Source organism: Seriola aureovittata, chromosome 20 (assembly GCF_021018895.1).
Source record: "Seriola aureovittata isolate HTS-2021-v1 ecotype China chromosome 20, ASM2101889v1, whole genome shotgun sequence".
NCBI lineage: Eukaryota > Metazoa > Chordata > Actinopteri > Carangiformes > Carangidae > Seriola > Seriola aureovittata.
Genome location: NC_079383.1, coordinates 3,679,608 through 3,823,786, shown reverse-complemented (window position 1 = coordinate 3,823,786; position 144,179 = coordinate 3,679,608). Strand labels below are relative to the sequence as shown.

Genomic DNA, 144,179 nt, shown 5'->3' with positions numbered 1-144,179 from the left:
GCTCTGGTTCAGGTTTGAAAAGACTAAATGAGACGATGTCACTTGAGAATAACTGATAGAAACAGTTGAAAAAATATTTCCATCTCCACTGAGCAAATCCATTTGGAAAGAAAACATATAACTGCGATGGCCGGGAATCGAACCCGGGTCAACTGCTTGGAAGGCAGCTATGCTCACCACTATACCACCATCGCTGTATAGCTGAGGAATGTGACTGCCAACTCAGCAGTATACGTCCCTGGGAGAGGGGGAGGAGACTTAAAAGGAGGAGCAGAGAAGGAGAGGGGAGGTACACAAGGGAGGGAAGAAAAGAGATACAGTTTTCAACCTAAACTTGTATAAATGCTGCTTGGAAGGCAGCTATGCTCACCACTATACCACCATCGCTTGAAAGACACAGAATTTTCATGGAATCTTTCTCGTGAGTCAGCACTTTACATCATTGGAGGAATTTGACTGGGAGAGGAGGAAGTTTGACATTGAAATTGTGAAGTGCAGGAGAGTCTGTCTGTATATGGTATTGTGCTCCACAAGTCTCAGTGGTGTGTGTTAGTAGAGAACAGTGTACAGAGACACACATTTCTGACAGAAAATCCAAGAGTTGGACACTAAAATCAAACTGCGATGGCCGGGAATCGAACCCGGGTCAACTGCTTGGAAGGCAGCTATGCTCACCACTATACCACCATCGCTTGGAAAAAAAGGAATTTTCATGGAATTTTTCTGGTGAGTCAGGAGTATACGTCAATGGAGGAATTTGGCTGGGAGAGGAGGAGGAGAGTCAAAAATAATGAAGGAGGAGCCGAAGAGAAGAGAAAGTTTAACCCACACTGATGTAGCTCAACAATAGTGTTGAATGTAACAACATGAATGTAACTTTCTCCTTCTCCTTGTCGTACCAGTGGTCTTTCTTGGCCCTGCTTTGGGAAATGGTCTTACAGTAGAGGGACTGAACACTTTAGTTAAGGGCTCAGCAGGAGCAGAGGAGGAAGCTGCAGAGGATGTCTGTGGCAGATTGGAGGCTGCTGTAGCTGCAGAGGACACCTGAGACAGAGTGGATGCTTCTGTACCTGCAGAGGACACCTGAGACAGAGTGGATGCTTCTGTACCTGCAGAGGACACCTGAGACAGAGTGGAGGCTTCTGTACCTGCAGAGGACACCTGGGGCAGGGTGGAAGCTGCTGTTTTTGCGAGGGAGTCTTGCTTGGAAACTACAGAAGCCATTGAAGCTGGGTCCGGACGGTCAGTCACTTGGGAAGGTGCAAAGTCATGGTCCTGAAAAATGTCTGGGTTAAATGGCCAAATGCCTGTGCATCTGAATCCAGCCTGTATGTTGCTAGGAGATGCAGCAGTGGGCAGAGCTGTTCTCATAAGTGATGGCACATCATAAATGGTCATCATCTTGGCAGGATTCATCCTCATCCAGGCATCCCCAGCTGAGTTTCCAGCCTTCTTCAGTGGACCATAGACACTTCGATCTAGTGGTTGAAGTTTGTGAGGCAAATGAATTGACCTTTCGGTTGTTTGCCTGTTGGTTGTTATATTTCTTGTTTTTTTCTGTCGTAAAATTAACTAAGTTACCAGATTGTTTCCCAACATGTTAATGCACACCTTGGTTAATATACATCCCTATAAAATAGTTATGGGAGATTCTATTGAATACATATTGTCAATTAAAAAGGAAAAAAGAAAAAGGATAGAAGGGTTCTAGGCTCATGCAGTTCATTTACTGAACACTTTATAATACTTTGTAACTATAAGATTATTCCTCTGTAATGTTCTCAATTATCCTCTCAATAAAGCATTCCAAAAAAAATGAAATAAAATCAACCAATAGAAGGTAAAAGTCAGCCACAACAACTTGGTTTTACTGCTTTCCATAAAATTGTGGAGAAATTTGCTCAGTGATTAAGAAACACTGTTAATACTAAGTGAAAATCAAAGCTTGTGTATAGAACATTGACTGTTACACATAAATGACATTTTCATGATAAGAGACAGGAAGTACCAACTCTAAGTTCACTCTGAACATCCTGATTTAAAGACAGCTATAGTGAATATTTATGTTTTTATAGTATTCATATGTTTTGCGGGTAATACAATGCTTTAAAGTCATTTTTGCTTGTAAAAACATTGTGTCTTATGCAGATATGGGATCAAATTCCTAAACAGTTTCCAAAGAACTAATCATAGAAGAAATCATACTTGCACTGACAAAAGGATTCATGTGCTGAAACGTCAAAATGGATTTCTAGCGGATCAGATAAAAGGGGAAGGTTTGTAGCAGCGGCTGGGAGTCAAACCCTGAGCGGCTGCATGGAAGGCAGCTGTGCTCACCGCTGTACAACAATGTATGAAGAACTGAAGAAGCAGTTTCCCTTATGAATTAAGCAAGAGAGGAACGAAACCACAGGGGGGAGGGGCAGAGGAAACGAAAGCTCTGTAACTTCTGTTTACTCTCTGATGACTAACAGTAAGAATATGCCTGACTGTAGAAACTATTTCTTCATACTCCAACGTCTGCTTGAGTAGAAGCAGTTGGAATCTGGCATAATACAAAACAGAGTAAACACCAATTAAATACATTGATCATATAAGACATGTCCTCAAAACTACCAGTTGTACAGCAAGACCAGAATGAAATGTTTATGCCTGAAATACACTGCAAACTGCTAGTCAAAGCATTCACCGCTGTATTTCAGTATGAGCCATGATGGTATAAAGAGAGACATGCATTGCAGGCAGGATTCAAACTTGTGCAGGGAGATCAGAGTCCAAGACTGTTTTTCAACCACACATTCAACTAGTGACCATGTGTTTTCTTACAGTCAGTTTTTTATTTTGAGGTGTGGGTATAGCACAGTAAGAGGATCCACCAGCATCGTTTCATACTGCTGTATGGGAGATTTGGTGTCACCTATGATGCATTGAAAGACATCACCCCGGTGTGTCCTTTGACAGCACAAGCAAGGAGAGGGTCAGGTGGGAAAGAGCAGCTTTTTTCCCCTGCATCATTTAAACTGCCTCTCAATGTGGATTCAGACAAATCCATAAATACATTTTTATACAGATTCTAAGATTCCAATTTTTTGTTTCCAATAATTAGAAAACGTATTTAATTAAGATTAGACAATGACGAAGTGTTAAGTCAAACAGTTCTTCACTTTCTTCACAGTTGTGACTACAATCTGCTGTGGAGTGTTTTGCTGTCTGATAAACCTCTAATCAGCAGATGAATCTGTTAGTCACTGTCTCACTGGGGTGGACCAGTGGACAAGTCCCCCACCCCCAATGTAAGAAAAAGTGAGATTTGGAGGATCCCCCAAAAATACATAGTGTGTGTACTTGTTCACAATATATTCAGGTGACACTCAGGACGCATGTAAAGTTCTGACTACTGTTTAGTTGTCAACATAATGTGTGCTGGAGATGCCGGGGATTGAACCCGGGGCCTCATACATGCAAAGCATGCGCTCTACCACTGAGCTACATCCCCTGTTGATCCACCACATGGGGGTGCTAACCACTCTGTCTCCAACAGAACAATATAGAGTAAAGACGTTGCAGCAGGGTCAACGTGTCTTCTCCCAGCACACCCATTGCATGTAAGGGGAGGTAAAAGCAGACTGATACAATGCAGGCTTGAAGTTGACGTTGTATTACTCCTAAAGTGTCAGTGAAGATTTCTCCTTAGAATCCCACCTGACATACCTCTCAAAAATGTTCCTCGTTGTCGGCAGGATTCGAACCTGCGCGGGGAGACCCCAATGGATTTCTAGTCCATCGCCTTAACCACTCGGCCACGACAACTGTGAAAGGCAGTATTGGTTTGTCAAACACACATATTTACCACTTGGTGTGACATCTGTGTGATAGGGCAAGTCACCATACTCTGTGTCTAACTCGCCCAGAAATGCCTTGAACTGGCGGTGATTGGCTCTGATGATGTTAACTGCACGCGCTATGATGCTCATTACATGTTCCATTTTTAAGGCTTGGCCACACAACGACTCCTGGTGTATTATGCAGTGATAAGCTGTCAGCTCATCTGTGACGTTTTCGTCCCGCATCCTGTCACGCATCCTCGCCACCAATCCACTCCTGTGTCCACACGTCGCGGGTGCTCCGTCTGTTGTCAATCCCACGAGTGTTTCCCGAGGCAGCTCCATCTCATTTACACATCTGGATACCTCTTCATACACATCTTGTCCTGTAGTTGTGCCATGCATAGGACATAATGCCAAAAACTCTTCTGTTATGCTCAGGCTGGAGTCCACTCCACGAATGAAAATTGACAGCTGGGTAATGTCAGTTGTGTCGGTGCTCTCATCCACAGCAAGGGAAAATTAGAAATACTTCTCACTTCAATATTGGCAATGAAATAGCGAAAGTAGTTGAGTATATTTTGCTCAGTAATGCAAAGACAATGGTGGTTTTTATTTGGTGATTGTGATCTGTCACACCTGCAACATGGTTGATTGTGTTTTATCACTTGTCAAGTCTCTGTTGAGTCAGTCATACGCATGAACTTTTGAGTAACACTAAATAATAACCATGTGCAATAGCGCATTATAGGTGGACACCAAGTGCTAAATGAATGACATTTCACACCCCGACAAAAAGTGCATGACAGAGTGGTTGTCGTGGCCGAGTGGTTAAGGCGATGGACTAGAAATCCATTGGGGTCTCCCCGCGCATGTTCGAATCCTGCCGACAACGTTCGAACCTTTTCTGAAGTAGATAAAAAACACAAGGTGTTCTATAGGTGCTGTGTTCATTATTGAAATCCTCACTGAGACTGAGCCTTTGGGATGGGCAAAGAATTGAGTGTCAGGCAGGTCGTGTGTTGTTTCAGTAACACAGTCTCGGTTCTCATCTGCATCTTATCAAGCTGCATTCAATGTCTCAAACTTCCCTCTTTTACTGCGGAGGGCAATTATGTACATGGGTGTGTCATTGCCTTTCTGGGAGAAGTCATGTTGTCAAAGTTGAGCCTGTTTCAACTTCTTTCCCACATGACCCTGCATCCATCAATCAATCAATCAATCAATCAATCAATCTCCAGCAGACTTTGTGTTGACAGCTAAACTGCAATGACAACATGGTGCATTATATATAACCTTACAGCAATGGGTGAAAGTATGCACCGCACACCTCAACAACAGCTCCTAGTCAAGCTTGTTGTCGTGGCCGAGTGGTTAAGGCGATGGACTAGAAATCCATTGGGGTCTCCCCGCGCAGGTTCGAATCCTGCCGACAACGTTCGAACCTTTTCTGAAGTAAAGTTGAAAACACAAGGTGTTCTATAGGTGCTGTGTTCGAATCCTGCCGACAACGTCACAACATTTTGAAAGGTAGGAAAGTTCAAATTTGACCAAGTTTCGATCTGGATTTGTGTCTGGTGTACGTGAGGGAAGACTCACTATTGTTTTGAAGGTGGAAAATAATTACTGAGCATCTGTGGTACTGTTGTTCTTATTACAGAAAGTAGTGTTGGCAGTTCAGTGCAGTCAGGACCCACAGTCAGTTACATATTTACAGTAACTGATGTGAATCGGTGTTTGGGCTGCGCAAAGAATTGACTGACCGGCAGATTGTGTGTTATTTCAGTAAGACAGTGTATCGGTTCTTATCTCAAATCTGCATGTTATCAGGATACCTTCAATGTTTCAAATTTCCCTCTTTCACTGTGGAGGGAAATTATGTGCATGGCCTTTCTGGGAGAAGTCATGTTGTCAAAGTTGAGCCTGTTTCAACTTCTTACTTCCTACTGTTTAGTTGTCAACATAATGTGTGCTGGAGATGCTTGCTCCTTGTCAAGGTTGTTGTCGTGGCCGAGTGGTTAAGGCGATGGACTAGAAATCCATTGGGGTCTCCCCGCGCAGGTTCGAATCCTGCCGACAACGTCACGACATTTTGAAAGGTAGGAAAGTTAAAATTTTACCAAGTTTCGATCCGGATGTGGTGTACGTGGGGGAAGACAGATTATTGTTTTAAAGGTGGAAAATAATCACAGAGCATCTGTGGTAGTGTTGTTCTTATTACAGAAAGTAGTGTTGGCAGTTCAGTGCAGTCAGGACCCACAGTCAGTTACATATTTACAGTTGTGAGTCAAGTCATGACCTGTGCTCACAAGGTCATCAATAGCAGGAAGAACTGTCAAAGTTGAACCTGCTTCATCGTCTTTGCTGGATTGTTTTGTCAGAGCAGGGGGCGTGTCATCTCTGATATGTACAGTGCAGTGAAGGCGTTTAAAACCAAGCTGAGTCTGTGGGAGACGCAGATGCGGAAAGAAAGCTTGAGCCACTTTCCCAGCTGCCAGACCATGAAAGAGAAGCTCTCTACCGCTGTGTTCCCGAGTGCACGGTTTGCTGATGAACTCAACATACGTGCCGCAAAATATTGCTTTATTCATTTAATGTACAGGACATGTGATTTTTCTTTGAAGGAAGTTTTTTTTTTTGTCTGTGAGCCTTGGTGAAGGTCTTCGTTCAATAGGCTATGTGCAATCATTTCGATATGTTTTAATAAACATTGAACCAGTCCGGCCCTCGGCTTGTAGCAAATTAGTTTTTTTGGCCCTCTGTGTAGTTAATTTTGACATCACTGCAGTAACTGAACGTTTGTTGAAAATTTGTAGATAATCCCTCAAGGTGTTACTGAGATAACCAGTTCAGTTTTGCACTTTCGGAGAATGGGACGAACCAAAAACCCAAAATGCAACAGTTGTCAGGAAGGCCTGTAATCCAATGCGACGGCCGGGAATCGAACCCGGGTCAACTGCTTGGAAGGCAGCTATGCTCACCACTATACCACCATCGCCTTTCAATAACATAAAATTCTACAACAGAATGAATTTGTAAGAAAGAAGCTGTAGTTAAAATGTATGACTGGCTTTCCTTTACAACCTGCCTTGTATTCATTTACAGAAAAGGAAATAAAAGCCGTGGTATAATATCTCCTCCCGCGACACTAATGTGCCTAATGTCAAACTGCCTCATTCTTTCAGTTTTTGCATGACTACATGACTTGTCCTTGAGAATAACAGATTTTTTTAAAAAAAAAACTGTAAATGAAGGATTATGAGGCTATATATTTTCTGCTATTTTCTGTATTTCTGGAGTGTTAAAATAGAAAAAAACATCAACATATATACCGAACTGAACTGAAAACCGTGATACGAGCCGAAACGTTCATTTTGTGAACAGTTCTACCCCTAATATATACACACATGTACAAGCAAGCACGGTTTGTCTTCTTTTATTTATTATTAATGCTATTATGTCATGATACGCCACTACACTGTACAATGAATGCTGCCTCTACCTCCCTCTCTCATAAATTGAGGCGGGGCATGTACATACATAGTTGTGGTGTTTTATCAGTGAGACGATGAATGCAATGTCTCTTCTTTAAGGATGGGAATCGGGAAACCGGTTCCAACTGGTTCGATCCGTCGACATCATTCGCCTTTATGCTTAACGAGTCACTTATCGATGCCTTCCACTTAGTTCCGCCGTGCAAAACCGTGATGTCACGCTTTCGCTCTACACGATCAGCGCAAACGACAACGAAGGAGTCAAGGAAGTGTGGCTTGATTGCACACAAAATGACACAAACATTATTTTTCAGGTTTTTCCTTTAATTTGTCTCCTGTCTGTCGCTTTGACATCCAAAGTGTGTGTCCTTGTTTCTTTAAAAAATGTTCAGGTGACCTCCATGACCCATGTGGTGTTTTCACAGCTGTTTAGTTGCCAACATAAAGTCTGATGGAGATTCCAGGGGACTGAACCCAGAGCCTGATCACTGAGCTGCATCCCCGTGTAAACACTATGAAGACATCAGACACACAAGTATGACGAGAGGAGACGCAGCAATGACACAGCACAACTGAGAGAATAAGGCAGAAAAGGGATCTAGTTTAATTAAGTTAATTAACCAACAGCCAAAAGTATCTGTGTGTCTGTCTCACTACCTGTTTGTCTATTGGCTTTTTGAGGTCACATGTACAGCTATAACTAAGGATTACTTACTTACTTTCCTTTTATCAGTGACATGAAACGAGGTGTAAACACTGCCTGCGCTGCGTGAGTGTGGTGGCTGACGTTCCTGAACTGCTGCAAAGAAGCACATGTTCACACCAGCCGCATCTTTGCTGTTGAATTTCTTGACATTATAAATTCATTTCTGATTTATTATAGACAGTAAACATCAGTAAGATGCCACTGTCTCCACATGCAACTGCTAAAATGGTTATACATATATATGTGTGTGTGTGTGTGTGTGTGTGTGTATTCACATCTGTGTCATAATCAGATTCAGCCAAGACAGACAACTACAGTGGAAGGTGGTTGTAATGTTGCTGTTATGATTTCAATAAGACATCAACAGGTGTCTTTTCTGTCTATTTCTACTAGGCACTACTTTCTAATAGGCAAGACACCAAGTCTCTAGATCATGCGACGCAGCTGCAATCCGTGAGACGCGTGCCTCATGCGAATCACGCAGACAGTGCGTCCGCAACCGCTACGCACACGCAACGCATCCAGTGTGTTCCTGGTCTAAAGGGGTTATCTTGGCAGGATTCGAACCTGCGCGGATGACCCCAAAGGATTTCCAGTCCATTGCCTTAACCACTCTGCCAACAACTCCTACATAAAGGATTTTGCACAAGCTGTCTGTTAATACCAATGTACGTTGGCATATTTGCAGAGGATTTGAACTGCTGATAGAGACACTGAACAAACATATGGTTTGACTGACTATGCAGGAAGAGTGGCTGCGACACTTCTGTTCATATAAAGCCCCGTTCTTGCTGCTAATGATGACCTTGTGAGCACAGGTTATGACTTTCTCACAGATGTAAATATGTAACTAACTGTGGGTCCTGATTGCATCGTACTGCCAACACTGCTTTCTGTAATAAGAACATTAGAAAGTGGAAAATGATTTCAAACTGTAAAAACAATAGTGAGTCTTCCCCCACGTACAGCAGACATGATCCTGTCACCTGATATCTGCTTCTTTCTTTAATGAAAAGGTTGCGGCCATCAGTAGCTAATTCTCAAAATGACCCGCCACTGTGTTAAAAACCAAAAAAAAAAAATCCCCTAAACGATATTTTTTGACTTTTCCTAGATTGGCACCAACAGTAGAAAAAGTGAAATGTTGCTTTTATTCACATTTCCATGTAAGCTGTACAAAAAAAGGTACAAAGGTGGTCTTCGGGTCAAAATGACCCGTGAGGCAAAAAGAGTTGAAATCAAGGTTACAGAGTTATTTACACACCGCACAATGTTACAATGTTTTAGTTGTGTCTCAGACCAGCAGAAGTAAACAAGACAGATCAGGTGGTCTTCTCGCGGACTGCTGTGCCTTTGATCAGTCTCAGATCAATTAGTAGTAAACGTGAACAAGACCGTAGCAGACGTAAACAACACAAAGGCGTTCTCGCAGACTTTTTCTGTGGATTTCCAGAGATTATAAAGGTGCTGCGGATGACAGGACCCCGAATTCTGTCTGTGCTGAAGCCATGATTGTGCGTTATAACGTTGAAGAGGCTCTAGAGCAAGACAAAACTCCTTTTTGCACATTTTTTTCCTTTTCTTAAGCTATAGAAATACAAGTGAAGAGGGAAAACTCAGGTATTCACACATTTTGTGGTGAATGACAAGTTGTTCCTTCAAGCAAGATGAAATTTGGTGTTTAAATTCAATTAAGCTGCTTATATTGGGGGTTTAGTGAAGACGGGTCATTTTGACCCAGAGGACACGGTGTATACAGAGAATGAGGACAACAGGAGGGTTACACCACAAAGAGACAGAGTTAAAAATGCACATTTATTAATTATCATTTCCAATTTGTGTTTGTGAATTTTATTTATCATTTAATGATTTTTGAGTATTATATCTCAATGAGTTCTTTTTTTATTTACGGTTAAATTACCTGCTTGCACTGTGCCGTCTCCGTACCTCCTGGGCCTCCGTAGCTCCCTTCTACCCCTCGCGGTGCCGTCTTGCATTACGGAGGGTAAGTTGTGCGAGAGAATGCTGCTGTGATATTATGTTTTCTTTGGAAATTGAGCTCTTTATGTTATAATCCTTGGTGCATATTATTCTCAGTTGAATATCATTATGTTACCAAGCGGTTTTGTGTTGTTTTGACCGTTAATGTAAGTCTTACAAGCGTTTTTAGTTTCACTTTTTTTGGTGCGAATCCGCCTTGTGTCATGCAGCCGCAGTGCAGTTTGCATTCCCTAGTATAAACACATGTATAGGGAGCAGAGGTGCAGAAAGGAGAGACCAGGAAGCAGTTAATGTGTTTTAATGTCTTCTGCAGGAGCAAATAAATGCCGGAAAGGTATGACTGACTCAACAGAGAAGTGATAAAAGACAATCCACCATGTTGCAGGTATGACAGGTCATCATCACCAAATAAAAAACATAATTGTCTTTGCTTTACTGAGCAAAACATACTAAACAATTTTCTCAATATTATTGCCACAAAAAAGCGAGAGGAATTTCTAATTTTCTATTGACCTTATGCAAACACAGCTTTCATATCGACACCCTCTTAAAATAATGGCCTAAGTCATTTTTTCAGGTTTTTCAGGAAACACAAAAAACTCAACAAAAGAGTCACACTTTTGACATAGGCCATTATACAACCGGGGGTAGAATTGCATGTTCCCCTCAACTGAGGATTCAGGCGATTTTACCAGAGGTGGCCAGCATCATGAGGGGGTGATTTAGGCAAAAAAAACATTTTTGTCAAAAAATGACTTAGGCCATTATTTTAGGAAGGTGACGATATGTATTTGTACTTGTTTCTTCACTTTTTGTTTAGTTGACCACCAGAACCCATGTGAACTTGTCACAGGTGTTTAGTTGTCAACATAATGTTAGATGGAGATGCTGGGGATTGAACCCAGGGCCTCATACATGCAAAGCATGCGCTCTACCACTGAGCTACATCCCCTGTGTGTCTTTTATGAAGACATCAAACACACACTACATGTATGACTACAGATGAAACATCCTTGTTAATAATGGGATGAAGACAGCGGTGATACAGAGGACAGATAAGAGAAGGGACATCTGCTAACAGTATCAGTGACTATAGTCACTGTTCTCCAATAAAATAAACTTAACAGAGTAGATCTGTGTATGAAGACTTGCAGTTCATCTGGACTATTGACATCTGTCTATCTATATCTATCTATCTATCTATCTATCTATCTATCTATCTATCTATCTATATGTCTGTCTGGCTATTGCGTTATTGAGGTCACATGTAGAGCTGCAACTAAGGATTACTTACATTGCCAATTAAGCTGTTGATTATTATATTAATGGTCAATAGTGAATTATGTTCATGCTGCCTTTTAAAAACTGAAGGTGATGCCTCCAAATTGTTGCTTGTTATATTCCCAACAAAACCCAAAGGTATTCAATTGCAATATACATCTGATGTCTTTATCAGGTATCAAACAAAGAGAAGCAAAACATTCTTAAAACTCAGAAGCTAGTATGAGTAAATGTTTAGCAATTTTCTCATCAGAGTGGCGTGACGTGAAGTGAGGTGTAAAGGAGTTATCAGAATCAGACAGAACATGAAAACAACCCGTTGTCGGCAGGATTCGAACCTGCGCGGGGAGACCCCAATGGATTTCTAGTCCATCGCCTTAACCACTCGGCCACGACAACTCTGGAATATGCATTTGGCAACAGCTTTCTGGTAATGCTAATCTATATCTGCACGCCTTCATTATATTTGCAGAGGACTTGAACTGCTGATAAAGACACTTAACAAACATACGACAGCTGCTTTAGCAGACCCACAAGTCACAACTGAGAAGTTATGATGCACATGTAAACACATTTTATACACTGAGGGTGAGAAAATCAGGAAGCCACTAACTGTAACTGTCTCTGGACACTGTGCCGACCACAATTTTACAAGTAGTATTTTTTAATGGGACACTTGTCTGACTAATGTGCAGTGTCAGAGATTAGCTTTTAGTATTGTAGCTTTCAAAGTTATCAGCTTTCTCAGCTGGGTTGTGAAGAGCAAACGTTTGCCACCTATTCTTCACTGAGTTCAACATTTACTTTAACGTCTCACAAACAACAGTACAGATAGTGCATTATTTCTCGCAGCCCTCAGTTTGCACAGGCAGGTATTACTCTTCAGTATGACTGGCTCAACAGAGACCTTCTAATGAAATAAGCAAATATGTTGCAGAGACAAATAACAAAGACAAATCTAGAGTTCATCTACAGGTGGAGGGACTTCTGATTTTCGGTACTTCTCTTTGCAGTGTGAGGTGCTTTTTACTTTCAGTTTCAGTTTCATTGTTGTCAACATAAATGTCACCATGTGGAGATGCCGGGGATTGAACCCGGGGCCTCATACATGCAAAGCATGCGCTCTACCACTGAGCTACATCCCCTGTATGAGGGTAACATGTACTAAGTGAATCACTGTAGTGTCTCCACACATACAACTGAAAGAACAGCAACATTTTATTCTTTTATTTTCAATAAATCTGAGCTCATGATATGTTTGAATGTTGTTCCCTCTGACATTATAGAAAGTTTATTAAAAAAATGACCACAAGATGGCAGTGGTTCACTTCCACAAGACCCATGAGGAAACTCTGACGAGCAAGCTGATGGTCAAAGTTGGATTTTTGTATAGAAACAAATCTCTTTTGCTCATTGCAACAACCTTGTAGAATCTATAGGTGCGTCTGCTGTTGATTATGGTGATGTAGTGTGTATGCAAATCTCTCCCCCCAACTTTAAAGCTTCTTGACTCTGTGTGTCACCATGCACTGTGCTTTATCACAGGTGATAAACTCTTCACCCACCATTTGTGTCTTATATGAACAGGTGGGGAAAGTGCACTGTATATTTATTTATCTATGGGTTACCTATGCTCTATGGTCTCATATTAATTTAGTACTTACAATGTCAGGTCCCAGGATATTTAACATTAGCTGTATCCACTTATTGCTGCTTTTTCTACAATGAAACTGATGAAACTTGTGTATGTGAATTTTCTGTGTCCGTCTGTATTTAAGCTTTCTAAAAGTCCGAGCAGACATTTTGACATGTCACTGTAGAAAAGGCACAGATGTACATAGCAATGTACATGATGGGTGAATTCCATTTAGCTGCTCCAGGCTCACGATCCTGTTATTGTGCGTACTGTACTCGCTGTCACACTGTCATGGATTACTGGGACATGTGAAGGGAACAGAGCCATTGTTAATGACATTAGTAACACCTGATAAAGACTTGTTGATATATTGTGGGAAAGCACAGGTCGTACTAACAAAATCAACGATGGCTTTATTGCATTGACGTGTCCCAGTACGCAAGAGAGCAAGAATGCACAGTACCAGGGCCCTGGAAGGAATGCACGTATTATATTATTAATTACTGCGTGTTTTCTGCTACGACCTGTCCAGGTATTTGCTGTGAAATGAAACCTTTATTCCATTATAAATGAACAAAAACCCTACTTTATCTGAAAGATGAATAAGACGAGCTAGAGTTGAATTATACCCAGCTGACCTTGGTATATGCGACTGAATCCACAAGCAAATGTGTTAACTGTTTAGCCTGCCTAAATAATCACCATAATTAGGCAAGAATTACACTCTCTAATTTTAATTTATGAGGCATTTTGAAAGACTGAGGTGGAAATTATCTTAACCTCTCATCTTGGAATGCAATCAGGCTTCATTCTGCAAAGGTTTGTGTTAATAAACAGTGATGTCCCATCCTGAAATACTGTCCCATGGACATAGAATGAGGGGTTCCACCCATCTGACTCTGCTGGTGTTGGCAATATGATTCCAGATGTAAACACACATGTTGTCTGGAGGTTGAAACTCAGAGAAAGTTGCTGATCTTGTGGTGAGAACAATCTCACACTGCCAAACACCTGAACAGTGAGTTTTGCACATGAGGCATCAGCAGGATCACTCCATTGTCTACTAGTTCCCCAGTGTTAGACAATCTGTCTCTCTGCACGATGTTAGAGCTCCAGTGTGTGTCAGCTGATCGCAGTGATCCAGCTGCTGTTAAACCACTGTGGTCTTTCCACTCAGGAATTTGACAGAATGTTTCCAGCGTCTCAATGAGAGGGGTCAAGGGCCCGAGGAAGTGGCTATCCAACCCCTGTAACTGACATCATCGTCCCCTTCTCCACCCTTTCCCTCACATGTGGCCACAAATCAGAAGACTTGTTTTTGTTTGGTCTCCATCATGGCTAAGCAACGCAACACAGAGTCTGTTGCCGTGGTGAGAAGGGCTCAGAGAGAGCCGAAAGCAGTCTTTTTTTTTTTTTTTATTAGCTGGACTGACTGAGCAGAGAAGAAAATGCAGAGTGAGGGCAACATCTGGCACAGATCAAATGAGGAAAATGAATGACAGAGTTGTTGTGATTTTCTGGAATGAAAACTCACAAAAAAAAAAAAAAACCCCACTTGAAATGACATTGCAAAATTATTTGCTCTGAGAGTTTTGGGAGAGCGGATTGAAAAACATTACCTCACTTTGGGAAAGTACGCCCAGATGAGCAACACGAACGCCGGGCCAGCTGAAAAACTTTATATAACATATTGTGTACCAACACTAGCTGCCACACTCGTAAGAGAACAGTGTGTGGTGGCTTCCAAGTCCAGCATAGCCAGCTGCTATTTCGTAAGAACCCTCCCTTTTGTGTCTCCACCTCACTCAATATGTAAATTACCACGGTACACACTGTACGACAACGGAGAGCAAACCTCTGTCTTTAATTATTCAGCTTGGCTAACAGTTGGCCGCAAACGGTGCAAGGCCTCCCAGCCATTCAGCACTGGCTTAGCCATGGATTATGGATGAATTGGGGAGACCTTAGCGGCAGCAGAGTCTGTTTAGAAAGACCGATCGCTCAGGTTATGAAGAAAATACAGTGGTTTTCCAACTCTATAAGTCATAGCTGTGTAAATTAATGTATGCTGCTTTTCCTATTCCCAAAGGACGTACTGCACATCCTCCCATAACCACACAAGAATTTGAGTTAGTAAAAGGAAACTCTCGTTATTGTGTTTGTGTCATGTGGTGCTGCTACAGTCCAGTTCACATCGTTTAGGTTTATCACATTGAATGGTTTTCTGATGAAAAGTTGGATATTTAATTCAAAAAATTACTGGGAAATGACAAGACATATAACTGAATGTCATTTTGTATTCAGTGTACAAAATACCGATATGACCAGAACCAATCAGATACCAAGTGTACAGCCAACCACCCGTCGGACCTGCGCCACTGAATAAAAGTTACTCATTCCTGTCGACTACCAAAGAAAGGAGGAGGAGAAACGTAATTACATTCTCTGCTTCTATTTTTTCTACAAATGTCAAGAATGGCTGCCAAATTACACAGAATTTCAGAGCAGCACCCTTGGAGAGAGTATCGGATCTCTAGCTTGAGATATTGCGAAACCTCTTTGATTCAATGAGAATTCACATGGGGGGGAGGGTGTTTCCATCTAAACAGTATGAGCCACCTGGCCAACAAAGTGCAGAACAACCTTTTGAATTGATGTATTATTGTGAATAATGATTTAAGATGACCCCTGCTAGATAGTACAACTCACTGCCCACTCATACCTACAATCTGCTGCATGGACATTGAATTCATTCAAAGGAATTCTTCTTGCCTGTGCGCACACTGCATGTACAGCATGTACAGTAGGCTACTGTTGACGTATCGTGTTGATGTGGGTTGTGTGCATCGGAGACAGACAGAGCTGCACTGACCACAAGCAAATTCCTCCAGTTGTGGCTGTGTGGTCATTTAACTTAGACTTGACTTCTTTCCACATAACTGGCCAATAACCGGGTTGACAGTCTGAGCCGTCCTCAGGTTGATCATATGACCTGTTCCTGTCTGCTGCACTTTAGAAACAACTCACATAAAGCACCGAAGCTGGAAACACCTCTGCTGTGATCTTGTTTAACTGACTTCAGTTAAATAAAGATTAGTAGATGCAAACCTGAAAATTGTTACTTTGACTGTGTAACACGAGACATTTAGGGTTTGTAATAACAACAAGAGCCAAGTATACTTTTTCTTTTCTGTATACTTTCATCTTTCTAACCAGCTGCTGCAAGATTCAAGTGTTTTCTGTGTCTGGCTATAAAAGGTTGGCTAAGTCGCAATTAAGTTACCATGACAACCATGGGCTCCTCCAGTATCTTCTTAGCCAGAGAAACAGACCAGCCACAATAAGTGTGTAATCCTTCCCAAACCCCAAAAACCTATCTTTTACTTAAAATCATTTCCTGTGTTTTTGGTGGTCCCACACAAGGAAGGTTCAAAATGCCTCAATAAAAAGAAATCAAAGAAAGGAAATAAAGTGAAATACATTACATCTTGTTAAATTTTGTTGTTATGTACGCATTTAGTCTACATAAATTCATGTCACAATGAAAAATAATTAATTCAGTTATTTAAGGAGCCATTTGTAAGTTTTGCTAATGTTACATAGCCAGCGTTAGCATTAACAGCTGTTTACTCACCAGTCTAGAGGAAGTTCAGCATCAAACTGAAGAGCTGAAGAGCAACGCCAATGTTAACTCTGGTCTGTATCACTTTTTTCTTCTACTGAAGTTAGCATGCTAAACACCAACCCCCGGCCGGTCTCATCACTTTCCGATAGCGAGTCACTGTAGCCTCCAATCTGCCCGGAAGACAAATCGCTGCTCAGAGGGCGTATTATAACCTCTTGTCTCATGAACACAACAAGGGCCGAAGCTCTTGTTAAGCAACAATCACCACCACCCGCTCCCGGCAAGGAACCACATTTGGCGGCAGAGGAAACTCACAAATAGCCCCTGTAAAGACAAAAACCTAAATAACTGCCCCTTTAGCATAAGTTTTTAATTTAATTATGACATTGCAAGTGTATAAAAAGTTTATTTTAGTCAGTTTATTTCTTTCTTTGATTTGTCTTCATTTAGGCCTTTTGAATCTTCCATATTTTACAGTGTAACATTATCTTTGACTTAGATGTGAAGTGGTAGCAGCAGTTAGACGGCACCATAAGTCTATGAAGCCTTTTGGTATGTATGTATGTATGGCTTGTAATTCTTTTATTATATTATAGTCTGAACTGTTGCTATGTGTCTGCTAAGGGAGGAAGTGTAATGCATAGAGTATGTTTGACATTTATATGAGTGCAAAGGGCATTTCCACAAGTGGCATGAGTGGCGACAGAGAGGAGAATGAGGAGAGGATGGATGGATAGGTCGAGGAGGAGGAGGAGGGGAGGAATGAGGTAGTGCTCCTGATCTCCATGATCCCCCTGACAACAAGGGCGGACAGTGCGAGATGAGTGCTGTGTGTGGACCACCCTGGATCTGGCAACCCAACAGACAGAGAGCCAGCGACTGAGCGTCAGGGAGTCAGAGCCGTCGCTGTGTTACTGAAAAGATCTGATGGTGACGGAGCAGCTGTGGAGCCAGAGTGGTTGGATCTTTGTGGACCACCATCTGTTTGACCCAATACTCATCCACAAACTGTCATACACTGTCATTCCCACGCATACAGGCAGAGGAGACACAAACAGACCAACTGAGACACAAACAGACGCACAAAATAGATTCAGCCAAACATTCACACACTGAGATAATAACACATTTGCGCACATACAGACCCAGCCTGGTTCCAGACCTCTCACTTGATATCCACATTTGTCACTGATTCAATTACGTTTGCTGTTGTGCTTTTTGACATCTGTTTCCTCAGTTGGAAAAGCAGCTGAGCCAATCAGAGTTCTCCATCTGTTTTAGGATGTTATGTAATGTTACGTTGATGCAGCTTTACAAGTAGCTGTAAATCAACTGACAGACATAGCATTTCTAAAATCTGCATATTCCTTTGATTGACTAGGAATAACAACCAGATTACTGTTACAGCCTCTTCTGTAAACTGACTGGGCAGATATATTTGCCGAGTGGAGCTTATCAAAGATATATGGGTGTCAACATACACTGTATGGTGGCCGATAACTGCGCTGCTATTACTCAACCAAAAACACAAACACGCTGAATTTGCTTGTGTTTTGTTTATTTGCATGTGTTTTCTTGCTGGCTCTCAGGGCCACCTTATATGTGATATGATATGATATGATATGATTTTTTTTACTCACATGGTAATGAAGTTGAAGAGAGCTGGGAGACTGAACTAGTTACTAGCTATAAAACCAAAACAATGAGCTGAAAGACGCCCTAACAAGCAGAGTCTAGTAATAATTCTCTGTGGGTTCATCACTTTGAGCAAAACATTTCACATGACAGAGAGACATTTTAATATTTTTGCTATAAAGATATTGATCGGTGCAGCTTTAAATTAACATCTAGCCATGCCAGCACCGTGATGATTGAAACTTATGTTGATGGAGGAGGCTACATCATTCACGACTGATTTGGTTAGAGCTAACATGAACACAGTGTCACACACACTCTCGCTCACCATTACATCCCCAACTGCACCTTAACCTTTACCCTTTGAAAGGTGACAACTTTTAATTTGTGTTATCTCAGGTTTGGTTCTCACAATTATAGAAACACAAGAAAACACACATACACACTCTGTTTTGATCATCAGCTCAAACAGCCATCTCTCATATGTGTTTCCTCCCCTCTTTTCCTGTTCTCATCTTGTTATCCCCTCCATTCTTTCATGTTTCCTCTCGTCCTCGGTCTCTTGCGTGCAAAGCCTTCCATCAACACAAGTCTGACTTGTAAGCAACAAGCAGAATGTTTTCTGTTCTCTGTCTAATCTGCACAGCCCGCTGAGCTGTTGCATTATTTATATGTTTGTCATTATTCTTCCTTTGAGCTGCAGAGACACATGGTTTCCCAAATATTGTTCATTTTTCCATGTGACTCTGCTTTAGCGGGGGGTGTAGTTAGATAGATAGTGATACACCATGACACGTCTGCAGGGTCACCAAGGCTGAAAAGGTTGTGTTATGAGCAGACATGGCACAGTTAATTATTGCCATACATCCATTTACATTAGATCAGACTGAAAGTAAATCCAGCTGCATCACATTAGTGTCAATGCTGTTTAAAGACAAAATATTGGTCAATTTTCGTGTCATTTTCATAAAGCCAAAATCTGTTGTTTTCATCCACCCTGGTTTATTTGTGAATATGCCTAATAGAGTTTTAAATGTATTTACTACTGAGTGGTATGAGTATGTTCTGCCACGATCACTGCACAAAAGTCTATAAATATCCATGAACCATGACCTCAGTGAAAATTATTGAGTTATATCATGCTCACTGGCCTGAGTCCAAACTGTCTCATATAATTTGTTGTTATTGTACAATCAGTTGCAGATGTGAAAACCTTGACTGGCCTCATCTCAGGTCCCACTAATCTTAGAAAAACACAACCTAGAAAAAAAAAAAGAACATATATTTTTCTTTAATTCAATAGCACCAAATTTTTTCACCTGTTTTTCATTTCTACTTCCACTAAAGGATGGTAGTCTGAGGAGACCACCACAGAATCTGCACGGAGCACAATGGTGGCTTAGAATAAAACCAAATAAACTTGTAAAAGTAACATGAGTGCATTGATACCAAATAATTTTTTAACATGAAGCAGCCTACTGGAAAACATCCAAATTAAAAAAGTTCTTAGGTTTACCATTGAATTTGAACCTATTTTCATAAGTATTTGCAAATGTACTTTTCCTGTCCAGTATTGTTTTATAGTGGAGTGTCATATGACTTCTGATTTACCATGGAAACAAGTCAAACAATCCCACCTTGCTGGGGCGTGAATGTTAAAGTGAGCTTCTACAGTGCAGAACCAACCGGAGCCAGAGAGCTGTTACCCCAGGCTGCTGAAGGCATGCATTTGTGTTAGCAAGGATTTAATATGTGGGAGAAATTTATGGGGTCAGTCTGGAATTAAATGTTACCAGTCAGGACCACATCCATTCTGCAATAGGTCATCGCACAAACACACACACACGCACACACACACAGTGTAAAGTCCTGAGAGTAAAACGCCAACAGAAATGACATTATTCAGTTCTAACTAAACATACGGAAGGGCATCATTTGCCACTATGAGAGACGGAACGATCTGGCGAAGAGAGGTGAGCTGAACCGGTCCAGTAAAGGTGGTGGCATTGATGACAAGATGCTGATCAAGTGTGGAGGTGAAAACGTGGAGGGAACAGGAGCTCAGGCCGCACAGACCAACACACACAGAAAACAAACTGGGGACAAACCAACACATGAGGGAAGGGAGCACTGCAGAATACACAGGACCTAAACCAAAGATTTTTTGTTTCACATATCACCTTCAGCACATGTTATAATGCTTTAAAACACATTGACTGTGGAGCCTCGAAAGATCTCATTTTCTCGGTGTAAATCAAAGTGAGGCAAAGTTCACCTGAGTGAGTGTGTTTTTTCAGGGTAACACTACACTGCTTAGATCCAACAGCTCCTTTAGGGATGTACAAACCTCTGGTGAGAGAATGGTATATGATTGTGCAACTGAACTGAAAATGGAGCCTCCTCCTTCTTCTTCTGAAACATAAAGAACCTCAGCTGGCCTTCATCATGGTGAGTAGAACAAAGTTCAAATCCAAGCGGAGCACTGTGCAATCAAAGCTTTCCTGATGTCCAAAATTATACTCATTAGAGTACCTTGTTGGCCCTGAATAACGCCTCATTTAGCTATCTTGGGCATCCACTGTAATTAAAACACAAGATATAGATTGCAGTGGGAGATGATTCTCTCGCACTTCAATGGTGCATTGTTGACAAGTCTGCAATTTTCAGCAGGCAAGTTTTTCTCACAGGTCATTTCCTGCTCTGAGGCTGATGGAGTCCATCATTAGGCATGTGGATGATGAAGGTTCTTCCACAACCTGTCTCTCGTGTCTGTTCCTCTCAAATGCCCATTATGAGCACTTACACTGGCACACACTGCATCTTTCTCATCAACAGAAACAAAAGACGCTGCAACTCACAATCAATACTGATACAAAAAGCAATTAAAAGTAATGGCAGGGAGGGGTCTAATATATCAGCAGTGCAGAAACAAACAGAGTTCAGTTCAGTCTGTCCAGAGATATATAAAACAAAGGAATAAAAGGGGTCTTGTTAGTGTAGCCTGTGCTGCCAGAGTACACTGCTAGTTTGACCTCATTACCGGGGCTTATACTAGTCACAGAGTTGACGAGGGGCGGAGCGGCACAGTTAAATGCCCTCTACAGACACAGCCCCATGCCAAGAATGCACACTCATTTGGCATGCAGCTATGAGACGGACCCACACGAACCCAGCTCGCCTATTACCCCCAAACATCAGCGAGTTCAACAAAGACATGAAATATCACTGAATGTTGTGCAAGACGGGAACAAAGGCAGTGAACAGCACGCAGGGGGAGGATTTCAGCCGTTACAACGTTCCTGTAATAATCTTTATCTGACATGTTGTTTGCCAGTGTCACTGTGGACAGAGTCATTCTGTAGATGCATCATCCAGGCAGAGTTTGCACATGGTTGCTGTTACCTCAGCAACAGGTCATAATAGTTCTTGGGTAACAGGGTAAATTTCAAACATTATGTTATGTAAAAGTTTTACTTCCAGCATTATTATGTAACGTCAAAGGAGCTGAATAGAAAAACTGTCTGCTGAGGGGGAGAGATGTCGGGAGTTTTGTAAAGATGGTTGTGAACTTTTTATATGTCAACAAACAAACAAACAAACTATGTGGGCAAAATTTGTATTGTAAGACATTTAGTCCACATTGTCCTTTATGTAAGTGCATTCAGTGATGGTGTTGGCTCAGGTGTCATCACGTGACCTAAGTGTGAAATGTCAGTCACATGATAACAGGAGACTGATACCTGCAGCTCCGTATTCCTACATGTCATCCATGTTGGATTATTTCCTTTACATCTCCTGTTGCTGCAGGGTTAGAATGATAGTCCATGCTCAAATCAAATATGTTTTTCCTTGATTGAAAACCAGAAGTCATGGAGTAGTTACAGTTTTAAAATGATAAGTCTGAGGGTGGAGCGCAGTTCAGTGACCTGACAATCACAGGTCACGTGTCCTTTTGTCCCTTCGGTCCATAATTACAGGACAGATTTCCATGAACATTTAAAGTGGAAACTTTAGCTTTTTTGCGAAATGTCTCAATAACTATTCGATGGATTACCATGATTACCATTTGGTACAGATATTCATGGTGCCCAGATGATGAACCTTGATTACTTTAGTGACCTTTCATCTAGTGCCACCAGCAAGTCAAAGATTTGTCTTATCCAATAAAGTATCTCAACAACTATTAGCTGGATTATTCATGGTCCCGCAGCTGCGTGGTCTTGTTTTTATATTTAAGACACAATATCCACTTGCAATAAAATCAAAGTGTAATGGGCAGATTGCCATGAAATCTCTTTTTGCACATTGAAATTGTAAAGTTAACAAACCCTTTTTGACTTTTATGAGCCACTGCTATTTCCTCTAGAGACGCCCTCAGGAAAAACATTAGATCTTTATATCCACTGCTGGCAATGTTCAAACACCGGGATAACTATTGTTCGGTGCATCTGTTGATGCCATCCACCATGAATCTAATTTTAAGATGTAATGAATATGGAAGCCTGCAGGGGACACTAGCAGAGTCTTAGGTGTTTAATTATTAGTTTGTTTAAAGAATAAAAGACCAGGATCTTACCACTGACAGTTATGAACAGACAGACCCTCACAAGTCAAGGTTAAAGTGACTGATGCGTCAAATGGAAATCTTCAGTAGAGTCATTACTATCCCAGACTGACTCTTAGCTCTTCTGCTTTGACTCAGCTGTAGAGTTAATGATGATGTGGTGATGTTTTTCAGATGGCTCCCACTCAGCCTGTCTGTTTCATGTGATGTTTGGGAACCTCGTGGTCACCCTTGCTGTTCGACGGATGCCAAACCCATGTGTGCAACGTCACAACCTCAAAGGCTGCTGGCTGGAGCCAGATGTGTGTCTCGTGCATCGAGCGCCAAATGGAATTGCCATCAAACCACTGCTGAAGTGCTGGAGAACCTGGTCCTGGTTTAGAAAGCACAGCAGACTGTATTTCTGTCAGAGCGAAGGGTCTTCAGTCAGAACAACAATATGGATCTGATGATACGCTCCCCCACACTCAAGAAAGTGAAATTAAGATAATTGGCCTTCTTGATGCTCAAAGAAAGCATTATGGGATATCTGACCAAATACTGACTGTGGAGTAATGAAAGAATATAGTACAGTGGAAAGGGAAAAGAAAAGTCACTGTAACCTCACATGACTTGCTGTGAGGATGTTTTAGTAGAAACTGCTTCGAAGCCTGTTGTGAACCTGCTGGTACGTCGAGTTAGTTTTATTCATTTAGGCCAAAAAATCACAAATTTGCCTCAGAAGCTGTACAACATACTTAGGCCCTTGATTTGGAAGGGAAAATTCAGGCTGCACTAATCAATATTTTTATATCAGCATAACAATGTGTAATGTGAAATGTGTCACTCGTAGTAATATAATGGAGCATTCAGCAGCTAAAGAACAAGATTCTTCCCTCAGGAGTCGTCGGAGACTAAAGCAGAGATAAAAGTGTAAGAGTGAAATATCCGAGCTCCTGACTCCGAATGGATGCTAATATTGCTCCATATCTGCTGGATAGGGCCAGCCCTATAATCACAATTGTTGCTGACTAACTGACTGAGTGAGTGATCACAATTCCACCGCTGCTCAGCCAAATGCCACGTGAGTCCGAGAGGTGGCCTCAGCGAACTGGACTGTCTTAATTCGGTTCTCGGAGGTTCACCACCTCTCAACATGCACTTCAAGTCTGCATTGCGGTTTGCTTCACCTCTGTATTGTGAGCACAAAGCGCTCCAAGTTCACTTTACCTTTTGGCGTTGTATCTTAGCCCTGCCGTAGACAGATCCCATACTACTTTACTGGGACGACCAAAAAAACATAAAGACAGAACAATGGCCACTGGTAACGACAGCAAGACTAGTAGATGAATATAGAATGAACATATCAAATGGCAACTGTTTACTACTAATAAATAATAAAAATAAATCTATTCTGCTGTATTAAAATACTGTATGTGAGCAGTGAGAGTAGGAGAGAAGCAAACAGATAAAGGGCTGAACCCAGCTGACACTAAGCAGGATGCAAATAGTCGATAACGCCATCCAGCCATATACGAGGTTTTGACCTAGTCTTGTTTTTTTAAATGACAACAAGACTGTATTTTCTGCCTGATGTCTTATGTTTCAGTCTGTATTCAGTTCAGTACGTTCATTGATAGAACTGCTCAGCTCGGCGCTCTGTTTGACTCAGAGAAGTGAGAAATCATTTGATATCATCAGTAGCAGCAGCAGGTCAGTTGGTAGACTGTGGTCTGCCTGTCTCCCCTCTGTGTGTCTGATTTACAACTTTCATATGTTAGCCACTGGTATTTATGGAATGTACTATTACTATTCGACAATAACTGTCATCCTCTTCAGTTTGTGAGAGGTATTTGGTAGCAGCTTCAGCAGCAACAAAAGCATTGTGTATGAGGTTCCTCTTTTGTAAACAAAGAGTCCTTTATCTTTCATGGTTAACACATGATTGAGATACCAAGATAGGGAATACATTTGCAACCACAATGCTGCATAGCTTAGAATATCATGACAGGGGAGAAGGGATGGAGTGAAACTTGTGGGCTTTGTTACCGAGCCACGGGTCCACCCTCTGCCATCTCCCAATTAACTCCTCCCTGTGTTTTCCATATGGCTGCTGGTGAGTTTCATGTTCAGGCTCATCAGCCATTCTGACTGTGGCCGGGGATCATTTGTTTGCCATCGGCCTGTTTCCCGTAGCAACATGCCCTTGAAACTCGCCACTGTGGAGACTATTCAAAGGAGGTAAAGTGGACAAAGAGCAGAGGTGACGATCAGTCAGATGGGTAACTCTCCTACATAGCAGCTCCAAATAATGCATCCTCTCTTTTATATAGGGTGTGACAGCAAGAGAGAGCGATCTTCACCTCCAGCATTTTGCATTTTACAAGCCTATTAAGTGCTGCAGTCATAGAGATAGGAGCAGCTCCAACTGTGGTCAAGCTGAATGTTTATCTGGGCTTGTTTTTAATGGACAGGATATGTTGACTGTTAACTCTGCCATTAGAGCAGACTGGGAATTGATTGTCCATTGCACTGAGGCTGACCTCATGTGTCACTGCAGCAAAAACACTTTGAATGGGTGTGTGTGTCTGTGCATGTGTATCAGAGAGATGACTGAGCCTAGAGAGTATTAGTAGACAGATGAGGAGAAAAGTGCTAGAAAAGCAAGAAAATAATAATAATTATTATCTCCAGAGAAAATTAAACGTACAATGTGTTAAGGTTTAGAAGAAGCAATATATTCTGAGTGTTTTCGTCTGAATAGGGGTTAATACATGAAGCTGAGCAGAGAGAATTCAGTCCTGCAAGAGGGAAGAGATGAGTCAAGCCAGATCAGAGTTCAACAAGAATATTAAGATCAATGCTTATGTTAACCTTCCCCTTAAAATAAAAGCCTGAAATGACTCACTGGGAAAAACAAGAGCCTTTTGTATGTAGAGATAGAATCAGTCTAGTGTGAGTCATACTCCCATACCAAATTAACTGCATTTAAATCCACTGCATTTACACGCTTCTTTTTCTGTCGCCTTTTTCCTGTTAAGTGACAGATAAATAAGAAAAGGTAAGATAAGAATAAACTACATATAAAAAAAACCTGAATTAAATAGGCAAAATAAATTACAGTAACTAAATATAAAAAATATCAATATAATCAGGATAAGCTCTGAAAAAAGTATGTTTTTAGAAATTTGAATGATAAATTTCACTCAAACAAGATAAGAGCAAAAAGGTTGTGTACCACAAATGTGAGAAATACAAGGTTAAAACAATATGAAGAAGACGAACTAAGCTACAACCAGCTGTTTCAAAGCTTGGTGGAAAACCAAGTCAATTTTGTGCGCAGCCATTCACTGTAATTCAACGACGTTAAGGCGACTTCAACTAGGCTTTTATTCTGAAAACTCCAGAGGCTCTGTGGTGATGGTGAACTTGACAGGAGTGAAGAAGTTTGCAGCAGCAGCAGCAGCAGCAGAGGATCTGAGTGAATGACAGTCGGGTGTGGGTGTGTGTGTGTGTGTGTGTGTGTGTGTCCGTCCGCGGGATATTAGAAGCGTGTGTTCGTGGTGGTTTAACAGACATTACAAACAAGTTGTCTCCTTCAGGACAGCACCGGTGAGTGGAGCTAACTAAATGTTTGTGCGTGGAAATGTTTGCCCCTGTTGTTTTGTACGTGAGGAGGACTCAAACATTTTGTCAGCGTGGTTGGATTTTGGTGTAAGAGCAGAAAAAGAGCAGTTTAAATAAGTTTGAAGTCCGACAAACGCGATTACCCGCAACAAAGCGTGTTAGTAATGCAGCCTATGGCCTCACTTTGCAGAGTTGAGGTTGTGTTTGCGGACAGTTTGTCTAATGTGGAATTCTAACAATATTAAGAAACAGTATGCTAATCCTTCAGTCGATCCAGGTGAGCCCATCCTCCGCCAGGTGAAGACTATATAGCCTATATTAGGCTACACCATCCACACCGTCTGACATCACCTCAACCAGGAAAGTAAAAGGTGGAGTAATGAGTCTGCGTTCAGACAACTTGAGAAACTAAAGAGCCGGACCCACGGCAACAATAGACTATTTTATTATCCCTCGGCGCCAGATATAGGCGATATTATGTTACACAGTACATGACATCCAATACCGCAGCGGTGAGGAGAGAGGACATTGGTCTGCCTCGGTGCGTGCGCTTTTCGCGGTAGGGAGAGAAGGCAATGCCAAACTGCGTTGAAAAATCTTGTAATTTAATGTTTCCATTCTCCCCTTCCACGAGACATAGCAAATTTTGTGTGACACACTCTTACATCTATCAGTACAACATATCGGCATGTATCCAACACACCGTGCAGCGTTTATTGAAGCAAAGTTTCGACTTTTCTCAAGTTATCCCACAGTGTATTGTCTGCAGGAGGACGCAGGGATGGGCTGTCATCAGCCGCTAACGCACTGCTAAAATTGGGAATATTCTAAAGTGAATTGCTGCACAGAGGATTTGTCATCCCGCCGGATTTACCAGAGCATACTGATGACTTCTGAAAGGTCTTAAATCACCTCCAGCTTGTTCTGTACCTGTGATGACGAACAAAGCAACTTTAAAATGTAGCTTTTCATACGGTGTTTGGCGTGGCTAATGCAAACGTATTTCAAGACGGATATTTTGTGATTAAGCGTTTCTTTGTCTTTAAAACACAGGCATATTACCATGACTTGCAGCAGTGTATGGCTAACACATCATTGCACTGCACCGTTTGCACAGTAGGTGAAGTCAAAGCCTCTATTGCAGCCAGTGTGGAATAAGCTTTGCTACAGCTGAAAAACTGAGTGAATGCACATTTAGTAAACACACACCCACATATAAACACAGCAGGCCTACGCTCTCAAAGTTTTGTCCTGGTAGCTGGTGATTTATAACTTGCCAAAATAAATAACCTGTGAGTAATTAGGAGGGCTACTTCATTGTTTTTCAACACACTTGGAAGTGCATAAAGAAGCTAATTAGCCGGCATTCCCCTTGACCAAACCTTCAAGAGGTGAGGTCAGTGAACCCTGAGGGATTGTGACAACACTTGAGTACCTTGCCCTTGATCATTCTAATGGCTAGAGAGAGGCTTAGCTTTAGATTGATCAACTTGCAGTTTGTGTTTTCCCTCTGATTTTTAGCTCAAAACTGTAACTCCCAGCTGAATCAGTTCCTTATGCCAATGTTTGGTGCAGTTTTACCTCAGTGGATCAGGTAGGCCTATAATATAATCTGCTGAGGATATTGATATGTTTAAACAACATTCAGATGTTGACAGGAGTATGAACTTTTCCCTTTGTTCATGTTCCTTTTACATGAATACTGAGTTATATCAACATCTGATCAAAATTTAGCAAGACTTACTCAAAAGTATTAATGTCATAAATAGCCTTTGTCCCTTCATACATGGGATATTTCTGCCTTTGCCACGTTTCCTTTTCCAAGTTGAAGGTCGGCTTATCAGCCTGACCCTTAGGCCCTCACAGCATGAGCCTGCAAAACAAGGACCAACAAGCTAAAACGGTCTTCTGCCTGAAAAAAAATTAATTGTCAGTGAAATAATAATGGATGATCCCAGTGGAGTGGGATCAAAGTGATGATTAAGCCCTCAACCTGTCTGCCGTTGCCGGACTTTGTAATTGTGGTGGTGATTAGCTGAGAAGCGATGACGTAAAGCTGTGGGTGCGTGTTACTTCCAGTCCAGTAGACTGCCAGCCCACAAAGCTTGTCTCCAATAAGATGAGTTGTCTTCACCTATTTTAGTGTGTGTGTGTGTGTGTCAGCAACATCAGCTCTATTTATACTAGGATTTTCCATGTTTGCCGGTTCCAGTAGCAACATGTGAAGGTAAGGTTAAATATCTTTAGCAAAATAGTTACATTATTATGATGCAGGGTTGGGACTTGGCAGGTGCGGCTTTTTACCTGTCTGGTTACGGGAGGTAAAAGCAACAGAGTCGCCTGAACAGTGCGTGGATTCTAATTTGTTCAGCACCAGCTGGGTTGTTGAAACCAAAATATATCTGAAAGGCTAGCCATAACTAGGTGGTGAAAAAAGTCTTTTTTGAAGTTGGTGTACCAACCCTTCAGTATGATCCATCCACTCTGCAATTGAACGTAAGTGCAGTGTAAGTGCATGTGGACGGACTGAAATACAGTCCAGTACTTTATTTGTTGTGAGTGTTCCCAGGGTCTCCACCTTCTGTGTTTCAGAGAGAAACTTCCAGTAGAAGTTAGTTACATAAGCCTGTTGGGTGTTGCATCATTGTTTTGGGGGCCCCGGTCCGGAGAGCTGGGACTCGGGGGCTCAGATGGGTCCAATGGTTCTGCTGCCTGAGCCTCCCACAGACCCCCAGTGGATGAGGAAGGGGGGGCCCGAGGAGCTATTGGAAGCAGATGCTCAGTGAGTCTCTCCTGCCGGGAGACGAGGCTCAGAGCTGCTGATGAAACAAGGCTCCACCTGTAATATAGATGTGGTTCTGTGCTTTTTGTCTGTCAGTGTTTGATGATTAGCTCACGCATGTTGGAAGTATGATTTGGGTGGTCTTGGTTGCCATGACATCAAAGGGAAATAATGCAAAACAGAAATGATTTATAGGTCTATAATCCTCAAGACTAACCCGCCTCTTTTGTTCCGTTAAATCAGTTTCCCAAAAACTCATAAATATTCATAAAATGTTGTGGGTCCTTAAACTCAGCACTGTTTGGAAAACCAAAAGTATATCTCCTAAATGTTACATTCAAAGGATTTAGCAGTAGATGTTTTTTGCATTATGGTATTTCTGTGATCTGGAACAGCACAGAAAAACCATGAACATACTGTATGAAGCCCACTGGGCTGGAGCAGCCTGCTTTTAAGTGGCTATGTGTCCTTTTGGATCTTGACCCATGTTATGTTCCAGATCACTAGTTCTTGAAAACAAGCTTTGAAAAAGCCTCAGGTCTTCTCCTCTACACATAAAGCTCAGCAGACCTGTTAATTTAACAGCATCTCAGTGGTCTAAAGTGTATACCATGTGAAGTCAACGGTCCGGACTTGAATCTGACGCAGAGCCTCCACTTTAACTCACAGTCTGGTTTCTCATCTTTGAACTGTCTAATAAAGGCAAAAAGGAGGTTTTCAGTCATTTAAATCCTTTTATCAGCCTCTGTTGGCAGTTAGAAGGAACTGCAACAAGATTACAGGTCTCAAGCACAGATCCCACACCCCTCACTGAGCAATGATGGTTTGTAAGTAGTAAATGCTTGAGATACAATTTCACAGCAAAGGAGAGTAAGTAAGAAAGGATGCTGGTATTGATTGACACAGAGAGATCATAATAACTAAGCATGAGAGAAATGTCTTTTTTTAACACAATTCTAGTTTCTAAAAGCTTAAGGTGACATCATTAATTTGCTTTTTTTTCTATCCAACACAGGGGTGGGGCCAGAGGGTGGCACAGTCCCCCTCTGGAATCTGATTGGCCATCGCTGGTGCCTCTCCTGTAGTTAGGTGATAGGTAGTTAGTGCCCACATTACCCAATTTATTTATTGATTAAACATTGTACAAGATGCATTTCTCACCTTTTTTTTCAACCCACCATGCCCCCATAGGGAAAGGTTGCATATATAGAACTAGCATATTAAAAAAAACAGCTGTCAAAACAATGTGTTGGTTGTGCCGATGGACGATGACAACGGTGATTGACGATCATCTGAACGATCGCCGATTGTTCATGACTTTGCGAACATCAAGACGATATTCAATTTGATTTCCCATTAATGTAGTAACTTAGTTATTTGTTAATATTAAATTTAATTTGCCCTGCCACAGAGAGAGTGAGAGGCAAGCGTCTTTGGTCACTCATCTTTCTCTCTCGCTCCTATGGTAACGTATCGTAATGCAACATCATGTACCCTTTAATGAGTGATCATCAAGTAGAAGCAAAGTTGGTGAAAGTGGGATCCTTACTTCAAATAAATCCAAAGTGGCTAGTACACCCATAAATGCTAAAGTAGATAGCTACTATAATATAAAGGCCACTGGGTTCACAGACCTTCGATACAGTGGCATGTGCTGTGTGTGGGCTGGATATAGGCCCATGTAGGTCACAAACACAATACTCCAGTGTTGCACTTAATTGACAGGCATTTGATATGTGAATAGCATCTCTAAAGGTTTGGTTCACTCATTCAGATTCATACTTTTTTCATGTGAAAATAATCTGTAGTCGTTGTTGACCTAATTGGAATGTAATGAGCATCCAGTCCAGCAGTTTATATTGTGTCCATCAACCAAAGATTTGCAGATTTTGTTAATTAATATGGAAGCATGCAGCTTGCTGTCCTACACTTTTCACTTGTCTCCATTCAGACAAAAGTAATTGGTGTTTTGTTGATTCATATGTTTAAAGGTATATATTTTTTTAATTTGTTTTTTAATTTATATTTTCCTCTTCTTCTGTGTTTTATTTGAAGTGTTGATCCACACGAAGATATATATGTGGTTATAAAAACCAAAAACCATCCCAATGTAATTTTACATCTCCTCTCTCAGGCTTCTCTCTGGAGCTCTAGTAACAAAAGGTCAGTGAGCCAATGAAAATAGAGGAGGCCCTGAGCCTCTCTTCTGATTGGTTTACTGTTTTCTGAGTGATCCAATAAAAATACAACAGATTTCAGGTAAACACTCAGAGAAACCAAGTCCTGCAGGGATGAATGGTGGGTCAAGGTGGGCGGGGCTTGGGGCGAGGCTGAGAGTGGTGACTGCGTTGTGACATCACAAAGTGACAGAAGTCCTGACAGCTGGTTTTAAGGCTCAGTTTCTGAATACAGGCTGTGTGCATTTCTCTGTGGACTGAGGCTTTGATACTTTCACAGTATTAATATAGAAGCTAGACCTGATCTATAATCACACTACACATGGACATCTCACTTTATAGAGTATGGGCCCTTACAAACCAGTGGGCGTGTTTGAATATGTGTTTGTGTACTGTACTTCCATTTTCCCAATATCTTAACTATTTAAGAGGAAAAGGAAACTGGCGACTGTCTCACAACTATAAGATTAAGTTGAAGCTCCCAACACTCTGGTGACTAAGTTAATGCTTTGTTTTCAGGACCAGGTGGCGTCCAGGAGCCCGGCCACTGGAGGAAGAAAGCTGAGCTCTTCTGTCTCAATGGTCATCTTGTAAGTACATCAGCCCAGTCCATTTGTTTCTCTCATAAAAACAGATTCTGTGTCTGAGGCCCAGAAACAATGACCCATCAACCGCAGCCAAGACGACATACTGTACATCACTGAGCAGCATAGTTTGTTGATCACAGTAGGAAGGAAGGAAGGGGGGTATCGCACACGCGTATCCTCCCTTTCCTGGGGTCATCCAGACACGAGCAGACCTTTAGAAGACCCCTCTCTGTTCCGATGGTTCACCAGTTTGTCAATGACATCATGTTTAGCTATGATGAGGTGAATCAACAACAGACCTCGGCTGTGCAGAAGAAGCCAAATTTTACTCTCCTCACCATGGTAACAGCCTCTTGTTTGGTTCATGTGTGTGCATGTGTGAGTTGTTTGTGGTTACAGACATTATAGTTTTTGATTTTACATTAGTTGTATTTTTGGACTCTCTCCTTCAACACCGTTTTTTTGGTTTTGGTAGTATTACTTTTGCAAACATTTCTTGCATTAGTATGTTTAGTAGTGGTTGTATATTTTTACAATATAATGATTAGAAGCTCAGATCATAAAGTCTCTTGACAATAGCGTTTATATATACATAAATTCTACATTTATTGTTTCGTAAAACGGCCACAAATTTGCACAAATCTGCATTTATTTCCACATGTTTTAGAAACTCACCATTTGTTTATTCACTTCTTGAACTTTCATAACAAAACAAGTTGCTCAAAGCTGTTATTGTTGTCTTAAGGAGCTCCAATATGGCTGCCAGTGAGTGCACTATTCTATTTGAAAGGAATTCAGGTCAAATGATGGAAGCAAGATGCTCAACATAGCATTTTGTGTTGCTGTTGTGTTTGGCATTTTTTGATATGCACTTATTCGTAATAGTTAGATGAGAAAATCGATACCACAGTCACATCTGTGTGTTAAATAGAGCGGTTAAAGAAAGACTCAAATCCTTTTAGGGAAATCCTTTCAGTAAAAGTACCAATACAAAGTACAAATAATCAAATTAAAATAGAGGTTTAAAATCAATAGCATATTTAACGTATCAAAAGTAAAAATACAGGTTCTGCAGAAAAATGGCGCCTGTGACTGAAAATTATACTTCTGGACAGTATGTGAGTAAATGTGCTTAATTTAACATAAAGAGCAGAAACGGGGAAACAACGAGCCTGCCTGTGTCCAAAGTGCTACATTACACCTACAAATAACAATTCATACAAAACACAAACCTGTGAAACCACCAGTCCGATTCTTGTTGTCAACATTAGGGCGCCATGGCGACCAACAGAGACTCTAGGAAGTCACTGCGACTGGAGAGAAATAGTTCCAGTGTGTAACTCTGAGTTAAACCACAAAGCTTTAGACAGAGCCATGTCAGCTGTTTCCACCTCCAGTCTTGATGCTAAGCTAAGCTAATCAACTCAAGCTGTAGCTCCACATTGAACATAGTCATGAGAGTGGTGTCAATTTTCTCATCTAACACTTGGCAAGAAAGCAAAAAGGAGAAGGTAAAATATCAAACTATATCTTTTAATATTAAGTAGCATCTAAACATTGTGGTCATGCATCAGTATTTCCCCATTAGTCTCCTGTTTTTAAAAGCCTGGAGGAAGTGGACCCTACTGCCTGTTTGCTTTTTATTGTCCCCATCTTGCTTTGTGCTGAGGGGAGCTTAGACACCCCCTTCCTCTGCAGAGGTGACATTCCTTCAGCTCTACATTGATACCCGGGTGATGTAGATCACATTAGCCAGTTCAAATCTCTAATGCAATATCTCATCCTGCTTTGTGGGTGTGGTTGTGCGAGGTTCAGTGTTGGTAAATTGAATTATTAAATGTTTTAACCTTTTGAAGTAGTAATGTGGAGACCCAACCCCCCGACTGGCACTGATGGACAAACTTTCCGCTGTTTGTGTTGTATGTCTTTCGAGATGTTAGAAAGATTAGACTTCAGCCGCTGTTGTGTTGACACAATAGGTAGTGTGTTGCCAAACACACACACACACACACACACACACCCTTACACACAGGCTTGAGAGGCTTCATTGTGTCAGTGAGTGCTTTAGCAGAGACCCATAAACATGTTTATTCATACTTCACTTGTTAGGGCAGCAAATTCCACATTTATAATTTTTGATACTATAGTGTAAAGTGACCTCGGGTACATCTTAGTAGGACCACCCGCCTTTAACCTGAGAAAAGGAGAAATATGTAAATGTACAGGTCCTTTTTAAAGGACAACTTTTAGTCGTCATTTTGGCCATCATTCCTATCTGTAATAATAACATTGTACGTACTTGGATAATAGTGAATTTCTGGGAGCACATCACTAAAAGTATTTCAGAAATGCCATGAAACAGAAGGGGTCACATGATCATGCGAGTTTAAATCATCCCAATAACCATATGTTCATACTGGACATTTGTGCAGTGCTTGATTTCAGTCCAGTGATAATGCAGGAGTCAACTTTCATGTAGGGGGAGATCTGAACTTGGGCCTTGTCACAATCCAGCAGCTAATCAGCAATAACTGATTCTTTTTTTTGGCCACTTGGGGGCTGGAAGGTTGATGCAGTGAAGCTGTGAGCAAACAGCTGCTCATTTACACATCCAGCAGTTACAGAACAACATTATCATTCATTTAAATTTGTGTGTGTGTCCACCTCATATAAATCCTGTATTTTCTGTCTTAGAAAATATGTGGAGAAATCTGCCTCTTTAGCTACTAAATGCTCCACAGTGTTCACTCACTAGTCTCTAACTGTGTCTGCTGCTGTTTGCTGCTGAGCAGGTAGTCTCCAATGGATTTGGAAAAACCAAACAAAACCAGCTGCCTGCTGTGGCTGAAAATGACTTCATGAGCGCTTCATGAAAGTTGTGGCCTAAACAAGGAGCCAAAACTTGCTATAAAACACCATAAAGCCTCATTCACAGTCTTTTCACATCGTAATTTTAAACATTGTCGTTATAAAAAATATTGATTGTTGCCACTTTAAAGTTAGCCTTTGTTCTAAATGTTCTAACCATAACCATACTGTTGTCATGCACAGATGTAAGTCTACATAAACTGAAAAAACTTGACATTAACCATGAAAATTATTGTCATTAAAATGAATCAAGGGTCTACAACATTCTCGCTGGTAATACAAGAAAACCCTCCAGTTAGCCAAACTAATGTGGAAGAAAACAAAGCAAACACACGACTGACTTCTGTACTACCAACTACCATACTTGCCTTAGTTTTGTGGACAGTTTTGTGGTACAATGAGGGATTATTACTGACTGTGTAGCACTCACTTTGGGTTAACTTCAAAGTAAAGTGGTTTGGATCTTTACTTTCCAACCTTTTGATTTGTGACCGTCTAGAACTGGCGATATCTCCTTGGTCTCTTGGGGTTTGCTTTACGGGCCGTCCTAACTCTCTGATTGGTGGATGTTGGCCTGACAGCAAAAGCTGCAGACACAAATCAGGGCTGAAAAAACAACTGCAACCTTAAACGCACATGTAAAAACAAAGATCTGAATTTACAGCTGATATTCTCATAAAAGTATAAAATTCAACAACCTTTTTAGTAAAGATGCAACAACATCAATATATAATAAATACAGTAAGTTAACCATTTCTTCATAAATCTGATACATTCTAGATTTACATAAATATACATTCACATATGTTTTGTTTGTCCCCCTCCCCCATCTAAAACCTCACTCTTGCTGAGTTATTGCATGTTGCACAACCAATAAAATAATACAAAAATAAAACGTGGAATATTCGATTAAAGCTCAACTCTGCACATTTTAGCAGAGTAACATCTGCTGACGAGTTTCTTACAGGCTCCTGCTGTTTGGCCGAACTATATAATTATACTCCTCGCCCCCCTGAGCTCCTCTAGACTCCATACTGACACACCTCCAACACATATAAACCATATAAAACCACATACATCCACCCACATTTACCCGTCACCCCAACACTGGCACTTTACTACATCCTGCCTTTTTTGCTTGCTCTCGGAAGGAGATGTACATGACTCATGTTGAAACCAGATCCTCACAGTGACAGCAGGACTGAATCAAACAGAGGCTGCAGATTCGTGCCAGTTGTTTCAGTTCAGATATCTGAAGACATGTCTGATTGACAGTCTGATGCCATTAGCCCTGTGCTGTGAAGGGGAAGCCCCACCCATCCACTGCTCCACATATGATTTAATCATCCAATAAAAGAGGTCTGACCCATGTCTAATTGAAACAAGAGAGCCTGACGTAGCTGAGTGTATGAGGTCATGATGGTGGATGTTATCAGGTGGTTCCAGGTGCTGTTCATCCCTGCCCCCCCCCCCCCCCCCCCCCCCCCGTCGAGCCGGTTAGCACAGATCAGAGGTGGGTGATGACTTGAAGGGGAGTCATCATGAAGTGCCAAAGTCTGACTGGGTAACAGTGTGGAGGTGACAGACGTGTGTGAACACACACCTGCACCTGGTGCTGCTCATCAGTGTCCCTGGTCTGATGCCATGCTGGAGCTAACAGCTTGCCTTTTATAGGAAAGCATTCGCGCAGGATGCCTGACATGGCAGGAGTGCATGTGTTGGGGGTGTGCTCACTTGTTTCTGTGTGTACTTGTGTAAAATAACATTGATATTCAATGACAGAGCTATCGGATACCTCCCATTACACCAGTAACACCAATTTAAATATTATTAATCTGATAAATTTAAAGTATTTCCTGCCACAGGGCTCATGTCGAAACCTGATCGGGCTACACTACCTAAGGCCTGTAACCATGACTATAAAAAATCAGTTGTAGCTACTTAGCTAGCCAAAGAAAAACCCAGTGTTAAAATGTGTACTAACCAGTCTTTGGCCGTTTTTTGCTTGTTCCTGTCACATTTACGACCTCTGTCCCAGACCAGCTTACCTCGGCTCTCTCTCTGCCTGGGGCCGCGGGTCAGCTTAGCCTGACTGTAAACTGCTCTGGTTGCATGTTTTCCCTCACAATAAACACTTCTCTGAAGTGCTCTAAACAGTTGGACTCATTTCAGTTTGTTTGCTGCTCAGTAATGGCCATGTAAGTATCAGGTATCAGCCTGTGACCGTCCTCTTCCACTCTATGCAACGTTCCTTTTTTTTTTTTTGTGGCTGCAAGGATACAATAATCAACATTTTTATATTAACATTGAATCAAACAACTATGTGTTGTTCGTAGTGACAGTCATGAGGCGTTATCATGCAACTCTGCAGTTCCCCTCAAGATTTCTGGCTTTTAGAGTTTGTGGGCTGTCCCTGTTTGCAGCAGCAGCACACAGCTGTTTTCATCGACAAAAGGTCTGATAAACCCATTGTAGACTACCTGCTGCACCTACCCAGTTAGCTGGTGAATATAATGGATCATTTGGCAGCTGGACAGAGAGACAGAGGTGTAACTTAACGGAGACCAAACAGAGCTAAAAGGAGAGTAACACAACACAACTCTGAATACGTGCTAATGCTAATGTTGGCTCATTTGCTAAGTAATTACTGTTTGCTCAGATGTTTATCTTTTATATCCACTAATCCACTGGCTAATTTACTGTATGTGTTGTGCTCTGTAGCTGTGCCACCATTACTGTGGTGTCGGAATCAAACTGACAGATATAACTAAACCCAGCTGGTTTTAATTGACAGTTTAGAATTATACATTGTCAAAGTTTCAAACCATAATTTCCTGAATTGTAATCAGATGAAATACATAATTTTGTAAAAAAAAAAAGATGAAACATAATTACCAAGCCACTGATATTGTTGGAGCAGCTGATAACAGCTCTTGCCATCTATTGAAAATGGACCAAATTCCGCTAAAAAACCTTTAGATTTTGAGATAATTACCTTTATTTTTTTGCTTTTACTATATATTTTAACATGTAACGTGTTCTGCGGGATCAACCCAGTTCACCTACACCTTACAGGCCAAAAATCAATAAATGCAGCTTTTATGTGTTTTAGTAAATTACTCTTGAATTTGAGGCAGATTTTTCTCCAGCTGTTAAATAGCAGCAGTGGGACATGTTGGCTTGAGGAGCTAGAAACTTTAATTAGTGCTGGTTTCAGCAGATACTTGTAGTGTCCCATTGTCTAAAGACACTTTTATGGATTTTCCCATGGTAATAAAACTTTTTTTTCTTTTTTTGGTACAGAGGTTCAGCCTCAAAGATATTGAGCACTAGCATCATTTTTGATGAAATTGTCTTGAGTCCATTGGACCTCAAAGTAATCTTTCTCCCTTGGTTTCAGTATAGCAGTGTAGTATAGCACAGAACCAAATCGGTCTATATAACCTCTGACCTGGAGGTTGAGCCTGCCTCTCAAACTGTCAGATGGAGTGATGTAGCACACCCACTCATCTCCTGCAGGAACTGGAATCATGTTTGTGTCTGTGTTTGTCAGTTACGGCCGTTGGTCTTCAGCCATGTGGGGAAAGTGGTTCCCTCTGCCTCTGAGCTGTTGCCTTTTCTGGTTTACTGTCCCTCTGTTTGACTCATCATGGCTGCTGGAAGAAAAAAAAAGGGATTCCTCCCATTCCTATCTCTGCTGGGTGACTCTGTCCTACCCTCTCCCGCCCCTCCATCCTCGTTCCTTGTCGGAGCTCATTAGGACTGATTCCCATTTCTATTCATCGCTGTCATAATGTCCGTTAGCGCTGTCAGACACACTCCAGGTGTACGGCTCTTGGCCGCGGCCCTGGTGACCCACTGCCAGATGCCAGGCTGACTCTCTAACTGTGCCTGTTGCTGTCTAAATGGGCCAATGCTGGTGTCACAGCCAAACCCACCCTGTGGTTTTGTGACCCTGCCAGTGGCTTCCAGTCTGATCATGTGACTCCGATAGTCCTTCCAGTCCTACCCTCCAGCAGTCTCACTCTTTCTGTCCATCTCCTTCTCTACTATGTCTCTGCTATCTCTTCTTTCCCTCCTGCTGTTTCTCGAGTGTTTTGACTGTGGATGCTGATTTTTTTACTGGTGAACAACAGAAATCAGAGGAGCTATGAAAGGTACGGTCCACTGTTCATCTACTGTTTTATCTCCGTCATCTAACCTCTCAATCTCATCCCCTCTTCCCATTTCATCTTCCTTCAGCTGTGTGATTGCTTTCATTGCTGGACATATCTGCTCATTAATGTGCTTTGAAAGCCTTTCTGCTGGGAGGCTGGGCGGCAAGCTTCGGTGGAAAAGGGGGTCTGGTTTGTGTAACGGCAATTTTGCTGGCGTTGAGTAGACATGTAGGTCACGGTATATTAGGATGGAGGGAGAGAGAGAGTGGAGCTGTCATCGACGGCTGCCATCAAGATAAGGTTCTTGTTTAAAAAAGTGCAGCTTCAGTTTGGGGGAGAAAAGACACCTTCTATTGTCTTATCTTTCTCCCTCTTTTCACTCTTATTTTCTGAAGCTGTGCTTTTATCACACTCATGCTCCGTCTACTCGTATCTTTTTCTTCTTTCCATCACCCATTCACATCGTCCTGCCCTCTTTGACGCTCTTGCCTGCCCTCACGCTGTCTATTTGTGGCCACTGAATGACACCTTGAAATCTTGTGTTCTTCGCTGGACTAAAAGGTGCTCATGGGTAAACTTTCCCTTGAGGTCTTGTCTTGTGTGTGAGGTCCTGAGGTTCACTGCATCGGAGTTGCAAAGAGGAGTTTGTAGAGTGTTTAAGCAAGAGGGAGAAGCTTTGATCAAAACCACTCGGCACATCTGGATGCTTACCATGCAGTTCGGGCGAGTACAGCTTGAATGAATCAACTTTGTCGGGTTACTAATGGGAGTGAAAGATTGGCAAAGTCAAGGTCGGGTGTTACGTTTTTGGGAGTTTGCTTTGGGTGCCAGTTGATAATTGAACAACCTCACCTATTTCACCTTTTTATATGGAGAAATTCATGATTGGAAGCCCCTTACAAATTTGAGGCATGCTTGTGATGGTAAAGGTTTAATCTTTTCTAAGGTTTTATTCTCAACCTGTAAACCAAATCTGACTGTACGTGTGAGAACCAAACAAGTAGTTAAATGCTTGTTTTTATTGCTTCTTACAAACAAAATTTGTACTTTATTGCAATGCAATGAAGGGATAAAGAGTCGTGTTGCTTCTTACAAAGCGCCTGTTTGTCAGAAATGAGCATTTGACCAGTGACACCAGTGTCCATTTCAGGAAGGTACGTGATTAATGGTTAGGCAGTAGCATGGCTTTGTTTCTCAACCTAATCACCATGGGCTGAGGTAGCAGTAGCAACAAAAGCCGTCAGATAAAGGTAAATGATACGAACAGGCAAGAGCCAATTCACTTGTATACAACAAAGACTCAGTGGCCTGTAAACAAATTAAAACAATCCTACCTCAAACACACTGCAAATCATGAAATTCACTAACCTCTTGTGGATTTGCTAAGGTTGCGTGAAGTCTATACTTTCTTTTTCTTTCATTAAGAAGCATGAAAAGAAACATGAATGTTGCTAAAGCTTGGAGAATACATTGCCAACCACGTGAGCATGAAGAAAATGAAATGTCTTTCGTTCTTCAACCTGCTCTTGTGTTGTTCTCTTTTCTGTTTGCCCATCTGTTACACTTTAAACAGACTTTTATTGTGTCTCAGTTTAATTGGCGCTGGTGTTTCATGCTCAGCGCTCTGTGTGAATGGTGTCCCATGCTGCGGGTTGATTTCAGGGTTGAACAGGCCCAGTCTGCTCTGCATGTGCAGAATATTCCTTTAACCAAAGCTGCTGAGTGTGAGTGTCTGACGGTCATCAAAGCGAGGCAGTAAAGGAGGGGAGAGGGTTTAATAGTACACATATTTCCAGTTTTTCAGCGTCCCGGGACATTGTTGTGGTCTATCTGCAGCTGTTTATGGAAAAACAGGAGGAGAGTTTCTTTGCCCTCAGTCTTCTGTGTTGTGCTGACAGTTCAGTGTGGTTGGGGCATGTTAGCAATCAACATTCAGCTCTCGCCTAACAAGGGGCTAAATTAAAATCACATTCGCTCCGACATTTCTCTGCTGGCTTTGGAAGAACTAATGTTTCTCCTCTGCTAATTAGCCCTGGAGTGGCTGAATCGCGTCGTCTTCGATGCTCAGTCAAAGTACAAAGCCCGGCTGAAGAGCCTCGGAGCCTCGGAGCCTGGCCCCATGCCCAGAGCTGCTCTCACAAGCAGCTGAAAAAATCATGAATCAATTTTAGGGTTTACCTTTTCACACAGTCTTTAACAAATTGTTTGGTGTGATGTCTTGAACAATGAGGTGGTGTTAAGACGGAAAACCTTAAAGAGCAGAGGTCACAGTGAACACTGTGGTTGTACCGCGTTGTCAACACTAGATGGTGCTGTTTGCCTTGAAGCTCAAAACCAAAGTGGAGGTGAGTGTTTGTCCCTAATGATATTGTCTACATGCCAGTTACTCTAATGATTTCATAGGCAGGTTTCATAGGCTTCACTCCACTAAAAAAGCATTTAATAAAAAAATCTGCCTCGTCCTTTGTGTCCCCCTCTCTCCTCTTCCATGTGACTGGCAGCGCCCCATGTCCTCTCTTTTGCCTAGTGTGTCCTTTGTTCATTGGCCAGCTGAATCCGAGCCCTGTCCTTATCTTTGGGTCTTTGGGTGTGTGTTAGATTCCCTTCCTTCCTCTCCGTCTGTCCAGAGTTGACCTGTTATTTTGCTTTTGAATCTCAAATGCTGTATCGGCGTGATGAATGAGAGGTTTGTCTCGTCTTCAGAGGCTTGTTGAACTGACTGTTTACAGTAAATATGTTCCTGTCGCTGTTTACCACCCTAACCAGACTCTGCCAGTGAGATGGCCAGTTGTTAGGTTTGCTGTCTTTATTTGATGTACTGTGATTAAAGTTTGTACCATGTGTGCCACAGGTCTGACACAGCCTCTGTTTTGTTTTCAACCAATCTCCAACCTGAACAACCACACAGGTCATTTTGTTCAGCTCTCTGATACGATCCACAGGAGTGGGGACCGAAATAGCACCCTTACGGCAGCAAGCGTACCGGACGTCGGTTGTCATGGCTACAGTAGTAAACACACGGCCTGTATCAACAGCAGCATACCTACCTTCATTGCCATGGTTACTTTAATAAGGTTTAGGCAAAATAAAACTACTTGGTTAGATTTAGGAAAAGATGGTGAGGTGATTTCGAATTAAAATAAGTACTTCATCGACATTAGACCATCTTTGTTGTCATGGTTACAATATAAACTGCTGGTTTCATATGGGAATTGAACACCGCTCTCCTGTGTCCATATTCCTGTTTTGTAGACCGACCCATCCATCCACCTCAACATCCTCCTAATGTGGATTTTGTCTCTCTATGTACTACGTCACAGCACTCTTCCCTTTGCACCTGTCGTAATTACTTCTACCACTAGATGTCGCCTAGCAACAAAACGTCACAATGGGACATAATAACCTGCTGCATAAACGACCTATGGGCTCGTTTTTTTTTGTTTGTTTTTTTACAGGAGGACAGTGCCTTTAGTTTTTAGCGTGTGTAATGTAGGGCTGCAACTCATTTCCACAATCACTAAATCTCAAATATTTTACAGCTAACTGATGTGTTGTTTAAATTTTGAGATAAAGCCAGAGAAAAAAGAATAAATAAATTGAATAATGATTTTTCGTTTGAGCACAAATCTAAGGTGTTGTGACTCTACCAGTTGATTTAACATAAACAAATCAGCCATGGCTCTGCCTGTGCAGAAATGTGTGTGGGTCAAGCAGAAGCATTTATTTACAGTGACTTTTTATAACTGCGATTCCACCATTTATTACTTTTAACTGTTAATTCAGAATAACTTTTCCGTCTTCTTTCGTCTTACCTTCCCACTGCCCCTGGTTTGACTGGCCTCTTCACCGCCACTTGTAACTTTTGGTCATTTGATTGATCTGCCCTGGCGTTGATGTGAGTGGGAAAGCACCGTTCTAAATTTATCAGCCACCTACCCACCCACCCACCCGCCCGTCCACCCCTTGGGTTCATGCCTGCTGTGGATCTAGCCACAACACATGTGCTAAAGCAGGGTTGTAGATAGAAAGTGGGTGGGAGTTGTGGGGGGGCCTGTGGACCTGTCAGTCTATCTTTATGTCTCAGTAGTCCTGTCCCACAAGCCCCCAGAGCTCTGACCTTCCACAGGACTGTAGAACCACTAGGCTGAATAAAAACTTTAAACTGACTTCTTACTGAACCTACCTGAACCACTTCAACCTGAAGACTCAATGGCTCTCTGAGAAGAAAACCTACATTAAGAAGGTATGTTGCTTTCATTTGATGACTGACTACAGGTCTAGATCTCAATAAGAGGTGTTGACTGACATTGGAGGTTAAACATTGTGCTTTAATATTCCTTTTTTATTGTTTTTGTATCAATTAGATTAAATGTTGGATGGTTTAGGGTTGATGCCAAAAGATTGCTAATGTTTTAAAGACAAACATTTAAGAAAAATGGTCTAAAATGTACTTTTTTAAATTATGGTTATGAGAATTTCATTACACTCTGGTTAATTTGAATGTTTCTGTCAGGTCCAGGCTGGATTCTGCATTTTCTCCTAGAAACAGCAACAAATTACAGCAAACTCCTTGTGTCAGTTACTGATGACACGCTCAGTTATTTTTGTTAAAATGTGGGTTTGGTAGATTCTCTTGACTGCCATTGAAAAACTGGATATTCATGCTTCCATACCTGTATTTATCTGTGTGCATGTGAGCTGAAGAAATGAATGGTCTAAGAGAGATTAGGATTTTCGTGGCTGCTGAGCTTCTCCATGTGTGATTCATTCAGTGGTGAGTGAGTGAGTGAGTGACTTGTCGGGGAGACTACAGTTGTTCATTGTGCTGCACCTGCTCTCGCTCTGTCAGGACATCAGACAGAAATAGAGTGCTGCCTAACAGGGCAACACACACACACACACACACACACACACACACACACACACACACACACACACACACACTAAACATTTTACACGTGTTTTTCCATTTACACAAGCCTTGTCTTTAATCATTGCTCATGTTCTTTTTGTTTTTTTCTGGACACCCATAATTTCAAATACATGTTATGTAACTGTAGCCTCCAGTTACTGTGTGAACATTTTGTTATTTTTATTTTCAAAGAAAGAATACCAGAACAGGATGTAATGGTGTTGTTTAAGTGTTTAGAATAACTCCAGATTCATGCTGCTGTATGCATCATTTAATCATGATGCCCTGAGCTATGAGTTTATTTTTACCCTCTGCTCCAAATATACACGAGCCCTAGTTCAGAGTTACTTAATTGGCTGAGGTCTGATCTGGTTTCTGGAGCGGGAGGAGGTGAAGCCGAACGGTGATGTTGTGACTGTCTTGTGTTTCACATTGTCAGTGTTTGACTGTCACTCAGGTTGTGTCACTGTCACTTTCCTCAGCTGTTTGTCATGGTGTCAGACTGCAAGTGGTGGTGGGGGATCGCCGTGATTTGATTGGCTGAGATCCAGAGCAACTAATCTCTTTACTAGGGTTGAGAGGAAGTGCAGTGTGTTCATGTGTCAAAGTATCAATGTGTCTGTGTTGTGTCTGGGTCCAGGTGATCATTGGAAGAGCTACAGTCGGTGTGTTTTATGAGCTCAGCCTCTGATGGCTTATTCACCTGTAAAAATAGATGGTTAGTTCAGTCTATCATGAGCTGCTCCGTCAAATGACACATTAGCTGTGAGGAAGACCTACAGCAGTGTGTCTGCAGCCTTCACAGAATAGAGAGATATGAGCCTATATGTGGATTGATGTCTGACTGATAGAAGCACCATGACTAAACATGTCTCATGCTGCTGTTCAAACCCTCATCCTCTTGTCAACACTCGGGGTCGACCAAACAAAAGGCGGACGAGTTACTTTGTTTTGTTTACTGTTCTGTCACCATAGACAGACATCCGCCCTGTGTATCATCTTAGTTTTCTTCGTGGTAAATTAATTAAACCCCATTTAATAAGCTCAGCCATCTAGCTATGATATATATGTATGTATATGTATATATGCATGTGTGCATATATGTGTGACCGATCACCTTAAAACTGATCACCTGCGGTCAGTCTGGTGTCTGCGGTTGAGAAGTGTGTAGCACTGTGTAGTGTGACAGACCATCAAAACAAAGCAACATGTCGGCCGTGTAGAACTTTTACAAAGTGTGTGAGACTGATATAACGTACGCCATCTGCAATGCATGACAAAAATGATCATACTCATAGGTGATCGTATCCATATAAAAATGTGATTGCGGCATCCCTAATATGTATAGATATATTTCCATTGTTGATTAATGTGTTGAGTGTTCTTTAATCAGTTGTCCATGAAATGTCAAAAAATTGGGAAAAACATACATTCAAAGCTTGCAATAGGCATCGGTTCCCCAAAACCTTAAGGACCCTGAAGGTCCAAGGTTTACTGTCTGGTTTGTGGTAAAGTGGCAAAAGTTAACTAAAATAGTCAACATGGTAAATATTTTCCCTTTTGTAATATTAATATGTTTACATTGTCATTGTGAACATGCTAATATGCTGACATCAGCATTTCGCACTGCTGTGCCTCAGTACAGTCTCACAGAGCCACTAGCATGGCTGTAAACTGTTAGACAGCTTATTCTGAGGCGCTGTATTTCGGTTGATGTTGTGTTTACTGTAGCTGCATATTCCTAAACACTTTTGTGGTAAATTGTTTGGCCTTTTTTGTAAACCTCAAGTTGATATGGCGGTTTATAAGAAACTGTTGCTTATACACATTCAGCACACAAAGAGCAACATTAGCATTAAATCTTCTGTTTTCCTGATGAATCCAAATCTAAACATCCTTCTCCTCGTAGCTCTGCTTTGTTCTTTATCAGCTGCATCTAAAAAGGCAACAGGACATGCATACATATTATTTGGGGCACTCATTTGTGCCCCAGGGCCACTTCCAGGAGCAGGTGGGCTAATTCTGGCCCTACTGTCCGATATCAAAGATATATTAGTTTACATTGATTCTATGGAATACAAGAAATACATTTCAGAAGGTAGAACAAGCAAATGTTACTGTATCTGGATCCTCGTCCAACAGTTTGGAGACATGGACCTGTTCCCGGCTTTATGGAAGCGCCCAGGAGGCTTAGCCCTGGTGGTCTTACGTGGCGGGTCTTAAGTGCGTACGTATTTCCTCCTCCATGACAGCTTTTCCTTTATTTTAAACCCACAAGTCCCACTTTGAAATCTAATTAGTGGTGATTTATGATGAGCCACTAATAGCATGTAGGACTTTGAGCTGGGGTCTCTGCCCCTGGCATTGACCTCAGACTTGAGCTCCGACATGAGCTGCTATCGCTGATGCACTGTAGACTGTGCATAGGTGTTCATTTTGTTACAGTCAAACCTCCTCAAAAATAGGAGGGAACAAATGCAAAATAAAATATTTATAAATAAATATAAGCTCTTCTCACTATCTATTTAGAGACAGCATATGCCTTTGCACTTTCTTTCTACCCAGAATCCTACGGTCTTGGTCATATTTGATGTTCTCCAAACCGCAGCTCTGGCGTTAAAAACCAGCAGCAGAGTGACATGTTGCATGTTGACTAGTGTTTGGACCCTCCCTTAGATCTGCCTCTATTTGCATAAAGTCTGGCTGGACTCTGCAGTTTTTTTCTGTTCAGGCGTCGGATGAACTGAACTTCATTGTTCGGTTTAGTGGATGAAAGGTAGCTGGAAGAAAAGAACAAAAAAAGAGAGAGAGCAGACCACCGCTCCGGGAGACCGTTCTGCCAGCTCTCTGTTGACAACCTGTCAACAAGTCTTTGTAGATAGACCCCTGAGCAATTAACATAACCTTGGATAGGATGTAACGGTGGAAATGAGAAATCATTATGGTTTAGAATTGTTCTGTGAAAAAGAAATCCAAAGAAAATCTGTAAATTTGAGGAGAAAGAGGGTCACATGATCACGTGCGGCATATATGAAAAGTCAGCGTCCTCACAACACGATGATTCATGTAGGAAGAAGAAACCGCATTATTCTTTTCATTGGAGCTTGGAAGATGCCATCTTCCATTTCTGGTGGCACGGTAGTGCAGTGGTTAGCACTGTCGACTCACAGTTCAAAGCCTGCTGGCCGGCTGGAGCCTTGCTGTGTTTCCATGTTCTTGGTTAATTGGCATAGGTGTGAATGTGCGTGAATGGCTGTTGGTCTGCCTGTGATAGACTGGTGCCCTGTCCAGGTTGTTACCCCGCCCTCACCTAATATCAGCTGGGAGGGGCTCCAGCCCCCTGTGACCCTAAGGGATAAGCAGTATAGCTAATGAATGAATGAATCTTCCGTTCTCTTTAAATGCAGAGTATTATAATAGTGTGATGCACACAGCTTCAACATGTTGATGCTGCTGTCCAGAGGGGCAGTTTAGCCAAAGGTCAGTTTCTAACTTCTCTGGCTGATCAAATGTTCTTAACTGATCAACCATAATGAATGAGTACCTATGCCATTGATAATGTTTATTCAGGAGTAGCAGACCTGCACTCTGGAGCTCATAGTTCACTGAGTTCCCAGCTCTTACTCTGGAAATAGGTGCATCCTGCCAGGCACTGATCATTGCAGCTACATTTGGTTTAGTTCACCGATGGCAGCCTCCACTCTGCTGGCTCACCTCGCACGACATTGACTCTGGAGGGAAATGAGAGACACAAGCTTTCCACTAGCGTCTCTATCCCTTTAAGTGTTCCCGTCCTGCAGAATGACAGTTCTTGGGAAGGTGTCCGCGGCGCCTGGGGATGGAAAACGCATTCCCTGGCAAGCCGGATCGATGAGGAATTCTGGTGCTGTAGCTTTCTCTCCTGACCAGATGTGCTGTGTGTATTACACTGAAACACACACAGCTCAGGGCTCTGTGTGTGTGTGTGTGCTCACTTCTTCAGGGCTTAGTTTGAATCAGATCGTGCAGATGTGTTTCACCATTTTCATGTGCATCACATGCCTCAGGGGTCATATCATCATCGAGGAACAGATGGTGCAATATTGGCTTATATAATTACAAATTAATCATGATTGCAATTATGTTTATGGAAAGTGTGCAGTCCACTCACTGTTAGTGTTTTAGTTAAATACCTTTTCAGGAGCAGGAAAAGTCATAAAAAGTAATAAAAATCAGCATGACAAATGGTTTTTGGAATTGTACCCTGCATTTTTTTTCTGTTTTGTTGTTCAGTACTTTTTATTCCCATGGATAATTGGATAAAAGTGTACAAAATGACTTCAAATGTTCTCAGCAAACTTGATGAAAGAAAACTTTAAAAGCAAATGTCATATATCGGCGTCTGCAACATAGTCGCAAAGCAATTTTTCACCAACATGCCGCATTTAAACGGGTACAAATTGGTCAAAGGGCCGTCAGAGAACAGCTGCTTCGGTAGATCAGAATGCAAAGAAAAAACGATGTTGAAACGATTTGTCAATTTATCATCCACCAAGAGATGAAAGCCACGACTCCACATCCTTTCATTGGGGGTTTCCAAAAGGCTTTGTGGAACATTAATTTCATTCAAATTTTCAGAGCCACCCCAGTCCTGCAAGTCATTGAACGCGAGAACGTTGACGTAACTGAGGCGTATCTGATGCCCAGGGCCAGATTTAAGCTCTGTGATAGGCTGAGAGGCACACACAGCGCTGGACCTCTTGGAGCAGTCCACTTGGAGTCTTCGAGTCCTCTACTTAACACCTCTTATCTGTTTTATTTTGGAAAACCATGCCGAGCTGTGTGTGTGTGTGTGTGTGATAATACACTATGCAATGGCCGGAGAAGGTCAGTCTTGTCTATTTTCGGTGCGACTGTAAAGTTTCAAAGACTTGAGGCAGTTAAAAAGAAGTTGATAATGAGGTTTGAAGATCTTGTCCCGGAGTGGCCCTGCAGGGGCCATGGGGCCATGGGGCCACTAAAGCTATAGATGCACAATGGTATTTAAGCGAGCTAGCTAACTCTGTTAACACTTTACATTTATGAAAAGACAAATTAGCCTGAGCAGATTTCAGAATGGAACACTGTTTTGTATTACCGTCATCACTTACTGGTTAAATGACGGTTCACTTTCATCTTGTATCAGTTTCTCTCTATTTTTTTATAAGATGTCAAATGTTTTTTGGGGCATTTACTTTGATAACAGACACAGAGCTGCATCATGTAACAGAGGTTCCTGAACAGAAACACAAACTGGGAACACTGCGGTTATGTGGTAGATGCTTGAACTAGTTAGCTGTCAGGATGCTCTGTCCCTCTCTTTGTAATGGGGAACTACCAGGAAACAGAGGAGCATAAGAACAACTGTTTTTAATACTTTTCACTTTCTCACGTATTGGGACAATCTCCTCACTCCTGTGTTAACGTGTTTGCATGTTTTTGTCGTTCATTTTTAAAATCATACTTCTGGTATCGTACAATCCTGCAGTTATCCATCTGTGTGTTTACAAACGAAGTGGAACAGCTCTGCTGGAACTGGAACAGGATCCGTGTGGCGATTCGATACTCGATTCAAATTCAGTATCCAGATTAAATACCAACGCTCAAGTTCAAAACATCACCTCCATATTCAATTCACTGACCTGTTGCAAAGAGCATTTAGTTTCTTAACATACTCTTTGAAGGTCAAAGGGCACATAGAAGAATCTGTTTGCTTCATACTGAAATCCCATCATGCCTCTTAAAGGACATCAAACAACATTGCAAATGGAGTTTTAACCTCAGTCTCCCTCCCTCTGCCTCCCTTTGTGTGTGCATATGAATATCTTTACCTTTCATTCTCTACCCCCCCCAGTCCTAATTTATGGCCATGCTGCAGAGGCTCAGGCTCTGTTATGTGTCTGCAGAGACGGCTTCGCCGCGCGCACTGGATCCCTGCGCCGCTCTCTCGCCAGACAAGACGGATATCTTTCCTAGGGGACGCCATAAATCTGGACTTTTATTTCTAAGAGGGCTGTGAAAGAGCCCAGAGCAGGAGACGAGCCTTGTTAATACGTATTTCTCTTCCTCTTTCTCAGTGTTTCCTCTCTTCTCAAAGATTTTCCGACCGTGAAGGTGATGCGGCCATTAAGGACTCTTCTCCTAGCAGACATGTCGGGATGCCTCTGTTCTCCGGAGGTCATTTTAAGTGCAAACATGGACTGTCTGGAAGTGTTTATCTAATAATGACCCACTGACTGGCTGCACATGTGAGCTTGTCCAGGCTGAAATAGCACCCACTCTGATTGTGTAGCTGACTGAACATCTGGGGGGATGATTAGTGGAGAGGTGTGGCTCTGTTATTATGATGTTAAACAATCTGCCCCGCTCTCAGTGCTGTTAAATTTCAAGATCCTCAAGTGGCTTTTTACATGTCAGCTTACCAATATATCAGCCTGACGATGACATGGCCATTATAATTAACATTTTATTAACTGGTGTGATCACTGACATGATGTCACACTTTACTTTCAGTGTGTACACGTCAATTAATACATCAGTTGGTCACTTTCCTCTCACACTGCAGCTGACAGTTCAACTGCTTTAACCCCTCAACTGCTAATGAATCTACTTTAAGTCCAAACATACAAACTGACAAATCTGCCAACAGGGTTTGAACTGAAATTTTCAGCTGTGTCCAACAATTCGACCTCAACTGATTTCAGCTGTTTTTAGCTTTTATCCTTCCATTGATTTCTAATGCTTTCAGCGATTAACACCTCAGCTGTTTTCAGCTTTTACACTAACACCTCAGCTTCTTTTAATACTGCCACTACCTTTTTTTTTCACATTTAAGTAATGTAATCTAAACATTTCCGTAAGCATTTGCAGAAACTTAAAATAGTTCCCTAAGTTTCCAAACAAAGCAGATGGTTCCCTTATGGGAAGGTTTGTCCTGCTCCTAATAAGATGTGTTGGATTTAAAGGATTACAAACTGTTAAAAAGAGAAGTGTTCTTCATAGACAAATTAGCTGTAAACTCTCTCTCTCTTTAAGATTTTGCATAATCATTCGCAGGACTCTATTAGAGTAAACACTCAGCTGGTTTCCCTCAGCATGTTTGAAGTGTGGTTTCCCATTTGACTCCCATTTGGCCGCGATGCTCTCATTCGTTATATCTGCTGCGGAATAGTTGCTAATTATCACTTTAATATGTAAGCACAGGGCCGAACACCAAATAAATGCCATTTCCTTTAAGTGCATACTTTTGCTTCTGTACATGCTTTGTTTGTTTATATGCATGCTTCCTCTCTGACGGGCCTATAATACTGTGGCAATAAAGCCCACAATCCGCCACAAAGATTAGAGAACGAGAGGAGCGTTGCGTCATTGCAGCGACCTGTACGGTCTTGCCCTTTTTTTTTTGGCAGTGAAGTCTCATCATTACTAATAACAGGGTAGATGGTTTTGAAGGTCTGATGTCATCCCTGTAGCAGATGAGCCAGAGAAGCAAAACATTACATATAGTACAAGTCAGACTGCCAGATGGTCGATGGTGGTAGGTGCAGAGGTGTCCTGTAGGAGAGGGAGACGAAAGCATCTGAAGTTGCAGTTAATTTTTAAGGAGCTGAAGTTTAGTTGAAGGCAGTCTTTGGGCTTCTTTAGCTCATTTATTTCTTGAGGTAAAATCCACCTTTCAAAAAAAAGTTACATTTAAACTTCTGGACTTTTGCATTCACCACTGTAGACGATCAAATAATCATCATTTAATACTTTACTTTGTGATTCATCACTCGTCCGTCTGGCAGCGGTCGGTTAGACCCTTAAGGCGAGTGCTGAGTTAAATGTTGGGTGCAGGTAGCGCTCTTCCCGTCTCCTCACCCCCAGTGTGAATTTTGAAGTTTACGATGTGTGTGTGTGTGTGTGTGTGTGCGTGCGTGCGTGCGTGTGTGTGCTCAGCCAGATGAGATCATCTCAGAAAAGGATCCAAACATGCCACCTCTGAAGTTCACACAACCCCCAGTCTCTCAGTCGGCCGCATCTTGACACACCTGTGCAGACCTTTGACGGCGAGGCCCGACAGATTTATGTGATTTGACAAACGTTACGATGTGATTAAAACCTGTACTGTTCTGCGTTGGTGCTTTTGAAGTGCTCCAACAACCTGGCTTAGATTTAGAATACGTTTAGAAGAACTCCGCTGAGATGCGTGTATTCTGGAAAAGGCAGCAGGTTTTTTCTGATCGCTTCTCTTGCCTTGGCTAACATTTGCGAACGCTTCCATCCATGAATCTGCTTTACGTTGACGTCTGCGTGTTTGCCTGTGACAGTTTTTGCTCTGTGTGCAACAGAGAGATAAGATACCGCTCGCTGTTTTCCCAGCAGCGCCTGAAAAGTGGAGTCGGGCTCTGCGCCAGCCTCCCTGCAGAGCCCTCTCAGTACAATGATAAGCACGTCATCTTCACATTGATGTATAGATGAGGTGTGTGTGTATAATGTGTGTGCAAGCGCTTTCATTATCACACTAGGAAATGGTTTTATACACACCGTGACTCACAGGGAACATCGGTCTGTGTGACGAGTGTGTTAATAGGAGGAGTGTGAGATTGCATCTTTTTTTCAGCTGTTCGAGGAAGAACCAAAGTGTTAGCATTTTGATTCTCAGCAAAATGCTAACACAAACGAACATGAATGAACCTCAGTGTGGCTCCCTGTGTCTTTCTCTTCCTGACTCTGTTTGACTGAATCTCTCTTACCTTCTCTCTCTGCCCCTCCCTCTTCCCTCTTTCTCTCTCTGCATGCTGATCCTTTTATTTTGTCCCTGCTGAGAGATGACTGGAATTTCTCATCTGGCTGAGAGGGTGATTTTAACTTTCTCCTCTTCCCCTGCTCACTTCATTACCCCCAACCCCCGACCCCCCCCTTCTCCTCTGACGCTCTGCACCGGTTTCTTTGGCATCCCACTCGAGTGTGTGAGCCAAGGGAAAGGCAGCACTCTCCTGGGACACTCCTCACTATCTGTGTCTCTTCTTCCTCTGCGCCTGTGAGACTCGTTCTGTAGCATGCAGGACACTCTGTAGTAGGGATGGGGCCTAATTTGCTTGCTTTGGCTAATGAGCTTAGCCCGTGCTGAGCAGCTTTCAGCCCTCCAGGTTGTTATTGTTGTAGTGGGCACTGGTTAGCCGTCAGTGGTTAGCGAGAGGAACCAGAGGAGTGGATCTGAGAAGAGGCAGAGCTGCAGCCACAGCTCCACCACTCCTCTGTTTACCTACCAGGACCACCTCTGCTCGTACCGGCACTGCGGCTGGGACGTCTCTCTCTTGCTCTCTCCCCTCCCTCCCTCCCTCCTCTGCCTCTCTCTAACACTACCTGACTCCCTCCTCTCTCTCTCTCCGTCTGTCCCGGAGCACTGACAGACTGTTTTTGTAGCTGCATCATCTTTTAGGCAGCTGCCCCTCTTTCTACCCTTCCTTTCCATCTCCTTCACTTCTCCTCTCTGTCTTACCCTCTCCCCTGACTTTGTTGCCAAAATGTACCGGAACCCTTGGATCTCGAATTACCTGACTCATGTCAAGTTTTGCAGCCAAGGTAAGGAAACGACTCGGGGCTGTTTGGCTCGGGGGCAGAGCTGAGATTTGAAGCTCAGGCTGGAAGCTTGGGGACAGGTTACTCTAGTTGTGGATCTGGGAATCTGAGCTCTTGGAAGTTGGCAGGCGACAAACTGCAGACTCCCTTCCTCTCTGCTCGCTGTCCTGCTTTCTAGCCAGCTGTCCTCGCACTGCAGCTGTAGCCTCCAAGGACACTACGTAGCACAGATAAGGGACTCTTAGCGCTGCAGGGGGCTGTTGCAGCTATTTCTGTGCTCCACAGCTATTTGTACTCAGAAGTGTAGTTGCATGTGTTGATGTATGTCTACATTAATTGATGTGAATGTGTGGCTTAAAAAAACATTCATTTAATTACCAACATTCAGAATCTCTTGGTGACCTCAATTTAGTCTCATCACAATTTTTAATAATAATAAATATCCAGTCATATAACTAGCTACAATTGGCAATTAATTGAAATCCATCAATCTAAATGTAATTGACATGATCATCAGATTCATGCTCATGTCAAAATATGAATCTAGGACCACTGTAGGATTGTATGCCGATATGTTATGTCACTTTTTTATCTCTTTTTTTGCTTCACCCAAAAAAAAAAAAAAAATGATGGGTTCAAGAAAATTAGCACAAATCTGCAGCATTGACCAATAGTAATCCGTCTTGACAGTGCATTTTCTAGGGAACTGAAAGCCGGAGAGTTAATCAATGTTTTTTAACCCTCCCTATGTGGGAGCATGAGATGGTACAAACAGGACTTTTGAATTACAGCTCATCCGCTCTGTCCTGTTGGCCACAAAGCTAATGAGTTTTAAATGACTGAATGACAGTTAGCACCAACTCTGTTCATTTTTTCAATCCTCTGTCAGAAAGGATTTAGTCTTAAATAGCTAGTTCGAACTCTACTGAGTTAACAGCAGGAAAAATAGAAAAAAGCTTGGAGGACTATTGTGGATGCTAGCATTAGAGCGCTAGCTACGTTATTTCACCAACTAGCCCTTTGAGTCGTCATTACGTCATCAAGCTTCAAGAATCACGTACGCAGAGATGCACGGACTCATTCTGCTGTGTCATCTCCCGGTGTGAGCGAGTCTGTCGGACCAAAGTGAGTCAGCGCGGGAAAGAAATATTGTGTGAGAATGTAATAAAAACATATCAATGGTTACATTAATTGTCACTTTATAGATGACATTATCCAGCCGTAGTGTGTGCAACCTTTTGAAATAGATGATTATGCACCAGGTCCATGTCTGCTTCTCTGCGAGTGCCTCTCATTCCCCCCCCTTCTCCGTAATGCTCTCTGAACGAGAGCTGAGTGTTGAGAACTGGCTTCTCCATGCTTAACTGGCTGGGAATCCACAACAGGTGGCCCACGGTTTCAGGCTTTTATGCGAGCATGAAGTCTGGTTTGAGGGAGAGGGGTGTGTGTGTGTGTGTGTGTGTGTGTGTGTGTGTATTGAAGCTTGTTTGAGGGGGGTGGATGTGACAGTGTAGCTGTTTTCTGTCTCCTCCCCACAATTGAATCTGAGGCTGAGCTGCTTGTATACTCATTGTTATTAGTTTTAAAGACATAATTGGCTTATTGTCACATCCTTTTGTTAAGTCCACTGTTTCTAGTCTGGGTCTCTCCTCATTTCTGATTCTCCATCTGTTTTTTTTTTTTATTTTTTTTTTGTTAATGCTTTGCTTCTTAAGCCTCTCTCAACTCCAGTCTCCCAGCAGGCAGGGTGAAGGCAGAGGAACTGGGAGACTGGGAGGTGGGGGGTTGGGGGTTGAGGGGGTTAAGGGTTAAGACTTCCACATGCACGCATACACATGGAGTGTGATGTAATGCAGACAGTTAAAGAGTGACACGCTTCCTTTTGGGCGCGCTGTAATCCCAGGAATCGACGTTAATCCTGTATCCCAATTTGGACATACGCTCAGTCCCTGATGCCTCTTTGGTCCCACCCCGGGTGTTTTCATATGTTAAGACATGATGTAATCATGCTGTTGTTGATTGATTGAGGCCTAGCACCTACTCCAGGTTTCAAGCGGTGTGGTTTGACCTCAGCCTCAGGTTAAAGTCGCGTCTATCAGAGCGGAGCATTCCCAAAGACAGGTTAGTTTCTCTGTGGACAGACGGTGTTTTACACTCTTTGTGCTCCACACCTTTGATACCTCCACATAAAAGGCTTTGCTCACTTCAGAGCCTAGTGACACTCCACTGAGTCATGAAATCATTTCATCCCTATGTTTCATCAGCGTCAAGCCGCTTTTACAGCCTCATCAACACACACGGGGCACGGTGCGGAGGAATTCCTGGCGCATTCCCTCGCGGCTATAGCAGCCATAGTGTTTCTGTAGATTACAGCCAGCATCAAAGGCTCTGTCACATCTGTGATCATTGTGGAAGTTTGTGTCGGTGTCTGGAAGGGGAGGGGGCGGTGATGGCTCACATGCCATTACATATAGGCCGTATGAGGTGTAAAAAGAGTACAGGTCTGGGTGAGAAGTCAATATGTTGGACCTGACAATAGCCACAGCTGCCCCGCGGGACAAATGCTTTTATTACTTCAAGCTAGCAGCTAATTAACCTTTACATTGGCATCTGGTTTTGTTTCACACTCTTACAGAAAGGTAAATTCTGGTATATGTCAACTTCTGTGTTCTCATATTTTGGATTCTTTATGACTAGTGCTGCACAATTAATCTAATAAATATCGCAGGAGCTGTAATTTAGTTTTTTTATTATAAAGGTAAAATGTATCACAACATAAACACAGAGATGCCTCGGCCTACAATTAATATTCTCCAGCTGTAAAGGAACATGTTTGTTTGGCTCTGTGACTAACGGTCATCGTAACATTTTACTCACTACAAACTTTATAGAGATTTGGGGAAACACTATAAAGACATGTTGATTGGGGCCAGGAGCCTGCAAGCTTTCCAGAACACCTCAGCTCAACAGAAACGACCTCAAAATACCTGTCTGACCCAAATACACAGAAAGTAGTTCACTCCTGTAGCTGTTACAGCAAACTGCAAAGCAACTGTAGTACGATTAGCCATAACTGGAATCTTCATTTATACTATAGTGACATTCACTGACAACTGCACCTTGGAAACTTGCAAATTAACCACCTTGTTTCATTTGCTACTACTCCTGTAGCATGCACATAAGCCAAATCAATGAAGAACCACAGCCTAACGGTAACAGAAACAAAGACTGTACTCACATGAGTGTGGCAGGTAAACCAGCTTTGCACTTCACTTTTCCAAAATCTTAACAACAGAGTGGGTGAGTAAAATGTTTTGATGACTGATGATTAATAAATAAAATGGCCAATAATATGAGAATCAGGTAGACGAACACCAGAACTTCTCTTGCCTGGTCTGGTTTTGATCTTTTTCTGCCCTTGAACCAGGCTGATGTTTCCGTCAACATTTGCAGCCCCCAAAGTCATAAATCCCAGAAGTCACATGGGTCATGCACAAATCACTGGATTCAGCAGAACTTACTCTTTACAGTGAAAGTATCTGAGATCTTAACCGAGGATAATCCTCCAATAGAAATAAGAGTTCTATAAGATCCTTATAAATTCAGATTTTACCTAATAATCATTATGTTTGAACCTTTTTCAAATTGCAAACCTTTCTTTTTTTTAAATTAAAAATTTTCACATTTATAACTAAATTTATGGAATTTCTGTATAACTTATCCTAAAAACAACAATATGACTCCGAGCTAAGACAAAGTGACGGTGCCAATAAAATGAGTAAGAAAGGAAGCTGGTTGTTCATAGGGCAAATGTGCTGAGCAAATTCTGTTCGCTCAGTCAAGACCAGTTCTCTAGTTGCAGACACATATCCAGTAGGTGTTAATGGAAACATTTGCTAATTTTGTTTTTGATTTTTAGAAAGATGAGACCTCAAAAAGTCAATTTTTGATTGTTGGCTAATATGTTACTAGCTATTGAGACCATAAACCCATTATGAAAATGTTTTCTGAGGTAATACATCAAGTGGGAAATGGGGTCATTTTCCCATATTCTTCTATACCTCTTCCATTATATATCGGATTTCTCTTTGCGGTCAGTGGCGTCGCCCCCTGCTGGTCAGTAGAAATAATGCAGATTTAAGGGACCTGCATTGACTTCACTTTCTTCTCTTCGAGTGAACCCCCGGCCTCTTCACCACATTACCGTATACCACACAGTGCCGCAACTGGGAACGACTGAACCGGACAAGCTAGGTGTCGTTTGAACGGCCTCGTTAAGAAATGGGTTCCTTCAAAATCTTGTGCCTGGAGCTGCTTCCTAGACGGAGCAGCTACACAGACAGACACACAAACCGCTCTCTAATTATAGTAGTAGGATCGTCTCAGTTGGAAAAGATCAGGATTTGTCAATCTGTGGTTCCTGTGCTTTGAAATATCTACTAGAATGGTGTCAACCTAATTTTTTGAATCACTGTCAGAAGAGAACACAATCGGTTCAGACGACCAGGATCATGATTCAAGGCCCGCAAGGACCGAGTCGTGTTTTCACCAGCCGTCTTCCACCCAGCTGAAACAATATACGACATCCAGGCACGCTGCCCTCTCCAAATAAGCCTTCTTTCTTCTCAAATCTTGTTTTGCTTTAGTAGGAGGGATTTAAAGCATCAACCCAAACATCCTTAATAAGGACTAACAGATCTTGGGGGTGGGGGTTATAGGGGGGGGCGGCCTCCAGGGAGAGGTTAGGGGTTTGGGTGGAGCAGTGGGGGGAGTCGGGAGGGCGTCACGTGGCCCTGAGGTGAACTCGGAGGGGATGGAAGTGGGACCACATGTGTTTGTCCTGAAGTTGCACGGCTCTGACCGCTCGGAGGTCCGGGGGGCGGCCAAAACCACACATTTGAGGTTTTGGAGTCAGTGAGTGAAGCGGGCGTCGACATTCCTCCACGGGGAAGCTCCGCAGAGCTCGAATTCCTCGCAAGACTCTTCATGATGCTTAATACCCACTAATGCCCTTCTTCTTGGTAATGAGGCCGTATTTCTCTGTAGGCAGGTGTTTATGTCACGTTTCGCTCTTGTTTACCGACTCTGGCCGTTTTCCTAATAGATACCAGATTTTGTTTGGTTAAAGTGTTAAGGCTTGTGTGTCTAATTGAGTTTTAGCACATAGCTTCATAACAGTGTGTTTGTGAGCTTTTAGGAAGTGGAGAGTGTGGTTTCTCTGTGTCCTCGTGCTGTCCTCTATCTGTATTCACGGCGTCTGTAGGAATGCTGCCCAGCGACAATGATGTGCTCGGCTCCTCCTGGCACCGTCCCAACTCCAACGCACCGCAACCTTGACATGTGACCAGACTTCACAGCGTCTGTCTCAGGCAGCGACACACAGGCCGTCACCCCTCTATCAAACAAGATATGAGCTCATGCACAGCACACAGACTTGTTCTTACGATTGGAGACAGTCAGCGTCTCTGGATGTGATGGTCTGTGTGTCTGTTGCTGTGTGTGTGTGTGTGTGTGTGGGGGGGGGGGTTTGAGGTAGGAGGGGTGTAAGCCTTTTAACTACACAGATCGCTTGTTGTTAGATGTGATTCAGTCAGGCAGGCAGATTATTGTTTTCCACATCATTTGTTTTCCCCCGTGGAAGTCCATTTAATGAATGTGGGTCTGTGCCAAGGACCTGCAGACAGGCCGGCTGCTTCACCTGAAGACGTTTAGTTTCAATGTTTGTCTGTTCATTAAAAGGCAGAACTCAATGCAATTAATGAACAGGGTGACATGACTAAGTGCTTTTCTTTTCTTCTGCCCACAGGACTTGGGAGTGAGACCCCTATAAAACTAAGTAATCCCAGGCTGCTGCAGAAGAGAGCTTTGAGGTAATGTATGCTGAAACACTTTGCTTGTTAACACATTTGATCAGGTTTTCTTTTCTGTTGTCTCAGGTAACTTTGTTAAAGACCTGGCGTCGGTTGCACAAAACACCCTTAAGTGTTCTCCTTAAGCTTGTTGTAAAAAGCTTTTCTGTCAGGAATCGCTTAAAGTCAGTTCAGCTGCTGCACAAAAGACCTCGAAGTTCACCGAGCGTCTTTAATGTTGCCTGCTTCCCAAAAGTGACAATAGGTATCACAAGTGCCAATAGTAGCAAATCAACAGTCTCCATGGAAACGGTGGAATTTTACTGCTGTAAAATCTTTCATTGCCGTAAATGACCTTTTTTTAAGAGACTCTGTGCAAAACCCTTAAAGTTTAATTTCTCCTTAGCCAAAGGCGTTACTTAAGTGTCATACTTAAGTAGGAAACTTAAGGTGTTTTGTGCAACTGGCCCCCCTTTTTTTTATAAGAGATAATTAAAATAGGAATGATGCTACAAACATAACAAATCTACACATGGGACCATTCATTTTCAGATGTTAATGTCAATAACAAGGAGGGTGTCACGTTTTTCTTGGGATTGATACATCGTATGACGAGCTGTCAGGTTTGGTGGGAAAGCTGATGGCGGGTGGAGAGGAGATGAGAACAACGGGCTGCAGGACTCAAAGCAGCAGTTCACTCCCACCTGTGTGTCCTCTGAACAAGCGCTCACTTGACCTTGTAACTTACATCCTCAGCTCTATTTGGACAGTTAATAAAAAACACTTCTGTTGCTGCTGTTACCAAGAAGTTGATTTCATACATTTGTTTAAAGTGCTTTTACAAGTTGGACACAGTTGTAGACAAACAGCTGTGTTACAAAGGTAAAAGTATGGAGCTCACTGCGCTTTATGAAGTCACAGAGAATCACGCAAAGACAGAGAAGGTGTAAAAAATGCAACATTTTGATGATTTCCAAAATTTAAATTCCTGATACAGCCAGCCCCAAATATTGTAATATACGACATTATCATAAATTATATTACTTTATTTTATGTTTGAGATGAAAAAAAGATTATATTGTATTTTTTTCTGATTATGATGATGCTGCCACTAAACAGCAGTTCAACATTTTATTTGTCACATGCCAAGGTACAATGTACAGAAAGCAAAGCAGTGCGAAACTGAAAAATAACAAAATCACAACACATTTTTCAATATTATGTAAGTATGGTGTATAGCCGGAAATATCACAGTATTTGATATTATGGAATATTGGCCTAAGCCTTCAACATATCAACCCGAATCCTCTTTAGTAAAGTGAATGAGATAAGCATCAGTTATTGTCTGTTGATGTGATTAATTAATCACAGATTACTACAGATTTAATTAGACAATTACTGATGTTAAAAATTCATGTGTAAAAAAAAAAAAAAAATAAAGATGTCTTCCTCAAAAGATGCACTTAAGTTTCACTTTAAGACTGATCTCTAGAGAGGGATTAATCCCAGTCCTGGACTAAAACTAAAGAGTAAGGAGATATCTGTTACACACTTCCTCAGAGCAGCACTAGTGTGATTGTAGAAACAAACAGATAGCGGGGAATCAGCTGGAGCTTGTGTATTTCAGACAGGGCCAGTGATAAAGTAAAAGATCAGCCCAGCAGTGTGAAACCTCTCAGCTGCAGCATTAGCAGGATTGCTCTGCATCACGGCAGCGAGGACACGCAGCACTGTGACACCAGGCTGGTGCCAAACTGTGTGGATGTGTCTCTGCTTTGGAAGATATTTACTCGTGAGAACAGATGCTGTTATGAGAGAAAAGGATCTACTCTGCCTTTGTGTACCAGTGTGTTCACAACTCTGTGGTTGCTGGAACGGACAAAACCACAAAGTCATGTTTTCCCAGTATTTCTTCATATCAATAATCTACTGCCAGTTCTTTTATAGCTGTTTTGCAACTGTGCGGTTTTGAGTCTAATCCATAAATGACTTCAGTGTGTTTCTGAGAGACAAATTTGCTGCGTATCTGTGTGAGGCGGAATAGCGTGATGGGGTCAAAACCTTCTCTTAATTTCTAGATAAATACAATTGGATGAATTTCACGGATTGAAATCCAGATGCAGTGTTTGGATGAATAATTTCTTGTTTATGTTTCTTCATCCATGATCCACTGGTCGATGGACGACTCTTCATCATCATCATTCAAACTGTGCCTGTGCCCAGCTACGCTTTTTAATAATGTGGATAACTGTTTGATCAGATTCAGATTAATTCCCCCCCCCCCCCCCCCCCCCCCCCCCCCCCCAAACAACAACTGCCTCTGCTGTCAGCCTATAAACAAATCCACTTTCCCACAGCTCAGCCCTGATTCAATAATAAGTTGGTATTTTTCCTGCACCCCTCAGCTTCCAGAAAGAATTCTCCTTTGAGGAAAAAGACGAGCCAGCCAAAAGCACCAAGGATATAGATGTTAGTCTCTTGGCCAATCTCCCCAAAGGTGAGTAAGGGTTTTTGGGTTTTTTTTTTTCTGCCTGCTTGCAAACGGCCTTCACAATGTCAACTGTTGTGCAACAGCAGCTCTTTGCCAGATGGATTCATGTCAAGATTTGTCTAAAACCAGTTTTTCTGCAAGCACAGTTCTCACATGTTGAACAATATGAAGCGCTGCGGTTTCTATTTTCTCGTCAGGGTCCATTTAATACAAAATGTAGGATAAAAAGAGATATGGTTCTGTAGAGGCTTGTGGGTCTGTCAAGTCCCGCAGGATGGTGAATGCTGCGTCATGGTTTGATGAGCTGTTGAAGGCTGTCTTAATATTTTTTTTTACAAGTTATGACTTGTGCAGTAAGAAAGGATAATATGATAATAATATGGATAATATGGATAAAATCGAAAGTAAAACTGGTCATTGCATGGCGTGGTTTTCTGAGCCCAGACGAAAAGACTGTTGTCTTGTGCAGCTTCACTGACGTGTAGGTTTTTTTTTTTCCCACCTCCAATATGCCACCATTTCCTCTGACATACACGAAGGTTTTGGATGTTGAAACATTGTTCACTGAAAGAAATATAAAACGCAACACTTGTATTTTTAGGCAGCAGGTTTCCAGAAGGAAGAAGGACGACGGCACCTCTTGACACGTTTTTAATCTGTCCGTTGTGAATCTGATGAAGTTTAAGAGTGTAATGCTGAATCAGTGGAGCTTGCCATCTTGTCACAAGACGTCACCAAAACAGATGTTTTCTTTTTTACAAGCTGTAACAGTGTTTTGTTTTTTTATCCCTCCCTAAGTGTCTGAACTGAGGAAACGATTCGAAGGCATTACAACAAGTGCAAGTGACTGGGAAATGAACAGGTAGGAAGGTGATGATATGCCTAAAAAAAATTTTATTTTATAATGAAAATGTTGAGGAAAATAATAATACGTGAAACTTCTTCCTCCCTGTAGAAAGGAGCGTATTGCTCGGCGGTTGGAGGGCATAGAGGGTGAGGTGCATCCGTCTCTGCTGCCCAGCTTGGTGGCCAATCGGCTTCTAGAGGAGGATACACCGAGATACACCAGGGCCTCTGACCCCTGTGAGCCCTGTGGTGGTGAGACGTGCACACCTGGGTCATTTTTTGTCTCTTTTGTTCATTTCTGTGGGCAGAACTGACTTGTGTTCACTCTCTGTCCTCTAGTTACAGTCCAGCGGTACGGCGTTGAGGGATTCGAAAGCTCAGAAATGCAGCCGAAGGCTCCGGAGCGACAGTCCAGAGCTCGATGTAGACCTGACCCTCAGTCCTCTGTCCACACAGAGCCAGTCTACAGTTCAGGCTCCACCACCAGCGGCCCAGAGCTGGAGTCCAAGGCTGAACGAATCGCCCGCTACAAGGCAGAACGGCGCCGGCAGCTGGCCGAGCGCTACGGTATCGCCTTGGATCAGGAGCCGGACTTGGACTATCCCTCTCGCTACACCCGCACCCAGAGGGAGTCGGAAGGCTCGGAGAGGCAAAACAGAGAGGCGTCTGTGGGGGAAGAAGGGAGAGACATCAACCTGACTTCCACCAGCCCGAGGTCCGGACGCACAGCACACCACCAGGGCCACGGCGACCCGGGCTACGAGATGGGCCGCACCAGGGTGGACTCGTTCTCAGAGAGGGAGAGGCTGATGAACCTAGAGAACCAACGCAGGGCTGCTCCTCCAGAGCCGCCGTCCTCCTCATACATGGATGTGACATCACTGTCCTCAGCCGGCAGGGTGCCGGCCAGGGACTATCCGGTCACAGGGATGCCACCCAGTTCACCCAAGCTGAGCAGGCACCCTTCCCTCTCCTCACCTAAACACGGTGCGTCTCCTGGAGACCTCTTCATCGAGCAGCAGGCCCACAACATCCTCAGCCGACAGGGGTAAGTGGCTCTAATTGCTCTTCCTTCTCATTTATCCTCCTAAGTTGCTCTCCCCAATAATCGAAGATTTAAGAGACAGAGTTGTTGTTTCTGTTGTTCTGTATTTGATATCTCATCAAACTGATCAAAGCTTCCCTTCAAACCCGTACACACACGGTTTTCAGCATGGTTTCCATGTGGGCCACAACACAGCTGTATCATCCTCTTTAATAGATGGATTGGCTGTGACAGTGTCATCCATCAGACTGACTCTCCCTCCTCTCCCTCCCTCCATCTCTGTCTCTCTTCCTCTTCTCATCCACACGTGTCCAAGGTCGTCCTGTTGGCAGGACCGTGGTTTCATACCAGGTCAGGCCACCTGAGCTTGTTCTGGAACCACCTCCCACTGAGGCCGACAGCTGGACTCGCAGATTAATACAAAATGTGTCTGTGCTATGTGTCTGTTCCAGAGGTTTCAGGTGGATCTGTTGAGAACAGCAAATTGCTGCGCTTTTTTAAATTCCCAAAGTAACTCTGACTGGCCAAGTTGTTGCTATTTTCCTTATGGAAGACGTTTTTCCAAGTCTGCTGGATGGAGCAAACCACCAGCTCTGCAGCCGATCCCACATTCTTAAAGAAAATTGCTCCTATTTGAGCAGCTCACCAACACTGACAGGAAGTGGATCCCTGAACAGACAGATTTCATTACATCCATGCACTCATCCAGTTATTATTACTCAAATGATACGCAGACTGTTCACATCCATCACAGTTTATAGACCGACTTCCTGGTTCAGCTTTGACTTTCTGAACTGCATTTGCCATAAGTGTGTGTGTGCACCTTCGTCGCATTTATAAAGAGGGAGAATTGGGCGACTGCCCAACGGCCCCCGCTGATTAATGGCTTTTTGAAGGCTCAAGATCATCTGTGTGGAAATTATCACGTGGTAATTTGATTACTTTTTGGTAATATACACCAGTAAAACACAATAACAACTGAAACGATAAATGCCTTAACATCTAGTTTTAGTACCTTTAACACTTTAGTGCAAGTTATCTTTGCACGTTGCATATTCACAGATTAACAGACAAACATGGAGCAGGGTAATGTTCCAGCTTATAGCAACACAGGCCAGTGACTGGGGCTCAGGGTAAAATGGATTGGTTGAACATGTCAGGAGTCACTCAGTGACCTGCACTTCATTCCTGCCCCACGGCGTCCTAGTGTGTTAATTCGGCCCTGGCACACACACACACACACACACACACACACACACACCCACACACAGCTTCCTGTTTAATGAGAGATTAAGCCAAAATTATACTTCCCCTACCCACGTAATTTTTTATCTTCTTGTAGTCCATGTCTACATTTTTGACCACATGGACTGTACGAGCTTCACATCAGTGTATGTACACGTCCAGTTTAGTGGACCACTGTCCTCCTGTTCCCAGATCACAGCATCTCCTTTGGTCTGTGTGACGTTACCTGAGCTGAACCAACAGACAGAACTACACAAATAACTTATGATCTGATTTTAAAGACCTCAACAGACACAAATGTTTCTTATCCTTAAGTGCTTGTCTGAAGCAGATAGACTCATTGCCGCTGCAGACGATAAGCACTGAGGAGTGTTTTGGCTCAGCTGATAGCACAGATTATATCGGCACATGCACCTCTTTATGTTCCTTAATTCTAATGTAACAACCGACTGGCCCCGCCCAGGTTTTGACCAGGCTGTGGCCTGTAGTGTGCTGCTGTTGCTGCTGCTGCTGCTGAAGACCAGATGAAGATGATTTCAGGCCGTCGTTCACGATCTGTCTCTGCTCTTGTCTTCATCACCCCCACCCTCTCTCCGTTCCGCAGTCCCTTAAGGTTTTAAAACTTGGCCAGTGTGTGTGTGTGGAGCAAAGAGGGTGTTGTGTTACTGGGCGGCTCAGTGTGACTCCACAGATCACATCTCTGACCCACAGCTGGGCCTGATCAAGACCAGTGAGGCCTGAGATCTTAGAAGCATCCTCTTTACCTCTTCTCAGGGTATCTGTGGGCCCTGTTAAATATTAGAGCAGTAAATACTGTGAACAAAGGTCATCCTGTTTTTAAGCATCTAATGACCTTAAGTTTTAAAGTTCATTATGGACCTGGAAACTGTGTGTTTCACCGTGCACAGTTAATGTTGCTTAAAACTGGTCTTTTAAGATTCTGTCAATCGTCAATGTGGCAACATCTTCTTTACATTGCTCCTGGTGGTGTATAATCTGTGATCATTTATTCTTTACAGTATGAGAAATATACTCCTAGAACAAGATGATCTGTCCCATTAAATAGAAAATAAAGCTTTCCCTCTCTGATTTATCATTTTAATTTTGCAGAATTAAGTGTTCTTAAGGGAAAAAAACCCAATGCTCTCCCCCGTGACATTTTCTTAATTATATGTAGCACTGGTAAACTGGCTGGAGTTCACAGAAGAGGTCTTTACGGGTTGGACTTGATCCAACAGGGACTCATGGAAAATCTACCTTGACTCAATGCGCATGAATAACCAAGAGAATCAAGCCATAGGGGGCCGGAGCACAGCCAGACCCAACTCGAAGTAGACTTACTTTGAGCTTCGGATAACTAGACCCAATCCAAAATGCTTTAAGCAACAACATGATGATATTGTTATTATTGTTGTCATCATTATCATAATTATAAAGATTTTTAAGGGCAGCATCAGACAGGAAACAAAGGGAGAGACGGATATATAACATGCCATCCAGGTCCGAGGCTGGAATCCGTTATGTCACGTTCCTTAACCATTCAGTTTCCAGGATGCTGATCCTGCAGTAATGGTTATCATGTACCATGTGATCAGGACTGACCGCATCAGACTGAGTATAATTTCAGAGGTGGTTTGTTTCCCCTCAGATATAACTCGTTGTCTTTGGCCTTGGTAGCAGTAAAAAGATTTTTGGATTTCTAAATGCTTCCCCCTCCTGAAGTTTCCGTCTCAGCTCCTGTTCTCCTTGATGGAGTTGAACTCTGACGGAGCTTAATGAAACAGTTCAGGCTGTTTATCTTTATTCAGCGTCAGAGAGCCTGGATGACTCATCTGCCTCCTGGCTCTGTTGGAGTGACATGAAAATCTGCTGCAGTAGATAAGAGCTCAGTTAGTTAGAAAGCTACAGTGATGATGCATTGATAACATAGTAAACATGTAAATTCTGCTTTAGTAGCAGTTGCTCTTCATTTAGCTATATGCAAGTTTTGCTATCGCTACATAGCTAACGTTAGCATTAACAGCTGTTTACTTCACAGTCTTACCAAGAGCTTCAGCCATTGTTGTGTTTACAAGACAAGAGGATCAGCGCTACTTCTTCAGGGCATACTGGACGCTCCAGTGACTCTGTATCGGAAAATGGCGAGATGGGCCAACTGGGCTGGGGATAGCTTGTTAGCATGCTAGAAGGAAAGAAGAGTGAAAGGTTGATTTCCACCACTGGAGACAGGTCTTGGCCACTAAAGGAATGAAGTTTGATGCTGAACAGCTGTTAAGGCTAACGTTGGCTATGTAGCAATAGCAAAACTTACAAATAGCTCCTTTAACAAGACTGTTATTGTTCATATTTTATAATATTTTTTGTGTGATGCGTGTTCCAAAACCATAATAACAATGAAATGCCTCACCAGGGAGTTGAACTTGTATTCTGAGTAGGATCCTGCTGGTGGCCAAGCCCGTTCTCCCTCTGGTCGAGCTCAGCGTGAAGTCAGTGGTGTGTGTAATGTAGTAATGTGCCTGTGTGTGCTCCAAGAACAGAGCTCAACGTGAAATCTAGACTATTACTCACCCACTCAATCACTCACTCTCATGTCTCCTGCCGGGTTTCCATTGGCACAGTGCGAGAGCGATGCTCAGCACTGATTGGTTCCTCCAGACTGATGCTGAGGGCGACACCCACTCCCTCATCAACTGGCCATCGAGGTACACCCAGGCTGGTTGTGTCTCCCCACCTGCCGTGTTCCCATTTGGCTAAACTTACCAAAAACCCATCAATGAGCAGTGCTTCTTAAACTGTGGATCAGGACAGGACCAAATACTTTTCCCTTCAAAACCTACATCAGTAATCTCTCAGGGTGAAACTGCGTTTGCTCAGTTTGGGTCCTGGGCTGATCAGAAGACACACTGATGTTTAAGAAACTCTGCTTTTGAGCTTTGAGAGTCGGCTGACATGACATCATTCATCATCCTCATCATTGTCACAAGCTCCTGTTGCCTTTTGCTTTGTACAATAACTTCATCCCCCATGCACATGTTGCTGTGTTCAGTTTAATACCCATGTGAAAACAAATGTTAAAAGGAACATGTTACTAATGAAGGACAAAACATTGGCACGTGATGCTGCAGTATCACTTCTGTAATTCTGACCTTACATCAGTGACTATAGGTGTATTTAGAACAATCCTCTCAGTTCTTTTCTTCTTAGATACAATAAGAGTTATGGGAACAATACTAAAACTGAGGTTTATTGTTAGATTCATCATGACTTGAATATCTGCAGTGTCCATCACAGATAATCATGTGCTTGGAAATCATAGAAAAAAAGACGCTCCTTATAACTTTAGATGTAGTTTTCTGCAGTTTCACAGTAATCCAGTGATCTGTACATCCATGGTTAAATTACAATTATGAATTACTAATAGCTAATTATACATACTTTTAATGGTGCAAATTTACCATGTAAACAAATATAGGCCAAATAAAGAGGCTTTATGTTTAGCCCTTAGCTAATCTAATGTCTCCATGGCAGCATTATACTTCCTGCTTGTATCCCACAGTGGAAATTGTTCCAAAACTAAGCCCATGATTATCCCAAACAGAAGTAAGAAAAAGAATAACAATAAGAGCTCATATACAGATATGTGCCCTTTGTTGAAAATCTGTAGCAGAAAACTCAGATTGGATAAAACTGTCCAATAAACATGTTTAGTACAACTTACATGCATATTGACGGTGTGTTTCTAAGTAGCCCAACATTTTCTGAAAATATCAATACGTCATATTCATATAATGCTTAGCCTGTAAATAAAGGCAGTGGGAAAAAAAAAGGCAGGGTCCAAAATCGTTAATTAATAAAATCATTAGCTACTTTCAGTACCTTGACTTAGGAAAGTGGTTATTTTTTTTATTTTTCTCTTTTCTCAATCTACAAAAATACAATATCAATAGTGTCAATATTTCATGTTTTAGCAGCTCAAACGCACGAATGTTTCCCCAAATAAAATGAGCCAAATAGTTTCAACTTATCAAAGTTATGATTTAGGAAATGTTTGAACAAATGAGACTAAAAATCTGAACAAGAATTCTACGTCAACTTTGACAACTTTCAGTACTTGGAGACATATCGGTTATTTTTCAAAAGGTACTGAAGTTTGATGCACAGGCCTCGTATCAGACAGGAGAAAGAACCTGCTCCCCCCTTCATCGTGAAAGGTGTAGACACAAAGTTTCATCTCGATCAGAGCAGGAGTTGAGTGCTGTGTTTGTTTGCCTTAAAAAAAATCAACTGTATGAGTTTAACAGACACTGTATCTGCTCTTGTCGTACGAATGTTAACAAGCCCTTTGTTTCCTTGAAGAATCAGAGTTAGGGAGAGGCTGGCCAGGGACGAGGGCCGCCAGAGGAGCCCAGAGCTGGGAAATGTTACAGAAGCCCCAGTGTACCGCAGACAATTTCAGCACCAGTCCCAGACCCACCCCCACCATCACACCCAGGCTCAGCTCACCCGACCTGGGCAAGCTGGAGGACAAGAACTTGTCGGTTACCCCAGCTACCTCTCCATGGCCTCTGGTCCCACCTCCAGAGGCGGGCAGCAGCAGCATCAGGCCCAGGAGGAGGAGCCTGAGGAGATGGAGGATGTGAAGACAGAGGGACTCCTGAGGAGTAGGAAGGCAGTGCTGCCCTCGGAGATCCGCCGTAGGGAGAGAAGCGTTGAAGACCCACGGAGAGGAAGAGGGGAAGAGGACACGGGGATGTCCAAGGTGCAAAGCCTCAGGCAGCCAAGAGAGGCCGAGACAGAGGATGTTGGAAGAGACAGACACAGAGGGAGAGCCAGGTGGGACGAAACCGAGCACAGCTCCCGTCTGCAAGCAGCAGAGAGCAGGCCCAGAGAGAGGGAAAACCCCTTTTACATCCCCAAAGGGCTGCCCGCAACTCACATCCAGCCCAGAGCGGCACATGCAGGCGCAGGAAGCTCCACCTCCAGCACCGCCTTGAGCCGCACCGTGTCAGACGCCGTGGAGCCCAGTCAAAGGAACCTGCAGCACCAGACCCACGACCCTCGAGAGCTCAGGCAGGCTGAAGCGTTCAGCAACGGAGAGAGTCACCAAGACTCCCGGGTGTCTGTGGCCCAGCTCAGACATTCCTACATGGAGAGCACCACCACCCCTCCAGCCAGGCGCAGGAACGAGCTGTAGGTGGCAAAGTGAAACGCTGCACCGCTGGCTGCTAAGGAGCTCATACTGGTGCTTGTTACCTAACATCGGCTGGCTACTGAATGACTAACATGCAGCTGAGTGTGGAGTTAACATCAAAGCACAATGACTGTATTGCAGAGTTTCTAATCTGTAGAAATGGCGTTCATGCATTAATCACCTAACACTAAGCCTCCTGCAGTTAGTTTTTTCTAGATTTTTTTGGCGCTGTGGCTTGTTCAGTCACTACCTGCGGCCAGTGAACATGTGCATGCTTTAACTGTTATTAAACCTGCATGGCCTCGCTCACATACTTGATTTAAAAACCAGGGGTGTGACTGAATAATCGAACTTATCCCTCTGCTTCGAAACCATTTTTGCTTCCCGTCCCTCTCTATCTCTCCCTCACTTTACTGTATTTCCTCTTTCTTTTGGGTACTCTGTCTGTCGGTCCCTCTCCTGGGGTGGCCCCTGCAGTGAGGTTGAAGGGGACAGGGCACCTGCGGGCTACGAGGCCCCTTGGAGAGGGGAAAGGGACAGGGGGCGCAGGCCCCGGCAGTATATCAATCCCGGGGAGAGTAGAAAGACCTCAGAGAGGTTTAGGACTCAGCCCATCACGTCTGCTGAGCGCCAGGAGACTGATAGGTACTGCTCTGGACTCAAGAATGCATGGCTGAGAGTGAGGAATGCTGGGAAATGTCCATAAGATCATGCATGTCAAAGAAATCATGAGATATTGTTGATTTTTATCACATTTGATGCACATAAATGCTGATTCTAATCAGGTTTTGATGCACTATCCTGAATAATCTTAAAGTACATGCTTTTAGTGAACAATAGATATTTCTATAGCATGTAGCAAAGTCCTTAAGCACATTAATACCATGAGCTGGATCACACACACACACACACACACACACACACACACACACTCTCCTTGATTTTGCCCCCTCACTCTAACAACATTAGCAAACAGTGAAGCTTAAAGGCCAAAGGTCCCTCTGATTGGGCCTTGGCAGTGGTCATCACATGTGACCATACCAAGGAGGCATGAATTGGCCTTTGTTGGAAATCACTGAGACCATGGAACTGAACGGACTTCTGTAATGCCGTCTAATTCTCCGTCTTAGTCTGCTTTACAGGACTGTTTCATTTCTGCTGCTAACACTCGCTCACCGCCACTTTCCCCGCTCAGCAGAAACGACCGATTCTCACCGCATCTCCTCCGCCTCCTATGTGCCTAGTCCTTTTTCTCCTTCCTGTCCCTGACGCACCTCACTACGCTTTGATTTCACTGTGTTATGCATGGTTGCACGGACATTAAGAGATTTTGCTGACTGTCTTTTCTTTTTTTCTGTCTGTGCTTTTAAAGGTCCTGTGTGAGCTCAGATTTTGCTTCCGCTGAGGGTAAGTCGTTTTTTTTTCCAGAACGTGTCTTGGCAAAGATTTGAAGGTTTATAGAATATAGTATATCATAGTGCACTATAATATTATTAAGTATACATTCGAATGCAAACGTGTTGATGTATATGTGTATAGACATTTCTGACACAGATTCTCCAAACACATCTACTGTGCTGTATCAAACACAAGTAAAGCTTATGAACTACTGTAATCTCTGGACTCCAGTGTTGGAGAAGTAATTGATTAAGCATGACTAGCTTTGATAGAATAATCAGCATGGAATTATCAGTATGTGTTTGACCAATGTGTATGCGTGGCTGGGACTATTTTCAGTTGCATTATGTTCAATGGAATATTTATAGTGGTAAAACTAAGGCATTGAATCATATGGGCATATTTTTTGTTTCATGGCATCATTTCGACTTAACTACCAAAACCAGCAAACATTAATGTCGTATTTGGGCTCTTTTAAAGGATGAGAAGCTGGCTGCCCTGTGATTCACAGATGCAGCACAGCTCTCTGAGTAAATTGAATTTCATCAGTCTTTTGTCTTGGGACGGGCTGAGCTGATGAGATTATGGTGATGCGAAAAACAACCAGTGAAGTTCATGCATCAGCTGAGTGTTTCAGTGTTTAGAGAGAGATTATTTTCAGTCCATACTTTAATGGTATTAAACAGTATCTATCCATGATGTGTACGTTGTATTCAGACACAAATGACTAAAATGTGACTTTCCAGTGGCTTTATTTCAAAGCTCCAAGAATAGACACGAGGGTGGAGGCCAAATGATTCAAATCTTTTTAAGGTCTTTTTTTTTTTTTAACAGAAAAGCACATAGAGTCTGTGGAGTCATTACTGGTGCTCACAGTAGCATAACAGCACAGCAGCACCACTGAGCGCAGAACCAGCTCATCTGCTTCTCATAAGCACAAACTTCAGCCGGGACACTTCCTGCACTGACGAGAATTAGAGGGAGCAGAGCTCAGAGCGGCGGCGTCAGTCAAAGGGAATAGTTGTTTGGTGATGTCATGTCATGTGTCCTGCAGAGACTGTGTGTGTGTGTGTGTGTGTGTGTGTGTGTGTGTGTGTGTTTCTCACACAGTGTCTAGCTCTGCATAGTCTCCTTAGTCACAGGTTTAGTGGTTTATCTTTGCTCCCAGCGATGAAGCCAGATGCAGCTGGTGGTTTTGATAGCGATGGTGAACAGAGGATTTTAATCACTTTACACTTACGACTTGTTGCTTAGAAAAGAGAAAGTCGTCTTTTATCACAATAGATAAAATGTTTCTGAGACACGACAAGTGCAGTCTTGTTGAATCTTGCAGGAGTTTTGCACGTCAGTGTAGTTGCTGTTGTGCAGAGGACGTCGCAGTCAAGTGTTTAAAACGCCATATCTCATATTTACTCTATGAATGTCATGCAGTTGATTTTGCACCAGTTTGAGTTTCATGAAAATCAGGTTTTTCCATAAAATATTATTTGTGGAGCAAAAATAACTGTTCACTAAGCCCCGCCTCCATTAATGACTGTTTGTACCCTTGTCAAGCTTCACATTCTCGTACAGTATATACATGTAGTTTACATTGATCAAGATGGCAGCTACTGCTCAAACTTCTTAGTATTTCTATAAACAATGGGTCCTGGATTTCAGAGCGACATAGACTAAAGCAGGCTTTTCATTTCTAACTGATGAACTGTTGATTTCAGCACCTCTAGCTAGCCAGCTAATCAATCTAACACTAGCTCCATGAATTGGTTGAAAATGGACTCCATGGTTCCAACATATATGATGTCGACACTCTGTGAAATATTAAAACCCAAATGCATCATTTCATCAAATCAAAAGTTATTGACCATCATTCTTTATGGAGAAATTTCTAATGTCCAGATGTCTTCTTCTCTAACCCTCCCGCTCTGCAGCTGATGAAGAGAAGCTGGATGAACGGGCCAAGCTGAGCGTAGCAGCCAAGCGCTCTCTCTTCAGGGTGAGCTTCACCTTCAATCAGCTGTTCGTCCTCTCGCTTCTATAGATTCTGGCTCTGGACAGCGAGGAGAAACGTGCTTCCAATAAATGGCGGGAAATTGACTCTGTCTGATTTTTTCCTCTTCTGTCCTCTCATCACTGTGAGGACTCAGAGCTGAGAACTTGTAGATACTCATGATTTAGCGTGATCTCAGGCAGGGATCAGACTAAAGAGAGCATTTTATTGCAGAACATTTCACTGCACATCTGTGAAACTGACCCCAAACATGTTTCAGCTCAAGTCAATAGATACTTAAACTGCCTGAGAGCTTTGATATGATCTTAATGAGCTAATTCTTCTGTCTTTAGTCACTGCTATGCTGATTTCTTCAGCTGTTTATCTCCTCCAGTAGCCGATTCAGTCGCTGTCCCTTTCAATGCTCATATTCCTTTGTTGAAGTCTGTGAAGCTCATGTTTCAGCAGTCGAGAGTTGACTCTGACGCCGAGGTGAAATATTCCATCGACTTGTAAAGAAAATGTAATAAATGTTTCCATCCAGGAACTAGAGAAGAGCATTGATGGCGGAGCTCCTAAACCTCGATCCAGGAACGCAGCGGTGGACAGGAGACTGAGGCGAACCCAGGACCGATCCAGAACTCAGCCCGTCACCACTGAGGAAGTAGTCATCGCCGCCACGTAAGTCTCTGCTTTGCTTCTCATGTAACTCTTATGAAGGCAAGAAAGCACATCAGTTCATTTCCCCAAAGTCATTCCTTTAAATCAAGTACACCTAACATGCTTTAAAGGTTCAGTGCACCCAAATTACCAAAAAAAAACAATTTTTTACTTATCTGTATTTTTCCATCCAAACAGCTGCTTTTATTTGTCCATGTTTTCAGAGATCAGTTCAGATTATCCAGTAAAGTTTCTGTGGGATTTTTTTAATGGTGGGAACCACAAATTGAATTTCACTCAACTGTACTTTATCGCATAATGCCGCAACATTTTCTCATTTTTCTCTACCTGATGACTAAATCTGTCATATTTTCTGCTCTGCACATGATTCAAAATTTAATTTGTGTGCGAAACTCTCCCTGAAATCTGAAATGAAATTTTGTTCTTAACCTCCAGATGTTCTGTCAGACCACTGATGTATTCACTGTCTCTTCTATAACATGCTGTAAACTGCAGCTCCATTAGCTTCAGTTATTCTTCTTCTTCTTCATTTCATCACCTGGTTCATTCCCTCTGTCACCTGTGTGTGTCTGTGTGTCTCTCTCTCTCTCTCTCTCTCTCTCCTTCACCACTGTAGCGTTCCCTCTCATGTGCCACAAACGGCGAGTGTTCACACTGCTGTAGCTCGCATCCCTAGCCCCACCCTAGTTTGCAGCACTGTCCCACCGTACAGGTACACGGCACATACGTGTGTGTGTGCACGGGTATGAATACCAACTTACAGCCAACCTGCAGTGTGTGACTAACCTGTTTACTGCTCATTCACCACAGCACAGTTTTATTTTCAAATCACAGGATATAAATGGATCTCATGTTTTCTTGATGTTTTGGTGCCCTCGTGTGTGATCGGAGGAAACGACACGACTGAATTACTGACTGATTCAGACGACTAGAAGGGTTGAACTTTGTCATCGTTTTGTTTGCCGTGGGCATGACTCACTCCGCCTGTGTTTGCCCTTTCTTTAAATCGGGTGTCGCACAGCTCCACATTGCAGTCTGCCATGTAGCACGCCACTTTCTAGCTTTCATGAGTTCCCTCCAAGCTTACCAGAAGTCTCCCTCTCTCCCACCTCTTTCTCTCTTGGATTTCATCCTCCTCCAGCCTGCAGGCATCCTCACAGCAGAGCGCCGCCGCCCAGGAGCAGGCGCGGGAGGCGTGGTTGATGCAGGATACACAGGAGGCCCAGCGCTCCAAGCCGGTGTCCACGATGGAGGGGAAAGACCAGAGTCAGGCTCAGACTCAGACTCAGAGTCAGAGTCAGGCTCAGGGTCAGGGTCAGGAGGAGCCCGACCTCTGCACCCTCAGCCTGGCAGAAAAGATGGCACTGTTCAACCGGCTGGCTCAGCCTCCGACCAGGGTTACCCGCACCAGAGGGGACACGCGCCAGCGCAGGTCCAGTGCTCGCTACCAGACACAGCCCATCACACTGGGAGATATGGATCAGGTATGAGAGGAGCAGGGTAATATGCGGCTCAACCAGACAAATAACAAGATTTTCTAACCACATATACTTTCTTTCTCTTTAAAGAAAACAGGTAAAAAAATGTTTGAAATCAAACTGAAGTTAACTGCTATATATAGCTCAAAATCCAAAATTTGCCTCAGCAGGCTTTACATTGTCTTTACATGACTTACAGCATCCTCTATCTTTAGACCCAATATTTAAGACCAGGAGAAACTCCTCTAAACATAATGAAACAGAAAAAGAGAAAAAAAAATGAGTGTGGGAAGAATAAGAACCCCCAACAAAAGGAAGAGAGGAGGAATCCCTCCTCCAGGATGGACAGATGGGCAATAAGTTAACTTTAAGTAACTGATCAGACTGTGGAGGTTGAAGCTGTAAGCTGGTACCGTGTCTTCATTTTACTAGTAACCAGTGCAGGGGAGATATGATCTCATGAGCCAATCAGAAGAGAGGAGGCTCTGAGCCTCTCTTTTGATTGGCTTACTGTTTTCTGAGTGATCCGATAAAAATATTGCAGATTTCAGGTAAAACTCTCAGAGAAACCAAATCCTGCAAGGTTTGGATGGTGGGTCCAGGTGGGCGGGGCTTGGGGAATGGCTGAGAGCGGGGACTTTTTGTGACATCACAAAGTTCCAGAAGTCCTGACGGCTGGTTTTAGGGCTCAGTTTCTGAATACAGGCTGTGTGCATTTCTCTGTGGACTGAGGCTTTGATACTTTCACAGTATTAATATAGAAGCTAGACCTGCTTTATAATAAAAAGAGACATTGACATCTACCACAAGTATACATTTTACAATACAAATATTAAGTATAATAAGCCAAAGAGTTTCAGACAGTTGAAATTTAAATTATTATTATGAAAATCGAAAATACATGAAGTATTGCAGCTTGTGCGTGTTTCTGCTCCAGGACTCCTCAGACATAGACATCAGGGATGAGCAGGAGTTGTGTGACAGCCCAGTAGAGCAGCTACAAGTAAGGTTCCTCTGAACAACCGCTGTGCATTTGCCTGAGACACGGGAGGCTGACGCAGCTGGAGCGCTCTTCTCAGAAATGCCCGTACATTTCTGAGAACATCATGCTCTGTATGGCATCTCTTTTTTTTATTTATTTTGGCCCATCTCTATGTTGTGTGATTACGAATGTACAGTGCATGGCCGAGCTTCTGATAAAGGTCTGACTCAGCTCTTCATCATCCCACTGTGTCAGTGATGAGGCTGTGATGTGTGGATGGATGACGCTGCCGGCCGTATTTCAGCTTGAAAGACGCCTCTGTGGTGCAAGAGAGGAGAACAGAAGTAGTTCAGCTCTTGTTCACGGACTGAAAGCGGCCGTTTGTCATCAGCTCAACCAGCAGCCGTTTCAGGGAGAAAACTGAAGTTAAAGGAAAAAGAAGTTAAAGGACGAGTTTTCTCAACAGTTTAGTTCATTCCATGGATGTTTACTGTTGCTCATGTGTTTCTCAACAAAAATATAAGGTTTGTTCTTCACATGTTGATACTTGTATTTAATGGTCATAAGAGAGTGTGTCTTTTGGCTAAAGCTGGTTGCATTGTGTGTAGGGGGGTTTTGCTGGCATGGCTTTGTGATGTGGGCTGCAACTGACCGGCGAGATAGGCTGCCCTTTGATGCTCAGGAAGTGCAGTGAGTCAGGCAGGCGGTGATTAGTCAGCGTGATTCTCTCTGTTTTGTGCGCGTGTGCACTTTTCCTGACCCGTTTCTCAGCCTCTGTGGCAAACTGACCCACTTCTTTCCACCTCCCTGGTCCACAGCTTCAGAATGGTGCAGGCTCTCGGTTCGGACACCTCCCATCTTCGTCGTCCGCCTCTGCACTAACGGCTGGGGGCACAGTGTCCACTGACCACGCTGGAGACATCCACATAACCAGAGCACCGGCAGCGCGGGTGGAAAACCTCCCTCCCAGCTCTGATAGGTCTCTGCCCCCTCAGCACCCAGACGGCCCGGCCTGGATGTCCCAGGACTCCGTGGACCACCAGAGGTACCGAAGCTTGCCCCAGGGAGAAGACCTGGGCGGAGGGAAAAGGAAGCTGCCCTCTCCTGAAGGGTCAGTCAGGCAGGCCACTCTGCCACAGCCCCATACTGGAAGAGAGAGGAGGGGGGAGGAGGAGGAGGAGGAGGAGGAGTTTGAGCAGTGGCTGTCCAGAGGGAGGGGAGAGGGGGCCGTGCAGAGCTCAGAGAGCCACATGCTGCTGGAGAGGCAGGAGCAGAGGGGGTATCTGAGGGAGGAAGGACACTACCCTGACATCCAGAGGAGCGGGGTCGTCAGCGGAGGTAAGAGAGGGAACTGAAATCCACTTGAACAAGGTTTTTTTTTTTTCTTTTTACCGTGAACTTTATCTTTTTCAGAAATTACAAATTACATTATTTCACCGCCTTTCCAATGTTTGTACCATATCATGCTTTGTAAGGAATTTAAAACCAAATCTACTATGAAAAAAATAGAATAAAATAGAATATATATATATATTCATGAAAAAACAGATTTTTGCAAGTGTGAAAATCAATTTGAGAAATTGAAAAGTGGTTGTGAACCAAAAAAAACTAAAGTGATGTTTTTCTAAGAGGATGAAGTGGGCTTTAAATATTTAAAGAGCAAATTATAAGACTGAATAAATCATGGTTTTAGTTTCAGTCAACAGCCATTTCTCACTCAACCATGTTTCCTGTGTGTGTGCGCGTTTGTCATCTGTGAAAAGTTTACGTTCAGGTTTGTGGTTTTCAGGCTTCCGTTTTGTCTGAGCTGCAGCAACTTTGAACCAGACACGTCGACCGTCTCTGTGTCGGTGGGGAACTTATCGGAGAGAGTAGAAATTCGGTTTTATGCACGACAAAGTGGAGAGGGGGCAGAGTGACAAGAGCAGTATGGACGCACAGACAGAGATAAAGCAATAGTGAATAGACAAGAGAGCTCTAGTGCTTGTACAAACCAGCGTGGGTGATTTGATTGCAGCTGTGACAGGGACCTTTAAAGCTGTGAAAAGTGTCTGCGCTGCTTCTCACCGGCCGATGAGAGCCTCTTGGTAAGAGTGAAAATCATTCGTTCTCACGCTGGTGTTGCCGCTGAGTTTCCTCTCTGAGAGTGATGACTGTATTTTTATGTAAACCTTTGTAGACATGCACTTTTAGGAAGAAGGTGTTTATTTAAAGGTACTAAATTGTACACATTTAGTGTTTTATTTGAAGTGCTTTGTTGTGACATCACAGAGTTGCAGAAGTCCTGACGGCTGGTTTTAAGGCTCAGTTTCTGAATACAGGCTGTGTGCATTTCTCTGTGGACTGAGGCTTTGACACTTTCACAGTATTAATATAGAACCTAAACCTGCTTAATGATCATAGAAGACATGGAAATCTCACTTTATGCAATATGGGATCTTTAAAGTGGTGTATCCTCTTAAGTCCTCAGCAGTCCATCCACAGTGGGAATCTTGTTGACATCAGTGCAGTCATTGAGTCTACTCACTCCTTTGTGTGCCCTTGTCTGCTCGTGTTCGCAGAGCTGGTGGTAACATCCACAGCAGCATCTGGTTTGGCCAAGACTGTGTGTCAGCCTCCAGCAGCAGAAGAGGACACTTACACAGACGACCTGCTTCAGCCTGAGGAGGGAGACGAAATGAGCGACATGATGACGGCCAGACACATGTCCATCAAAGAGAGGTGAGCCTGGTCAGCTGGGGTTTATTCTAGGCTTGGTTTAAAATACTCTCCTTCTGGATCATTTGGTTGGTAAATACAGTCAAAAAAAGAGTAAGGCTAAAGGAAGAGAAGTTTCCCTCTCCTCCTCTGTGGGTCCGATGGAGACAGAAAATGAGATCATGAGGACACAACAGAGTGAGTTAGTTGGTTATTAGAGTGTTTTATTTTAGGCCACTGCTTCTGCGCTGGATACGGAATAGATGGACTAAACTTTAGTGCATGAGGCCACAAAAGCTAATTTAATGAGATAATTAAATATCCTCTGTAGCTCATTAAATACTAAAGCTAATTAAATGCTCAAGTGTTTTTTTCCTTTGCGTTTTTACGTTACTGTCCACAAATCCCATGAAAGACCAAAACCAACAATGTGTTGGTTCGTCACTCAATACTCGAGAATAGTATCAGCTGCAGAGTAATACACATTTGGTGCACTAGTGTGTGTGTGTGTGTGTGTGTGTGTGTGTGTGTGTGTGGGTGTGTCAGTCAAAATAAACATAAAGGAGTGTTTCATCCAGGCCAGCACTGTGGCTCACTGGTGTGTATTTTTATAGTTTTTGATCAACAGTGAATCTCTGTGGCCCAGAGGAAGAAGACATCAGGTTGTGGATGCAAACACACACACAGTACTTGTTGGTATTTTCCGTAGTGGAAATTGTGCAACTTCTAACCGAAGCTCAGTATTGGATTCCTTTAACCAATGCAACAATTGCATAAGTCCAGTTACGTCACAGCCTCTGGTTTGACTGGCGATCACACTCGCACTAAATTGATTGATGACATAATGGAGTTACATGTAAACTGCTGTTAAAGTGTGTGTGTGTGTGTGTGTGTGTGTGTGTGTGTGTGTGTGTGTGTTTTATCTGTTCCACTCTGCTTATCGCACTCTCCGTCACATTTTTCTTCCTTCAAGTTTTATTTTTATTTTTTTCCCCCCAGTTTCAAAGTATTTCACTGGAGGCGGGATCTGTTTCCCAGATGCAGCTGGTGACATCTATTCACTGTTACTTTCATTCTGTGTCTGGCACTGTGGAGAAGCCCCTGGGGCAGAACAGGACGTACCCTCACTGGGTCACAGAGGGGGGTGGTTGTAAGAGGGGCAGAGGGCACTGCCAACACCCTGACCCCTCCCTTATGGCTGTCGTCTGCTCAATAATTGACCCTCTGTTCTCGTCCCACCATAGAATACTTCAGTTTGTGATCATACATGTGTATTATATGTAATCCCAGTTTTCCTCAACTCCATATTTAAAACACTGTAAATCCACAGTGATTCTATGTCACTGTTTTGTCTAAATTACCTTTGGCTAAAATAAAACCCATCTTTTCTGTTGCTTTAACTCCTTGTGTAAACCGAAGCTCGTCACCGTCCCAGCTCCACTTAAACTGACTGACGTCTCTAAGTGATGTTTATGTCTAATTGCACTGTAGCTGTCACCAGTCTGTTTATCCTTGGTGCAGCACTGTATAGTATTTCGGACTGTGCCTGCCTGCTAAATGACACTCTGACCGCCTCTGCTTAGTGTCTGTTATCGTTTCTGCAAACTGTCCCGTAGATGAGACGGTCACTGACTGCTTACATTGTGCAGCAGTCTGTCTCTCATCATTTCATGCACTGTTATATCACGGACATGAAAGAGGTATCGAACTTCTCATCTAATTTTTGGCAAAAAAAAAAAGCGTATTTCTCAAAATGTCCGACTATTTGTTTAGTTACGTAAGTTTCATACCAGCCGCAGAACTTGATTTCTGTTGACTAAATTTGGAAATGTTATTACAGTGGGGTGTTGGCGTGGTGCTAGTGTCAGATAAAAGCCACAAAACGTGGTTTTGCAAACATAGGGTTTTCATTGTTCTTCCTCTTTGTTCTCAAGTGAGAAGTTGTGGTTTTTAAACATTATCATCAGTCTCACAATTGGCAAAAATGCAGTTGAAAATCTTTTCTTGTAAGTCATTTATTCAATTTATAATTTTCTTCTAAATCATAAATAAAGTTTCTGGTTCCCAAATATTATTATATTTGGTTTTGAGTCATGTGAATCAGGATTTTGATTGAAGTCTTCCTTCAGCTTACTGAATATTTGAGCAGTTTTCTCCTCTAATATGGATTTCACATTAACGGTTTCCCACTTTCTGCCCTTTGTCTTTGCCCCCAGAGTTGCCCTGTTGAAGAAGAGCGGTGAGGAGGACTGGAGGAACAGGATCAATAAGAAGCAGGATGTGGTGAATGTTGCCGTGGGCGAGCAGCACGCTCAGCTCTGGGAGGTGGAGCAGAGCTTCAAGAAGAAGGTAACCACCTGATCTGCACACTCACTCCCAGCCAAACACCACAGACAGGCCTGAGACAGTCTGTTGTGTCTGTCGCATCATGTTTTTCATGACTGTATGCTGCATTCACGTCAGGTTAAAAGAATGATAGTGTCCTACTTATTAGAAGCTGTCAAATTGTGTTTTAAATTCCCATAATGGCGTCTTCAGACAAGTTCAAACACATCAACACTTCCAGGGAGCAGCTTTTAACTGTCACTCCATCACTTTATGCCCATGAGACTTGAATGCAGCACTAATAAAGTGGCAGCAACATGCCACTGAGGTTTCCGTAATTTGATTTGAAGCATTTCCTGTATCAGCCTCTGATGTCAGGCTCTTCATTAAAGAGGTTTTTTTTTTCATCTTTTGCTGAAAATGTAACTCTAAAGTCAAAGAGCTCAGAACCGTTGATTACTCAGCTCAGGTAACAGGTGGTAACAGTTTAGGATATCTCTAAACAGAGAGGTTGTGTATTGTCCATGTTTGTGTCTTTGTCTCTTTCTTCTCCTGTGTCTCACAAGCTGTTGCATGTTTTTGTGCTTGACCTGTATCAAGAGTTCATCTGCGTTTATTCCATTCATGACAATAGAATATACATTTCACTGTAGTATCTGGTCCATTTACATTTTTTATGGTGCATGCTGTTTTTATTCCTTAGATATAGAAATTTATGGCTGCTGATATTTAATGAAATAATTCAAGTAATCTGAAGGAAATTGATTGAGATTTCAATTTCCACTTGTGTTTGTATAATTTATGACGAAAAACATAATATGACATAAAAATAATAGTAAATATTAAAAAGATTTAATACATTTGCAAATGAAAATTCATAATAGCAAAAGATAATGAAATTGAATATGTTTTCAAATAGGCTAATAATGTGCAGCCTAAATTTGAAAATTAAATTGCAAACTTTACATTTGAATTTGTTTATGTCCTAATTTCTTGTGTGACCATGTAAATGAAATAAAAAAAGGCTATTTCAGTTTACATTTAATTATAATCAGGCTTCATTATCCATAACAGTCATACAACATGCAAACACAAATGGAAAGTTTTATTAAAGTATTTTATTCTAATAGTGGCAGCTGTAGGCTTCCATACTTATTTCCAGCTTAATTCTCTCTTGAATATCAGTATTTGTTATGGTTGTTTTGATTAGAGATGATCAAGATTAGAGTAAATTAAGATGAATTTAAAAGCCTGATTTTGCCTAAATTACAGAAATATCAGAGAAAGGTTATTTACATTGTTTGACTAACTGTCCAGTGTAATGTAGCCTCTGTATTTTGTCATGCCTGGCTTCAACCTTCATTTCCAGTGGTCTGCATGTTGCATGTAACCTTTCATTCTTCTGTTTGCCTTTGTCTCTGCTTGCATGTCCTCTTACTTAAAAAAAAAATGAAATAAATGTCATTTCTTCCTCTGCATGTTGAGTGTGTTTCTGTGTTGACCTCCTCGCTGTGTTTTTGAAGGGAGGGGTGGGGTGTGACGGTACATGTACCTCTCTGTTTAGACGTATTCACAACAGCTACCGTCCACAGCTGTTTTTGTTTCCAGCTGCTTATCAAGGTTTGTTCAGCTCGGCTCGACGGCTCTGTCTGCACACATTCTGATTTCAGGTTTTCAGGTCACTGAAGGTCAGGAAGAGCTTTGCTTTGGCTCTAGTGCCTTTTTGAATGATGTTTTTTTTCCCCCTACAAAACACATGATGTTTTTATTCAAATCAGTAAAAATAAATACTTTTTGATCAAGTTCATGAGATCACTAATAGAGATCAGGACAGCCGATGGTCTTGTTTTCATCCTCCCCTTCATCAGAGCCAGTGGACTCAGTTCAGTCAGGTCCCTGTTGTAAATTAAAGAAGAGCAACACTGAAGATGAGGCCGACACAAAGAAGAGTGCAGTCAAACACAAGCCAACAGCAGAGCCAATAAAGACTCGCGTTGTTTCAACCAAGGGACACAGTTTATGATGGAAGTGCCATTCTTGATTCGTCACACACACTGTTGATGTTTTCCACAAAACTAAGTACACAAAGGAGCAATTCAGAAAATGATGTATGAAAAAGGTTTAAGGACTTTTAGGGAGTGGATCAGGTGATTATTGGTCATGGTTTTACCTTCGGGACAACACCTTCAGAAAACATGTCTTCTCTCCTGCGGCCGCTTGTCTGTAGGACGACGAAGCGCTGATGATGATCGATGAGTTTGCTGTGTCCGACCAGCTGTGGGTAAGGCCAGTGTGCAAGGCCGGAATATCACACACACACACACACACACACACACACACACACACACACACACACACACACACACACACACACACACACACACTGCAGTGGTATTTATCAAGTGCATTTAAATTGGATTAGTGATCTAAACTGAATTTCCAGGCTGCTAATACACTGTCTTGATAAATGCACCATTGTTTTTTGTGTGTGTGTGTACTGGTGGTGGTATTGTGTGTGTGTGTGGGTGTTTCCCTTTACATTTACAGTGATGGTTTTGTATTTATGCCGTGTGCTTCTCTAATTCACCTCACCTGTGCTCGTTGGCTTTCAGAGGTTTTCTGTGTGTTTAAAGTTTCACATTGATTCATCATTTGTCTCTAATCAACATAACTTTACTGCAGATATTTACTGGTAATGTGAGCTGTGTATGGAAGCTGGAGTGGGACAATAATCATTTATGTGACTTCAGGGGTTTAATAATATGAAGAAGAGTTTGCTTTCTAATAATTCAAATATTACATATGAGTTTTATTAAAGCCAATTATTAAGTTCAAGCAAATTAAATATCTTAAAATTTGACTTTTTAGGCAAAAAAAACCAACAACAAAACAAATAAAAATGAGCTAAATCAGGTAACAGTGGCTAGCTAGTGAACATTTAGTAGCTAACTAGTCAAGAGCTAAAAGCAGAGTGAACATCAGGCTTGCATCCGTCAGGTGCCCAGAAACATGACTCAAACTGAACCATCATGTTGCTGTGTGTCTGCTGGATGTTCAGGGCAACTACTTCCTAAAACAGTTGCCATAAAAACTTTATAAGTTAATAATATGTCTGTGTGTGTTTTTTGCTGCCCTCAAGTGGCCAAAAAACTCAAGTGATATGATTTTAAAATACATGTAGTTTTCTTTACTCACATTAGATGCTTGGGGCTGTAGGAGGCTTTAAAACAACATTTGGACCATATGGCCGTAAGGTTTAGATTTTTTTTTTGAAGAGCTGATTCGGTCCTTCAGGCTGCTGTTTTTTTGAAATAGATAAAAAAAAAAAAAAAAAAAAAAGAAATGGTAAAAGTGGGAACAGCACAGGCTCGGTTATCTTGATTCGTACTCCCTCGTTCGTGTCAGGCTCCAAAAACAGTGATGCTACACTCACAAAATAATAAACCTCAGTAGTGTCTTTCATGAGATCCTCCCTGTTCGGTAAACACCCACATCCCTCAAACTCCACGTCCCTGGTGTGGAACACAGACTGAGATAACCTGAATGACATTAAAGGCTATTTCTTCAGACTTGACAAAGCTTCTTGTTTTCCACCCTAAACATTACTGGTAAACTGAGCTCCGTGTTTGACCCTTTAATAACCATCTTAATGAACTCTCTTACTTGGGTGAGGTTCCTCTTTCCCATGACCTCAGTATTTGTGAAGAAATCCCTGCCACGGCTCTACAGCTGCTGTACTCTTGATGATGTCCTGTGTGCGTGTGTGTGCGTGTGTGTGTGCGTGCGTGCGTGTGTGTACGTGCGTGTTTCCTCTATCTGCGGCCTGTATAGGAGCCAGTCTTTGCTTCTACTTTCTCTGCTGCTCCTGAGCCTCCTTTCCAAACCCCTTCCCCTGATGACTCAGCCAGCCAGGTATGAAGTTGCACCAGAGCTTTCTGCCTGCATCGCCCCCCCCCCCCCCCCCCCCCCCCCCCAGCCTACTTCACTAAGCTCTGAAATCCATATACAAATCACAAACCCTATTGTTTGAACAGGCAACTTAATCATTTGATTGAGAATCTGTAAAATGTACATTGAGCAAGTTTCACTGTTTCACCACAAATATCTACATCTCTATCTTTAAATTCTTTCTACTCCTTCAGTTGTAGCTTTAAACAATTTTGGCAAAAGCACATCATGATTACAAGTGCTCTGCAGCCCTTTGTTGTTTTATACCACTAAATATTTACCCCCGCCCCAAAGCTTCATCACTTTGCCTCTGAGCAGCATGGCAGCCCCTGCAGCTTCTAGCTTGTGGACTTTTTCCCACCATATACAGCTGCTGTCTTATTTTCTTCATACTTATCTCATGATCTTCATCCTCTCTTACCTTCCTCTTCCTCATCCTCTGGTTGTGAAGGCCACCAGATCTCCCAGACCCGTGCAGGTGGATGAGAAACACCCCTGGAGACGGAAGGTGACTCAGCCAGCCCTGTGGATACTGTGTGAAGTGCTCTCGCGAATACCCCCCCCCCCCCCACACTGAGCAAAGTTTCTCTAAGTGAAAACAAAATGAGTGGCAGTTACTGAAGGAAATTGTCACTGTATTAACCCATTTTAACTTCATGTGACACTAAAATATTTCTAAAGCTTGTTTACTGAGAGAAACATCTGCCCTCACAGGCTTGTTGCATCCTGCAGAATCATTTTCCTGCAGGTGAAGGTAAAAGGCTTGTTTCCAGTGTGAGGGTAGGATTAATGTGCTTCATGTTCATTAATTACCCCCCCCCCTTTGGTATCCTTGTTTTTGCTTGGCTATGTTGTCTGTTTGTGAATGTGGCCCTGACAGAGCGGCTCCTGGAATGCATCAAACATCACAAATTGAGGCTGCATTACAGTGTACAGGTATCCTAATGTAGATCATTCCCTTAACCTCCTGTCAGAAGTGTTCAGCATCTTCTCTTCTCTCTCTCCGTAGAGAATAGCTGAGGCGGAGATGGAGTGCCAGAGGATCGAGGCTCACATGTCCATCCAGGAGAGGAAGCAGCTGATAGTGGCCCAGGAGGAGGCGTGGAAGACCAAAGGCCACGGAGCCGCCAACGACTCCACCCAGTTCACTGTGGCTGCGCGCATGGTGAAGAAAGGTCAGAGGGCGAACTCAACACACACCCCACTTCAACACACTTCTCTTTCCCCAGCTCTTACGCAAACACACTGAAATGCATTAAATGGTTACACCGCAGAGAGGCAGACACTGGTTTAATGGTTGAAGTTGTTCCCTATTAGCAGGTACGACTAATGGAGAATGGAATAGGAAGGATGCATGTAACTATTTTAAGGCATCACAGACGGTGCTTCTGTAGCTCCGGATGCTTTTTAGGCTCATGTTTTACAGCTGTAAGTTCCAGTCATTGTTTTCTACTGTTAATCTGCAAAATTCCTACATGCAGTAAAGAAACCCTGGACACTGCTCCAATCGATAATTTTTGTTAACAGTGGTTCTGATTTAAAGTGTAATTAATGTGTAAGAGTTCGCCCATAGTAACAAACATAAAGAAAGTATTTGAAAGTACTTGATGTTGTAGTGGAGCATTTTAGTGTCTCAGCTCACTGCAGTTTTACAGCCACAACTTCAATGTGGTTAACTGTGTTATACTGGTGATACTGAAAGTCTGTCGGTAACAGTTCTCATACAGTGACGACTAATCTTCTAATGAAACGAAACTCTGAGGGGAAAAAAGTAAATAACTCTTTGGACATTTCATCAATTGACAATGATGGTGTGTAACCATGTCATGCTGTGTAGGTGATTGGATGCTCATGCTTGTCTGTGTTCCCGCTTCAGGCTTGGCCTCTCCCTCTGCCCTCCAGTCTCCGGTCCCATCCAAACCTAAGAACAGCAGCCCGGCCATCTCCAAACCACAGGAAGGTGGGTTCCTTCCCCAGCTGTCTCGCTCATTTATTCTGCTTTACACTATTTTTATACATCTTCTGTTATACTGTAATGTTATTTTCTGCCTCTCTCTTCTACACTCCCGTGTCCTCCGATTACCTCGTATCACTTAGAGCTGTTTATCTCATTTAGCTGGAGAGCTCAGCTGCTGCACCAATCTGATTTAGACTTAATTATATGACTTTGTTACATCCTCAGCTGGGTTCCTGTGTTATATCATTTCTGATCCTGAGCCACTGAGTTGACAGTTTGTTCACTGCTGTTAAATTCACAGTCTTTTTAATTGACTCTGGTCCCAATCTCATTTGGACTCTGTGTAACTGACTCCTTTTGTTTCTCTTTCAAAAGACATGGAGGAGGTGTCTGATACTGAAGGTGTATACCTACTTTTTTTGTGTGTGTTGCACTGTATGCACAATTCATCATCACCACCAAAACCACCAATATCATCAACGCTAAAGTGGCTGATGTTGCTGTGAGACTTCTATTAGCTTCCAAAGCCTAATAGAATCTAAACCATGTTGACTTTGATGAATATGCATGAGTCTGAATAGCAGAATAAGAAGTCATAGTCAACGCTTGTGACTGTGTTCACATTAACGTGATTGTGACTGTTCATCATGCTCAGTCATCGTAGAAACACCAACATCAGCATCGATGGCTCTATAAACAACAGAAGCTCAGCCCGCCTGTTCAGAGAGGAGATCCGTGCTGAGATGAAACGTGATGTAAATTTATGGCGTGTGTGTGTGTGTGTGTGTGTGTGTGTGTGTGTGTCTGTGTGGTTGTGCAGAGATCAAGGCCATACCAGATCTGAACCTGGAGTCAGACATGAAGCTGGATAAGCTGGAGTCGTTCCTGGGAAAGCTCAACAGTAAAGGTGAGTCTTGCTCAGCGTGCGGTGCATAAGCTCATCAGGCCACGGCTCCGTACTCAGTCACAGAGTGAGGACTCAGACCTGTCACACTGTTCACATAATGTGAAACTGGAGCCACTTTATAAACTTGTAATTAGATATAGATTCATGTAATGACATCTCATTCTTATCTGATGTAATAACAGAAACCAAACTTGCATTAAGTCCAGTATTCTGCAGTTCACTGTGATTCTTTAGAGATTAGTCCGGGCATTCAGTATTTTCCTACTTTGAGTCTGTTAGATTTCAGTCCTGGTTGATTTGTTGAAACCTGTGGTTACTGCCGACATGCACCTCCTTACGCAAATTTAATGGCCGTTTAACATGATGGTCTCATTCCTGAATAGGTGCCAGAGTCACAGAGGAACATTGCCGTATCACTTCACCGTGCACAGATTAAAGGTTTTGCAAATGTATTGCTTTAATATCTTCTCTGATGTACAAAGAAAATGAATTTTTTTAATAAACCAGGAAACACTGAAAGAGCCCGTTTAAAGGAGGTTCAAAAGAAGGAAAAACAAACAATATTTATAGACCACACAAACCCTAATTAACAAGACGTCCAAATTAGTCTCTTGTCATTCCATACATGTTCCCTGTTGGATGATATGATATAGGCAGCAGTTGCTCTGTAATAACATTTAATAAAGGAATTGATAAGAAAGCTTATTGGGATTTGTTATTTGAAGAGGAGCGTCATTAATTAAAGCTTCACTGGCAACAAGTTTTTAAATCGATCAATGATGAGAGCAAAAATCACTTTCTCCTTTGTATCAACACTTTGAACTCAAAGCTCCCTCTCATCCGTCAGACACCAAACATCGTGCAGTCACTGTGGTGCTGAATAAAACCCGTATGGAACATTTACACAACAGATAGTTACGTCTGAGTCCCATTCATGATGATGTGTATTGACCAGCCTGCGTCGTAAACAGGCCTTCAGTGGGGAAGTCAACAACAGCTGCGCCTCCACATGTCTTCCCTATTATATTCAAATGTGTGTATGCACCAGCTTTTGTCTTCCACATTGTGTCCAGTACATGCATCTGTCATTTCCTGTGAATCAGGCACAGATCGTATCAAAAATTAGTTTTTTACTTATTAATATAAGTGAAGAGGATTATAATTTTTATGTTTCTTTATGCATGCACAGAACAGACTTTTACTAGCTTTATGTTAAGTTTTCTTCATGGGGCCCACGGGTCAGGTGACAGAGGTATGTTGGCAAAACATGTTAAGTTGTCTTAATGATGAAAAGTTACAATGTAAATTTGTAAATTTATTCATTAGCAGTACATTTGTCAAAGCCTGTGCAAACATGACTAAGATTATATTCTGTGGTGTGATCCTCACGCAGCCATGTCTTCTCCCCTCCCAGTGTGTGGACTTCCAGAAGCTACCATCACAGTGACGGAGAAGAAGGTGAAGGAGGTGATGACCCTGGAAGATGAGACTTTCTCCAAGTTCTACCGCCACGTGGAGGAGCTGCCCTCCATCGTCAACAGGGTGGAGATAGACGACGACTTTGACGCCATCTTCGGTCCGCAGGTGCCAAAGTAAGTTTTCACTGCCGGACGTCGGTTTGAAGTAACAATAACCCTGACTAAGACATCATTATGAAGCCCTTTCCTGTTAATCTTGACCCTCCCCCTCCCCTCCCAGGCTGACCTCGGAGATGGTGCAGCACAAGCGAGCGGTGCGCCCGGCGCGCAACGTCCAAGCGTCCAGGAACCCTCTGAAGATGCTCGCCGCCAGGGAAGACATCAGACACGAGTACACAGAGCAGAGGCTGAACGTGGGGCTGCTGGAGAGCAAGAGGATGAAGGCTGAGAAGAGTGAGTGAGAGAGGATGAGGAGCTGGAGAAAACATGAGATGAAAATACTCAGGGACACTACATGTGACAAAATTGCCTCTAAATTTGCACATATTCAGTATAATTGTTCACGTTCCACTATTAAACCTTGAATGTTGAAGTGAAATTTGTACGTTATAGTCTCTTTAAGTTGTTCTAATTTGTCTATGGCATCAAATAATCAGTCCTGGCCGGTCCAAAGGAAAATCAAAGGAAATCAAACATTACCCCTTCCTGTCAGACTGTGCTGTGTTGTGAAGTGTCTTTTATAGGTGTGATGCTGCAGAAATACAACAACAAACATGTCTGCCTTCCTGTGACGAGTTGTGATCCTGTAGTGTAATAAACGCCTGGATTCGTCTTGTCTTTATAATATTGGTAGAAAGGCGAAAGGCTCCCACCTTTACAGCGAACAGATAAACAGCAGAACATACATGTCGATCAATCAGATACTAAATGAAGCATCACTGATATGATGCACGCTATAAATAGTCTCTCCATGTTGTGGATTAACCCACTCAAACTACTTTGGCACTTTAACTGACCCACATCTGACACCAGATCCGGGTCCTGGAGTCCGTTTCCTGTCATTGTGCAGAGCAGTCCTCAAAATCTTAGTGCACGTGGTGAGAGTGACGTCAGAGAACCTGCAAAGACAAAGTCATGCAGCTTCCTCCTTCCCCTCCTCTGACAGAAACAAATACTCCAGAGACAGTTTAAGTTTTTATTGCTGTCGTGCAGAGAACTTCATTGTCGTGTGTGTGTGTCTGGCTGCTGCTTCTTTACTTATCCACACATAAGCGTTAAACATAATGATTTAATGTTCCGTGTGATGACCTCTCTCTGTGTTCTGCTATGTTCTGTTCCCTGCAGTGAATAAGAACTCGGGCTTCTCTGAGGTGGCTCTGGCTGGACTCGCCAGCAAAGAGAACTTCAGCAACGTCAACCTGCGCAGCGTCAACATCTCCGAGCAGATGTCCAACAACAGTGCCGTGCCGTACAAGAAGCTCATGCTCTTGCAGGTCAAAGGTCAGTTGAATGGAGAAGCTTCCTCAGCTGTACACACACAGGTGCACCTGAATTCACAACATCTGAATATTTAGTATACAGACCTTTTGTCAGAGAGAAGCCTGAGAGAGGAGATGTAAAACTACACTGAGGTGGTTTTTGGTTCATTAAACCACAAATACATCTTCTTATGGATCAACACTTCAAATAAAACACTGGAGAAGTGTAAAGTGTAAAAAAGGAATTTTTAAACATTTTTAATTTTTATTTGATCATTAGATAATTTTGTTTTAAAACCTCCCAAAACAAACCAACATTTTTTTATATTATTACATCTTTTCAACAGAATTGTACTGTTTTGCGAATGATTGGTCGGCCCACTTGCAACATATTCGCGGCCCCCACCAGTGGGCCCCGGCGTTTAAGTCAAGGTCAATTCATCCATTCTGCATGTCAGTGCATTTGACACCAGGACCTTCTTGCTTTGAGGATATGGTGCTAACTACTGTGCTAACATTCAGTTTCAGCTCACAAATGTAACTGTAATGTAGAAACCACCATGGTCAACCTTTAGACCTCAACCCACCAGCTGGAACCAGTGGATTACAACAGGGAGTCCAGGCAGCTGTCAGATGACAGAACAAAAAACATTCAGAGGTTATCACGCTCTACCAAGAAATACTTTGCCTTAAAATCGTCCTCTTTGAATAACCAGTCTTAAGGTTTCAGTTTATTTACTGCATCGAGCTAGCCAAGCAGAAAGATATATAAAACTTCTGTCCCCTTTTTCCTATTTGTTAAATTAGCTGTTTGTTTTATGGAGTCAAGTGTGAAATATTCAGCCAGTGAATCAGTATGTTTAGTAGTGTTTCCACTCAGTTGCTCAAGTGGATGGAAAAACAAATAGCAAGTGTTTTACACAAAGCTCTGGAGGATGCCGTCCTTTCCTTTCCAGAGGATATCTATAATGGGAGACGAGTCGGTCTATTTCGGTGTCTTCGCACCTCCTCCACGAGTCTGCTGGTGACAGCTGTGGCTCTAAATCATTCTCCCTAGGTCACCTCACGCTATCCCGGGCTGATCCTCTCCTCCAAACCCCACTGAGTGTAATCCAGAACGAATGCACTACACCGGGGGGGGTACCCGCTTTGTTAGGAGGTCAACTGACTCCAACCCGGCAGTGTAGCAGAGTAGCTTCTGCTGGTTTCTGTTGAGCCAGAGGGATCCTGAACCACCAAGGCTCCTAAACAACCCTGTGTACTTGACAAAGCAGACTTATCTACATACATGTACAGGATCAAATGGCGACGGCGGGCACATTGTTGCCCTGACACCCGTAGTATGATAACACAGTGATAATCAGAGCTGTCACTGATGAGCCCACCTGTCTGCGTGTCTGTATGTAAAACCAGGCCGACGGCACGTCCAGACCAGGCTGGTGGAGCCCAGAGCGTCCTCCCTGAACAGCGGCGATTGTTTCCTGCTCATCGCGCCGCACCACTGCTTCATCTGGACCGGAGAGTTCGCCAACGTCATCGAGAGGAACAAGGTTAGTCCCAACACAAAACACAGAAGCCTTTATTGACAGCACAGTAGAGAGAGACAGGAAATGGGGAGGCAGAGATAGAGGGAATGACACGGGTCGTCTGATGCAGGACTCGAACCGGGCCGGCTGCTCAAACCAATGCGCCACTCGACGCCCCAGCTAAAAAGTGTTTTGTTAGGTCACACTGACCTTTGACCTTCAACCACCAAAATCTAATCAGTTCGTCTTTGAGTCCAGGCGAACTTTTGTTCCAAATTTAAAGAAATTCCTTCAAGGCATGACAGAGATATTGCGTTCATGAGGCCAATACTATGACCTTGACCTTTGACCTTTTGACCACCATAAAGCTAATCAGTTCATCCTTTGAAGAAGTTCCATGAAGGTGTTACTGAGATATCGTGTCCACCTGAAAACAATATGCCTCCGGCTCTGACTGTCACCGGCGCAGAGGCAGAACGAGCTCGTCTCAGTAAAACCTGAGTTCAGTCGTAGCGACGCCGTGGAGTGAGGATGTTGTTACGTGGGGCGGGCTGGCTTCACGTGCAGGATGTCAACACAGCCGTGGGAGGAAGCAGCAGTGGCAGCAGCAAAGGAAGGAGTGTGTGAAGCGAAAAGGGGTGTAGGGGTATATGTGTGTGTGTGTGTGTGTGTGTGTGTGTGTGTGTGTGTGTGTGTGTGTGTGTGTGTGTGTGTGTGTGTGTGTGTGTGTGTGCGGGGTTGTTGCAGGAAACTCACACAAAACAAGGCTATTGTTGAAAGCCCAGACTGGCTGCTGACCTTTGATTGACTGAGCAGAGCGCTGACCTCAATCCGACAGAAAGGGAAGCACTGAGCCGCGGCCCACATCATTTAATTCAGTTCATTATGAATCTGTTTGATAAAATGGTTTAAACAGACTTTTCTTTGTATCTTAGAAAGTGTTGAACCAAGTTTTTCTTCCATAATGATGTCTAAGAAATGAACTTAAAAATCATTATAATGTGTTCGTTATGTTTTTGCCAAGTGTAAACAGCTCATCAACCATTTCAACAGAGAACCTGTGTTTTTTTTTTTTTTCATTCAACAGGAACTTATTCACAATAAGTTTTTCTTTCTTTCTTCCAGGCTTCAGAGTTGGCCAATTTCATCCAGAGCAAGAGAGATTTGGGTTGTCGGGCCAACTACGTTCAGGTCATCGAGGAGGGCATCTGCACAAACAGCCACCCTGCCAAGGAGTTCTGGAAGATTCTGGGAGGACAGTCAAATTATCAGTGTAAGTGATTCATATTCATATCGGACGCTGTCTGAAGCTGGAGGAAAGAAACAGTCCCTGAAGCGCTGTAATGTGGTGACCTCGTCTCTTTCCTTTTGCAGCTGCAGGAACCCCAGATGAAGATGAGCTGTATGAAGGCGCCATTGTGGAGACGAACTGTATTTACCGCCTGATGGATGACAAACTGGTCCCAGATGATGACTTTTGGGCCAAGATGCCTCGCTGTTCCTTGCTCAACCCCAAAGAGGTCAGACAACCTGAATTAGTCTTTTTTTCCCTGCTGACATGTTTTTGAAGTTTTATGTTTAACTTGGTTCCCCCCAGTGGTCAAAAAAGAAAAAAAAACAATGTAGCAGCTGCTACTGTTGGCTTGTAAAACCTCTCTCTCTCTCTCTCTCTCTCTCTCTCTCTCTCTCTCTCTCTCTCTCTCTGTGCAGGTTTTGGTGTTTGACTTCGGCAGTGAGATGTACATTTGGCACGGGAAGGAAGTGACGCTGGCACAGAGGAAGGTGGCCTTTCAGCTGGCCAAGCACCTGTGGAACGGCACCTTCGACTACACCAACTGCGACATCAACCCGCTCGACCCGGGAGAGTGCAATCCACTCATACCCAAGTATGGAAACACTGTGCACGCTGCAGCTCAGACACATGATTCTATTCTATCTATTTTCATTCTACAGTTTTTGCCATGGATTTAATCTTTTAGCGCGCAGTCAGACTGAGATAGCAAACAAGTATACGATGTGGTCTAGCCAGCGACAACATGAAAGTTCCTGTAATTGGCTTATCACAGTTATAGGCCCTAAAGGTCCCGTATATGAGATTTCTATGTGTTGATTGATTGTAAAGCAGGTCTGGGTTCTATATTAATACTGAGAAAGTATCAAAGCGCTCAGTCCACAGAGAAATGCACACTACACTGAGATGGTTTCTGCTTCTTGAAACCACAAATATATCTTCTTATGGATCAACACAGGAAAAGTGGAATATATAGGAAACAGTGGAATTAGTTTTTAAACATTTGTAATGTTTTTTCAGATCATTTCGTTTTCAAATGTTTAAAAACATTATTTTATATTTTTTTTTATTTCTTTGAATATATATTATTACATCTTTTCACCAGAATTGTACTGTTTTGCAATTGATTTGTCGGCCCACTTGCAATATATTCACGGCCCACCAGTGGGCCCTGGCCCACAGGTTGAACTGAATACCAGAGACTATTACTACAACAGTGTATGGAGAACATTTTCATTGTGTCATTGATGAACTGTGTCCTCTCCACCTGTAGGAAAGGCCAGGGTCGACCAGACTGGGCCGTGTTCGGCAGACTGACTCAGCACAATGAAACCACTCTATTCAAAGAGAAGTTCCTGGACTGGAGCGACTCGAGGAAAACCCCCAGCCCCACAAAAAACACCAACGACCACATGACGGATCAAAAGGTATCAGGAAGTACCTCATCACGTAAAAGTCCTAATCCTGTCAGTGATGTGTCAGAGAGGATTATACATCTCATCTCCACCCCCAGGAGCAGTCCACCTCCGATCAGCCCCGGGCGTATGACGCCTCCCTGATGCTGCCCCTCCATCAGGCGCCTGTCTGCACCAAACTGGATGGGTTCAATGTGGGGCGGGGCTACGGCCTGGTGGAGGCGGAGGATTGGCGGAGCTATGAGATCAGCACTCTGGCGGTGGAGGTGTGGCACATCCTGGAGTTCGACTACAGCCGCCTGCCGCGCCAGAGCATCGGCCAGTTCCACGAAGGCGACACCTACGTGGTGAAGTGGAAGTACATGGTCAGCGCTGCAGGTCAGTATCGATTTCCTGCTGTATAACTGGGACACTTTCACGTAGAGTATGTGACTCTAACCCACAGAACTTTATTTTAGATTCTAAACTCTGGCAGGACGTGTTAGACTGAACTGTGGTAAATGTGCATGAAATGATACAAATGACACTCAGAACATTTTCATTTGATGCCGTGGTGCAGAAAGTGTTCCTCTGTTTACACTTGTAGAGTATCCAAGGCTGCAGAACAACAACTTGATGTTTAGACTGAATACACCACTAATAAGATCACGAGCATTTTGCAGAAACCACAGATACTACGTGATCTTGGGTTATGTGTGGGAGACTGTAGATCTTGTCAACATATCTCTCTCTGAAATACCTCTGACTCACTCTGAGAACATCCAAGAATTTCAGAGCACATCTTTGATGTAGACACCAATCCTCCTCCAGCCAAATGCCCACAGATGTGGGTAGACGTGCCACTACAGGCCATATTATCACAATTACTGTAACCAAAAAGGGAGAAAAAGTAGCCAGTTAGCGGTCATATGGTACAGTAATATTTTGCTGTGAACTGACTAAAATAAAAAACACTGGTGAGGTGTGGTCTGGCACGTTGCTGCTGTATCTTGAGGCAGTGCAAAGTAATTGTGCAATTGACCAACAAACAGTATTCCACTGTTATCTTAAGGGCGCATCCTGACAAAATTGCAGCACCATAAGGCTTGACTGTTGACTGTGTTCACCCCTCATTAAATCACCAGGCTACACTATAACCACACACACCTCTACATACATCAGAGTGGTCGGTTTTAACTTGATATAACCGCATTTATTATTCAAATTTCAACAGAGGGTGCAAAAGCATGCATTGTACCCTCTGTCTAATAGTTTGCAGCCGGGCCTGTGTGGTGGAATCCTTCTGTTACTGTAGACAATCTGCTCACATGCTTTCACTTTGCACAGGAGCAGATCTGCTTCCTCTTAGGGAACTACTGGCAAATTCTCCATTATAATAGCAATCCGCCAAGGTGCAGCCACGCCTGGCTTTTAAAAGGGAATGGGAGATTGCACTCTGATCGGTTTATTGCATGTTGAGCCCAAAACACACCCATTATTGATTAAGAGACCAACCCTTATGAACAATGCAACCATTTTCTCCACTGTTAAAATAGCAAAGCTGGATTTGGACACACCCAAACTGAACTTGCTCCATGTGCTCAAATCATTAAAAAAGGCGCCCCTAAGATTAATATAGTTTAATATTTGCTTATGAAGGTGTCTCAACTTAATTCCAGTTGTATAAATGTGGAGGAATTGATTTTAGTGGATTTACACTAGATGCATGGAGACACAAAATGCATGCATCCATTAGTCAGGTCTTGCAGCAGATCACAGTGACCATTGCAAAAGGTGCTAGCAACTTGCAACATTTCATAGTTTTCCGTCACACTCCTTCATTAGTGTCTTTGTAACAATCAGTTGGGAAGAGACAGAACCCGGAGCAGCTGAGGACGGCGGGGGCCGGGAAGGAGAAGTGCTGCTACTTCTTCTGGCAGGGCCGCAACTCCACCGTGAGCGAGAAAGGAACATCGGCACTGATGACGGTGGAGCTGGACGAAGAGCGAGGAGCGCAGGTGCTGTACACAAAGTCTGTTTACTCTGTGTGTTTTCTGTGTGTGCAGACAGCCTGACTCCTCCTGTTTCTCCTCCTGTTTCACCTCCTCTTCCTCCAGGTTCAGGTCCAGCAGGGTAAAGAGCCTCCATGCTTCCTGCAGTGCTTCAAGGGAGGGATGGTGGTCCACTCAGGGAAGAGAGAAGAGGAGGAGGAAAACTCACAGAGTAAGAGCAGATTGTTACTTCAACGCCGTCACTGCTCAGGAAAAACAAACCATCCACAGGAGCTCTGTATTTTCCACATCAGTTACTGTAAACACTGTCTTTCCTCAGATGACTGGCGTCTGTACTGCGTGCGGGGAGAGGTGGAGGTGGAGGGCCACTTGCTGGAGGTGGCCTGTCACTGCAGCAGCCTGCGCTCCAGAGTCTCCATGGTGCTGCTGAGCGTCAGCCAAGCCCTCATCTACCTGTGGCACGGCTGCAAGACTCAGGCACACACACGGGAGGTTGCACGCACCGCCGCCAACAAGATCAAAGAGCAGTGAGCGGAAAACTTTCCTCTCTCCATTCAACAGAGAACGAAAGGAAATCGTGAGATCTGAAACAATGTCGCTCACTGTGACACCTTTGTCTTTGTGCAGCTGTCCTCTGGAAACGGGCCTCCACAGCAGCAGCAAGGTGACCATCCGGGAATGTGACGAGGGAACAGAGCCCATGGGATTCTGGGAAGCCCTTGGGAGGAGGGATAGGAAAGCGTACGACTGCATGCTGCAAGGTGGGGGAAATATGAGTGTGTGAAACCTGACTCTTACCTTTTCTATATGCTCAACAGATGCAGGGTGTGAATAGTGCAGTTGTTTGTGTCATATCTTTGACCTTTGACCTTCAGACCCAGGCAGGTTCAACTTCACGCCTCGTCTCTACCAGCTGAGCAGCAGCTCAGGTGAGTTTGCAGCTGTGGAGTTCCTCTACCCTGCCAGAGACCCCAAGGAGGTCAACTCCATGCCCTTCCTGCAGGAGGACCTTTATGCAGCCTCACAGCCAGGTACACACACACACACACACACACACACACACACACACGCACACCACATGTCTACACCCATTTCATAACCCTGGCTTTAATCTATCAGCCCCAGTGTTTTGATAAATTGGCCAGTTTACCCATCAGTACAAAACATGAACCTTAATGTGAAATCTATTCATTTGTATTCACTATACTGAGTGATGACAGGTTAAAGTTGAGACCAAATATTCTTGGTTTGGAAACGATACTGACGACTTTCCCTAATTAAATGAAAAGTAAATATGTTTGTCATTGGGAAAGTATATTTTCAGCTGTTGTTCCCCTGAAATGTTTCCAAAAATAAATTATACAAAAACTTTTTCAAAGCATTTTCCATGAACCTTTATGATAAAATCCCAAATTAATCAGGTTATAGTAACATAAAAAAGCAACAAATCCTCACATTGGATTGGCTGGAATCAGAGAATGGATAACATATATATAATAATGATGATAATAATGATAATAATAGAGTAATTGCTTCAGCTCTAATGTTGATCTAGCAACTTGAATAAATGCTGGGAGGCCACCTCACCAAAAACTTCAAGAGCACAAACCTGGAGAAAATGTTATTTTTCTCTTAGCTTTAGAGTGCACGTTTGTGAAGGACTCTGAAAAAGGAAAATATTGACCTCTGTAATTAAGGTGGAATCATCTTGTTTCCACTCTCCTGTGTTCAGCCCTGTTCCTGGTGGACAACCACCATGAGGTTTACCTGTGGCAGGGCTGGTGGCCTCAGGACAGCGAAAGCACCGGCTCGGCCCGAATCCGCTGGGACTCTGACAGGAAGTGTGCCATGGAGACTGTGCTGCAGTACTGCAGAGGTAGTCCACTTCATTCTTTTTATTTCTAGACACATACAAGTCACAAATTCTGTTGTAACATTTTAGTTGTTCCTTCTTCAACCGCTTTATGTGAGGACTGGGAGAACATCCGCAGCATTAGTCACACCAGTATGGGCAAAAAAAAAAGGAAATCCTGATGTGCTGCTTCAGAACCAAATACCTACTGTTGTTTAATTTAATTTAATTTAATTTAATTTTATTATTAGAAAAGAATGAGAAGAAGCCCCCTAAATCCTATCTGATCCACGCTGGTCTGGAGCCGCTCACCTTCACCAACATGTTCCCCAGCTGGGAGCACAGAGAGGACATCGCTGAGATCACTGAGAGGGTGAGAGGATCAGATCATTTTATCTGATTACTCCCAGCTACATCATCTGATATGAAACAGTGCTGCTCACAGTGTAGCCATCAGTGCACTCTCACTTACTGAAATATGTGCACTTTACTGTGTAAAGCCATTATCCATTATTGATTTTACAAATTAAATTTGTTATTTAATATCCAACTCTCTGGGTTCTTTTTGCATTGAAGTTATATTGACAGTGCTGTGTGTGTGTGTGTGTGTGTGTGTGTGTGTGTGTGTGTGTGTGTGTGTGTGCTCTCAGGAGGCAGAGGTGTGTAACCAGATTATCCTGGTGGAGGATGTGTTGGCCCGGCTGTGTAAAACCACGTACCCCCTGGCAGACCTTCTGGCCCGGCCGCTGCCTGAGGGAGTCGACCCTCTTCGCCTGGAGGTCTACCTGTCCGATGAGGACTTTGAGGTAGGAGACTGTCACTCATGTCACTGTAACCAACACAATCAATATAAATATCACCATCAGTAAAATCACTGTATGTCAAACATCCAAAAAATCATTTATATTTAAATGTAGATGTTACTTATTATTTTAATGTGTAAATGTAGCTTATTGTAATTCTGGCAACACAGAACCTAAAGGAGCAGATACACATGTTGGTATTAAATTGTGATGAACACAATTTAAATGGAAATATTTTGAACATGCAGCAGCTTTTTAACCAAATCTCCAAAGACAAAAAAAACAACCACCCTCTGACTTTCCTGCTCTGTCTGTGGCTCTCAGCCTCAAACCCGCTGGTTCCTACTGGAGATGTGAATCTTAAAAAAGGATCACGAATATAATAATTTTATTATTATAATTCTTAACAATGAATCTGATGCTGTAGTGAGTATTTCCAGCACCAGAGTAAAAATAACTGTGTGTGTGGGGGGGGGGGGGGGGGTGCGTGCATTCTCCTTAGTAATGAAGGAACATGTCACACAGGGAACAGTGTGGCTCACTGATGTGTTTTTAATAGTTGATAAATATTAAGGTGTTTTCCATCAGTCTGGAATATTCTGTATAAATGTTCATCCTGACTTTTCTCTGTTGATCTTTCTGCCTGTTCATTTCTCTCTTCGTTCATCCCTCTCTTTTGCTTTTCTATCCGCAATCTTATGCTCTGCCATATTTTCTCCATCCTCTTGTCTCTTCGTGAACTCATCTACTTTATTCATTCGACCCTCCAGGGTGTAGGGGCTTATGGGAAGGTGAGTGGTCTGAGTTGAGCATGGATGACTCGTTGCACAGCATCCTCACTCTTATTCGACTCATAATCTATTTTCCTCTCAGCTCTGCTTCACTTGAAACATCTAAAACACCTAAGTCCTCATTTGCGCAGCATGCTGTTCACTCACAGTCTTGGAGTCGGTGTGGACACCACACTGAATCCTGGAAATATGAGGTCTTTGATCAAACTGGAAACGGAGCTTATTTTACTGGAGTAGAAGAATGGAGTTTGTGTTTTTAATCTCACTGATGCATGAGTGTGTTCTCAGAGGTTACTCATTCCTCACCGTACCGGCAGCAGGATTTGCTGGTTTGAAGTTTGTATGGTAAACTAAACCATGTGACTGCTGGTGCTTCATGCTGATTGTGTGCATGACTGGTCCCACAGAAAGCCCTGGAGATGAACAGAGAGGAGTACGGGGGTTTGCCCGTCTGGAAACAGGTGAACTTGAAGAAAGCCAAAGGACTTTTCTAAACGGCTGGAACAGAGAGATGGACTTAAGCCACCGAGATGTTGTTTTGTCTCCTCTTTTATTTCCGCCTGCACACAACTGAGGCTCAGGGGTAGCGACTCCTGAGTTAATGGAGGGATGAAAAAGCACGGGAGGAGTTACAAAGTCGTGTTAGAGATGATCAGCGGGCGAGAGGTGTGCCAGCTTTCTCGTGCCGCAGATTTCTTTCTCATCTGCTTTTTGTGTCGGTGTTTTTGTCAGTAGGAGACAAATGTCGGCAGATGCACCTCTGAGTGAAAACAGAGCTTGTTTAAATGTACACTCTGTTAATGTTTGTACATATGTACAATACACAGGACAGCCAGTGCCCTTACAGTGTGGGCGAGTGGGAGCAGGCCTGTCAGCCCGTTCAACACACTCCACTTTACACTCTCTGCTACTCCTGTATGTATGTTTATGCAGTTCAAATAATTTATATTTATATCAAATCTACATAGGATTTTTTAAAAGCTTCATGAATATTCACTGAACTAAAATAAATAGAATAAAGTGTATAATGAATGTTGAGGAGGTTGGTGTCATGTTGATAAATACTGGATCTGTCTTGCTGTACAATTCACCATTTGCCATTTACAAATCAAACGATGCAGTTTTTTTTTTTCTCTTTTTTTTTGATGCGTTTAGTGTCGTTAATATTTCAGATAGAAGAAAGGATACAGATTAAAGGCAAAGATGGAGTGATGATGAAATGTATTTGATTTTTAAGTCCCACAGTGTATAGTGCCTTGCTTTGTGTACAGTTTATATACAGATCATAGTCTGCATTTTGAAGACTTTTGTGATATGAAGAGCTACTAGAGAAATAAACCCTGAAAGTTGAAGATCTGAAAACTTGTTGCCCTTTGTTTTGTCTTCATCTAACATACAGATTACGGTTCTGTTAATGTCGAACTCTGCACAAAAGTTGCATCACTTATTGAGTTAAATAATATTTAAGTTTGATTCACAGCTTTAACCACTGTATAATAATAAAAATAATAACCTTTCTTTGTATGGTACCTTTCATACAGGAAATGCAGCACAGAGAAATTACATGCACCAGCTGCTTCACATAAAATGAACATAAAGACATTAATGCAAAATGAGGTGGAATAATAGTAAAATAATGACATAGAAATAAAAAAATAGAAATAAATATTAAATAAAATATATCAACTTTAATTAAATTAAACGAAGTGGCGTCCATAATATGAATACGTTGATCAGCCAGTAGAGGGCAGTATAGCACTAACATCTGCAGACTGACGACACGACTGTTGCAGATACTCAGATCAGTTACACTCAGTCAGGCTTATTTGACTCATATTAGATCACTGCCAGTGTCAGTAACACTGAGCAGACTGTGTTTGCACAAATATTCTTAATTCAAATTTACACGCAGACCACTTTCTTCTTCTATGGTGCACTGTTGAATAAATAGAACGTGCACAGAAACAGATCAGCAGTTGCTCAGTCGTTCCTACTCAGGGGCTGAAATACAATTTTGAAAGATCAATAGATGATCAGTTGTTTGGGAAAGCAAAAAAAACAAATCATATTCTAATGAATTATGTTCTTTTTTTCCCTTATGAAGCACCTGGGGAAAAGCATGCACCTGATCAGGAAGAAAAACACAAGGAGGGAACAAAAGTTGAATTAATGTGATTTACAGGCCTTTTTCAAAGCAGACATTTTGACTTTGTCATGGTGGGAAAAGCAGGTGTTACTAATAACATTACAGACGGCTCTGGTCTATTCTGGTCTAAGTGTAGCCTACTTGTACGGCATGATAGTGTGACAGTGAACCAACAAGCACCAGAACAGGACCCTGAAACTGAAGCAGCTAAATGGAATCCATCCGTCATTCATTTTAATAATCACGTCTCTGATTTTCCTTTTGTCACGCGTTAAAATATCATTTTTGACAAAAGCTTATTCGGCAGCAATTAAAACAAAATTGCTCTGATGTTAGCAAGGTTATAATGTTAGCAGGATTTATTCAGGAAGCAAAAAACATGTCGAGAGTAAGATGGAGAAGAAAAGAAAACATGTCAGTCAAACACTGATGTTTACTCTGAGTAGAGGTTTCCAGAGGAGGGCAGGACACTAGGTTTGGGAACCACTGGTCGTGGCTGTTAACGCCTAACTAAGCCAAAGATGCCGGGTCACCAGAAACACGAGAGTTGCTGCGAGCTGTGGGAATTCAGAGCTACTATGGAACAGGACCTGTGAATTAATACTGGTAAATGTCACTGTGTGTTGATGTTACACTCTTATTACCACCTCTGTGTGTAACAGCCTACATTTAGTCCGTGTGCTCCACATTATGAATTCTGTTAAAAGGCTGAATTACCTGTGTGAAGTCACACACACACACACACACACACACGCACACACAGGTGAAAACTACAATCATCCATCCAACCTGTTAAACCTCACGGCCTCATTTTCCAGGCTGTCCTCCAACTCTACACACACACACACACACACACACACACACACACACGCACACTTGTACTGAAAGCTCTCAGATGTTCTCAATATCAGCCTTTGGCCTGTGTTGAGGAACAAGAGCAATTAGAGGGGAATTTCATGCAATCACAGTAGAACAATATACACAGCAGGTTTCTGTCCATCCAACTGTTGCTGGAGTGTTGCTCAATGTTTTAACAGCCTCACTGACAGCCTGCCCTCAAACAGCAACGCGCGAGAGAGAAAGAAGCTGCTGCCTTTTCCAGAAAGGTTGGCAAGGAGCTGCGTGGTTCTCGCTGTTTCTCATCTGCTCGCCCTCTCTTGCATGCTAAGTTGTTGGATGCGGAGCCCGTGCTGGATTATTGTGTTACACATGCCTCCTCTGAACTCCTCTGGCCTGCGAGGAGTTTGATGTGCGACACGGTGCATATCTGCCCCCACCCACTCCTCCACACCCACTCAGTGCAACAAGCTCCAACCCCCCCCCCCCCCCCTTTAATCCTCCATCCCTCCACTCTCTGTCTCCAGGAAGACAGTAGGACATACAGTCCGCTGCCGTACGCACACACACCGCAAGGCGTGTGTAGCATCTCTGCACCCGTTTTTGACTCTGAGCCCAGTTTCTGTGCCGAGCTCCAACCAGCTTTTCTTTTGATTCAATCCCTTTACAGTATGCAAAGACATGAATGCAAAAACACCATGACACACACACACACACACACACACACACACGCACACTTGTACTGAAAGCTCTCAGATGTTCTCAATATCAGCCTTTGGCCTGTGTTGAGGAACAAGAGCAATTAGAGGGGAATTTCATGCAATCACAGTAGAACAATATACACAGCAGGTTTCTGTCCATCCAACTGTTGCTGGAGTGTTGCTCAATGTTTTAACAGCCTCACTGACAGCCTGCCCTCAAACAGCAACGCGCGAGAGAGAAAGAAGCTGCTGCCTTTTCCAGAAAGGTTGGCAAGGAGCTGCGTGGTTCTCGCTGTTTCTCATCTGCTCGCCCTCTCTTGCATGCTAAGTTGTTGGATGCGGAGCCCGTGCTGGATTATTGTGTTACACATGCCTCCTCTGAACTCCTCTGGCCTGCGAGGAGTTTGATGTGCGACACGGTGCATATCTGCCCCCACCCACTCCTCCACACCCACTCAGTGCAACAAGCTCCAACCCCCCCCCCCCCCCCTTTAATCCTCCATCCCTCCACTCTCTGTCTCCAGGAAGACAGTAGGACATACAGTCCGCTGCCGTACGCACACACACCGCAAGGCGTGTGTAGCATCTCTGCACCCGTTTTTGACTCTGAGCCCAGTTTCTGTGCCGAGCTCCAACCAGCTTTTCTTTTGATTCAATCCCTTTACAGTATGCAAAGACATGAATGCAAAAACACCATGACACACACACACACACACACACACACACACGCACACTTGTACTGAAAGCTCTCAGATGTTCTCAATATCAGCCTTTGGCCTGTGTTGAGGAACAAGAGCAATTAGAGGGGAATTTCATGCAATCACAGTAGAACAATATACACAGCAGGTTTCTGTCCATCCAACTGTTGCTGGAGTGTTGCTCAATGTTTTAACAGCCTCACTGACAGCCTGCCCTCAAACAGCAACGCGCGAGAGAGAAAGAAGCTGCTGCCTTTTCCAGAAAGGTTGGCAAGGAGCTGCGTGGTTCTCGCTGTTTCTCATCTGCTCGCCCTCTCTTGCATGCTAAGTTGTTGGATGCGGAGCCCGTGCTGGATTATTGTGTTACACATGCCTCCTCTGAACTCCTCTGGCCTGCGAGGAGTTTGATGTGCGACACGGTGCATATCTGCCCCCACCCACTCCTCCACACCCACTCAGTGCAACAAGCTCCAACCCCCCCCCCCCCCCCCTTTAATCCTCCATCCCTCCACTCTCTGTCTCCAGGAAGACAGTAGGACATACAGTCCGCTGCCGTACGCACACACACCGCAAGGCGTGTGTAGCATCTCTGCACCCGTTTTTGACTCTGAGCCCAGTTTCTGTGCCGAGCTCCAACCAGCTTTTCTTTTGATTCAATCCCTTTACAGTATGCAAAGACATGAATGCAAAAACACCATGACACACACACACACACACACACACACATACACACACACACGCCTGTGCAGCACAATCTGTTAATACACACACACACACAGATGTAATGAGAGCACTAGAAGAATAGAACAGAGGTCAGCCATAAAAAAAACAAAAAAAAAAACAGAGAGCATAGATCTGTATTTGCTTGACTGTATTTTAGTTCTTTAGCAGCACTGAGAAGTGCGTTTTTATTTATTTTTTTAAAAAGGGACTTTTGTTTTGGTGAAAATACTTCCATCATCAATTTCCTGTGAGATAAAAAATGTTTTTATTCGGTTCAAATAATTTGAATGATTCCCTTGTAAAATTTTATGTGTCACATAAAACCTGTAAAACACTCCTGCAGGGAAGTTCAGGCCTCACAAGCACATTTAATAAAATTGGTGGACTAGAGAAAATCACAAGGAGTTCCTCTTCCACTGGCACCTGTCCAATTTCTTGGTTGTATAAACCAACTCTTTAAGTAAAACAAATATCTGAGTTACTCTTCTATTTCAGAGGGAAATGTCATTTTACTCATCTGCACTTGCGTGACAGCTGCAGGCAAATCACTTTCATTTATCTTAAGCCTGAGAAAATAGAGAAGTTTTCTTTGAATGTGGACACATATGTGGCAGAGCTCAGGTCGTCAACCACCAGGACCAAAGTAACTCATGAGATCTGGATCTTATTCAGGGTACAGTCAGAAAACCACCACCTGATGACCTGAGCTCTCTGACTGGACTGTTAACAGTGACCAGGTATTTTTTTAGACTAGATATGAAATTATTTAAATAGTGAAGTAATGTGTTTCTGCATCCTGAAGAATGGATTCGACTTTCCTGAATTTCCTCCACTGAATAAACCACGTTTTTGTCTAAAATGGCCTCCAACAAAGAAAGAAATAAGACCAGAGCAGAGGCGGACTGGTGATGAGGACTACCAGCTCCGTCAGTGTCATTGATCCAGTTGTTCCCAGAAGATCAGTCCAATAGTGGTCTGGCTTTGCTGAGATGGAAAGCCTATGAGCTGCTAAAGGCTCCAGCTTGACTCAGAGCTGGCTTTTCTTCTCCTCCATGTGTAAGTAACTTTATGGCTAAATAATGTCACATGTGTAACCTACTGTTACCGATATTATGACTGCATTTGGCAAATGTTGCTATCGCTAGCTGGCTTAGTGTCAGCATTGCTGTGGAGCAGATCACAGTAATGCTAGCCCGGGCTAATGGTTGTGGCTGGATTGTTTTGGTTTTTTGTTGGCTCTCGTGTTCACATGGTAACTTTACTGAGTCGTGCTTCTTGTTTCTTGTGTGTTTTAGTGTCACTGGGCTTCAGGTGTGGCAGAGGAAACGTTTGTTTAGATCTGAGATGCTGGTGGTGTGGTGCGACATCTAGTGGCAGTGACGATGCTTTACACAACCTTTTCAAAACGTCTCATCCCGGCAACATGAACATCCTGCTTAAATATAAACCAGTAATAATGATAAAACAATATAATGTTATAACACCATAGTACGTGACTGCGCTTCATCCTGAGCCTCCGCACAGGGATTTTGAAGCTTTGCACCTTTGTATCGGTACAGGAGAAGGGTGAAACTGTAATGTTCGTGATTAATTATTAGATTATGCAAGGGGTAATTAAAATATCAGTCAATATTTACTGGGCCATATGCCACTGGCGCTCTTGCAGCCATGAGTCGCCTGTGAATTCTAATAGCCCAAACGGGGTGAAAAAGCGCCCGCTGGCAGGTATCTCCCTAATGCTCTTAACCATCTGCCGACGCTCAGCCCACTTCCACACTAACATAATGTTTTGTTTATGATAACAGTGTTAATTCAACACAGGCTTAGGTGCAAAGTGGCACAGTTGAGCTTTAGCACCATTTATTCCACAATATTTGCATTTGGCGGCATGCCTGCCCAACGGCAATCCTCCCCTCCCCTCCCCTCCTCTCTTCCTCTCCTCAATCCACAGAAGATGACAAGCAGCGAACAATGAGAGACCAAATAAGGCTTAGCACATATTCTTCTTCATGCTGTGTTTCCTTTTTGTTCGGAGTTTCTATTTATGTGTGGATTATCACTTGCACTCAGTATCACAATAGAGCTATGGGTTCCTCCTCTCCTCTCCTCCTCTCCTCTCCTCTCCTCTCCTGATTCCTCACCTCTTCTCTCTTCAGGTTGGAAAAAAGCTCTAATCCCAACACTTCCTGTCCAAAGTCTACGAAAGCCACTTCAAAGACTGAGTCGAGATGATTTATGGGAAATGAATTTCAGAAAGAAAACTTTTTTTCTCTTTTCTGGTGCCCTGGGCTTTTAGTGGTAAGCTATGCTTGTTAACCCAGATTTAGATCTCTACCCTGATGGAGCCCATAAAAGTGGTGTGGATTTATATAATGTGGAGCGCAGCCACGTGCCTCAGGTCCCCTCGCTCGCTGTGTCTTTCCTGTTCGCAGTCCAAGCCCCGGACAGTCATTTTTAAAGCTGGATGGAGACTCTGTGCCACCTGAATCTCCTCAGCTGGAGGGAAAAAGACGGACCACACACTTCAGTGTGAGCTGCACAGAAGTTTAGACTTTATTCCACAGTTTTATGATGGAATTAACCTTTTTCATCCGCAGCCACTTTGACTTTTAAATGGAAAGATAAAAACTGGGTACCTGTCACTAATGATTTTTTCGACAAAATAATCATCACTCAAATTCCACTTATAGGATGATTTTCCCACATATAAATGTCAATACTAAAAGCCCCTTCAATAAAAACTGCTTGTGTTGCAGTGAGGTTCGTTAATAAAGAAATACTTATAAAACACAGGGACCAACCATCAAAAATCTTGACAGATGAAACTTAGGAAGCAAACTTTTTCCCAAACAGAAACACTGCAGAAAGAAAAAAAACCTGATTCATTTATTGTTGGAAACTTTATTCTTCTTGTTGAATTGTATGCTATGGAAGGTTTTTGTTTTTTTCTTTATCTGTGAAGCCCTGAGAGGCAAGAAAAAACATTTTATTTCCAGGCTCCTTTTTCTAAGTTTTCTTTTTTTCTTTTGAGTGCCTGGAGAAATTAAAAATCACCTGGAAGGAAACATGAATGTTAATAGTAAATTTAAACAGGGGTGGTGCACCTCAGCCTCTTGGGGCTGAAATGAGTATTACAACAATAAACAAACAAACAAAAAATCTTACTTGCCTGTCGGGGCTCCCATGTGTGCTCTCCTTTAGACAAATTTAGCATTTTTACGTGTTCTGTTGGCTTACTGTGCTCTGACAAAGGACTTTCTAGGTTATGCTGGCATTTAGTTAGAGGTAATAGATCGCTGCAGTGATGACGTATTTTTGTAGTGTGGAAGTTAGCATCACCCTGGTTCCCCCGACAAAAGGCCGATGGGGATTTTTCCATTGGCTTTTGGATTATTGCAGAAAATAAACTTTGCAACAAACAAACGTTCATGATACTGACACGTTTTTATTCAGCAGGATAATCATCTCTAATGAACACCACGTTATGATTTTTGAAGCCTAAATACACTCGCCACAGGTAAAAAGCTAATGTTAGGCTATAAACCGACGACACCACAGTCACATGACTTCAATGTCACCACCACTAAACATCTAACTTGTATTTTGATTTAGCTCTTAGCTGTTCCACAAAAGCCTTCACTCTTTGAGAGTTAGTAATAGTTTGCAAGAGGCGCGAGTATAAGCACAAGTCTATAAAGGCGGACTGGTGAGTATGTAACATTTAATGTCACAGAGAGCCTCTTCAGTCTCATTTAGCCACTTGTTTGCAACAACCTTTTCTAAGACACGCAAAAGCTTAAAGGAATTTAACAGTAAAATGTGAAAATGTCTTGCGCTTGTGTCCACCACTGATCTTATTTCAGGCATCCAACCAAAAGAGACTGTCCTCCTGTGAAAAACATGCAGACCGGTCGTTTGTGCAGCAGGTTATTATGACCCATAGTTACGTTTTGTTGCTAGGTGTCATCTAGTGGTCGTAGTAAGTAAGACAGGAGCAAAGGGAAAAGTGCGGTGACGTAGTATAAAGAGCAACAAAGTCCGTGTTTGGATGAGGTCGGGTCAACAAAACACAGGAACATGACGCAGGAAATCAGTGTTCGATTCCCATGTGAATCCAGTAGTTTATATTGTTTCTATTATCCATGACCGTTTGCTGTTATTATTGTAACCATGACAACAAAGATCATCTGATGTTGAGGAAGTACTTATTTTAACCCAAATCATGATCTTTTCCTAAACCTCACCAAGTAGTTTTTGTGCCTAAACAATACCAATCCATTACCGTTATTATAGTAACCATGGCAACCTTCAGTACAGTCACGTTTATTATGGTAACCATGACACCGGGCCTCAGTTGTCATGGTTACCATAATAAATATGCATGCGGCTGTAGGGGCGGTATTTCAGGAGACACTCCTGTGGGTCGTATCAGAGTGTCGGAGGACTTGTTGCTCCTGCCGCCAGTAGAGGCGCTGTATCAGGAAACACTCCTCTGGGTCGTATTTGAGGGTAGGAACAAACGACCGACATGCTCGTATGGATTGGAGGAACTTGTTGAACCAAAAACCTGTTCAAAAACCCACAGGAAGTGCAAAAATGCTAACTAATTATTGTGCAATTAAAAAAACAAAGAATGAACTTTTCCTTTATGTCTATGAGCAGCAACTCTCAAGAATTAAATACAGTCCAGACCCTATGTATTTGTTTTAAACTTTGGAGAATATTTGTTGAAAGTGCTGTACCTCCCACACTTTCTATCTTGATGTAACCTACTAAAACTCTGACGCTGAGTCTTGTAGTATCCATTATTTTATTATAAACTGAATATATTGGAACACAGAGCCTGAAGAACAAAAAATATGTAACTGTCCAAATGTTTAGGATCTATACAGTATTTGAGTAGCTTATGCAGGTTGGTTCCATGTTATATTTGTTAGAAAATTTACTCTGAAATTTGGATGAAAGTTTAAAGCAGCAGTCTGGGTCACATTATTCTCTCTATCCATCCTGAAGAAGGGAAAATGCTGCTTGAAGAATCTGCCAATCACTCAATCAATCAAAAGTATCTTAGCCTTTTAGAGGAGCTCCCCTACCACGCACTTCACCAGTAGGTGTACCTCTGTGTGTGTGTGTGTGTGTGTGTGTGTGTGTGTGTGTGTGTGTGTACACTTCCGAGTGCGCACCACACCTCCAAATCGAAGTCTTTGGACTGGAATCAAGAGACTGCCCTCCCACTGCCACCTGGCATCATTAAAGGCTCTGATCCTCTAATCAACACCAACACAACCCCCTCCCTCCCCCTGCTCCTCCATCCATCCATCCTCCCCTCCACCTCTCCATCCTGCGGCCCAGCCTGGGGCCTGGCAGCCTGCTGTGGAGAGCAGACTATTGGGGTTTTTTTTTTTTGTGAGGTGGGGGAGGGTGCTGCTAACCAGGTGGGTGATGATGAGAGCAGACCTGGCTGCTCCTCTGCAGACAGCATGCTGGGTGGTGGTGGAGAATTTAGAGCCAATTTAGAGAAGGAGAGCAGTTTACTGAAATCGCACCGACATACGTGATGCTTGTGGTTGTTTTCCGTTCACCAGCTCACTGTAGAAGTTATTTTCTGCTAGACTTGTAAGCCAGAGGTGGAATTTTGGATTTGCGAAGCAGGAAGAGGTTGCCTGTGTCATGTAGAAAACATGTGCCGGTCAGAGCTTAAATGAGCCTCACATCAAACGTTGGTGTGCGTTTGCAGGGAAAAGAGGAGGGTCAGGTGTATAATTTGAGACGCACATGGATCCAAACAAATAACACAAAGCGGCGTAACCAGGAGGAGAGAGTGACTCAGCCTCAGGACTTCACTCTGTCGCTGTTGTGCTCTCCAAAACCCAAAGCTGGAAACAAAAACACTGCTCCTCTCTTTAGATCGACTCCAGTTGGGATGTTGTCCTGCTGTAACTCTGAGCGCAAAGAGTGATGAGGCGACAAGCTGAAAACTCTCGGGCCCTCAACAGCACATTTTCATGTTATAGCACAGTTCACCCTCAGGTGACCAACAAGCTCATTTAATCCCCCACCCCCTACCCATTCATCCACCCACACACACACACACACACACATAAACAGCCCCGGACGCTAACTGGAGGGACAGCTGCAGTGTGCAAACAGCTGGGTGCTGTCTGAAGCATAATTAGTGGTTAATAAAAGAGGCTAATAAGGACTTACCTTCGATAGTCAATAGCTAAGTGAATTTAGTCTGAGAGGAGGAGGATCAGCGGCGTCTGACAGACTGATTGGACTGATGAAATGTGTGACCTGCACCTGTCCTCCAAAGCTCTGTAAACTGGGGAATCAAACTTTTTGTGTTAAGAGCTGACAGAAAAGGAAAACAGAGCAGTTTATGTGGAGTTCAGAGTTGTAGAAAAATGATTAATACAAAATCCAAGTAATTTGGATCAGGAGGAGGTTCCGTATTTTACACTCTTCCTGTGTTTTAGTGTTGATCCATAAGAAGATATATTTGTGGTTTTAAGAACCAAAAAGCATCTCAGTGTGGATTTACATCTCCTCTCTCAGGCTTCTCTCTGCAGCTCTAGTGACAACAGGTCAGTGAGCCAATCAGAAGAGAGGAGGCTCTGAGCCTCTTTTCTGATTGGCCAACTGTTTTCTGAGTGATCCAATAAAAATATAGCAGATTTCAGGTAAAACACTCTAAAACCAACATCCAATCTTAGAGGATAAGGTTGGATGGTGGGTCCAGGTGGGCGGGGCTTGGTGACTGCTTTGTTGTGACATCACAAAGTTCCAGAAGTCCTGATGGCTGGTTTTAAGGCTCAGGCTGTGTGCATTTCTCTGAGGACTGAGCACTTTGATACTTTCACAGTATTAATATAGAACATAGACCTGATCTATAATCAAACAACACATGCACATCTACCTTTATACAATATGGGACCTTTAAACTCACTTTTGAAGTCGCGCTACATAGCTCTCATCCTCCACTCTGTTCCAGACAGAAACAAACAACAACATCTTAACAAAATAACAGCCCCAGCTTTACTTTGTGTTTTGTGCTATAAGCAAATGTTGCCACATTAACACTTTCAATTAAAACTGTAAACCTGCTTAGAAATATACTGTCATCTTAAAGGAGCTATTTGTCATTTTTGTTATTGCTGCATAGTCAACGTAAGAATTAACAGCTGTTTACTTACCAGTCTAGAGGAAATGTTGCAAGCTCAGCATCAAACTTCATTCCTTTACTCACCAACAGCTGTCTCCAGTGGTTGAAAGCAGCACCAATGTTAATTCTTGTTTCTATCAAGTCTTTTCTTCTACTGGAGTTAGCACGCTGACCAACTGTAGCCTCCAATCTGCCCAGAAGACGTAGTGCTGCTATTATAACCCTTTATCTTGCAATGCAATGATGGCGGAAGCTCTTATCAAGCAACAATCATCTCTGCTCCCAGTAAGAAACCACAAATAGCCTCTTTAATTGCTCAAGGCATGCTTTTGTTTTGATCATCAAAACCCTCCAATATTAACGACAGCACTACTGCGCTGTATACCTGACACACCTCAATTGTATGATCGTGTTACCGTGACAACATGCTAACATAAAGAGACGTTTTCATCCTTGATGTCATCATCCATGCTGTCTGCATGTTGTGAAACAATAACACTCCCCTCTTAGATAAGGTCTCGACAGAAGAGAAAACCATGAAAACAAATATTTTATCAATTTCAATAAACTGTAGCTGCAGTAAATTACAGTGTGCTGCAAACACATGAGCACAATCCACGCTTTCCAAGACTTCAACTAAAGCTGCTCTTTGTCAATTAACATGATGGTTTGAGGGTTCATAAGTCTCCATATCCCTAAATGCTCTACAATGTTTATTGCATGATGTTCTGATTACAGTAACAACCACGCACTACTTATTGTTACCATGTTGACTGTCTAAAAATTACATCCACAGTATTGACAGTTAAGTAATCAAATGGCATCTCATCTTTCACTTTCTGCACCCATTGCAGTTTTCCGAAACATATACGGTGACTCGATCCTGTCTGCTGCCTTGCTGTCCTCAGTGACCTCATGTTCGACAACACCTCATCTCTATTCTTTGTGTTCAGCTCTGGCTGCTACCTGGCCTGTTGTGGCCTTCTCCCAGCCTGATCCCTGCTGTGATTTATCCTCACAACCAGAGGACCAGAACACATAAATATATATTTACAACCTGTAAACTCCCACCTTCCAAGAAAAAAAAAAAAAAAGATTTCAGTCCTTACTTTGGTTAACTCTGTGCCCTCCCACCACAACTGGGTTTGATTTGTTAGTGCAAACCAGATGCAGGTGATGTTCCGTGCTCTCTTCCAGGGATGCAGTAAATTAAAACCAGGACAGGTCTGACTCTGATGAGCTCTGTGACGAACCTGAAACCCACGCAGGACCTGTGGATATACCTACACAGGTCTGCACTGTGCCGCCTTCACCCTGAACTCAACGTAAGAGCTCACGGTTGTTTTATTACCATCTAGTAAGCACTAATTCAGCCAAGAAGGCAAAGTGATGCAAGCCAAAGCAATCCGCTGAGTGTGGGTAGCTTTCATCACATTTCCATTTACCAGATAGCCGTGATCCTGCGCTGTCAGCTTTAAAAAGCTTATCAGCAGCGAAGGCGCAGGAGCAGTGCTGGACTAAGACACAAAAATTAAGGTATCATTCATTTTAATAGCATTTAAAGTTCTTCCTGGAAGCAGTTAATTTGTTCCCTGAAATTAAGGATTGCATTTTATCATCCAAAATTTAATATAAGTTGATGCCACTTCTCTTTTTATATAGTAAAATCGAAAAGGAAGACTTTTACTCAGAGACAGGATCTTTAAAGCTGGACTAATCAATATTTTTTAAGTTAACAATGGGTCAAACGATGAAGTGCAAAGTGACGAACCCACAGCAAACAGTTGCTTGGTCACCTAATGAATATAGGTCCAATGTTCTCTCTTTAAGTTCTGTTTTGGTCTCCACCAACCTCAGAGGGAAATATTTGGCTCTTTAGCTGCTAAAATCTGTGTTCATCAGCTGATCATTAACTGGGACTGTAACGATAAGTTTTTTTTAGAGCTTTTTTTTTTTTTGCTGAAAACTGGAGCTGCAGATTCAGGTGATAATTTACTGTAGGTTCATCACTACAAGTGACCGTTTGTCATTGCCCCATTGTTTTCATATTGGCATTTTATAGACTATCAGTGGAAAAATATTGGTTCTCTTAACATCACATCTGCTCCTTTTCTGTGTAGGCTGCCTTTCACTCTGCCTGCCAGTGTGGTGGCCGTTTGGAATAACTATTAAGAATTATGTTTTCCAACGCGGTCGAACAGCACATCGTCCTAACATGTGCTGATCGAGCATTAGTTGTTCCACTTGTGCCAAAAACATGAACAAAACTGAACATGTGACCAAACATTTGTCCATGTCTATTCAACTCTGAACTGCACTACCTTGACAACCACATTGTGTCAATGGCAAAAATGTTCGTGTCAATTTAACTTCAGACTGTACTTTCATCGTCTTGTTGTACATGTGTTTGACTGTGTTGTTCAATTTGTATAGTGCCAAATCATGACATACGTTAACTACAGGAGCTTTACAGGCTTAGGTCAAGACATTACAATGTTATATAGAGAAACCCAACAGTTCCCACAATGAGCAGCACTTGGCGAGAGAGGGGAGGAAAACTCCCTTTTAACAGGAAGAAACCTCCAACAGAACCAGTGTTGTTGTACATGTCGATCTGATGTGTCATTTGACACAGTGCGCATGTGGACCCCCCCCCCCCCCCCCCAGCAGGAGGCCAGAAACACAACTCCAGATAAGTAGTAGTGCTTTTTGCTTGTTGAAAATGATGTAAACAACTGTTAGTGGCTGCTTGCTACAACATTCACAATATCAACTTTAAAGGCAACGGGCAAAAAAATCAGCAGTTTTAAGATCATTTAACTTCAGTCTAATGTTGTTACTTCACATCAACTAATAACAGGAACAGTTTCCCTGTTCTTACCTCACATCTGAGTTTAAAGATCGAGTTTAAGACGATCCTGATTTTGTGACATAACAACTAGTTTGAAAGCCAATCATGATCCAACATGCAACTTACATAAATGTAGTTTGGAAATGTGAAACTTCCAGAAAACGAGCACGCACCAAAACCATATCGGAAAATTTATTATTCAAAGCAAAGTATTTTTATCTGTCTTAAAACGTGTCTGAAGGGGATATTTAATGTGTTCTGCTCACCTTGTGCTGTGAGTCAGTCTAAATGGAGACATCGTGTTTCACAGGAAGGTGTCACTCCTAAATCATAAATCATACAGCCCGGAGGAATCAGGAATCCTGCCAGGATCAACATCCACCCATACAGATAATTTTTTAAAATCCAAATCTAAACCACAACAGTTTGTGTGTTTTCTTGACATGTTTTATGAATTTATGCATTTGTTGCTGTAACTGTCCATCAGTGTGTAATTAGATGTTTGCCCTGGGAAAGATCAGATGATACATCATGTACTGTAAATACTATGCTGTCATGTTATGAAGGTAATAAGTCACGGGGATACATTTCCACAAACATGTCAGTCAGAAGAAAAACTGTTTAATGAAAAATGACAGAGAGAACTCCTCAGGCGATACAAGCAATAGCGTACCCAAATTAACATGAGCATCATTCCAGTTGTCAAGCCTGCTCTCCACTCTATTGGTATTTTTAAGTCAGGATAAACCTGAGGAATGGAACAACCATTAAAACAAACAATGATTCTGTTTTCTCTGGCAGAGAACTGCTGCTGGGGAAAGAGAAGAAAAAAAGAGCAGAAAAAAAAGAGGGGAAAGAAAACAACCGCGGCTGCTTTTCTGGCAGGGCCGTGAGATGCGGTGGTAGGGGAGCCGAGAGCAGCGTCTCGTGCCAGCACATCCACATGTCATCTCTGTTTAGACACACCTTGGAGAATGTGACCTCTTTCCAAGCCTGGCCTGGCAAGGGGTCTACAGTGGAGGGAGGAAAAGCCCCGGATTGTGGATAACCTGCGCCAGAAAACTGCCTCCCACTGTGTGCGTGCATGCATGTGTGTGTTCATGACTCACTACACGGACGGTATGTGCGCATTTGCATGCAAGTTTTGCTGCTTAATGATGTGGGCTCTGGCACGTCAAGCACCCACTGGATCCACCACTTAATTGTGAACCATTGGTGGGCTTTGTCACAGCGACGCCACCACCATATTGGCTCAAACAGCCTCCGCGCTGCCAGCGTACTTATGTTTCGGGAATTCGTGACGCTCGTTTTGTAAGAAGAGGTGGCATGAGCGAACAAAACTGTGCCGATGGTAAAACTCCCGAGGGGAAACCATGTCAGAAATTACCCCTCACAATGGTGGATTCATGATGGCAGCTTAGCAGCAAGGGGCACCCACTGTGTCCTAAGGTTGTGGGAAGACAGTGGGGGATGAGGTGTTGGAGTAGACAGGCAGGCCAAAAAAAAAAGCCATTCACCTGTGTATGGGAGGGATAAGCAAGTCGCCAGCCACACAAAGTACAGACACAGCAGAATCTTACTCCCCGCCTGCCATTTGGCCTCCGGCAGCAGGGGGATAACTGAATTACAGTAGCAAGAAAAAGCTAATCTCACTTCCTCTGTGGGGGTCGCATGTGTGCGCACTGGTGTGTCTGTCTGCGGGATGTTCGTTTGTGAGGCCGTGTGCATTCGTTCGGGCTCAGCATGGATTTTGGAAAGCGTGTTATCCCGACAGTGTGAGTGTATGTTTACTAGATGAAGATGAAGGCTCACGTCCAACTGTCCTGCAGGGAGCAGAAGGTGAAGAGTAATAGAGGTGAGGAGCATACAAGTGTGTGTGTGAATGTGTTGTGAGAACGAGTGTTTAACTTGTTTACGCATCCCGTGCCCATCCACATGTTAAAGCACCGCCACACACCTGTCACTCAACTTGACGAGCTGTCATCTAACATGCGGCTGAGTCGACCAGGATTTGTAGACAGATGGAAAACACAGACAATATGCAAAAAATGAATTAAAAAAAAAAAAGAGAGAGAACTCTGATGTTGATTCTGATTTTGGACAGCTTTTGTTTTCCATGTTTAGTCTCATTCTTGCTGTGTTTCTATCACTGACCTGACTGTTTGCTAGCTACAACCTCAACACTGGCCACGGACACGTTGAACGGTATACTGCAGAATGTCATAATTCATCACTGTGAAGTCCGGCGGTGTACACAAAGTCTTTATGGGACAGGGGCCAAAGTGAAATGAAAAGGCTCAAGCTATGCCAGCTGCTTTGTGAGGCTGTATATTTGAGCAGAATGCTAACGTCAGCATACCAACATGCTCATGACAACAATGCAAATGTTTAGCAGGTATAATGTTCACCATCTTTAGTGAATTATCCCGCTGACATTTGTTAATTAGCATGAAAGACAAAGTGCTGATGTCAACAGTTTTCAAAGTATTTGAACCAAAGTTACTTAAGTGAGCTACAATCATGAGCCTCAAGGTGGCGCTAGAGGAGAAGTCAGACAACCACTAAGGTCATTAAGAGTCATCCTCTGGGGACCAGAAAAAACAGCAGTGTAGCTAAGGGTCCTTTAACTCCTCACCTAAACTCTGCTGTGTTTTTCTGTTCAGTTCGGTTTCTTTGGACTGGTGTGAATGCTGTTGCTAAATCATAGACTGTATATAAAGATGGATGGAGCCTTCGTGACGTCACCCACAGGTTTCTAAAGCTCAGAGTGAGCCAAAAAAGTGGCCACGCCCTCAGTTATTCAGAATTTTAAGACTTAATAGCCTTTAAACAGATGAGTTATATAAAAAAATTCACCCAACGTACAGTCATCATGAAGGAGGAAAGACCAAAGCCGTCTTTTGTACCAGGCTGTAAACATGTTTATTTCTGCTGTAAAGTTGAGCATTGTAACACGAGGATCGAATCGCTTTTGCAGCCAGCCTCGAGTGGCCACTTCAGTGTTGTCTTTATTTTTCAGCCCAGAAGTTTCTGCTTGAACTAAACATTTGGATGGCCTGAGTAGATGGAGTGTTGTCTGTGGTGAGAAAGCATGTGTGTGTCGACAGTGGAAGGATTTTACCTGATCAACAGCTTGTGCTTGTCCGACTCTGTGTAGTTAAGCAGTTCTTCATTTTACAAAAAAGTGTGGTGTAGTTTTTGTTTTTATTCTATCTCTTGATCATTATTTGACATGAGTTCCAGCCACAGTCTCAACTAATAAAGCTCATAATCAGCTTTTTCTTTGTGAGCTCTTTGTAGCACAAAAGAACATAAATAAACACATATGGTTTAGTAAAGTGCAGCGTGACTCGCTGTCAGCTTTTCTCACGAGGGTCAACAAAGATAACACAGTAACCTAAACTGTGAGTGAGTGAATGAGTTACCTGTCAGTCTGTATACCTTCATGTTTACTCCTCTTGGTTTGTTTGTAATAACTCATAATGAACATGAAAAGAACCAGAACTAAAACACATGTCTTCCTGTTTTTTCCTAGATCCAGACAAACTAAACTGAACAGCTGTGATGAGATATGGTTAGTGATAATTTTTCTAATATTTAATCAACACCATGATCTCTCACCCAGACTCAGGCTGAAAGCTGTATTCACTAATAACACTGTTTATAGGTCACTTTTTGAAGTTTTAAAATTTTTTCAAGCGAGAATTTAACCGTGCAGACTTAAAAATTTTGTTCTGTTTATAGAAGTAACGGCTATTTGTAAATCTGGTACGACAATTTCGGAGATATCGGGAGAGCAGCCGGCCGGTGTACTGTACAGTGACGTCCCGGGTCCCGTCATGCCTCTTACCAGCCACCGCGTGTCAGCGCAGAGACAACAGAGGACATCAGCTCGTCGTCTATGGTACGTAATTCAGATGTACCTGAATTTTGGATATCAGAAGTAGGTATTAGCACATTATCGAGTTTTAAATAGCTCACTACCTCCCAGTATACAAATGTGATGTGAACTGGAACCCGCGTAGCCCGCCATCGTGTTTTGAATGCATCATGGGGCAGTTCAGTATGTCCAGTATGCCCACAGCACATACTCAGAAATTCTTCTCGCTTTCTGTACTGACAAGGTTTCAGGTTTATTTAGCCCCACCCCCCCCTTCCCCACAAGTTGACAGGATTGGTTCCTTAGGTTTGTGATGTATGAAACCCTGGCTGTCTGAATGGCTGTCATTGGTTCACTGCAGTTCAAGGTGGAAACACTCAGTCATGGAGTTAGCTGTTTAGTTCCCTCTTGATATTTCTTGTATTGTAAAGAAACACCATGTGGACAAGTTGTGGACAACACTTTGCTCTGATTTGCTTTAACATAACTGACAATTTTCACACTAAAGTTACCAAACTATGTCCTTTGTTTTGTTGTTATTAACTGTAATGTGAGCACCATTACATTTCCAACATTGTTAATGCACATTAACTGCATGAGACTAATCTAATAATTAAAATACATTCAAAGGTTGTGTATTTACAGATCAGAGGGGCCCTTAAGTCCCTCAGTGGCCCCTCAGAGTGCAAAAGTGATGACCACAAATGCCTCATTAGGCCAGAGGCAGATAATGGTTGAATAAAGCTTGTAGAAAGGGGACTTCAGCCGTGAGGCCATGCTGCTGTTACGTTAAAATGCAGTGATTGATTTGGAAAAGTTGCCTATTGGAGCTGCAACACACACGCATACCTTTCATCACCCTTTCCCGGGCATTCAGTCTCACCTTGGAGCCCGAACGGCAGAGCGTATGCTGTTCGCCATCTGCTGCTGCAGCGTGGTCAGAACCGGCTGACTGGGTTAGGCTGGAGCCCAGGTTCTCGTCCAAACCTCTGAGAAGTGTAGTGTGACTGTGTGTCGTTCCGCCACAGTCTCGCTGTACCTTTTTATCATGGGTTCAGCTTGTGATGTGGTTGCGATACTGAGTTAGGGCACGTCAGCGTTCTCCACACACACACACACACACACAGAACTGGGCTGTGTGTGAGATTTGATTGTTTGCCTGCGTATGAATGCTTGCTTGAGTGTGTTTACATCTGTGTGAACACTGTAAGCTGTGATGTTTGCTGCTAAATGTCAGCAGCTGGCGGATCTACGGATGTGAGTGAACAGCGGCGTGCACGTCCCGCATTCAAAACCATTTGGTTGGCAAAGATACAGTTGGCCGGTGATTTGACCATCTGACGTCTGGAATGTTCAGATATGGTGAGATGAGGGTGAAACACTGGGAATTATACTGTTGTAGCAGAAATTTTGGCTGTAGCTGCAAGAATGTCTGGTCATAGCTAAACTCAAAATTTGGAAAAACAAGTGTAACTGCAGCGTGACTAAAGGGGAACTCCGCCATTTCTTCCTTTCAGATAGATGTGCATCTGTTCTGTCCTGTTATGAAAGACACTATCTGTTCACACTGTTATTATTATTGTTGAGTTTGAGGAGTTTCAAGGGACTAAATGTCAAGGTATCTTCGCCCCTTTAACAGTGAGTTGCTTTTTGCAATGATACTTAATCACTGTAGCATTCTTTCTGTGCTTCCAAAATAAAGGCAGTCATGTCAAATTACTTTGTTTTAGTGGCATCAGAGAGTAAGAGAGAATAACAGAGAATTACAGCCCCACTGCCTGAATTTTTACAGCTGACATATTTATTAAAAATCCCACATTTGGCAGAAACACATTACATAAGGGAATATTTTTGATAAACTAGCCAGATGCACTAATGATACTGATTCTAAACTACCTCATAAATATCTTTGCTAATTGCCCAAACACAATTTCCAAAATGATAATATGCAAAGTCAACCAGCTAACTGACTATCCTGGTAAAATTATGTCCTCTTTCACAGTTTTAAGGCATTTTATTTCAGCTTTTTATTACAGCTTTGTCAGTATATAATTTGCCTTTCAGCTGTTTCAACATGTTTCAGCTGTCAGCTTCTTCTGCTAATTAATATTATCTCCCCAGTTTTACATTTCACTTTCCAAAGCAATGCATTTCATTTATTATCCAACATTTCTTTCAACCATTTTTCGATTTGTTTCAGCAATTTCCTTCAGCTTTCAGCTTCCAATGTATGTGAGCTTTCAGCTTCTAAGTCCAGACTTCGTCTTTTCAGCCTATTTTTTTTAGCAATTTATTTTAATGCAATACAGATCAGTTTGTTTGGATAATAACGAAATTAAAATTTCAGCATTTTCCAGCTAACAATATACAATATACTGTATATATACTGTATATTCAGACAATTTATAAGTTTTGATCTTGAGACAGTTTGTTATGAATAGTGTAAATGTCTCCATTTTAGTAAATAACAGTATAAATAAAGTTTGCAGGTTCTATGACAACAGAGGGTCAGCCATGGAAAAAGTTGGACTTCCTATCAGCGGTTGCAGGATCAGGGCTCTACAGACAGACAAACTACTGATCACCAGCGATCAAAATGTTTGACCCTGTCTTCTTACCGTCGGGATCATTATTTATAGTTAAAACCTTTGTGACAGTAGAGTTGAAACTCAGCTGTGTCACAGAATATGGTGAACAGCCAGAGCAGTGCTGCGCTGGGGGAAAAAAATGCTAACACGGTGTCAGCACTGTGAGCGTCTAATGGGATGCAAAAGAGTCGTGTTCACTTACTGCAGACATGACACTTTCTGTCCCTGTGTGTTGAAAATGAAAATGTTTCCTTACACAGCTTTTCCAGCATGGCACACACACTCTCACACACACACACACACACAAACACACACTCACTCACACACACACACACACACACACACACACACACACACACACACACAGAACTTGACCTCCACTTTCCTCATCAGTGGGATCGGACTGTTAATCATATGGTCCTATCTGAGTCACACTTGTTTGCACTGCTGGTCATGTTGGCTGCAGCAGCAGAGCTCCAATCTGTTCAGCCTCTACTCAGGCCAGGAGGTGAGAGAAAATGTCTCCGGCTCCACATTTTTCTTTTGCTCAAAAGTTTCAAACTGTGGCATTTTGTGTTTCACAAAAATAAGGTGAAGAACGTTTGAGGCTACGACAGCTTTGATATTAGGAAATTCTTCCAACAAGCTAACATGGGGTTGAAACAATGCATTTAAAGACCTAGATGAAGAAATAGCCATTCATGCTATAAAAATCTATTCTAGAGCAATAGAGGCTGTCAGTCTTCATATGACAATTATACTTATATTTGTAATTTTCCCATAATAAGTTAAACTTGTAATGCTGCAGTTGTAATGTTTGTATTCAGAAATAGTGAAGAGGTTCTTTTATTTTTCTTTGGTTTTCGTACGGCATCTTTTCTATCTAATTTTATTCATTTATTTCTCTCCAGATAAAACAGTTTTAACATTCCCAGTCCTCTCCTCACAGGTTGATAGTGGCCGCTCAGAGAAGCCTTCTGTGTATTTCAAACAGCCCGGATTGAAGGCAGTGAAATCACCAGAGGAGAAGGAGCTAAACCCTGTGCGATAAAAACATCCTGTTAATCTTACCTTGAAAGCTACGACAGAAAAAACAGGCGGATTATTTCCATTTGAAAGAACATGCCAAATTACACAAACGTGTTTTCAGGCACTCTTTTCAAAAGTGGCAACAGATGGAGGCCGGTCGGCGTTGTGAACAGGTTGGAGTTGACGGTCCGCCGCCGCTGTGTTTTCCAGTGTCTGCTGGTGTTTATCAGCACACACAGGTAGCCCCAGAACCCATTATACACACAGATCTTATTCAGCTGTACTCAAAGACAGAATCCTGCCCAGGTGTGTGCTGTCGTTCACAGATTTTTTTTATTTTTATTTTTTTCTGTTGTGAATACAGACCGTGGACTTGAAATGTAGCAGCTGCCGCATAACTTATCTCTGCAGGAGTTTGGAACAAAATGCGGCGAGTGATTAGACAACTGAGAAAGGAAGTTGGGAGCAAGGTGAGCGTTGGTGGAGATAAATAAAAGCAAGAGGTTTATTTTAGCTGCTGTCAAATGGTCAAAACATGTATCTGAAAGCTCAGGCCTGATACTGACTGAGAACATTTTACTCTTAGTATTGTGATGAAATATTTATTATTTTAGTCGTATCTTAAATTATTGTTAGTTTAATAAAAATTAAAGACACTCAAAATCTTAGTGTCATCATGCATTTTAATTGAATTCTTCTAAGCTTTTTGAAGCCACAGCTGCTGCCATCTTTAATGTTTAAAATCACCATGGTTACAGGTGTGAGTGGAAAAGGCACTTTTTACCTTTTAAATCACACTGTAATGGTTCACACACGCACACGCACGCACACACACACACACACCGTTCATTCAACTCTGCAATAATCTTTCCTTTGTATTGCAGTAAGCTGTCATTCCCAAACTGGCTGTTTGAACAGACCTGCTCACTCTGTGTTACTGCAGTTATCTGTCCTCTCGACTGCAGAGCACTGTGATCTATCACAACCTCTGTTCACTCTCTCGTCTTCTGAAATACACTTCACTGTCTGGGTTTAGCTAGTTCTGGTCCAGAAGCGTACACTACATGGCACAGTCCATGGATCTCTCCTGGAACCTTAACCTATGTCATAAATCAGTTTAAAGACTTGAAAACACGAACTTAGCAGATACGAGAAATCTTAGGAGCCTTTCAGCTTTTTATTTTCATCCTTCAAGCTAAAGTTCTCGGTGAGCTAAAACAATGAATAACATTAAAAGATATATTCCTTGTGAGTGAACCTCGAGGGGATAGATGTCTAACATGAAAGATGAAAATGTTATCTCCACATCCGCAGCTGTTGATAATTACTTTCCTTTCATTCTTTGCTTTTATTGTTTTCACATTCATAAGAAGAAAAAGAGATAACAGTAGGTCTCCCAACTCCCACTACCCAAACAAAAACAACTGAATTAGACACTACGACAAGAGAAAAAGTGCATACACCTAAAGCAAAACAAAATTCCAAAAATAAATGAATAAATTAATGAATTAATTACAAACCCAGAGCACCCACAGTTTTGGATGTATGCAGTCATAAGAATGGGGCATTGTTGTTGTCCTGGGCTGTGCAGGTGTGTGGCTGTATGTTGCACGAGTAACCGGTAACGTATGTTCACCATGAGGCCTCATCAATATAACATGTTATCAGAAGTTAAAGGTTCTGGAAACGATCGTCACTGCCACTAAATGTCGCACCGGCAGCATCTCAGAGCGAAACAAAGGCTTCCCCGGCCGCACCTCGGGCCGGGGAACCCGTACGGATGATTCTAAAAAACTGTAAAAACTTTATTGGTGTTTTGATGATCCACCGGCCGACCAGGATTTGAGCTGGCAGTCCCCACGGCCAGCCGCCTGTGCTCTGGTCTCATCTCTGTCTTTGTTGGAGGCCATTTTAGACCAAAACATGGTAGCCTATTAAATTCTTGAAGGTCAATTTCAGTTGAACCTGCATATTGCACTGTCATGTCGCAGTAACAACAGCTTAACAAGAGGGACTCCCTTATATGCATCCAACACGCATGCGCTACTAGACCGGCTACCAAAAGAAAGAACAGAGAAACTCAGATTACATTACACAAGGAGGGGACACGACTTCTTTTTCTGCTCAGGACGCCATTACTCCAATGTATCTTTATCTAGAAAATTGTTGTTTGCTGCTATGTTATTATTTAAAACCTCATTTACAGAACGTTTAAACCGGAAGTAGAACATGGTTCATTTCCAACTTTCACAGTGTCGAAATATGGGGAAAGTGGATTGAGCGCCTCTGTATCTCAGAGGTCCAGAAGGTGCAGTGTGAGACGTTCGGTCATGTTGTGGAAGAAGAGGCGATCAAAGTATGTAATAGTTTCATCTTTGTCTTGAGACAGACAAAATAGACGTGCTGAAGAGGAAGTTTCAGGACTATTGTGAGCCCAGAGATTACCTCATTTATGCCACATGTTTTTTACATGAGCCCAGAAACAGTCAGAATTCAATGATGCATATGTCATACATTTAAAAAAATAAAGCCAAAGACTGTGAACTGGGACACTTGCATGACTTTCTGGTATGTGACAGAGTAGTATGTGGCATAACTAATGACCAAGTGAGCAGCAGACTAAGATTCCATCCAGTCAAGTCGAAGCACTGACAGTGGAAGTAGAGGTGAACAGAATAAAAGTCAGGCCAAACGACAACAAAGTTAAAGCCAACACAGGAAATCCTGAACAAAACGAGTCAAGTTGCAGCAGATGTGGCTTTGAACACAGAATAAAAGAAAATGTTCTGCGATTGGCCAGACGAGTAAATCATGTCACAAGAAAAAATCATTTTGCCAAGATGTGTAGATCACAGGTTCAGCAGCACCAGCACGGAAAGAAGGGTGCATGCAATTGAGCAAAGTGAGAGTGGAAATGACATGTTTATCGCCACAGTTAAAGTGGAGCATGAAAAACACATCAGGGTGATGGAGTCTGCAGAGACAGGATCTGAGGAGGAAAACTGGACTGAAAGCCTGAGAATAAATAACAAAGTTTTGACTTTTAAAGCGGACACAATCACAGTCTAACACCGAGTACTGCCCTCGGTGTTAGAGGCAGACTCAGGGCGAGTAAAAGCAAACTTGTTGCTTTCTTTGGACATGAGATATCACCACTGGGCAAAGGAGCACTAACGTGAGAACAAGGGCCAAAAGCACAACATTGAGTTTGAAATCACACAAGATGTTCCAGCTATTACAGGGAGGAGCCACGTGTTTGAGGTTACATGATGTGGGAAAGGAGACTGACATTCTTAAAAAACTATGATGATCTCTTCGTCTAAGTTGCCAGCCCGGTCAGCACCGCATACAGGTTGTGTATCACACCCTGGAAGATCTGTGTCTGCATGGATCCAAAAGACTTAAACCAAGCTATCAAATGGGAGCATTACCCATTGCTCACTGATGAGGAATTAGTTTCCCAAATGCTGGATACAAGGTACATTTCTGTGCTGGACTCTAATCAGGGCTTCTGGTAGATAAACTTGAAGATGAAAACTCAAAGTGTTGATACCTTTAACACTCCCAGAGGAAGACACAGATTTCCCTCGCTGTTTGGGATGTCATCTGCGCCGTCATCTGTGCTTCAGAGCACTATAGCGCAGATGATTGAAGGTCCAGCTTGTGTGAGGAAACGCCATGGAAGAGCGTGACCACAGGCTGGAGATGTTGGAGAGAGTAAAGGAATACAACCTGACACTGAAAAGACATTTAATATATTGGACCCACACTCAGTGCCAGTGGACTGAGGCTGGATGAGGATGAAGTGACACAGCTTCTACCTTCCTTCAACAAACAGGAACTGCTGAGGTTTAAGGGGATGATCCAGTATTTCGGCAAGTTCGTACATAACTTGTAAGACATCAGTGCTCCATGAAGGAAGCTGCTATAAGGTGACGCAGTGGCACTGGGAGGAAAAGAAGAGTTTAAAACACCTTTAAAAGCTGCTGATGTCAACAAACCAGTGACACTGTCAGCGGATGTCACCTCAGAAGGCATCAGAGCAGTCATACTGCAGGATGGACAGCCTGTCGGTTATGGGTCAAGGGCACTCACAAGCTGGAGAGCGTCATTAAAAAGCTTTTACATCAAGCACCTATGAGGCTGCAGAGGATGCTGCTTAGGCTGCGAAGATACTGCCTTCACAAACAAGGAACTTTATATTGCAAACGCGTTACGTCGAGCATTCCTCAAAGAGCAGAGAGAGGATCTGCTTCACATGCAGGAAACTCATTAAATCTCTCATCCAGTGTTTATTAGAAGGTGGTTGAGTAAACTTAAGTGTTCCAAGCACAAGCCTGATGACATTGTGTCTGATGCTTTGCCTGCTGGACGGTGATGGCTTAAAGATCCATGAATAAATTGTGAGTTCTCAACAAAAACTGAACTTTGTAACCTTAATGAAAGTAGACTTCACTGCAGGGCTGTTGTATTAGACTGCTTTAGTTTTTGATATGTGTACGTAATAACCTGGAAACAGGGTGTACGTATGGTGTGTTCTCCTGGCTGACGGACACCAGTCATAGAGAGGAGTGTTTGCAACACACACCTCTTTGCAACCTCTGGTTTTAATTATTCCTGCCACACACACTCTTCTTCCCTCCTCTTTGCCCTCCATCCATTCTCAGACAAAGAGTAGTAATCAAGATATGGAGGAAGACAAGTGGCCATTTACTCAGGTGAGGAGGAGAGAAATGGGGACCACTTCATTGGATACAAAGAGGAAGATGCAGAGTGCCACTCAATCATCTCTAAACATGAACCCCCCCCCCCCCCCCCCAAGACGTCTCAGAGCAGCATAATGCATCCCTGCTTTTGTTTGATAGTCCCAGTAAAGGAGACATGGAAGAAAATGGACGAGGTGAAGTGCATCTTTTCAATTAGAAAACATTAATATTTCCTGATCACACATGAAGGAAGCAGACTGAAAAGAGAGAAAGCACAGAGGGTTTTCCAACTGAGCCGCCCTGGGCCACGGCTACAGCACCAGGCAGCGCTGATGAAGATACAGTCCTGAAGAGGCTCTTCTCCTCCTCTCCCTCCTTCTCCTCCCACTACGTCTCTCCCCCTTTTCTGCTCTCACTGTGGCATTTGACAGGAGAGGAAAAAGGAAGAAGGTGAAAAAAAAACGACGGGCATTGAAGTCGATCCCTCAGTGAATAAAGCAGCCTCTGAATCCAATTTCGGTGAAAAGAGACAGAGTCAGCACGAGGGTGGTGCCGTAAAGAGGCAGGTACAGGCAGATGAATCAGGAATAGGAGAAGCCTTGGGTTGGAGAGATCAAAGATAGTGTGGAAAAGAGAGGAAGAAGGAGAGACTGTTGAATTATTTTGGAGGTGTTTGAGGGGTATTTTCCATCTAGCATGTCTAACCTCAGAGGGGCATGTTCTGCCAGCTCTCTGCATGCAAGCGCACTCACACACGTAAAGAAACACACACACACACACACACACACACACACACACACACACACACACACACACACAAGGGCTTTACCTTCTGATTCGTATTTGCATTGCTCTTCAGCAGCAAGTCAAATTTCCTGGACGACGGGAACGAAGGCTTTTCAAGCCTTTTGAAAGCTCTTTTGACATGCACTCTTTTTGGCGATGTCACTGACTGTTACAATAAATACTGAAATCAAATCAAAGCCGGCTGTATACTGAATTAAGGATAGGAGCGCGGTGGGCTGGGTTGGGTTAAATCCTGTTAAATGTGTCTAATCTAATGTCAATGAGAAGGGAGGCACCTCTGAACCCTGAGTGGAGGTGGTGACCCAGAACAACCATATGGCTCCACAGCACCTATTGCCCTGGAGAGGATCCAACCAGCCATCACGACTTCCTGTGTGTGTGTGTGTGTGTGTGTGTGTGTGGACAGACTGGCTGTAACAGCTGTCCCCTGCACAGCTCTCTGGGGAATGACTGACCTTATGCCTCTGAGGTGATCTCAGCTTAAAGGGGCAATGGGGGCAGCATATTACCAGAAAGTTTGGGTGCACTCCTCCTCTTTACCTGTGCCATAGTCGGACCGGGCATATGCCATACCAGGACAAATGCCAGTGTGCCGCTGTATCCTATATAATGTATGTACCTGTCATTCAGGGTGCACATGGGAGCATGCTGTGTGCCTGTTCCAGGACTAGGCTCACCAAGTTTCAACCTTCACGTTAAGCTAACGTTAGCTTGACTAAATCGAACCTCAGTGTAGGGCAGCTGTGGATGTGTTGCCAAACCTGCATGGAGGGAATAATGTTGGCAGGTTGCTTTCTTCACTGATTGTTCAAGAACACAATATATAGATGACATAATGTCAAAAACTGTTACTTCTTCTCATGATGTTGATAATCTTAGTTAATTTTTCCATACTTACATGGATCTGGGGGACGTGATATTTTTTAAATTTTCTCAAATGTGTGCACAGTATTTAGGGAACTACTGGGGTTATCACGAGCTAGTGGTTGTCCAAAAGCAGTGCATCAAACTATTTTGTTAATGCACACGTTGTGATCCTGTATTTTCAGCGTCATGCTGTCGCTCTCATCATGGTGTTACTCTGTGAGATTCTTGAGAACACAGTAATTGAATTACAATGTGTAGTAGAAATAATACACATTGAATTAATAATATATATGTGTAGGTAATTCATACCTGCACATATGGAGTAGATTTCTGCATACATTTTCACATTATTGAGGCAACACTTATCTCCCCAGAATTTGCTCAAACTCCGTAACACTTCAGCTAACAAGTTCAAATTTATACCAGATATGTACTATGCAAAGACAAAACATGTCGGTATGAAAAACTTGGCACTAATTAGCACTAATTGGCATGAGAACTCAAGAACAATACATAGAAACTTCATATTTACTCTACATATGGAGCAGATAATCTGATTAGATTTTGGTGTGCCTTGCTGCATAATGTGAAAATAATAATAAAGACTTTTTTTATACACCTCTGTTAGGATCCTTGATGACAAACTACCGGTACTCTGAGCAGACGTGTTCTTATGTCAAGAAGATCATGGTGGGACATGAGGCAATCCAAGTGCCTCTTGTTAAAGTATTGGCTGTCCCTGTCAGTACAGATAGAGTGACATTACAACTGCTTGACCAATCATGTAGACACATACATACATACTGTATAAATGCATTTGTACATGTAAGCACGCAGCAAAGTGCAGCTTTTATGCAGCGATGAAAAAAGGTTTACAATTACAGAAGTAACGTTTTTTCAGCCACTTTGGACTTAATCTGTCTGTGTTCTCTGGCTGCACTTTTTCCTCCCAGCCATGAAAGTAACCACCAACTTTGACCAAACATGAGGAGGCTTAAAGTTAACAAACAGCTAGTTAACAAGCAGCTATTTTGCTTTTGGCAGATCTGTGTAATACACTCTTCTTTGAGGCCACAGTCATTTAAGGCAAGAATCTTCATTTAGAAGACAGTTGGTAAATAAGAAATATTCTGCCCTAAAATATTTAATATAATTGTGCTTACTAATTCCAATACCATGAGTATAGCTTACCGAGTGGAGATGCTGACAAAGTATGGGGAGTTCTTGTGTCTAGTATTCTTTGGGCACCTGTATAATGTTTGTTGTTCCTGCTGGGATGTGGTTTGTGATTTGCCACCACATGGTGTCTCTGTGGTGCAACCCAGAAAGGTGTGAAGCACATCGAGAGAGAAGTGAAACTGTAACCTCCTTCATCACCATTCGCGGGCTGTTATCAAACAGAACTTGAGGGGTTAACTGGATGAAAACTGAATGTACTTATCTAAAGCTGTAAAAAGAAAAAAAAAAGAAAAGACGGGGGATAGTGGTGCTTTGTTTTTGACTCTCAAGTGTGATTTGGGAACAGGATCCAGTTTCCCAGCCTGGTAGAAAACAGGTGCTGTTGCCAGTTGTTCTTTTGTCTCATTACGCGTCTTACAGATTGAAAGTGGAGCCAGCACCTGTTAACATTCCTCAGTGGTTGTGAAAGAAACAGAAATGCACGAGATAGAAGAAGAAACACTGAGACTGAAAGAAAATGACTGACCTCATTATAAGAATTCAACTTACATATATAATCAAGCATACTGGCTGGAAATGATGATAAAATGGGATGTGGTTACAGTAAATGTACAATAAAATTCCTGCAGGCGGTTACAATCTAACTCCTGTTCCTGCATCCCAAACAGACTTAGATGAGATTGGCTGGCCTCAATAAATAATTACAGTCCTTTCAGTTTGGACAGGTCGCTGCGTTTTCACAGGAAAGCATCAACTCAGCAGATTTACCAATTAGCAAAGCTGTTGTTGCCAACCAATCAGAATCCAGCAGTGATTAAAACTTTCTCTGAAATCTAATTCAATAGTCATCATTTTAACATTTTTTTACATATGAAAATTAGAGTTTAAATGTTGCCTGAGTTTTGGGGGATAATAAAGGTGGGGAGCACTGTGGGTGTTGCTCAGCTCAGCTCTGGCCACAGCTGTGCACGGCTGTCGAAAGGCTCTGATGTCATGTATAATGGGAGTCCGCAGGGATGCAGGAATTGAGGGATGAGGGAAGAGTGAGGGGCTGAAACCAGATCCCCTGCCCTGCGCTGCGTTATGCTGCGCTGCGCTGCGCTGCTCAGACTGTGGGCGAAGGTTAATGTGGAGCCACCTGCTGCATGCACACTGCACATCTGATACTTTTGCACAAACAAAAAAAGAAAAAGAAATCAAGAACAGTTTTTTTCTTTGTTGTTGTTGATTTCTTAACATTTTGTGTACAAAAAATGTTACTTAAACAGAAGTACATGAACTGTGCATGCTTGTGTGTTAGGACTTGTGCATGTGTGAGTGCAGCAGGAAGCATGAGGAAGGAAGGAGGCTGACAGTTACAGTGACTTAATACCATTTGATATTTCATGGCTGGGAGAATGTGGCGGCACTCCCTGCTTTATGGAGCTGGCCTGGATTATTTAGTTGGATGGAGTCCTGCCTAGAGGAACAGCTGAATGATGTCATGCAGTGCACGCGCACACGCACGCACGCGCACACACACACACACACACACATGCACACAGCGTTTTCTGTCCATCCACACAGTTGAGCTCTGGAGTCAGATTTGAAGTGCTGTTCTGGTTTGCTCTGCAGTTTTTAAATGTTTTGTGGGGTTTTTACTGAGTGGGTTGCTGGGTAATTGGGAAGGTGAGCAGAGAAAATGTGGGTGGGGTTTACTAATAAGAGCCGGGAGGGGTGGGGGGTGGGGTTGCGGGTAGATGCAGATGTGTGTTTGGAGAGCAAGATGAGAAACTTAGGTGGGTGTTTTCACGGGGCTCTCAGTTTGCCGGTAAGCTGACCTCACTGGGCATATGGTTGTGCAGATGTGTGGGTATGTGCCTGCGCTCATGTTTGTTTGTGCATGTGTGTACCGTCTGCACAAATCAATGTCTGCCTCACTCTTAATGGATAGAATCAGGTTCTCCCCTCCTCCGTGCTGCTCAGCGAGGAGTGTGTTAGCATGCGAGGCCCTCTCTTCTCTCTCCTGTATAAGAACCTAAATATGGAAACAGTGATTGGATATTGTTTAGACAATCTGAAATGGTTTATCCCGGGGCTGTGCACAGCTCGCAGATCAAAGCAGAGGAAACATGAATCATAGAGAGTTTCTGTACGGAAACAAACCCTTCGCCTTTCTTCCCTTTGACATACACACTGGCACAAATGAGAATGTTAAGGAAAACAAAGAGAAAGAGGCAAAGACATGAGAGAGGAGGCTGCCTCTCTGAGTTCACTGGTACTGACTTCTTTGTTTGATCACACTGTACTTGACATCATGTTTCCTGCGACTTCACTTCACCAGTAAATTGTCTCTCATTAATAAAGAGTGCGCAGTCACCCACAGCCACAAACAACCAGTGGAGGAAAATTCTCAAGAGACAAAGCTCTTCTGAGATTCTTTTTAAACTTTCACCCCTCAGTCTCGTCTTCTCGACTTCTTTCCCTCCTTTCTCCATGAAGACCAGCTCCGCAGCTCTGCCGGACAGCAGCAGCACCGGTCACAGATTCTGCCTCCTCTGCTCAGCGATAACTGATCCACTGTCTAAAGAGCAGAACTCTCCTCCAGCCATCTCCGCTTACCCTCTCCCACGACGGGCCGGGAGAAAGGCACAAATGATAGTGTTGTTCTCCCACAGAAAATCCTCACAGGCTCGACTCGAACGATTCTTTTTCTGTCTAACAAATAAACAAAATGCTTTATTTCCCTCTCTGCTTGCTCTTTAAGTTATTTGATAAAGATTTTAAAGTAGATATAACCTTCTTTTCCTCTCCTATGTGTTTCCGTCACTGTTTTTATAGTAGGGATGTGGCCCCATGCAGAGGCTCCAAGGCCTGAGGTCAGTCTCCTACCCATGGAAAAGGGCAAGGAGGGATTACTTAAGTCACAAGACAATGCATCTCTGTAAGAATTTGCATCCACTTAAGTGCATTTTCAAAGTGAGCATTAAAAATTGCAAACAGAAATGGCATAAATAAGAAAAAGTCAGAATATCTGCAAAAAAGCTTGTTGTTTATAAAAACAAGACTAACCCTCAACCTCAAAACCTAGTATATTTCTGGACAGTAATGTGATATTGGGGAAGTAGTTGAAAACTGTTGTGGAACCACTGTAATCATTGCATCGTTTTTGTATTCAGCCTAGTGTCAGCTGGTTTCGGTTCTTTATCTGTTCGCCTCTCTCTTCCTCTCTGTGCTCACATATACATATTTTTATACAGCTGAATTCCCAATAAAGTTGTTCTCATTTACATGTTTTTCTGTTTCTGTTGTCAGACAACGGAACAAGTTTGAAATAGTGACCGGTCTGACTCTGTGTTGCATTTCATACTTCACACCAGAGGCACATCTCTTGCTTGTCAACAAGTGATTCTGCTCCTCTGTTCTTTTTTTAATCACAGTTAGAGCTGATGTTTCTATTAACCTCATGAATTCAAGGTAAGGCTTTTTATGTGTTCCTGAATAAACACAACCTCATTTCTTCTGAAACTATGAAGTTAAAAGGACCATCGTCCTGTGTGATGATCTGTCATGAAGAGCTCTTGTGTGTGTGTGTCTGCTTGTCTCTCTCGCTCTCACTCAGATTTATTTACATATTAAAGGTCCCATATTGTCTTCCGTGTCTTCTTTGATTATAAAGCAGGTCTAGGTTCTATATTGATATTGTGAAAGTATCAAAGTGCCCTGTCCACAGAGAAATGCACACAGCCTGTATTCAGAAACTGAGCCTTAAAACCAGCTGTCAGGACTGTTGTAACTTTGTGATGTAACAACTATACAGTCACAGCTCTCAGCCATGCCCCAAGCCCCGCCCACCTGGAACCACAATCCAGCCATGACCATGCAGGATTTGGTTTCTCTGAGTGTTTACCTGAAATCTGCTATATTTTTATTAGATCACTCATACAACAGTCAGCCAATCAGAAGAGGGGCTCAGAGTTAAGTTTTGTCCAAAAAGTAACTAGATTTGTCTGAAGGTGCTTTTTTGAATAAAATCTCTAAATCTAACGTCAAAGTTGGCAACACTGCAGCTGTAAACGCCCCCTCATAGAAAAAGTTTTTACCAATTAATTTTGAAAGAGCAACGGCCAATGGGAAGCTCCAGCTCACTAATGTGGCATTAGGCTGGCCAATGGTGGAACTCGATCACTCCATTCTATCACTCAGTCAGTCACGGACATTCATGTTTATAGGAGTGGCCCCACGTTTGTGGTCCAGCCAAAAACATGCAACAGTGCAATGGAAACTTGAATGTCCATTAAAACTTGTGTTTTTCTGCAGAGACAAAAATCATTTCTTTTCTTTTTTTTCCTTGTGGTTTGACTGGTGCACTCTTCTTCTGCAACGGTGTAATAGCACCCATTGGAGGATGAGCGGCATCAATTGTTTGTATTGATGAACCAACTCAGAATGTTTTATTAAGTTGCATTTTCAGATTTGATTCTAAAAATTCTGATCAAATTTGTGCTAAATTTGGATGGAAACTTGATTGTAGTTTGAATTAGGAATGAGGGCAGAAGATGCTGAGCGTGAGGATCAGGTGAAAGCTCTCCATCATCAATCTCCTGTACATCAGCTCTTCAGTTTCCATGCCTCGCCGATGGGCACACCATTTTCTTCCTTGTCATTTCTATCTTTCTGCTTCTGCTGCTTTTCCTCTCCTCTCCTTCCATCAAACAGACAGGAGTGGCTGACTCACTTGTTTCAGGGAAGTGAAGCTGCACTGATATCATCTTGACAGACAGAGCAGTCCAGTAAACACAGCAGGGATGGCGTCAGACCTCGGACGCATCACTCTCGGCTGACAGAGGTGCGAGGTGATGTAAGCGTGTGATGAAATCATAATGAGGGCACATCTTCCAGTGTGTGATGTCATCATGGCCCTGGCATGACTGAGCATTGTGGAACTATTTTCCCCCCATTACTCAAAATGAAGGGGTGAAGTTTGGAAATATATGATGTAAATATCTTGCTTGTGTTTTTATCCATTACACACAGTGAGTTCCCACTGGCAGTTTGCCTTGTTCACATATTTTACTGGCTGGGAAACACCATGGAGAAGTAAAGGGTCCTTTGGCCATTTTGTTAACATTAAACTATGATGACAAAATCTTTTTCAGTTTATTACCACAGTCCTGGTGAAGATGAACGGTCTGGAAGTAACCATTTTAAAGATTGGTGGTGCAAAACAACTGCGCTGTTTGGAATGAAATGTCAGACTATATAACTATAGCCCCTTTTCCACTGGTCAAAAAAACCTACTGAGACCCGCTAACATCGGCCTTTTGTCGGCAATGGAAAAAGGTACAATTGGCATTCACTCCCAGGTCAAATGACTCTGCAGTAGATGCAGTTATTTAGCTCCGGCTCCTATTGGCAGTGATGTAAACACAACACCAAGGTGAACACTCGCACCTTTTCCTGCTGTAACGAGTTCAGTCACCGTAAACGCACCTATCACCTGTCCAGCATGGCTACACTGCGCTCGGACACAAAAGAGTGAGCTGCAGTCTCACACGGAGGCTCCGACACTTACACCAACCCGGGGATGAGACGGTGGCTATCAGCTCACTCTTACTCCTCTGCGTCTGTTCTGTAAGTGTGTACAAATGTAATGACATCGCTCCTTACAGTTGTGTGTGTCCACTGTCCGAACAGAAACGCAAACTAGGCTTGCAGTGTAAAAGGTGTTAATCGCCTATTTTGCTGGGTTTACTCGCATTTAAAAACCTGCTTATATCCACTAATTTTGGTGTAAAACGGGTAAACTGTATGTGTCACTCATTGCGATGAACCCACAGAGGATTATCACCCAACTCTGCAGTTCCCCTCAGCTCTACAGAGTGCTGTAGCATCTTTATCTTATTGTTCTTGTCACCACTCATAATGGTTTTTCTGGTCTCATCAACCACTCTAAGCACTTTACAGTGGAAGCCACATTCACCCATTCACACACACATACATACTCTAATCAACCTTGTTGGTTTAGGGGGGCTAAAACTCACTGGAACTAAAGGGAGGATTAGCCACTCAGCTAACATCTGCTAACACCAACTTTTACAGGTGGCCTAGGTACAAAATTCTCACACACCGCTGCAGAGACCTAGGGGTCAATCGGTTTTAACGGTACCTTAGTTTTTCCTGTGTGTCCTAGCAAACACAATTAGCCACGTTTCCTGGTGAGACGCCTGTGAGGGATCATGTTCTTGTTGCTCTACTAGTGACTCCTGCTGGTAAAACATCATAAGAGTGTGGAAAAAAAAAAACACACAATAAAAAGAAATTGTTGTTGGGTACAAGTTGTAGGGTACAAACCACAATTATAACTACAATACTTGTTTTGGAGCTGATCTTGGTATCAACTATATGATGCAGCTTCTTCCAATAAAGGTGAAATAAATCAAATGTGGCCTCTGTGCAAATAAGGTGAGTGGATGAAAAGTGCATTCTCTCTTTGTATTTACTGCTGAAATCAGGTTGCACCTTGTAGACAACCCCTCTTTGTGATCTGCACCTCAGACCAAATCGTGTGTCACTTTAAATATACCTCTGTGGATGGTTCATTTCATGGTCACTTACATACAAGGCAACATACAAGGCATGCAGGATTTAGCGCATGTTTGTGTCAATTCCTGTGTTGCTCAAGTGAAGCAGGTTGAGCTCTAACCGTCTTAGCATGGAGAAGAATTTCTCCTTTGTGTCCTTACGGCCGGCGGCTTGATGTGGCTGAGCCTCACAGAGTCTTGGCCCTGACCCTGGGCAGGTGCGCAGACTTACCCCACCCCATTCCCCCCCTGCACTTACTCACAAACCTACTACACACACACATACTGTACATACTAATAGAGGTTCTCAGGTTACCCTGAAACAAGAGACTGGCAAAAGATCTATCAACAGAAACATCACGAGGTAATGACATACTTAACTCCCTGGTGTGTGTGCATGTGTGTTTCACTCATGTTCGCATGTGCACAATATGCAGCAGGGGCAGCCCCCTCCCTCCCTCTCTCCCACCTCTCCTCAGCCACTAGCAGCAACTTTTGCCTCGCCTCATTTGCTTCATGGTGAAGGGGCTGATTAAATATTTAAAGTATGGAGTCCTTTCCCTTGGCATCAGGTGTAACTCACTCCTGTAATCTCAGATAGCCTGATGCATGGCGCAGTAATTATAGCTGAGTTAACCGTGTGAGGCGGAGAAGGGCTACAACAGGCTTCGTTGTTTATGTTTGCATATAAGTTTATAGGCCTGTTTTCACTTTCACATGCTCCCGTGTGCAGGCACATGGTCTTTTTGCTTCCATTCTTGTATGAATTATATTGTTTTGTTGCAAGCTGCAAGACGGCATAATGCATTTAGTATATTTTTTTGTTTCACCAAGACTGCCATGTGAAAAATCAGTACCACTTTCTAATAAGGCGCACTGTAAGAATGTATGAGTTACTGTTTGTCTGGCTTATAACATGCCTGGTTGGTCTATCAGTACTCTAGACTATAGTACTTGTTATTGCAAACGCAAAATGGAGAAAACTAGTGGGCTGTGCTAAATGGATTATCATTGTAACACAAAAAGCAATGTGAAGAAGGATAGTGTCACAATGGGTGATGGAATAATCATGGAAAAACACAAGGCTGTTTGCTCACATCATTAGATGCAGCTAATGTTAGCTTGGCTCTCTGTACTGACGGTTTAAGTTTATTTTGCCCAGACTGATTGGTTCCTCAGGTTTGTGATGTGTGAAACCCTGACTGCAAGGGCATAGGTTTGCATATGGACGGTCGGGACAGAATTGTCTCTACCAATATGTGAGTGAACTCGTTCACACTATGTTTGGAGTGAAGACATATTAGATCATTCCAATGTGCCCTCCAAGAGGCTATGAGGCTAGGCTATTTAGGCGTGCTAGCATTTAATTAAATTAAACTGAAGGGGTGGGGGCTATCTGAAGGCTCACGTCATGTGAGAATATCACATTGGTACCTAAAGGTCAGAAAAATGTCAACTGTTATTTTAACCATGTTAGCAAGTTTTATCTAGGAAAGTAGCGCTGGCTTCCTTATTCTGTGGGATAGCAGTCAGGTTACTAGCAGGAGTCAACATAAAATGGTGGATATATCAAATTAGTTAGTTGAATTTCTGTCGAGAAATCCTGTGAAAATGTCAATATGATGACTATTAGTTTTTTATGCCTTTCTATACTATAATGTTTTTTATACCTGAGTATATTATGACGTTTTTATTACTTTTTTATACCTTATTATAGTGTAATGTTTTTTATGCCTTCCTATACTATGAATTTTTATGACTGACTATACTACGTCGTTCTTTATGCCTATGATGTTTTTTTATGATGTTTTCATGCCTTACTAAACTACGTATAGACGTTTTTTATGCCTTAGTATACGATGACGTTTTTATGCCTTACTACACTATGACATTTTTATGCCTTACAATACTATGACGTTTTCATGACATTTTACTGCCTTCCTGTACTATTCTGACTCTTTTTATGCCTCACTAAGACGTTTTTGACGTTGTCATGCATTACTGTACTATGATGTTTTTATGCCTCACTATAGTATGGCGTTGCCTTGGCATACTATGATGTTTTTTTAAGACATTTTTATGCATTACTATACTGTGGTGTTTTTATTAAGTTTTCATGCCTTACAATACTATGATCTTTTTATTATAAAAGATTTATGTCTTACTATACTATGACGCTTTTATGCCATACTATACTATGACGGGTTTTTTTCATGTTTTCATGCGTTACTATACTATGATGTTTTTTATGCCTTAGTATACTAGGACATTTCTATGCCTGACTATAACATGACATTTTTTATGACGTTTCAATGACTTACTATACTATGATGTTTTCGTGACATTTTCATGCCTCACTATAGTGTGACTTTTTATGCCTTGCTATACTATGATGTTTTTATATCTTACCATACTATGACCTTTTCATGACATTTTAATGCCTTACTGTAATATGACTCGTTGTCGTGCATTACAGTACTATGATGTTTTTATGCTACACTATAGTATGACGTTGACTTAGCATACTATGTTGTTTTTTATGCCTAACTATACTTTGATGTTTTTATGGTATTTTTATGCCTTACTATTCATGACCTTTTTTTTTTTTTGCGTTTTCATGCGTTACTATGCCATTTTATGACATTTTTGTGACTTACTATGCACTGATGTTTTTTATGACGGTTTTATGCCTTACTTTACTATGACGTTTTATAACATACTACACTATGACATTTTTATGCTTTACTATACTATGATGTTTTGTACTTTACTATACTATGAAGTTTTCATGCCTTATATGAGGTTTTTTTATGCCTCACAATAAAATGTTTTCTATGCCCACTATAGTACTACGTTTTTTAATTACGTTTTATGCCTTACTATAGTGTGACTCTTTTATGCCTCACTATGATGTGTTTTTGACGTTTTCATGCATTACTATACTATGTCATTTTTTATGCCTTACTATACTATTATGGTTTTTTATGGCTTATTATACTGACTGTTTTATGCCTTACTTTACTATGATGTTTTTATACCATACTACACTATGACATGTTTATGACATTTTTATGCTTTACTTTACCATGATGTTTTCATACCATACAATACTATAATGTTTTTATGCCTTACCTGTTGTTACCTGCCTGATTGTTGTGTATGACTATGATATGTCTTACCTATGTGGCAGCTTGGTGATGCAATGGTTAGAGAGGTGGCCTCTGACTGACAAGGTTGTGGGTTCAAACCGTGGTCGTGGTACCTTTCGTTGTCTTTTTGTTTTATGCTTTACTATACCATGATGTTTTCATACCATACTATACTATAATGTTTTTATGACATTTTTTTTAACTTACTATAGCATGCATTATTATACGATTTTTTTTTTGACATTTTAATTCCTTTTTATACTTTTTTATGGCTTACCTTACTTTAATATGGTATTTAATAACATATGATACTATGTTTTTATTCCTCACTATACTATGCCTTTTTTCCAGACGTTTTTTTTATTCCATACTATACTATGACTTTTTCTGACGTTTTTATGCCTTACTATAGTGTAACGTTTTATGACGTTTTAATGCCTTACTGTACTATGATTTTTTTATGCCTTGCTCGACTATGACAACTTTATGTCTTATTATACTATGATGTTTTATGCTATACTATAATATGACATCTTTATGTCTTTCAACACTATGACATTTTTTGACATTTCTATGTCTTATTATACTATGACATTTTTATGCCTTACTATACTATGATGTTTTTCATGACATTTTTATGCCTTACTATACTATGTCTTTTTCTAGCGATTTCATGCCTTAATATACTATCATGTTTTTTTTACTTTTTATGCCATACTAAACTATGATGTTTTTTGGCATTTTTATACCTTACTATATCATTTCGTCTTATGCCTTGCCATACTCTTGTGTTTTTATGACCTTTTATGCCTTAATATACTATGACGTTTTTCGTCATTTTTATGCCATGGTATACTATGACTCTTTTTGGCATTTTTATGCCTTACTATGCTGTGTAGTTTGATGCCTCACCATGCTATGACGTTTTATGACGTTTTATGCCTTAATATACGATGATGTTTTTTTGACGTTTTATGCCATATTATATTATGACGTTTTTTGTCATTTTTACGCCATAGCATATTATGAAATTTTTTGGCGTAATAATGCCTTACTATGCTATTTAGTTTGATGCCTCACCATACTATGACGTTTTCATGGCCTTTTATGCCTTAATATACGATGATGTTTTTTTGACGTTTTATGCCATAGTATACTATGACGTTTTTTGTCATTTTTACGCCATAGCATATTATGACTTTTTTGGCGTAATTATGCCTTACTATGCTATTTAGTTTGATGCCTCACCATACTATGACGTTTTCATGACCTTTTATGCCTTAATATACGATGATGTTTTTTTGACGTTTTATGCCATAGTATACTATGACGTTTTTTGTCATTTTTACGCCATAGCATATTATGACCCTTTTTGGCGTAATTATGCCTTACTATGCTATTTAGTTTGATGCCTCACCATACTATGACGTTTTCATGACCTTTTATGCCTTAATATACGATGATGTTTTTTTGACGTTTTATGCCATAGTATACTATGACGTTTTTTGTCATTTTTACGCCATAGCATATTATGACCTTTTTTGGCGTAATAATGCCTTACTATGCTATTTAGTTTGATGCCTCACCATACTATGACGTTTTCATGACCTTTTATGCCTTAATATACGATGATGTTTTTTTGACGTTTTATGCCATAGTATACTATGACGTTTTTTGTCATTTTTACGCCATAGCATATTATGACTTTTTTGGCATTTTTATGCCTTACTATGCTATTTAGTTTGATGCCTCACCATACTATGACGTTTTCATGACCTTTTATGCCTTAATATACGATGATGTTTTTTTGACGTTTTATGCCATAGTATACTATGACGTTTTTTGTCATTTTTACGCCATAGCATATTATGACTTTTTTTGGCGTAATTATGCCTAACTATGCTATTTAGTTTGATGCCTCACCATACTATGACGTTTTCATGACCTTTCATGCCTTAATATACGATGATGTTTTTTTGACGTTTTATGCCATAGTATACTATGACGTTTTTTGTCATTTTTACGCCATAGCATATTATGACTTTTTTGGCGTAATAATGCCTTACTATGCTATTTAGTTTGATGCCTCACCATACTATGACGTTTTCATGACCTTTTATGCCTTAATATACGATGATGTTTTTTTGACGTTTTATGCCATAGTATACTATGACGTTTTTTGTCATTTTTTACGCCATAGCATATTATGAGATTTTTTGGCGTAATTATGCCTTACTATGCTATTTGGTTTGATGCCTCACCATACTATGACGTTTTCATGACCTTTTATGCCTTAATATACGATGATGTTTTTTTGACGTTTTATGCCACAGTATACTATGACGTTTTTTGTCATTTTTACGCCATAGCATATTATGAGATTTTTTGGCGTAATTATGCCTTACTATGCTATTTAGTTTGATGCCTCACCATACTATGACGTTTTCATGACCTTTTATGCCTTAATATACGATGATGTTTTTTTGACGTTTAATGCCATAGTATACTATGGCGTTTTTTGTCATTTTTACGCCATAGCATATTATGACTTTTTTTGGCGTAATAATGCCTTACTATGCTATTTAGTTTGATGCCTCACCATACTATGACGTTTTATGACCTTTTATGCCTTAATATACGATGATGTTTTTTTGACGTTTTATGCCATAGTATACTATGACGTTTTTTGTCATTTTTACGCCATAGCATATTATGACCCTTTTTGGCGTAATTATGCCTTACTATGCTATTTAGTTTGATGCCTCACCATACTATGACGTTTTCATGACCTTTTATGCCTTAATATACCATGATGTTTTTTTGACGTTTTATGCCATAGTATACTATGACGTTTTTTGTCATTTTTACGCCATAGCATATTATGACATTTTTTGGCGTAATAATGCCTTACTATGCTATTTAGTTTGATGCCTCACCATACTATGACGTTTTCATGACCTTTTATGCCTTAATATACCATGATGTTTTTTTGACGTTTTATGCCATAGTATACTATGACGTTTTTTGTCATTTTTACGCCATAGCATATTATGACTTTTTTTAGCGTAATTATGCCTTACTATGCTATTTAGTTTGATGCCTCACCATACTATGACGTTTTCATGACCTTTTATGCCTTAATATACCATGATGTTTTTTTGACGTTTTATGCCGTACTATACTATGACGTTTTTCGTCATTTTTATGCCATGGTATACTATACTACAGAATGACATGCAGCGAAAGGCCGTCCAAAGCGGG

The 144,179-nt window shown here is 42.4% G+C and overlaps 1 protein-coding gene and 11 non-coding genes across 33 annotated transcripts; 4 read left to right on the top strand and 8 right to left on the bottom strand.

Annotated features, from left to right (window-relative positions):
- Window positions 1-122: 122 nt before the first annotated feature.
- On the bottom strand, window positions 123-194 carry trnag-ucc (transfer RNA glycine (anticodon UCC)). Its single transcript has one exon. It is a non-coding gene; the product is annotated as a tRNA-Gly (tRNA).
- Window positions 195-620: 426 nt separating this feature from the next.
- On the bottom strand, window positions 621-692 carry trnag-ucc (transfer RNA glycine (anticodon UCC)). The gene has a single exon. It is a non-coding gene; the product is annotated as a tRNA-Gly (tRNA).
- A 2,732-nt stretch (window positions 693-3,424) lies between these two features.
- trnaa-ugc (transfer RNA alanine (anticodon UGC)) lies at window positions 3,425-3,496 on the bottom strand. Its single transcript has one exon. It is a non-coding gene; the product is annotated as a tRNA-Ala (tRNA).
- A 232-nt stretch (window positions 3,497-3,728) lies between these two features.
- trnas-aga (transfer RNA serine (anticodon AGA)) lies at window positions 3,729-3,810 on the bottom strand. The gene has a single exon. It is a non-coding gene; the product is annotated as a tRNA-Ser (tRNA).
- An 827-nt stretch (window positions 3,811-4,637) lies between these two features.
- trnas-aga (transfer RNA serine (anticodon AGA)) lies at window positions 4,638-4,719 on the top strand. Its single transcript has one exon. It is a non-coding gene; the product is annotated as a tRNA-Ser (tRNA).
- Window positions 4,720-5,180: 461 nt separating this feature from the next.
- On the top strand, window positions 5,181-5,262 carry trnas-aga (transfer RNA serine (anticodon AGA)). The gene has a single exon. It is a non-coding gene; the product is annotated as a tRNA-Ser (tRNA).
- A 562-nt stretch (window positions 5,263-5,824) lies between these two features.
- On the top strand, window positions 5,825-5,906 carry trnas-aga (transfer RNA serine (anticodon AGA)). The gene has a single exon. It is a non-coding gene; the product is annotated as a tRNA-Ser (tRNA).
- Window positions 5,907-6,750: 844 nt separating this feature from the next.
- On the bottom strand, window positions 6,751-6,822 carry trnag-ucc (transfer RNA glycine (anticodon UCC)). The gene has a single exon. It is a non-coding gene; the product is annotated as a tRNA-Gly (tRNA).
- A 4,083-nt stretch (window positions 6,823-10,905) lies between these two features.
- trnaa-ugc (transfer RNA alanine (anticodon UGC)) lies at window positions 10,906-10,977 on the bottom strand. Its single transcript has one exon. It is a non-coding gene; the product is annotated as a tRNA-Ala (tRNA).
- A 646-nt stretch (window positions 10,978-11,623) lies between these two features.
- On the bottom strand, window positions 11,624-11,705 carry trnas-aga (transfer RNA serine (anticodon AGA)). The gene has a single exon. It is a non-coding gene; the product is annotated as a tRNA-Ser (tRNA).
- Window positions 11,706-12,379: 674 nt separating this feature from the next.
- trnaa-ugc (transfer RNA alanine (anticodon UGC)) lies at window positions 12,380-12,451 on the bottom strand. Its single transcript has one exon. It is a non-coding gene; the product is annotated as a tRNA-Ala (tRNA).
- Window positions 12,452-26,222: 13,771 nt separating this feature from the next.
- Window positions 26,223-102,391, top strand: svila (supervillin a). 22 transcript variants are annotated; one of them, XM_056364286.1, is made up of 45 exons: window positions 26,223-26,357; window positions 31,851-31,921; window positions 59,244-59,307; window positions 61,692-61,783; window positions 62,576-62,639; window positions 62,733-62,875; window positions 62,963-63,671; window positions 67,532-67,615; window positions 69,270-70,103; window positions 70,582-70,749; window positions 71,477-71,511; window positions 73,431-73,495; window positions 74,034-74,170; window positions 74,787-74,882; window positions 75,312-75,654; window positions 76,586-76,651; window positions 77,449-77,968; window positions 79,192-79,351; window positions 81,544-81,676; window positions 83,880-83,933; window positions 85,484-85,564; window positions 86,052-86,108; window positions 86,610-86,775; window positions 87,477-87,560; window positions 87,933-87,959; window positions 88,378-88,464; window positions 89,879-90,056; window positions 90,163-90,335; window positions 91,227-91,382; window positions 92,774-92,910; window positions 94,012-94,159; window positions 94,261-94,406; window positions 94,597-94,772; window positions 95,451-95,604; window positions 95,691-95,970; window positions 97,435-97,589; window positions 97,689-97,794; window positions 97,903-98,110; window positions 98,211-98,344; window positions 98,459-98,614; window positions 99,316-99,459; window positions 99,687-99,808; window positions 100,086-100,241; window positions 101,009-101,029; window positions 101,437-102,391. In XM_056364286.1, exons 5-45 carry the CDS (start codon window positions 62,632-62,634, stop codon window positions 101,521-101,523), a joined length of 6,894 nt encoding a protein of 2,297 aa, XP_056220261.1. In that variant the 5' UTR covers window positions 26,223-26,357; window positions 31,851-31,921; window positions 59,244-59,307; window positions 61,692-61,783; window positions 62,576-62,631; the 3' UTR covers window positions 101,524-102,391. The 22 variants fall into 22 exon arrangements, with proteins under 22 accessions (XP_056220261.1, XP_056220262.1, XP_056220244.1 ...); XM_056364287.1 differs by lacking the exons at window positions 26,223-26,357; window positions 31,851-31,921 and adding an exon at window positions 43,054-43,186; XM_056364269.1 differs by lacking the exons at window positions 26,223-26,357; window positions 31,851-31,921 and adding an exon at window positions 53,012-53,440.
- The last annotated feature ends 41,788 nt before the right edge of the window (window positions 102,392-144,179 follow it).

What these genes read in the sequence shown, in the direction of transcription:
- svila (XM_056364269.1), top strand. Translation starts at nt 53,383, where the DNA reads ATGTACCGGAACCCTTGGATCTCGAATTACCTGACTCATGTCAAGTTT. An exon ending in TTATGCAGCCTCACAGCCAG is followed by an intron (nt 98,615 to 99,315) that starts GTACACACACAC and finishes TCCTGTGTTCAG; the next exon opens with CCCTGTTCCTGGTGGACAAC. An exon ending in GTGTAGGGGCTTATGGGAAG is followed by an intron (nt 101,030 to 101,436) that starts GTGAGTGGTCTG and finishes CTGGTCCCACAG; the next exon opens with AAAGCCCTGGAGATGAACAG.